This window comes from Micropterus salmoides, unplaced genomic scaffold (genome assembly GCF_014851395.1).
Source record: "Micropterus salmoides isolate LMB-PRFRI ecotype aquatic unplaced genomic scaffold, ASM1485139v1 Ms_hic_scaffold_3, whole genome shotgun sequence".
NCBI classification, from domain to species: Eukaryota; Metazoa; Chordata; class Actinopteri; order Centrarchiformes; family Centrarchidae; genus Micropterus; species Micropterus salmoides.
In genome coordinates this window covers 31,311,146-31,433,235 of record NW_024042261.1, presented here as the reverse complement: position 1 = coordinate 31,433,235, position 122,090 = coordinate 31,311,146, and the positions used below count along the sequence as shown (strand labels likewise).

General features: G+C 39.3%; 4 protein-coding genes across 12 annotated transcripts; 3 read left to right on the top strand and 1 right to left on the bottom strand.

The window, feature by feature from the left end:
• Positions 1-24,000: 24,000 nt before the first annotated feature.
• On the top strand, positions 24,001-30,865 carry LOC119883333 (arfaptin-2-like). Of its 9 annotated transcripts, none has more exons than XM_038693927.1 (10): positions 24,001-24,064; positions 24,391-24,519; positions 25,257-25,365; positions 25,838-25,900; positions 26,469-26,555; positions 26,694-26,797; positions 27,969-28,190; positions 28,261-28,418; positions 28,531-28,705; positions 29,524-30,865. In XM_038693927.1, exons 2-10 carry the CDS (start codon positions 24,421-24,423, stop codon positions 29,677-29,679), a joined length of 1,173 nt encoding a protein of 390 aa, XP_038549855.1. In that variant the 5' UTR covers positions 24,001-24,064; positions 24,391-24,420; the 3' UTR covers positions 29,680-30,865. The 9 variants fall into 9 exon arrangements, with proteins under 9 accessions (XP_038549855.1, XP_038549852.1, XP_038549853.1 ...); XM_038693924.1 differs by having other exon boundaries at positions 24,008-24,214; positions 24,411-24,519; XM_038693925.1 differs by having other exon boundaries at positions 24,008-24,214.
• Positions 30,866-33,427: 2,562 nt separating this feature from the next.
• fhdc4 (FH2 domain containing 4) lies at positions 33,428-40,250 on the top strand. Its single transcript, XM_038694015.1, has 12 exons — positions 33,428-33,752; positions 34,186-34,703; positions 35,612-35,673; positions 36,229-36,331; positions 36,455-36,540; positions 36,622-36,722; positions 36,830-36,900; positions 36,991-37,098; positions 37,191-37,261; positions 37,356-37,473; positions 37,555-37,719; positions 37,795-40,250. The coding sequence occupies exons 2-12, from the start codon at positions 34,449-34,451 to the stop codon at positions 39,037-39,039; spliced, it is 2,385 nt and encodes a 794-aa protein (XP_038549943.1). The 5' UTR covers positions 33,428-33,752; positions 34,186-34,448; the 3' UTR covers positions 39,040-40,250.
• Positions 40,251-42,019: 1,769 nt separating this feature from the next.
• LOC119882265 (tripartite motif-containing protein 3-like) lies at positions 42,020-59,181 on the top strand. The gene is made up of 13 exons (XM_038692259.1): positions 42,020-42,173; positions 50,180-50,352; positions 50,963-51,203; positions 51,377-51,528; positions 51,663-51,843; positions 51,965-52,694; positions 52,989-53,092; positions 53,187-53,354; positions 53,441-53,609; positions 55,881-55,940; positions 56,180-56,250; positions 56,795-56,935; positions 57,034-59,181. Exons 2-13 carry the CDS (start codon positions 50,207-50,209, stop codon positions 57,184-57,186), a joined length of 2,316 nt encoding a protein of 771 aa, XP_038548187.1. The 5' UTR covers positions 42,020-42,173; positions 50,180-50,206; the 3' UTR covers positions 57,187-59,181.
• A 466-nt stretch (positions 59,182-59,647) lies between these two features.
• frem2b (FRAS1 related extracellular matrix 2b) lies at positions 59,648-110,758 on the bottom strand. The gene is made up of 24 exons (XM_038692258.1): positions 105,590-110,758; positions 104,338-104,427; positions 87,493-87,639; positions 83,788-84,018; positions 81,410-81,535; positions 80,613-80,864; positions 72,543-72,692; positions 71,460-71,669; positions 71,154-71,351; positions 70,875-71,039; positions 70,454-70,636; positions 70,231-70,361; positions 69,940-70,095; positions 69,396-69,699; positions 69,060-69,191; positions 68,498-68,829; positions 66,031-66,223; positions 65,799-65,903; positions 65,202-65,329; positions 64,992-65,126; positions 63,716-63,842; positions 63,000-63,187; positions 62,762-62,908; positions 59,648-61,991 (listed from the first exon to the last, which is right to left on the bottom strand). The coding sequence occupies exons 1-24, from the start codon at positions 110,637-110,639 to the stop codon at positions 61,491-61,493; spliced, it is 9,381 nt and encodes a 3,126-aa protein (XP_038548186.1). The 5' UTR covers positions 110,640-110,758; the 3' UTR covers positions 59,648-61,490.
• Between the last annotated feature and the right edge of the window lie 11,332 nt (positions 110,759-122,090).

The window sequence follows — 122,090 nt, the reverse complement described above, 5'->3', positions numbered from 1 at the left end:
GTTTACATGTTGATTGGTGGGAACTTAATTCCCAAACAGAGATACTGAAACTAAGTGAATTCTGGTAGCCAGAAATCTCAGCGCTATAGACAAAGTAGCTACTTCACATTGCTGCAGCTCCTCTTTTCACACTGTGTGTTGAATGCTTCATTTTAGCTAAGGACTGATGCATCTTGCCTCTACATGATCTTTGTTGGGAGTTCCTAGTTAAGGACTACTAGCCAATCAGAAGCAGAGAATGGCAGGTCGTGAGAAGCCAGTAAACACGGCTTCAGTTCAGCTGTATATGTTCCTCTTACCAGCTCAGCAACATGGACTAGAGCAAGAGTGATGAGTGATGAGTTACTAATCTGTAACAAATGTATCTTTCATCCATAAAGTTATAACTGTGCTCTGTCTCTACATCACAGTAACAATTTTGTGTCCATTGACTGCCTGTGTGCAAGTGTTTGGAAGGGAGAAGAGAGGTGTGTGTGCTGCAGCTCAGTGTTTTTGAGGGCGTGTCGGACATAATTTACAATAAAGAGAAGTACACATAATGTGAAAGTGAATTAACATTCAAACCTACATGTGTGCAGCAAATTCTAGAGAAATCTTTCTGTGGAACTGCTTAGTTAAAAAGGCACTAGGGCACAGGATAGGGACCACAGTGTCACATGTTGTCAGGGGACCGTGAGTTTTGTGCAGCATGCCTACCTGACATTAAAGGTAGCCAAAGAATGAACCATGAACTCAGATGTTCCAGAGAACTTTCATGCTCTTTAGCAGTAGAGGGCTTATGTAAGTAACCCTGTAGGCATAATGACTATAACAACTGCAGGATATAATGGTTTTAACATGGTTTCTGCAGAAGAGCTTGTGCCATGGGTCCTTCTCACTGTCTTATGTTCAAAAGCACTTTCTGTAATGAAACTACCAAAATAGGCTAACATTCAAAGGTAGTTAACCGGGGCTAGATAATGTCTCTATTTTTATAAACTAGTCAGTGATCTCATCTTGATGACATAGTATATGATGTGACAGATAAAAAGATGAATACCAGCTGCAGTGATCAGTCAATTGTAAAGTAAATCGCAGAGAAGGATATGAGTTTAAGGACATAAGAAATGGAAATCTTTGCATTGGGGTGTGAACTGCTTTGTCTCCAGGCCCATTGGTGAGGATCAGACTCTTCTCTGGAGAATCCCAGGCTACCGTCCAGTTAAAATGAGGCCAGACCAGAGAGAGGTCTCTCTGCTCATGCTTGGATTACTCATAAACCCCTCATACCTGCAGCTTGCACGGAAGTCTCCGCTCCTTGTTCCCTTAGCAGAGGGCCAGGCTTCAGGGATGCTTCATCCTCAGCTTACCACAATCCTTTCTCCAAACACTCCAGAGACACTTCCCCCCCCACCTCTGATCGCCTTGTCTCTTACGAGTTCTGTTTTTTCCCCTGCTCTCTCTTCAAGGTCTTGCCAGGCTACTTGCGTGACTAGAGGGAGTGGAAAAAAAGGTTTCAAAACCCATTGGCACGCGAGCCCCAAATCTATTTTTGGAGAGCGTTCTTTTTTTCTTTGAAAACAAAAAAGCCACAGGGAGAAATAGGCAATCCTGGGGTGAAGGGGGTCTGTTTCTCATTTGGCCAGGCCTGGCTCCTGTCCTGCCCCGCCAGCGTCAGAACCACAGCACTAAGGGGAAAGAGGGTGGGTCAGACTAGGGAGGAGAAGTGTTTTTCCTGCAAAACCACGGCCAAAACTACGGACCCTCATCTTAGACCTTGTCACTTAGCAACCAGCCCAACCTGCTTCCCATTACTAGGCCATCTGCTTGTGTTTCAGGCTTTACTTTGTTTTGATTTGTTTCGCCCCTTTTTAACTTTTGTCTTAAATTTGCCATGATTAAATTACTGCATTTGAATTCATCCTTCATTGTTAATTCATTTTCATCAGGCATTGTTTGGTTGGCCTGCTGCAGAAGCATTTACTGCAATGCATCCCAAGGCTTACTTCTATTCTGCCTTCGTGATTTGTTGCAGCTATTGTGTACAGCGGTTTGTGGAGGAGACAGACAATGAGATAGGAATTCAATAAATTATGTATGAGGCATTTATTGTTTGACAAATGTGAATATATTCTTTACTGCTTTGGCGTGTTTGTAGAGCAATATATATTTACAGTATAGTGTTACAACACCTTTGTGTGCATTTAACTGGACTTTGAAACAATTGTTGCGACAACAAAACAGTGATGACAAAATTACCAGGTGAACACTGAATGCTCTGTAAAAAAAATTCCTCCCCTTGATTTATTTGACAGCAACACAATTAACATAAGTTTAGCATTATTTTACATTTGGCATATGCTATCCTCTTTGATTGTTGAGGATGTTTGTTTATGCCAAGTTAAGTTTTCCTTTGTTCTTTTGAGAAGAGGCTACATAATGACATGGGATCTTGTCTGAAAAATACTGTAATAAATTGAAATGATGATTATGTAACTGTTTAAAGACTTTTATGTAGGCCTATTAAGGCTGACAACTAATCTGAGTATAATGACAACCGTTGTAATTACGCCAATTTGGGCAAGAGATGCTGCAGTCTGTCAGCCTGATGGGCCAACACATTATGGCATGAATGAAAATGGAGAGCTTTGTGGTTGTAGAGTATAATGACTCACAGCAGTGTGCTGCTGCGCTGATGACGAAGTGTTTCCCATCACTGATTCTGTGATGGGAAATTTCTTGTAGAGACTTAGGAAAACCACTGTGCCCTCAACCGATTCTGTCAAAACAAAAGCCTCTTTTCCTATTTCAATATAGTGTACAGTACATGGCTAATTTTCAGTATCAATTTAGACTCTTTGTTATTCACTTGAAAAGTATTAAATGCAAAACTGTCCTTGCTGTTGCATGTCTCTAAAAGACATTTGCACCATCCATAGTGCACCTACACACTCCCAAACCAAAGTGATTCTGGAGACCCTACAACTCCTCATACAAGCCAAACCTTCAATTTTCTCAATACTATTCCACCTGACCCCACTAAACCCACAACATTTGCTATGCATGCTCATGCTCCAGACAGGACGAAGAAACTTATTGATGTTTGGATTGATTTAAGTGGCTCCAACACCACTTTTAAAGATAAACTTACAGGTACTCGAAGTCTGCAGTCTTTTGAGTGTTTTCTTGTATATAGGTTAATAAGCCACTCCATCACATTTCTGCAATCTTGTTTGACAGAAACTATCATTTTAACTGAACAATATGTGGGTGAGGGCTTTTTCATCAAGTCTTTAACCTCACAACGTTGCATATGGTTCTAAAAGAAATTGTTTTATTGTCCCATTTTGTTAGCTTGAGGACTTACCATGTTGACCAAAACATTTAGTGAGAGTGGGGATTATTTTCTTTAATTTGATATGTGGGACCCACAGTAATTACTGATGAACACTTAACAGTGGGCACCCCCCATTCTAATGTATTATTTTAATTGTTTTGCTTTAGTAATCTGATGTATATGTTCTTGTGCAATAACAACTGTAATATTTTAGTAGGTCAAGTCACAGGTATAATGAGTAAGGCTCACACAGGCACTTTGGGAAGCATGTGGGGTCCTTAAGGTTAGACAGGAGGGCACACATGTCAGTCAGAAGACGTAAACAGCCTGCTGTACGTAGAGACAACGTTCTGTTGAAGTTGAAGTTGAAGTGTTTCTGTATTTAGAGGTGAGCAAAAGTCATGAAAAGATGTCTAAACATGGTGACTCGGATGTATAATGAATGTGTAAGGCTATAACGGACTGTCGGTAATGCATACATGAGAGTTATATCGTAGTTTTGCAAATTAAATGAGATGGCATGTTGTGTTAACTAGTAGTCTACATCACCTAGTATGCTAATGAGGAAATCAGTACTACCTGTAACCTGCTACCTGTAACCTGCTAAATATTGGTTGAGTGTGCAGAGCATTATGAGTGTGTGTTTGTGAATGTAGACATTTTATGTTCATGCAAGTTAATGAGGGAACATGAATGTTTATAACGTCATTCAGAAGACGTAAACAGCCTGCTGTACGTAGAGACAACGTTCTGCTGATGTGCTTGTGTTTCTGTATTTACAGAGAAAGCAAAGTAAAGGATTTTATTTTAAACTTATGCACACTTGGAAGTCCCTTTTGTGTCCAAGTGTGCAACAGATATATCTATGAGAATCTGGCTTAGTGTTAGGCAAAACCATTGGAGTCAGATTGATTGACTGAATGCAAACAGATTCCAGCTCCATTCTTCTTACACTCATAGATATGTGGGGAGAAACACGGTTTAGTACATCTCTGCTACAAGAACAGCCAGAAAAAAACACTGAACACATTGAAATCTCAAAGGTTTTCCCATATAATGATCAGCCAGCTTGCATCCCCTATAGCACATACAGTGTGGAGGGAGAGTATACAGAAGAAAAGTGGCCTCATAGTGCCACATAAACATTCTTTCTAGACAGATTTGTCTGATAAACCAACACTAAAGTCTAACTATTGTAATGGAGGAACTCAGCACTCAACACCTGCTTTAACAGATACCTCTACCTTCCAGCACTATCCATTAAAGGGACATAAATCTACAACTATGAAAACATGTGCTGACAGGCATAAGTAAAAAAAACCAGAAGAAGGCATGAATCATTTTCATCTATCTTCTTATTAAACTATCATGCATTAAACTGTGCCTCTGGAAAGTATTAGAAATACAGTGCCAATACACTATGATTTCGGATTTATGCGGTTATGACAACAAAAAGAAATGTCAACTGAAATCTTGGCAATCATACAAGCAAGCAAGCCTACTAATTATAAAGACTATGGGAATCATCATTTATTGAGTGAGTGAGTGAGTGAGTGAGTGATGGGAATCATCACAATCCTGACCATGTGGGCTACAAACTATGTATGTGAAATTATGTTTCAACTCAGGGTGCGAAATGTGAAAACACCTTGATCTCAGGTAGATAGTTAAACCTGGTAAAACACTAGCAGACATTTAAAGTCCTTACCATCTATAATTTATGTCATTCATTTCACAACAGATTCTTCAGATTACATTTGTAGTCAAGCATACTGCAATCGGATTTCCATTGTTAACTAGCTAAAACCCTATCATGTTCATATCATGTTTGACCTGATCATGACAGCTCTGACTTATTTCAGAGACCAGTGAAAACTTCCCACAATCTCAGCCTTTAAATCTTGTAGTATTGTATGTTCCCACTTTAATAAATAATGAACCTGTTGACAGATTCATACATTTGTGACTGATGACAGGAAATATAGACAACAACAAATATAAATGGGTTGGTGCCATAAAATAGGTTAATAAAGCATATAAGTTTCTTTTAAAAGTTCACATCCAGCTCCACTGGAGCTCCACAGTAATTTAAGGACCAACACCTGATTAAGAACATAAATAAATTTCTAAACCCTGATGCTAATTAATCTCCTGACATGAAAATACACTGAGGCCTGAAAGGGACTTCCAGGCAATTTGGATTTAAACTCGACTAGCAGACAGATAAACATATTTCGGGTTCTCTCCTTAGACCCATTGCCTTTTAGCGCCTGGCTTATAATTGTGTTTCTGCTCTGTGTTGATGGCATGGAGTCCAGAAAAGGACAGCTGTGTTTGTGTTTTCTTTGACCAGGAGGGATTCCTACACGGTGCCCCCATGAGCAAAGGTGCCAGCCTTGGTGTTTGAACAGTGGACTGACAAGCTTAACCTTTATTATGGTGCACACGATGAATCGAGAACATATAGCAGTGCTTAGCTTCCAAGTGTGTTTTTTTCAAAGGCTCACTACCCTCACATCTCATTGAGGAGTGGTGAGGTTGCTAACACTGAATAGGGATGTTAGCACAAAGGTGCACAGTCACAGAGGAGTTGTGTGCCTTCCTCAGCTAAAGCTCTTAAATTTCCCTTATTGTCAATGACATTTTTATTCAGTACACACCAAAAATGCTGCTCATGTATTTATGCAAAAATGTGCTTTCTACATTTAAACTTTCACATAAAACTGCACATTGACTCCAGGAGCATTTCTCAGCTGAGAAATAGACACAATCCTTTGGCAATTGTTTCTTTATCCTCCTGGTCCTGAGAAACAGCTTTGTTGTTTTTTATTCTAATCAAGAACTGAGCTACACCTGGAATGTATGAAGGCAAGTAACTGCAATTAACACCTTTTGTTATACAAAACAAGTTTTACTCCAAACCCTAAGGACCAGCACTGAAAACCACTGCCCTAAGAGCTCCCTCACACAACTTTATTCTACTCAAACTTTCATGTTTACTACAATACAAAATGTAATATAAAAAGGGTATACTGTACACTATAATCTGCTCCCTCTGTCAATATGGTCAATCACACATTTATATTGCTCTTTTCGAATCCCTCCTGTCAATGTATAAACAAACTGTTTATCTATTTGGTCTGTTTTGCATTAGCTTTGAATGCCACAGAGAATGAGTTGAAAATTTCACATAGATTTAATTGATTTTTCCTTGCAACTAGCCAATTGTGTCACATGATTAATTGGACTTTTCAAGTGTCCTTTTTGGCTGCATGTTTCCAGTTAATTTCCTCCTTTCTGTCATGATTAACAAACGTTAATAGAACGTTTTCAAGGCAGACATTTTGGCATGTCATAGCAGGAAAGGCTCAGGTGTTATTGATAACATTATAATGGGCTGCATTCCATTTGGGTGAGCTAGTTCACCAGGGTCCTGGTGTTGTGCATGCTGGATCACTGGCCTGGCTTAAGGACACTTTATAGAACTGAGCCATCATTAACTAAATTTGTTTCACCTGTGCTTTGCCTGCCATGACAAGTAGAAATATCTACTGTGATAAAAGGTCTATGGCATTAGAACATAATTAAGAACTTAGATTCAGTTGATTGATCACTTTCTGTAGAGCTGCTGGGTGAATTGTTTGTGACATTGGAAAATGAAGATGTTTTTGATGATGTTTTAAAAGAAAACTGGTTTGAGTCTCCTGCAGCAATTTACTTCTTAACTTTGTGCTAAATTGTGGAAAAGCTCATGCTGCGTTCCAGACGGCTCGGAACTGGGAAATGTCCAAGTTGAAATATCTGACTTTCAACCTCAAAACGTTCCAGGTGCATGGTGGTGCCTGACGTCAGTAAATGTTGTAGATTATACTTCCTATTGTTTTCAAATGTTTTGGCATTTTGAACATTTTACTGAATAACGATGATAGCATGAATAATTTTAATTTAGATACATGGAAATATACTTCATGTTGCCTTTTAGTTTGTGTAATATTTGTACTTCCGTGGGAGCTGCCATTGTTGTGTGATATCATTCGCTGCTACTCGTAAAGTTGGGGTACAAATTTTCCTACACAAGTAGGATATCCGACTTCAAGTGGCATTCAAGGATAGTTTTTCTTGTTGGAGGTCGGAAATTTCCAAGTTCCGAGTTGCCTGGAATGCAGCTTCAATGTTAGTTTTGTCACCATGCGGGAACATGGGATGCTTTTATGACCACCATGATGCTAGTTATTTGGTGGTCTCACAAATGGCTCTGGAAGCCACACTTATAAAATCTTCTAAAATTAGTAGCTGAATAATTAAACATAATTAAAACAACATAGAGGCAAGTGGTTGGTAATGACAGTACATGGTGTACAACATACAGTACATAGAATAAAATATTCAATTATAATTTAGATGATCTAGCAAAGGATAAATAAACTTGATAGAAAAGCTGAAATTCATTCATAAGCAAGTCTGAAAGCAAGTAAGGCATTTTCCGTGTAAATTTACTGCTAAAACTTTTTTAATCTCATTTTACCAAATATGCATTTGTACACTCACCTTGTGGATGGATCATAAGCTATGATATTTTTTTCTGATAGCTGTTTACATGTGGGTGTCACAGACAGAGTGAAAGAGCCTCTCCAGTTTCCATTGTACAACCATGTCCCACATGCTTTGTGCACTTCATTTGTCTCTCAGTGGCTTGCTGACTTTTAAGGTCAAAGTATACTATGCTTGAGTGTTTAATGGAGAACCACTAAAAACATAACCTTGCTTTTACATGAAAAATATGTCAAAAATAATCTATGAAAATATCTAGAAATGACAGCAATTGTAAGTGTGTGTATGTGTTTTAAGTAAATGAATGTTGAGAAAACGGACTAAAGGCACAGCTGAAACAGTTGTAGTTTGAACATGGGGCATGTTTTTATGCTAAATTTTATGTTGGAGTATTCTGAAATTGCAGACTGTTGTATCAAACACTTCGAGCCACACACTTGCAGAAGTCATTAGGACAACTGAGAGATTACATGACTCTACACACTCTTGGTACCCCTCAACAGGTGTTTTGACTTATTTTGGATGATTAAACCTCATTTCGTGTGTGTGTGTGTGCGCGCGTGTGTGTGTGTGTGTGCGTGTGTGTGCGTGTGTGTGTGTGTGTGTGGTGAGACTGACTGATATCTCTCTTTCTCTCTGGTAAGTTCTGTTGCACCATTTAGGGTAGGCCAACTCACATCTTTGTTACTTAATTCTATAACCTGACCAAAGGTTAACACACATATGTATTAGAAGAACAAGTGAAACTTGTGAGTTTTATAAGTTATGTAATTTGGTGGATAACTCCACACAATCTTTAGCAGAGGTCTAATTGATCAGAATAAGTTAAAATACCTGTATTGGCATGCATAGCCTTAACTACAGTAAACAAAAGCTTTACATATTATAATACTACTTAATTTGAAATAATTATTTACATAAAGTCAGAAATTGAAATCTTACACATACCTTAACAACATACATCATAGGACATGTAATGTGTCTCAGCTTGTGTTTTTCTTTTCTTTTCAGTAGTAACAGCTGCATATGTGTACAATATGGCAACAATACTTGAATACCCACAAAAATACACTGTTGTGTCTGGCTTCTTTAGTGCCATTCTTTATCCCTGCCTGCGTTTGTCCAGTTCAGTAGGAGGACTTCTGTCGTATATCAACGCTCTACCCAACGACAGTGTGGTGAGAGTGGTGGGAGCCAAGTAGTTTGAACTGCACTTCTCCAGCTGGGCGTCTGGAACAAGCCCAGCTACTGAGAGAGCTCTGAACAAGAGCTGTCTACTTCAAGTGGAAAGTATTATAGCCTACACTCCCATCTGCTTTCCCTTTGATTCTAGATCTAAATAGATACTGCCTATAGTGTGTGGACGATTATGTGTTTTACACTGCAATTTACTTCAAAAATATTGATGTTCTGGAGTTTTTCTCTCATCATCATAAGCTGTTCACTACGTAGGGTCTTCTTGTATCTTGGAATTACACACTCAGCATCTTATAAAAGTTATGGCTCATAATTACAAAACTTTAACTGCTAATAGGAAACTAGTTTGAAATATTAAACTCGGACAAGAATGGCATTGATATTAGAAATTTCCTGCTTGTTCCTTTGAGTCCCATACATAAAAACAGACTGTAGAGTTACCAGAAAAATAAGCCACATGAGCACAGAATTTTAATCTTACACACAATGCCTATGCATATAGATGTTTAACTGTTTAATTTGTGTGTGAGGGTGTGTCTACTCTGGTATGCTATGGTCTATCTCTTCAACAGCTAATTGACATTCATTACTTACAATTTTTAGAGTACGGCAGTAAAACCTATTTTCATTTATTAAATAAAAGTAAAGTAATATAGATGTAAGAAGTGAAATCTGCAGCAAATAGTTATTGGAAAATGTGGGCTAAAGCTAAATTGCAAAGAAAGAGTAGTACCACTTTTTTCCATGGGCCATTCCATTCTCTTCCATGTTTTTCCACGGGCCTGGGCAGTCTGCTTTAGCCACACCATGCTGTGCTCAACAGAGTCATGTCATCACAGCCAACACTTGGCTCAAGTTCTGTATCATCAGTCACCAAATTGGATCAAGTTTTTGTCATCATATACAAGCAACAAGAGAAGGGTGCATTTAAAAAGTCTCTCAATCAAAACTGATTGAATACACGCTTCATGCTGTCGTTTATTCCACCAACAAGTAGAAATGCATCACTCTGACGAGACTATATTGCCAAATGCTGCTGTGTATGTTACGGAAAGTGGAACATCACTCTGCTCTTCTCCTGAATGCCCCAAAATTAAAGATGTGACTATATACAGACTTACAGAAAATTAGTCTGTGATTGAAGCAGACACATTTTCCATGCTTACAATACAATTTCAAACCACTAGCAGCATTTTTACAGGTGACTTGTAGGCAGTGGTGTAGTCTAGTTTTTTGTAGTATACTGTGAATTTCCCCTCCCAGCCTCATACTGACTCGGCCCAGAGCGACCTGTCCCAAAAGCACCACTACACTCACCAGTACTTACAGTATGCATATTCATGTGATAGAAAGCCTTATGAAGGACTGCTTAGGCTATGTGTCAATCTATGCATCAACACTGCAAAGACTTTAACAGCCAATGACAATTACAGGTGGGCAAGGACATCACTTTGTGTTGAAAAGTGGTGGGGACATTGAAGGGCTCAGATTAGAGTTGTGACAAAACATTTAGTATACGAGACGTGACAATCCAGAATATTGGGGTCACGAGAGCAAGACTAGAACATATTTTAATACTATATAAAAGAAATATTCATTGATGAAAGCACTTCATTTCCTGCATTTTGGAGACATTTTCTGCACCAATTTATGGTGGAACTGGAACACAAAATTCAGGTGGCAGGTGACAATTCAGAATAGAAAAATATAATTGAATATAATGCAGTAATCAGTAAATTGTTTTTTTAAGCTTAAGAAATTTTTTTTGGACAATGCAGATGTGTTTTTTTCTATATTTAAATTGCATTGGAGGTTTTCTTGGCCAAATAGCACATTTGTCATTTAACATTTTTGTTGCTATTTTTCATTACATTTTTATCAAATGCTTTCAAGAAAATGACACCTATGCAGGTGGGGAAGAGACTGATTTTCTACTGTTTAGTGTTAATCACCATCTAACTCAGCCAGTTAGGAGCTATATGAAGCCTTAGATGTTACACAAATCTGTTCCCTGGAGCACAGGTTTTATCAGCTGGAAATTTTCAATGCACATTTAAGTGTGCAGTGAGTGTTGCAACTATTATTAACAATAATGGAAAGCTGAGGGTTATCAGTAGGTGACGATAGCATCAGACTCATCTGGCTTGTTTTCTGTAGTTTCAGTAACCTTAACATTCGCTTCATCTGCTGCAGCTGCAGTGTCACCCGGAGTGGCAGGAGATTAAGCAGCAGGCTTACGAAAACACTAAAAGAGTGTAGTCAAACTTGCGCAGAGTGACCGCTGCACAGCTGTGCTGTGGTAGGTGACATCAGATCCCGGTCACAGGCCACTGAAGCCCCAAAAGTCAGTTCAGTGCTTCGCAGCACAGATAGACAATGAGCGTGTGAAAGTTCTGTCACAAAACAATGTTGTTACGTCAAGTCTGGAAATCTTTGACCGTTCCTAGTGGGTATATGACGTATACCTGCTTATCACGGAGACTACACCACTGCTTGTAGAGTATTTTTTTTGCAGTGGCTGCTACCTTTAAGGGTGGGTCAGATTTGATTATCATGTCTATTTGGCAAAACTAGAAAGGAGTCCAATGCATTGATACTGTTCCACCCAAGCTCCAGATGCGGCAAGATACATATCAAAAGGATATGGTGGCGAAATAAAATACTGTAATGTTCTACTTATTAAATATAAAACAGATTTAAAGATTTGATGATGGCAGACTATCTCTATATTCAAGATCTCGGTCAAGCTGCTAATTACTGACAGTCAGCTAGTTTCTGGCCATCCTGAGATCAATGTTTAGATTTGTCATGATGCTGTAGGTTAAAATAGTATAAAATAATATTTATAACAGTACTTATTAATTGCCTATTTATTTTTCAATATCTGCCCCACATGCTGTTTTCCTATTCTTTGCCAAGCAAGCTTTCCTTCTCAGGCCCCATCCACACTAGCCTACTCCGTTTTAGTTTACAAACGGAGATTTAAAACGAATACCATCTCCGTCCACACCAGCGTTTCTGCTGTGTTTTGGAGTTGATCTCCATCTACATTAAAACTACTGAAAACGCACACCTAGGACCCGTCCAGGTGTGCCAGTGTAAACATGAAGCAGATGGTCTATTCCGTAATTACGAAAGATTTGGCGAAAGAATAAATAAACACAGACTAAGCATCAGACCAGTTCTTTTGTTGCATGGATCAAGTGTAGGCAGATGAGTGTTATTTGCACGGTACAGAATATTTTAATAAAAATATGATGTCAAAAACCCGGTCCGCTGCATTGTGTTTCTGCTTTGCAAGACCCAATCAGAGAGCCAAGCGTGAGCGGCTGCGTCATCGTTTCTAAAGTCATCCGTTTTGGCCCGTCTTCCCTAAAACGCCCTCCGGAGTTTGGAAACGCAAAACGGGGACGGCAGCGTTTCCAAACTTTGTCGTTTTAGGTCTTCGTTTTCATCGTTGTGGTCTGGACGTGAGGTGCAAACGTAGAAAAAGGTCTCCGTTGTAAATACCACTATCGCATGCATTAGGGTACTCTTCTTTTGTTTGTCTGTCCTCTCCTATTTTGTTTGATCTCAATCATCTCACTCATGTTGAAAATGGAGGGTGATCAAATTGAAAATCTTTAAACAGCCTGCTATTGTAACAGGTTAACTATTGAATTTTGTTAGGAAAAAATACTGCAGAAGATCTGGAAATGGACCAGATTGAAAAATGGTATAATGTGAAAAGGTAAATCAAACTACAGTAGGTGCAATATGTGTGTAGTATTCTCTTAGTCTGATCAGGGATTTGGGATCAAAGTTAGAGTTGAACTTCCTAAAGTTGTTAAGACTGTGTTGATGAGAAAGTGGTGCCCTGCTTTGCAAGTCTGGTTTAAAACTTCAAAGAGTATCCTTTAGTATTCACAGAGTTGGGGGTGAATCATGATTCTCCCCTTAAAGCCCATGGAGGGAAACCTAATAGGCTCATTCTTCCCATTGCAGGGTTTTGATCGTTTCCAGGGGTTAGTAACCTCTTTTTGACACCAATTCCATATATTGCCATGTCAGAAAAGTTTTATTGAATCTGAATAAACCACATAGCTCCTAATGCTTCCAAAGAGCATCAAAACACACCGTAGAGACATTTTCTATTTAAAACAACCACAGTTCACAAACCCACATTGTCAGTCACATTAAACATTTGTTTGGAAAAAAACATTTCCAGATATTTGACCATAGTGCCGAATGGTGCATCACTCAAGTATACCACAAGAGACAACGAGCTGACAATGTTCTTTCTGTCAAAGTTTGACTTATATGTAATTTTAGAGTCAAAATGCATTTTTTTTTTATTGGAAGGATGTTTTTATCTATTATAGTTTAATTAAAAACATGCTTACACATTTTAAATTCACAGTAGCAGTACATGCACCTAATGCCTTAGCTTAGTTTAGCAGGATCAAACTATCAATCCTATGATTAAACAATGCTACAAAGAGCTTTCTCATCAAATTTGTTTTGGTAGTGATAGTGTGGCTTTTTGTAGTAAGTACACATGGTGTATTCATGTGGACCGTAATGCACACAAAGTACTTTTCTATCAATCATTTCTTAATGCAGCAGGCTAAATTTAGTGGCATGCTGCACTTATTGCACTAGTACCAGTGAACATAGTGTCTGGCAGTAGGTTCTTTCTGAATCTATCAGGCTTCAGATTCCTAATTTAAAACAGATTTACATATCACTTTGAACACTGCAAGATACCAGTCAGAATGTACTGTACCTCATAAAATGTGTAGAAGCCTGGCAAAAGTTGGACTTTAGCTGTTCATGCAGTGCTGACGGGGTCTGTAGTTGAGCCATTAACCAACACAGGCACATCTGGGAAGCAGCCTGTACCTTAATGAGTGTGTGGCTATTCTGAGAGGGTACCATGTTGAAGGGTCTTGGAGGTCTGAGCTGATGGTGACAGAGGGTGAAAACAGATCTTAATCAACATACGTTGCTCGGCTCCACATCTGCAGGTTTATCACATCTCGCCTGTTGCTGTGATTTAGAGGGCAAGACGCCTACAGGTGCTGTTCCATTTACTGCAAGCCAGAGGAATCATGTCCCATGTGATTAAGAAAAGAAAGAATAACAGAGGTCAGATACTACATGCACAACTATTTCTGCAATTTGTACTTCTTTTTGTGCTACTTGCTGTGGACTTTTTCATAATAAATGCAATAAAAGTTGATGCTGATGGCTTTGTTCAACATCACACTGCATATGTTTATGATATGAGCATACAAACAGTAATTGAAGACAAAGATACATTAGACGTATTTCATCTTTTAGTATTCAGTTGAATTGAAGGTTTTATAAATATATAGCATGTACATTTTGTGCAGTGCTTATTTCAACAACGGTGGTTAAACAAAGGTTTCAAATCCACATTATTTAGATTTGTTAATGTTAATTTAGGTGATAGCTTATTGTTATCCTCTAGAGTCATATGCAATACACATGCTCTCTGCTCTGGAGACAGAGCAGGAAGATTCTGCAAAGTCTGAACACAAACACATCTTGGCAGATCCCTACACTGGTAGATGAGAGCTGACCTGAAATTCTTAATGCTCTGGATATTGTTTGACCTCGTAAATCTCTCGTCAGTGTGACACAGCTTTGGTAAACAGTACACACTAGCAAACATGAATGGCAGCAGTGCCCATACTCGGGCTTTTACGTTCACTTGTGTAAGATTTTTCATGTGGTATCTGTACTTTTACTTAAGTATGAAAATTGAGAACTTCTTCCACCACTGTACTCACCACAGGTTACTAACCTATTTTGCATTCAGCGCTTCTTTGTTTGGGCCTTGTTGTATTAAGTTTTAAAGCCAAAGTTTATGATGAATGGCGGAGCAGCTTCCAGTGTTTGTTGTCCTCTCTCATGTGCGGCCACGCGCAGCTGATACTATGTGTTACGTAGGCAGGTTATAGGTAACAGAGGGAGGGGAATAACAGCAAGCTCAGACATTTCCTAAAAATAAACATTGTTCACGAGTCCCGCACCTCGAGTCCAAGTCAAGTGTGAAGTCTTTTGAGGATGAGTCTCAAGTCAAGTCTGAAGTCAAGTCTGAAGTCACTGTATGTGCGACTTTAGTCAGACAAACTCAAGTTCCCATCTCTGGAACAACGAAGTTCTCAATAATCTGATCATGGTTTACTTTCATTGTTTGACCATTCTTAGTTCATATTATAACCAGTCCACTCAGCCTCTCTGTCCCACTGCGCTCCTCAAAGGTTCCACTTGGGTGGAAGAGCCTCTACAGTCCCAAATGTGACAGAAGTTGTCAAAAACAGCAGAAAGCCTTTAATTCTTCCTTGGAGAGTAACCAGCGCACAAAAGAAGGTGCCACTCTAGGCGACCACCTACAGTGAGGAAAATAAGTATTTGAACACCCTGCTATTTTGCAGGTTCTCCCACTTAGAAATCATGGAGGGGTCTGAAATTGTCATCGTAGGTTCATGTCCACTGTGAGAGACATAATCTCCACACAGATCTTCTCTAGATCAGTCAGGTTTCTGGGCTGTCGCTGAGAAACACGGAGTTTGAGCTCCCTCCAAAGATTCTCTATTGGGTTTAGGTCTGGAGACTGGCTAGGCCACGCCAGAACCTTGATATGCTTCTTACAGAGCCACTCCTTGGTTATCCTGGCTGTGTGCTTCGGGTCATTGTCATGTTGGAAGACCCAGCCTCGACCCATCTTCAATGCTCTAACTGAGGGAAGGAGGTTGTTCCCCAAAATCTCGCAATACATGGCATCCTCTCCTTAATACAGTGCAGTCGCCCTGTCCCATGTGCAGAAAAACACCTCCAAAGCATGATGCTACCACCCCCATGCTTCACAGTAGGGATGGTGTTCATGGGATGGTACTCATCATTCTTCTTCCTCCAAACACGGTTAGTGGAATTATGACCAAAAAGTTCTATTTTGGTCTCATCTGACCACATGACTTTCTCCCATGACTCCTCTGGATCATCCAAATGGTCATTGGCAAACTGAAGATGGGCCTGGACATGTGCTGGTTTAAGCAGGGGAACCTTCCGTGCCATGCATGATTTCAAACCATGACGTCTTAGTGTATTACCAACAGTAACCTTGGAAACGGTGGTCCCAGCTCTTTTTAGGTCATTGACCAGCTGCTCCCGTGTAGTTCTGGGCTGATTTCTCACCTTTCTTAGGATCATTGAAACCCCACGAGGTGAGATCTTGCATGGAGCCCCAGTCTGAGGGAGATTGACAGTCATGTTTAGCTTCTTCCATTTTCTAATGATTGCTCCAACAGTGGACCTTTTTTCACCAAGCTGCTTGGCAATTTCCCCGTAGCCCTTTCCAGGCTTGTGGAGGTGTACAATTTTGTCTCTAGTGTCTTTGGACAGCTCTTTGGTCTTGGCCATGTTGGTAGTTGGATTCTTACTGATTGTATGGGGTGGACAGGTGTCTTTATGCAGCTAACGACCTCAAACAGGTGCATCTAATTTAGGATAATAAATGGAGTGGAGGTGGACATTTTGAAGGCAGACTAACAGGTCTTTGAGAGTCAGAATTCTAGCTGATAGACAGGTGTTCAAATACTTATTTGCAGCTGTATCATACAAATAAATAGTTAAAAAATCTTACATTGTGATTTCTGGATATTTTTTTTTTAGATTATGTCTCTCACAGTGGACATGCACCTACGATGACAATTTCAGACCCCTCCATGATTTCTAAGTGGAGGACTTGCAAAATAGCAGGGTGTTCAAATACTTATTTTCCTCACTGTATATGGCTTATGCCTTTAGCCAGCCATGCCCAAAATAATCAATCAATAAAAGCGAATAGGTAGGTGTGATTAATGTTTTTACCAGCAGTCACACCTTCCTTGGAAAGCCTCTGCCAAGGTGCTGGAAGTGAGACTCCAGCCAATTGTCATACCTATTCCTATGGGATTCCATCTTGGAGGCAGAATGGTGTACTTTTGATGCTCTTAACTAACTGAGGCATCATGAGAGTCTACTAATCCTGTCTACACGTGTTTTGTGAATTTGGAAAAAGCTTGCAACCAAGTTCCCCAAAGTATCTTGTGTAAAGAACTGCAGGAGTATGAGCTAGACTATTTATAATCAGAGCTACGATTGTTCTCTGAGCATTTTTACAAGATCCCTTAACATGAGCATTAAGCAGAGGGATGCTGTATGTCCACTCCTGTGTTTGTAATATATTCATGGACCAGATATCAACACTAGTAAGCATAAATCCAAATTGGAATTGTGACATCAAAGTGACGTATGCACTAGAATAGTAGAAAGCATGCATTGTATAAGTAAAGGACCATGAGTCCTGATTGAGTGAATGAAGTCATGCATCTAAGATGCTGTCATGAGTGAAGGTCTCTATGATCAAGGTGCTTTCAAGCTAACCTGCCCCCACCAAACCAAAGCCCACACACAAAATCCAAGCTGCCCTGTCCGCAGACTTTCCCACACCTAAAGCTGCGTTTCGACCAAAGGAACTATAACCCTGAACTAGGAACCTTTGAAGGGACCAGGGTCTAAATGTTGTTCTCTGTCCTTGCTCGGGGGTACTTTGGGGGGGTGGTGATTTCCTTGCAGTGAAATTCTGAATGGGCGAATAGAGGCTACTGGCTTTAACTGGAAAATGTCCGGTGTTTTTCAATGACTGCTTCTCTCTTTTCCACTGTTGTTTGCAAAACAATAAATCTCAATCAACAGTCAAATAGCACACATGTCTTGCCGATGTCCGCCTGAGAGGCAGCTACATCTGCTAACACATGTGCTAAATGTATTGGTCGGAAATAGCAGCCAGCTGCAGTAGTGTGTTTACAGCGAACAGCTGATGGAGTTAAGCTAAATACTGGGTTCTGAGTTGTTGTTTTAAGTTTTCATCAGTCAGAAAGTTTTTACACGGAGCTGAAGTCGGTCTCCTCCTCTCCAAAACAAGCGGAACAGCTGATTACAGCAGGTAATAAAGCTCATTAAAATCATGACACAGACGTGAGTGCTTTCAGCTGATCTGCAGCTCTTGTCGCTGGAAATATTTTAATAACCTTCTGTCACGATTTTATTTTTGTGATTCTTTCTCTGTGCTGTAGTTATTTTAAGAACTTGATTGTTTTATCAAGTTTGTTATCCACACGTTTCGCTGATGTCAGCCTGAAATCTAACGTCGGCATTAATGTAGCCTATTGCTTGGAAATAGCAGCCAGCCTGCAGCAAACAGCTGATGGAGTTACGGTAAATACTGGGTCTTGAAGTTTTCATCAGACAGGAATTTTTTACACTGAGCCGAAGTCGGTCTCCTCTTCTCCAAAACAAGCAGAACAGCTGATTACAGCAGGTAATAAAGCTTGTTAAACATCACGTTCCTCCGACGCAGGCGGACACAGGCGTGAGTCCTGCAGCTGGTCTGCAGCACTTGTCGGCTGGAAATGTTGTAATAACTTTCCAAACTGTTGCAATTTTATTTTTGTGTTGCTTTCTTATCGCGTGTCTCTTCATTATACTCCCACACAAAAAAAGCTGCTTTTAATGGTCACACAAAGCCTATAGTTTTTCATTATATTCCAGTCAAATCTGATGTTCATTTATAAATTTTGCTCATGGTTAGTGGTTGCAAATAATGATGCCTGTGCATCGCTTCGTACGTCGTTTAGGCCTCCAGCCTACTTCAGCAGGTTAATTTGCCTAATCTTCGCAATTCTTTAGACCACAGTGGAAATGCACACAACAGTGGGCTGAAAGAACCTTTTAGTTCCTTGAAAATAGATCTGGGGACTTAAAAGTCCCCAATACCTTTGGTCGAAAAGCGGCTTAAGTGATGTGAAGCACAGCTATTGAGCATTTCCATCGACTTACTTTTTGTGACTTTGAATTGTAACATTGGCCTTATTTCTAAATTGGATGTAATACAAACCTTTTAAACTACATTTCTAATATTGTTACAACTTACTATAAATGATCTGTAATTGCCTTTTCCACACCATGCCTCCAATTGCATTTCCCAGTTGTCTGAAGAGGAGGAATTTTAAGCTACACAAATTATCTTGACATTGGCGTGGACTGCATTTATATGGCGCTTTAGTACCTTAGAGGACCAAACACATTACAAGTTTGCCTACACACATTCACAACAATGGACTGAACTTCGGGTTCAGGTATTGCTAAGGATATTGGACTACACGCTCTATACCTCCTGAGCTACAACAACCCATGGGATATGCTGGCTAAGGATAAGCTGCTCCACAAAGCAAAGTCATCAGTAATTCAATTTCCATGCCTAGCCTTCATGCTGACAGGCTTTAGAAAATGACCCAAATATGTTGTTGATTGGAGAAAAAAAACATTATTGGGATACTCCATTGGTGCATTGGTCATGTTTTACTTTTGTTGCTCAAAATGTTCATAGAAGTTGTGTTAATAAAAAGTAATTCAAGATTCAGATATTGTATTTTTCCAAGAAACACCATATTTAAATCATGGTAATAAGATCTGCCAAAATAAAAGGTTATATGTGGTTGCATGTCCACAAATCACTCTGCTTTCTACAGATTTCCAACTATTTATTTTTCCTTTTTTCGCAGTAGTTTAATGACTTTAAGACACCCACACTTTCCTTGTATTGCCATAGAGTTTTTTCCTCAGCAGTCACTGCTGTCCAGCTGCTGTAAGCTGCATGATTACTCGACCACACTGTATGCAGCAACCTGAACAAATCTGAACTGAAGAGGAAGAATATGGTAAACCCCAAGTCCTCTGGCAATCTCTTGAATGTTTGGTATGTCTCAGGAAATCAGCACAGACAATTCACATATTGGCTGAGATAAGTTCTGTCAAAAGGTGCTCCATGGCTCAAAATCAAGAGTTCATTCACAGTTTGATTTCAGGAAAGTCTTTACAACTTGTCATCATTGTCAACAGCTTCTTTAAAAGGTTGTTGTAGAGTTATATTTATAGCACACTAGTATACAAAGTTATATTTAACATAGAGTTCAAATCTCTTCATATAGCAGTCCTAATTCATGGTTTGAGAAAATGCAGAAACTAAAATGAATGAGATTGCAAAATTGGAGACCTGCAAAACAAAAATTGCATGACAAAATAAGTAAACAGTATAAAGGAACTAAACAACTGCCTTTTCGTGCATATCCTGACCGCAGCCTCTGTGTGCCAACCAAAGGTAGCGTTCAAAAAAACAAAATTAACTGCTTTAACACTTCAGTGAAAATGCCAACAAGCCCTTGTGGGATTTACGATTCTTAAATTGCCCCCTCAGTTTATTTGTGGCCTCTTACTAGTTGTCCCTCTGATTATGCAGGTGAATTTAATTGGAAACATCAGAGAAATTGCAAAGCCTATGTTTTATGGGGGCCATTGCTGTCACGCCATATACGCAAGGTCATTGTGCTCACTGCCAGAGGTGTATAGAAGAGAAAATATGCCTTAAATGACTTATACTTTTACAATGTTTTATATCTCACACTTACTAAATAATACCCTAGAGTTTCTTTTTCTTTTTCTTTTCATGTGTCAAGATATTACTTTCCTCAGTTGTTTGGGACTTAGTCTAAATAATAGAGATACTCTTGACAGCTCTGTGCTTTCAAAATAAAGAGGATAACAAAAAAAAAAGAGTCTTTATGTCAGTGATTCATTTGAAAACACAACACTGTCAATCAAAGTAATGTTTCTTGTTATTAGAAATGCAATGTATCACAAACCATGCATAATTTCACACAGATCCATGCCTATACTTAGAGCAATGCTCTATAAGTACAATAAACAGAAATATCCATAAATATGTACATAAATATGAATTGTTCTTATTTGTTTGTTGTCTTTTCAGACATTGTACAATTGTCATTCACATCATCCAAGGATCCATTATGATGATGAATTGCTGTTTCTCTGAGAGAGCATTGATTGAACCACCGACCGGGAAAAGTTTCACAGACTGTTTGAATTGACACATTAAAGATACTATAAAATGGCTTCCATATGCTCTATAATGTAAAAATTGAGCACTGTTTGTAATTCCCATGGATGCAGACAGTACTGCTTTGCCATGGTTTTCTGGATTACTCTGTCTCACTCCAGTACTCTTGTTTGGTGCTGCAGAGCACAGGGGACTGTGTGAGGATGAATTTCCCACCCAACATCTGGAAGCGTGCTTAATGATCATTAAAAACAAGATGAACTATTCTCTAAAATGACAGGGGGGAGGGGTACACTGTGGTTTAGGTCTCACGCTCCTCTCACATGCATACCCTGGCATTGTGAAATTCAGTATAGTCTCAGAGGAGACCCCGCCTGAAACCTTTAAAATTTTATTTGGTCTTGTTCTAAATTTATAGGCAACACACAATTTACGTTCTCCTGTGTGAGAATTTGGTGTCTTAAAATGTCTATCCAAGGGTGAGAGTAGAGAGAGTTTGACAACTGGTATAAACCCCACCCACCGCTGCACTTGTTAAAACATTAAACAGTTGACTGTTATGAAGCTACATCTGTGATGTTTATCGCATTAATGTGCTAAAACGTGAGAGAATTTGTGATTAAACTCTACTTTAATAAGCCTTAAGTATCTAATTGCAGTTTGCAAAATTGTACAATGCTGTTAACTAACTGCTGCACACAATTTTCTTTACCTCTACTCCAAAAAACAAAACAACTAGTATTAAAATTAAAGCCTCAGCAACAGCAGGCTGTTTTTGTGCCATGAATAATGTGGAGGTCAAAGGTACCGGAGCTAAAGGATGTTGAGTCAGTCACTCTCTTCAAATGGTGAGTCAAAACATACCCTTTCAATTATTCACTCACCAAAGTGGAACTAAAGTAGCACTGAAATATTTTGAGATGATGGTAACAGCAACAGCCTCATTACCTTTACATTTCTGTGACCTCAGTTCCTGTCCTTTGTAAAAAATACTTTAATAGGCTATAGCCATTGATTGACAAGACCTATATTATGACACAAAACACATCACTGTATTGGGTGTGTCTGTTGACTGTATCAGCGTAGCCTTGTTTATTTACTCCACAAGTGAATGGTCATATACTTTCTAATATAATCACCTTTTATGCCAGGTCACAAGGGATTTACCAAGTGGACTGGTGTTCTCAACAAAAGCTTAAGACCATACTTGAGAGTGGTAAATATAGGCATTGTTACGTTACTGTATTCAGAATAAAACAGATCGCCAAAATTGATGAATTCCACAATATACACAAATGTACAATTTGTACAACAACAGGTTATGTGCATAAACTTTGACAACGTACTTGTCACATGACATTAATGTTACATGTTGAGGCCCATTAAGGCTAAAGGTCCGGTCACATTACACTACCATCCTATGAATATTCGCACAGTCTCCCAGTTTGGCAATATATTATTCTAGTATTTACCCTGTTAAGTTCATCATCATGCTTACAGACTGCAAACTGCAGCGTCACTTTCAGATACTTTTCAAGGATTTCAAAAGCTCTGGTAAATATTTATTGATTACCAGCATACATTACATCCTTTAAAATGGCTGCATGCAGGGCAGTTACCTTGAATGGAAGGCTAATGTGACTATATCTTAAGGCCAGAGTTTGTTTAAAAGTGTCGCCCAACAACTACAAAAGGCATAGGTGACAGTCAGATATTTCTTCCGAATGGCATACGAAAGGTATTCATTGTGTTGAACTTGTTTTCACATATAGAAAGGAATGGAAGTAGAGCTTAAGTGAGAAATTACCTCCTCACACCTGGCTAATTGCTGTGTGAAATGGGTCGGATTATCAGCTTCGAAAAGTTTTGGATGCCAGAACCCAGTTCCAAAGATATGTATACTAGATTTCTCTTATGAATTGGATGACTGAAAATGATTACTGACATGTAAACATATACTTTATATGGTTCAGCGGAGACCTTGTCCATAGTAATGTTAAAAATTTCCATGAATTTTGGCAGGAGGATCAAAAGCAGAACACATATCATGACAGTCAAATAACCTTTGACATGTTGATTTTTTTTGATTAATTGGAAAACATGAAAAGCCCAGCCATCATTTGTCATTTTGTTGCCTTTGATCTTGTGGAAGCAGCAGTCATATTCAGTCATGTGCAGAAATGTGTAGTGTGAGGTGGATGATGAAGAAGAAGCAAGAATGAGAAAACATTTTCTCAACATGAGATTTTAGATGTTTGGAAAATATGCCGCTTGCAGGAAATCAGCACAACAAGGAAAATTAACTGTTTTACTGTAGGAATACATTGTGGGTGGGTATGAGGGGTTGGTTCTCTGTTCAGAGCTGGAGTAATTACAGAAAAACTTCTACATTTGGAGACCATGTGCACTTCCCTTGCATCCGTGATTGAAATAAATGAGGCAAATAATTGGAAGTGTGGTTAGTTTACTAGGGTGAGGTCTATCTGGAGGCATTTTACATTTCAAAATAAACGACTGTATTTATACAGTTTGATTTCAAGAGATATTGCAATCAATGTAACGGGCAGGCGTCAACAACCTTTCTTCTAATGATTAATACTCAGATCATTTGAAGGACCAGCGTATGTGTGACACGTCAGGTTTTACTTTTTACTAGACAGTGAACTGTTGATGACATCTTCAGGAGAAAGACAGTACTACAATTTAAGGATAAAACTACGTCAGCACTGCACGACGTGGAAGATGGGACGGGGGAGGGGGCTTGACGATGATGCTACGTTAAAGGTATTATCCTTCAAAATAAGAGCATGTATTCACAGCATACGCTTCCAGCCTCTTATTTGTTAAACAACACAAACTAAACAGCATAGATTATACGTTTTACTCGAGGTGATTTGCGTTTAATGGCCATCCACGTGACTTAAAATAAAATAAAAAGCTCACAAACTTTTATTTCGAAATTATACTTCAAACCTAAAGCTGTTAGCTGGCTGGATGCAGGGATTTTCTGAATTACATGGAAGCAGGCAGATAATGTGAGCGTTGCAAGAAAAGGCATCATGGATGTAGCATTGAATGATAATTAAAGACAACGGTGCTTTCCCGTTGATATTATTTTAAGTCTGCAGTGCAAACAACGGTTTGTTTCTCATTCGGACGACTGGACTTTGTAGGTTGCTACAGTGGTGAGGAAGCTAGCTGTCAAGCAGTAGCCCTCTAGCCAGCCACATCAGCACCGCTGCTATAAGCCTGCCACGTTAACGTCAGTGTGCAAGCTGTTGTTTTGTGTTGATGTGGATTAGAAAGCTGTGCGATTATCATTTTGTAAAACTAAAAACATGATATTATCTTTATGTTTCAGTGTTTGGTGCTGTCTTGCAGAGATTTCGCTATGGCAGACAGTATCATGAGCAAGGCTGCTACCATGGAAATCCCTATTAACAGCAATGGAGACACAGGGACTCTACCAGAGGATGACAGTCTGGAGCAGGTAAGTTGGTCTCATTTCTCACACTTCACTGACAATGTCTGTCTGATAAATCTGTATTGGCATTTAGCGCTCAGTTGGTGGCAGTTCTCTATCCTTTTTCTACTAACAGTACAGTCTAGGACTGAGGCTGGTTAGGCCAACTGTTACCTAACCATGCACAGGCCTGCAGCTATGCACAGTAGTTACATGCCACTATCACCATCAATGCCTGCAATTGGGAATGATGTGTTGAGAGCATGGAGAGGGAGTAATTCCGACATTATTTAGGATATGATGCTTTAGTCATATGATCTTTTGCATGACAAGCAGTGAATAAAATGCTTAACTATAGTGCATCATTTTATGTCTCATTCTTGTACAGCCTGACAGGGTTTAGGAAGCTGCAGTATCAGTGGTCCTACATAGATAATTTGTCTATCTCTGTGAAGAAGGTAATACTGAGGGCCACCATGCTGATTACTAAAAGAGCACATAAGCAATTTGTTGGTGCAGTCTCCATGTGCGGGTTGACTTGGAACAGTTTTGGATGATAGACACTTTAAGTTGATAATGTTAAAAATTACAAATTAAAGTTACAACTTTCTGGGCCTCAAATATTTTTATCTTTTCATAACATTATCAAAGGTTGCTTGTATTAGAAAAAAATGCACTGTACTGTCCCTGTACTGTAGATTATGAAAAATATAATAATATTTCTTGCCTTCTATTCTACCAATATTTTGTTGTAAATCCATCAGGATTTGCAGCAGGTAATGGTGTCTGGACCCAACCTGAATGAAACCAGCATTGTCTCAGGAGGTTATGGAGGACCTGCAGGGGGCATCATTCCTACCAGCTCAATTAAAGGTATTAGTAAAAAAAAAAAAAAAACTGACTGCCTTCTTTCACAGGTTTTGCATTGTTTGTTTGTTCTTCACAGTACAGACACAGTTAGCTCTACAAAGGTATCGTGGATTTAAGCATTAACTAGGTGTTGCTAAGTTATGCTAATAACTCTATATCATTGTAATAGTGTTGCCGGTGAATACAAATGACCCTGCAGTTACTTTGCCAGGTGCATTTCTGGCTCCACACAGCTCACTGTTCATTCCACTTTCTGTTTCGAATGCTCCCCACCCCCCACCACCACACTTTCTGTCTGCCATGAGCTGTGCCAGAGATTGCTCATTGTTGTTGCAATCCTCACTGAAAGAGGTTGATCTAAATTCCCCTTTAAGAACCATACAGAGAGCTTTTCCTCCTTGTATTTTGATGTGTCACTAGAGAGCTGCTGACCTCTATGCTCCTGGTTCATATTACAAACATCCATATCCCATAGGGCCTGCAATACACTTCAACCCTGAGTATCTGGACAGAAGACGAGTCCCTGCATCAGGACCAGGTGGCTGTGTATTCTGACGACCCTTTTTGGTTTTCTAAGTTAACCTTTCATATGTTGGTCTGTTTTTGGCCCCTTCATAAGCTGTTTTGGTGTTGCTTGACCAAGGGATTGGTATGCAACCTTGTTTGTATCTCTTCAACTCACAGCTTCAGCAACAAGAAACGTTTTGGCAGCTTTCAAATTAGGGATGAACTAACCTGATATTATAAGGTTGTCACTTGGAATGCTGTATTGTTGTCTAATAAGAATGTCCTCTTTTATGCTGTGAAATGCACTGCGGATGACATGTTGTGTCATTGCTTGGTACTTACTTTCATCCCATGAAGTCCTTTTCCCATCTTTTTTATAAATCCTTTTATTTTGCATGAAAAACCTGCATGGTGGATTATTTCAAAACCCCTTTTAATTCCAATTTATTAGAAATCCTCCTCCTAGAGCCTAACATTTTCTTTCAGTCTACATATTCTGCTGTTTAGCCGCATATCTCACTGCCAAGCTTTTTTGACATATATTTCACTTCATGCCTTCTTCTCATCATCACACTTTATCATTACCATGCTCATTTCAGACATTCGCATGAAATCCAGGGGTGTTAATTTGCCTAACAGTCAATCTGCAGCCAGTCGACTTGCCCAACACACAGACCAGCATCCAGGTATCACCAGGCTCATCACCATGTCCCCACTGTCCTCACTCATTGTCATTACCCATGCAATTTTTTTTAAACATCTGCCTTGTAAACTTTGATAAATAACATGCAGTAATATGTACATTGTTCTTTTTTGTGTGTTAGGGTCGTCGAACCATAACACTAGTAATTCAGCTGAAGAAGTTTCTCGCGGTGTGGCAGTGGAGAAATTAGACAGTGTAAAGAAATGGGGCATAAACACATACAAGGTATTGTGTGTTAGATACTTTTGTTTCCAAAAGCTGATAAAATTGATATGTTAGTTCTATTTATCCCTCAACATGTTGGGGTGTCTGTTGGTACCAAGTTTATCCATATTGTTCCCATATCAAATTTTAAAGTATATTACCTGTATTATCCTATATTATTACTATAACATACCACATGATTAAGTTAACTGAAATGGGGATCTTGAGTAGTTTCTCTTCTATCAAAATCAGCTGTGACCATTTACACGTGTGTTTCAGTCAAAGTGACTACATGTTTTTGTACCATCTTAATAAAGGGGACTCCTCTTCAGGTTTTTTGAGATGTTCTATATGTCACACAGAAAGTTATTTTTTAGTTGGGAAGTAAAGTTGGTTAGTTTCTTGATTGACAGATGGCTTTACTTGTGACGTGACTGCTAACCTCTGCTAACTGTAGCTGCCGTTAGGAAGCTCAGAGCCCGGGCCTGATAACCTCTCCCTCCTGGCGGTCCAAAGCTCCTGTGCTAGTGGTGTAAACACCAACACACTCTCTGAGACCCCAGTCTAGGCAGAGCCACGCCCCCAGAAACACTCCAGAAACATGTTCTTCCGGCTTTCAGAGATCTTCTGCATTGCATGGCCCCATGCTGGTCCATAAAGCAAGCGTACCAGACACTTCCGTTAGCTAACTAAAGGCTAACTACTATTAGCCCTCCACTAACTTAATGGGGATAAAAGGATTTAATCGTGAACAATCAAAAAAATTTTGTCCACTGTTTTACAGTGACTTCTTTCACAATGTAAGTCAAGGGGGAAAGGTTTTGCAAAGTGTGCATCAAGTGATGGACACAGACGTTGTAATTCTACTGTTCGGTCACTATGTGAAATTGGCCCAGAACACTTCCTGGGGGCTTCACTGCCCCTCGGTAGGTTTCCACAAGTTAGCCAATCAGAAAAAATTGGATTTTTTGGGATAGTGGCCTTAAAGACATTACTTGTTTCAGACAGAGGATGAACTGAGAGGCTGCATAAAAATCCAATATAAGATAAATAATGATTTTTTTTCAATTGTGAATTATGCAAAGCTACTCTAGTGGAGTCCCAGAATACATAGAGCATAAAATGAGCATAATGGGTCCCCTTTAACTTGATTTGATTTTCTTATGCTGGGTTTAATGTAATCTCTGTGCAGTGTACGAAGCAGATGTTCTCAGAGAGGTTTGGACGAGGTTCACGAACAGTAGATCTGGAACTGGAGGCTCAGATTGACGTGTTAAGAGACACCAAGAACAAGTATGAAAACATCCTAAGACTGGCAACTGCACTCACCAGCCATTTTCAAAGCATGGTGCAGACACAACAGGCTCTAGGAGACACCTTCACCGACCTCAGCCAGAAGTCCCCAGAGTTGCAGGTACAGTATTGCCAAAGCTCTCTGTGACATGTAATGGAAATTAAGCTAACTGGTATGTGTTTCTCTGCAGGACGAGTTTGGGTATAATGCAGAAACACAGAAGCTGTTGTGTAAGAATGGCGAGGCTTTGCTCAGTGCCATCAACTTCTTCGTATCCAGTGTCAACACCCTGGTCAACAAAACAATGGAGGATACCCTGATGACCATTAAGCATTATGAAAATGCAAGGTAACTAATCCTGACATCCTCTTTAAGAGTTGAGGAATATAATCTGAATTCATCTAGGGTGATCCCCTGGAAAATGGGAGCCTATGACAGCCTTAACTGTTTTTGCATGCAGACTTGAGTTTGATGCCTATCGTTCTGATCTGGAAGAGCTGAGTTTGGGCCCTAGGGATGCAGCTACTATGGTCCGCATTGAGATGGCTCAGCATGATTACCAGATTCACAGAGACAAATATGAAAGGCTACGTAGTGATGTAACCATCAAGCTCAAATTCCTGGAGGAAAACAAGGTTTGTCATTTGAACAATTTTTTTCTTTGAAATGTCCGCATATTTAAAGAGTAACTTGAAACCTCTTGAAACCTTGTGCTCCAGTGGTTAAACTTCTCGAGTAAAGTGTACTGTAGGACCCCATGACATCACTATTGGGTGTGGTGCAACAGTGCACACTTTTGACCACATTCAACCACAGGTATCACTGATGCTGGGTGTGGTCAGAGGTGAATCAGGCTTCAATCTGTGAATGAGCAAGGGCAGTAAATGCTTTTTTAGCCTGGTGTTAGGTTACTCCTTAAAAAACACCCACTGAAAATTGCTTTTGGATAGCTTTATGAATGCACATTCTTCTTTGTTATTATGCATCTATTGCACCAGACTATGTCAAACTAAAGGAAGCAAGGACATCTTCATGCATAGACGCGAGCATATTCATGCTGCAGATAATCACAGTTAAAGAGAATGCCTCCATTTTGTTAAATTAAACACAGACCTGTGATCCCCACTGTTAAAAACATAATTCTGTTTTATTTTGGCAGTTTGGCCAAATTAATGAAAACTAAGGACGATAAAAATCAACATTAGTCACAGTATGTAAGATTTTTCATGCCTAAAATATCTTAAAAGGCCGGCTTGACACTTGGGAATGCATTGTATTGGAATGTAATTTGCAACTTGCTTGTAGGTTGATTTCCCAGAAACTAATCTGAGCAGCTAGTATATGTAATCTTAATAGATATTAACAGGCTGTGCTTTCCTGTAAACACTTGCAGATGTGTTTGTAATGGCAGAATTATCCAATTCTTTTTTTTTTTCTTTTTTTTTTTTTCTAGGTGAAGGTGATGCACAAGCAGCTGCTTCTCTTCCACAATGCTATCTCAGCTTACTTTGCTGGCAACCAGCAGCAGTTGGAACAAACTCTAATACAGTTCAATGTAAAGTTAAAGCCCCCAGGATCAGACAAGCCATCCTGGCTGGAGGAGCAGTAAAGAGCGCTCAGAGTTCAGCTCTTTGAGATGTACAGTGACCCGCTGGTCAGTGAAGAACTTGACATTGTGGTTAGATGGACAAGCATTAAATGCATAAGGGAGTATATCGTAGGATCAGTAGCTGCCAGTGATAAAGAAAAACACGAGATATCTCTTTTTTGTAATGTTTTTTTTTACATCATTTATTACATAGATGGAACAACAATTTCATTTGTATTAAGAATTGTTTTCTTAAGTCACAAATTACATTTTGTTACTTTCTTATTATTTAGGTAGCACAATCATTTACATCATATGACTTCTTATTTATGTACAGTATAGTTTACTATTGTGGAAATACCCATTGGCAGTTTTGCACATGAATTATTTTAGTTGTTTATTAAGTTATCAAAAGCATTATCTTTAATATTTCAGAGTATATGACATGGGAGGAATTCCACAAATCAGATTAGTAAATTAGTGGGATAAAAATCACAATTTATGAAATATACTCTGAAATAGTATTTTTTTGTTTTTTTAGTATGCATGAACCATATTCAAAAACATCAGGATATAGCATAATAAGTTTTCCCACTATGTTTCTAATATCACTTAATGGAATACTTGCCTGAATGGTCTGTTTATGGTTTACATGCATAGAAAAAAAAAAAATATATATATATATGAATATAGTGATTTTTCTCAAACCTAATATACAATCTATAATTAGTTTGATCTCCAAAATTTTGAGTACCTTCAGATATGCCCTTATGAATCCCGCAGAGTATCTATCTTGTTTATTCCACAGTTTACACATGGAAAAAAGCAGATGACTTGAAAAAATCAAAATGCAACACATAGCCAGTGGTTGATTGACTCTGTTTCAATAGAAGGCACCAGAGTGCAGCTGTTTGAGACTCATTCTTGAAGTTTCAAATTTTAAAACACAAACAGTGAATGGGAATACTGGATACATGTGATACCACATGCACTCTAGGTTACAATACAAGTCTCAGTGTCTCTTCAAGGACAGAATGTATGAGTACATTACTTTGTACTTATTTTGTGTTATTTATTTACCAATCTGTTTGTAACATACCATTGTATGTTATGTACATTTATTTTCTTTCTAGTTCTAGTCAGATGGTTGTCTTTGTCTTGTTCTGCATTTCCAATAAAATCTGCTGGATGTTTTGTTTCACTTTAATGTGCAGTTGACACAGATCTGTTTGCTATATGAAGTTCTCACAGATTATGTACAGAAAACTCAGAATATATGTAGTATGTATGCCACCAATGTGTACATGATAATACAATCTAATATATCTCTAACATGTTTTCCATGACTTATAATCTTATTTCATAATTATCTAATGATACTTTCATTACTTGAAAGTCAAGTTGAGGTTACTGTGGGTCAGTGCACATTGAAACACCTTTTCTTGTTTTTGCTGCTTTTTGAAAACTTCTTTCTTGCATGTCATCATTTGTCTTCTTGGTAATAGAAGTCATCCGCAAAGTTCACCCACTAAAAATACCCAGTGAAAGTATGTTAGAAACTCAATCTTGAGATACGACTACGTAAAGCTTGTACCACTTAACTAACTTAACAGATTTTATTTCATTCCTTCAGTGTTAACAAGCTTCTGAATGACTTCTGAAGTCAAAAAACAACACAAACTTAGTTTTAGAGGTTGCCCATACAGTTAGACATTGTATTAAATTTGTGTTTCTGTCAATTTGTCAACCGTAGACATGCCATGGGTTGGGTTGCAAATATGCATCACATCCTGTGGCCTACTGTATGCATTTACTATATTTAAATGTGTTTATCTTGTTTCCCTCACTGATTTAGTTTCAGGCATTGTATGTAAATGCTCCGTACTTGTATAGTGCCTTTCTAGTCTTTTCAACCACTCAAAGCTGCATTCACCATTCATATCACTGAGCCTAAGTGCTCAAACAGAAACTAACATTCACACACATTCATACACTGGCGGAACAGCCACCAGAGGCAATTCGGGGTTCAGTATCTTGCCCAAGGACACTTCAACATGCAGCCTGGGGGAGCCGGGATACCCGCTCTATCTCCTGAGCCACAGCCGCCCCTTGTACATACTGTACGATATGTATGATGATTAATTATGTACATGACAATACAGTGAATAGGAATGACAAAATGTAAACAGGAATACTGGATACATGTGAAACCACATATTTTCTAGGTTATAATACAAGTTTCAGTATCTCTTCATGGACTGTATGTTGACAGTACATGTTCGTTTTGTTTTGTTTTTTGTTAAAATGTGGGTCTACTGATATTGACCTAGCCTAAGTGGATGAGGGATGATGAATTTGGCAAGACTAGTTTGTCCTGATGTTATTTTCACAGGGCAACTAACAGTAGCTTAAACAAGCTGGATGTGTTCTTTTGTGTAGGTGTGTGCAGCTGGTAAAACCTAACAACATTAAAATCACAAACATGTTCTTATCATAATTCCCTTTTCCATTTTCCCTCCCAATTAACCTAATTCCATCTAAGTAGGGTTATGAATGGTCTCCGATCAAAAGCAGAATTTATTCAGTAAGCACATCCCTAATCTCCTCCCTTGTTAAGCTGTACCTTATTACAAGTGTCTGAGTTTTAAATGTATCTGAAAATGACACAGACTGTGGGCACACATTTGATCTGACTATCTTAAGTTGTGAATTTAGTCCTTACTATACTCCCTCTGAATAAATGTAGTATGCAACCAAAAATGTTAACATTCCCAGAGACTTCCCAGTTCAAATAAATTTTACTTTCAAGGCTTATTTGCAGGGAAAATGCAAGTGAGAGTGCAAGTGATTACATTCCTGGTTAAGAAAAAATTGCAGGCCTAATTACATCTATATAGTGGTTCCTATGTGAGACGTTTGAGTCTATAAATTCTGTCGAGTTTTTAAAAGGAGTGAAAAATAGCTAGTTCTTATCTATTGATACAATTTGTAAGAAGTTCTTAAAGACAGGGAATCTTAACATACCTATGTAAGGTTTAAAATAGCCGCCCTTTGGACATAGCTGATTTTACAAAATATCTGGCTTCCACATTTCTTCCAGATATTTTTATAGAAAAATAAGATGTACACAGGTACACAGGGAAATAAGCTTTTGAGAATCTGTACAATTGGACAAGTCCTCCTTTTGAGAGCATTAAGTGTAGTTGAAACCTATTCTTGAGTTTCCCTTGAGCCAAAGGATTTGCATGCTCATTTAGGGTATTGCACCTATCATTCTAAGGGCTATAGTTTTGGGGACAGAGTTGAAATGCTTGCAGCTAAGCCAATCTGACCACCAGCAACCAGTCATACTCGATGGCATTGTGTGAGCTGGTTAAATGTTTAACTAAGTATGTAGTTTTTTGTACTTTTTACTCATTTGATTGATTTATTTTTGCTGACAAAACCAAAAAACAAGGCCATACCAGCTCAAACATTATTAATAGTAGCTTGGGCTAATGGTAAAAATCTTGTCTATCACAAACACTTTTACATTAATTAATTTAGCTGACGCTTTTACCCAAAGCCACTTACAATTGCGTCAGAGGTCGCACGTCTCTGGAGCAACTAGGGTCTAAGGGAATTACTCATTGGTGGATGTGTGAAATTGGGGAATTGAACCCGGGTGTCGCACACCAAAGACATGCGTCTTATCCACTGCGCCAGCACCAACCCAACTGATTGCTTCACCCCAAAAGAAATCAATTTTCTTTCCTATCAAGCTGGATAAGTCTATTCCAGTGGACTGCTCACATACGTTCATGATAGCTGGACACAAAACACAGCGCGACCACAACCTCCAGCCAACAAGCCGAAATAGTTCAGTAAATCCCAGAGGTCCTCCTGCTGGGAATGTGTGGGCTGCCATGGACGTAAAAAATGACTTTCCTGGGCGTGTCGTTTACACGCAGGTAGTTTCGACACTCTTTTATTGCGCTTTCCAGGTTATTGTTGCTCTTTACTTCTGATGGTGACGTTTCAACAAAACGACGGAGGGATAAGATAGAGAACAAGGAAATATGGGTAATGGGGCAGCAGCGGAATCAAAAGCAATGGTAAGTTGTCTTTTTACGTCGTGGCGTGTACCTGTTAGTAATGCTAGTAACGAACATTGTACAGATTAAGGTGGATATAGCTAACGTTAGCTGGATGCAGAAGAAAACACCAGGTCTTTACAAACTACAATTTTGCCTTTATGACTAAAATATGTATTTGTCATATAATGTTTTTTGCCAAATAAGCTTCTTGTGTAACTAACTCAGTTAACTGGACTGAATGTAACGTGCTCAATAGATAATTCTTCATAGTATAAAGACCCTTGTGATATTGTGATAAATTTGGAGTAACTTATGAATAATGATTCTAAAGTTTAAGCCTTTACAGCACAACAGCTTTAATTTTAGGTTGGCTACAGGAGAAAGTGAATGTAGTCACAGTGTACATGGTGGTTTTTGTAACTCTGTCCCCACCCTGTTCTCTTTCTTTCAGTCTGAATGCATCATCCTAACTGACAACATTTTCCTCCAGCACAACAGTTGCAGCAAAGTCCTATAAAAACAGCAATTCAAATTTTATTGGTTTTCATCCTGCCTGTGTGTGTGATGGAGAACATGACATTCTCCGAAACCTTCTGAAAGCTCCTTGACAAAAGATGCAACCAGGAGGTCCTCTCATTCCACCACCTCCACCTCCACCACTACCACCTCCTCCTCCACCTCTACCTCCAGCCCCTGGCCTCCCTCCGCCCCTACATGGCGGGGGGCCTCTTTGCCAAGGGGGCTACCCGGAACTCCAGGATGCGCAATTTCAACTGGGAAACTCTTCCCAAACACAGTGTGATAGGAAAGCACAACATTTGGACATCAGATAAGACTGATGGGGAATATGAGCTGGACACTGATCACATGGAGGAGCTGTTCAGCCATAAGCAGGTCCAGCAACAACTCAAGTCCCTGAACCGCCATAGTTTGAGGGGCCTGCCAACTGCTGCCTCAGGAGCGGAAATAGTGAGTACAACACTGGATACATGTGTCACACCTTGCTTAGTCATAGTAACACTTTAACCCCATGTAGCAATAGAAATGTAAGGCATTTTTTTGTGTAATGTTGAAATATAGAGAAGTACTTTGACCTGGATTGATCATGTTTTTCTAGATGTGCATTCAAGATAAATAGTAAACATTCTTACAATGTTTCCCTCTGCTAAAACCTAAGACCATGTCATGTGTTTACAAGGATCTGCTATGTCGAGTTCATTCCACATATGCTATAAATCCCAATCCATGTGGTTTTTATGGAATGGGACTATAGTGATACTTAAAATAATTGCATTTCCAGGATAGTAATAAGAAATATGATGTACTGCCTCTATTTGAAACATTGTATTTTGATTTAGAACCACTCAATACAAGGGTGGAGTCTATTCTTGGAGACTATTCTTCATATCTGTTTGCTAAAGGAAGGTATGGTTGTGTCCTCATTCAGCAACATTCTGTATAGCAGCCTACTTATTCATTTACTGTATATAATAAACTGCATTTATTATCATTAATATAAAGGCAGGTCTTAAATCAAAACAACCAGAAACTGAAAATTAATAGAATATTTATAATGTTCATAACCTTGATTAGTTGTTGTTTGTTGAACATAAATGACTTAGAATGTTTTACTAAACTTTTACTTTGACCTATGTCCCATTTCCAAGAGACACACTGAGAAAATGTGTCAGTGATGCAAAAAGATATCTTTGCCCTGATTGTTCAATACAGTCAACTCAAAGGATTCTTAACCTTTGGAATCAGCTGTCTGTTTGGAAAGCTGAGGTGTCAGTGGTACAAAAGCCAATAGTGAAACTATCATAGTTGATTACATGATTATTAATTATATCCAGCATTGTGTCTGTTTCCACTCCCAGGTTTCCATCCTAAACTCCAAGAGGAGCATGAACATTGGAATTTTCCTAAAGCAATTCAAGCGGTGAGTCAGTTGTGGTACTCTTAAGGTGTGATTGTTTTTGACAAGACAGGATGAGGCAAAGAGTCGTGCTCACAAAACGTTGAAAGCCAACATGTCCTGGCAGGTCTGCTCTGCACTGTTCTACAGCTCCAACAGGTTACTACTGTGTGGTAACCCTCATTCAAATTACTGTAAAGGTATTGCAAATGTATTGCTTAAAGGTATTTGGCGTATGCAATAGATTTAACAGAAAAAAAAAAAAAAAATTATATACTGTAACTGTTAATGGCAGCCTCAAACATTTGCATTTCAAACTGACAAAAATGTTTCTTGTCAAACAATATGCCATTATTGTACAGTGTTTTTCTGAGGTCTGACATCAGAAGTGGTGCTATTTCGTAAAGCTGTTTGAGTAGGTAGAGTCTTGGTGGTTTCAGATTCTCAACTTTTCCAAGGATACAAAAGTGTGGTATTAACATAGACACGCACTGCTCATTGGAAGTCCCAACCCTAAACAAAAACATAAAGATAATTGGTGACTATTAACCCTGTCTGTCTCTCCACCTCAATCCACAGGCCTGTAAAAGACATGATTGAAGAAATTAAATCAGGAAGTAGTCTATGTTTTGCTTCTGGAAAACTGAGGGAGCTGTGCAAGCTGCTGCCAGATGAAGGGGAGGTATGTGTGACAGCTGCTTTTATTTTTTTTAAGCGTTTACAGCCTTGTTTGTCATTTTACCTCAGAAAACACAATCTGGTTTTAAGATTTGTGGGCTTTTATTGACTCTGTTAATGAATACAGGTAAAGCAGTTGTTCAGTTTTAAGGGCGACCACTCCACTCTCCCTGAAGCAGATCTGTTTATGCTAATGTTGGTGAAGATTCCAAGGTGAGCTACCTGAATATAGTGTCTTTCAAATGTTAAATATCAATGGTACTTTACTAATGATGGAAACCTTGTGTCTGTTAGTTATGAAGAGCGTCTCAGAGGCTTGGTGCTCAAAGAGGAATTTTTTCCCCACGTGGATGAAATGAAAGAATCCATTGGCACTTTGACAGCTGCTGGAAGAGGTATTATATGTTTTCCTGGATTTTAAATAGATAAATCTAGTAAAAGATTTAAAATTGTGTTGTAAACCCATTTAGACTTATAATTCATGATGTGTGTCTTCTTTTAGAGCTGTTGGAGTCTGATCATCTCCATTCTGTCATACGACTGGTACTGAAGACTGGAAATTACATGAATGCTGTGAGTGTATACTATGTGATAGTGGAGTCTGGGATGACTTTCCTATTGGTTTGTGCATCTCTGAGTCTCGTTTTATTTATTTGATCACAGGGTGGCTATGCAGGAAGTGCAGTTGGCTTCCGCATGTCTTCTCTGTTGAAGTTAGTGGACACCAAAGCAAACAAACCTGGAATGAATCTTATGCATTATGTCGTGATGGCAAGTAGCTTTTCTTACTTTGATTTGATTGTAGTGTGCAATCCATTTTCTTTAAATGTGATTTTTATTCAAACATTTAATATTCACCACAGCAAGCTCAGAAGGCAGACATGGCCCTGCTTAAATTTCCAGAACAACTCAAACACATTGAATCTGCAGCAAGGTAAACAATCTCATTTTAAAGGCACACTGCATATTTTAAGCCTCTTTCTATTTGCTGTATAATCTAAATTTATTGTTTTTTTTTGTTCTTTTAGAATAAATAAAGGTGAAATTGAAGCAGAGTTTGAAAGACAGGTAAAGAAAGTACAAAATGGCAACGCGGACACCTTAAAGCAGGAAGACCTAAAGGCACAGATGGAGGATTTTTTAAAGGTGAGGAAGCCTTTTTGGGGAATTCGGTTTAGTTTGTGTGAATATTACATGTACTAATGTTTTGATTTGGTCTCCATTTAGGAGGCTGAGATTTGCTTGGCAGAAATAAATACTGATCTTCAGGAATTGCAGTCAGTGAGTGACTCTGTAGCAGAGTACTTCTGTGAAGACCCAACCAAGTTCAAACTGGAGGAATGTTGCTCCATTTTCAACTCCTTTTGTGAGAAATTTATGCGGGCCATGCAGGTAAGCCAGTGTACTGGCATGTTTTCCTTAGCTGAGAAAAAAAACAACATCCATTAACTGTGTGATTTTCTGCAGGAAAACAAGGCTCGAGAGGTGGCAGAAGTGCAACGGAGACACAAAGACAGACTGCAGAGTGTTGCCAAGCGCAGGTCCACAGCTACCTGCTCCAGTAGAGACAAGGAAATGGATGGAATTGCATTAGAGTCTGTACTACAGAACCTTCTTACCAGTCGTGTCTCTCGGAGGAGACTTGCAAGGCCCTCATCCTCACATGGAAGCCCCACAAGTGGCAGCCCCAACAGTGGGAGCCTATCAGAAATTACCTCTCAGGCAAACCTCCCCACTGGAAATCAGAAGGGTGGAGGGTCTTTTAGAATTAAGGAGATCGGCAGAAAAGAGTGGAATTCAGCAGCTGAACTCACAGAGAATTCTTCACAAAAGAAAGCACAGACTAATAATGAGGACAACAAGACAAAAGGTGGCATTCCTCATGCAGAAGAAATGAAATCTTCCAGAAAAGAGAACTCTGGAGGTTTTATGCGCCCAGCCAACAGGACTGCCAACATTTCCTCTTCAGGCAGAACTTTCTCAGCCATCACTGATGACGATGAGGAAGATCTACAGGACAATAATGAGGATGAGGCCCAAAAGTTGCGTGAAGCATCTAAAAAAGTTTTTCGCTTTCAGAACAGCCGTGGGAGTGCCTCATTTGATGACAATTCTCTGGAAAATCAGAAATCGGCTGGTCCAAGTACCATCTTGCCTCGTCAACGCACCTTAGACGAGGACACAGAAAGGTATGCTGGAGACCCAACCAATGAGAATTTAGTTAGATTTTTGCTAAATCCTCAGTCCCCCTCAAAACTTAATCTTGGCCGGCGCAATACACTACCTACTAAAGTCGCTAAAACTGAGGAAGAGGAAGATAATCTGTGGGCTCAGCCCCCAGTCAGAACTCCTAATTCTGCGGCAAGAGACAAAGGGACACTTCCAGAGGGTGCTGGATACAATCCTTCAAAACAAGTGTTCAACTTTACTGATGTATCTCACAACTTTAAAAAATCTGGTGCTCAAGACCAGAATACCCCTTCAACAGAAAAGAAAAGCAAGCCAAATGTTTCTGTTACCCATGTTCCAGATGAAGGGCCTGGGGAGCAAAACCAAGAGGGCAAATCAATGGAGCTCGCAGGCAACCAGAGGAATAGTGAAAAAAGTACATGGATTAAGACCGAAACCTCTGGACTATTTTTTAGCTTTTTAAAACGGCTTGGAGATATGAGCAAGACGCAGAGCAGCAAGGAAACTGTCCATAAAGAATGATATACAATTTAAAGTCAGGGAAGCACATGTAACTTTAGTGTTACTTGTAATTTACTCATGATGATGATATAGTGTTATTTTTAATAATACTTTTGTAAATTGATAATGAGGTTGTAAAGAGATGGAGAGAAGGTTCTAGGAAAGTGGTTGAAGAATGTTTTTGAAGGCCACTTTGTATGTTGTACCAGTAGATGGCAGAATACAACAAATGGAAAACTGTTGCTCAGAAAATAGGGCGGTTGTTAATTCCCAGGCAATCTGTACATTGTCTACTAAACAATGAATGGTGGGCACACAATCCTTGCATAATATTATTCCATTGACAGTATGGTATTATCCTTAGTTGGATAAATGGTTTAATACTTGCATAATGCGTTCTGATTGTTACATTGTCTGGACTGAAATGCACAACCTTGCAGAATGAAATGAGAAAGTAAATGAATGAATGTTGAGTGTGTGCATAGGACAGCAAAGTGAAATCAAACTTTATGTAAATTCTCGTTTTGAATGTTATTTTTGATATTTTGATAAATTACTACTTGTACTGTATACAGTATGAATTGAATTCATTTTTGTGTTTTACAATGATGGATATCTTTGTTTTCCTCCTCTGTTTTCACATAATCACATCAAAAATGCAGAAGGCTGTGGACACTTTCAGGATGGTACTCAATTCAGCCATTGTTTTGGGCTTAAATGGGTCAGTGTTACAAAGGCTGCCTGTATCTGAGCAGAGCTGAACCATGGACTGTCAGTGGCAAAGTCAAGGGTGCAAATTAACTTGAGAAGAGATTACTGTGGTTGAAGGGCCAAGACCTGGTGGCTTATTATGATGAAAACAATAAGCTTCACTGGAATTACCCCTGTACTTGCTTGTGGCCAGGGAACAACTCCAATGTCTCAAAATGGAAGTTCAACTATTGGCATTTCTTAGCAGTTAATACCAGAGTTACAATAAGTAGCCTTTAAGGAGTATGTCCAGCTGTCTGACTGAAGTGCAACAATGAGGTAGTGAAAATGACTCTTAAGCTTCACATTTAAACACCAACTGGAGTGATCAAAATGTTTTTTTATATTTCTTTGTAATAAAATATTTATAAGAGTGAGATGGATAGCCACCAAAATAATTTATTGTCACTAAATAGTGCATTCCCAAATTGTAACTGTATCTATAATCAGTGAGAGTGGTAAATAAATATGTGAATACTGTGTATTTAGTATAGTAGTAGTATATAAATCTGTATGTATGTAAGAGAATCACATCAAGTGTCTGGGTAACTCTACTCTTCAGCTAAGAGTATTTACATCTTACATTTATATTCACAAATAGAAAATCAAACACATATTGACAGAGCTCTACAATGTCTGTAATGTGGGATGACTCCCAGGTCCTCCCAAGTCCTACAATTATAAAACAGTTGTTGAGGAGTCGCTCAGGGTCACCTAATGCTTATGTAATCCACTCGTGGTGAGCTAGTGCTGATATACAATATAGTAATTCTGAACAGCACACTAAAAATGCAGTGCTTTTTCCTACTCACATTTGAAATGACTCAGCCATGTAACACCTTACACTTCAGTTTAATATAAAGTGGACAGATTTGGTCTTATGTGTATTCTGACATCACCCATTAAATCACACAAATGTGAAAGTGAATTGTCAAAAGGCTATAAAAAATAACATAAAACTATAAAGAAAAATGCATGTCATGAATGGCTTTAACATTATTACATCAGCTATAAAATTCACTTTATTAGGTGTGGGTCCTGTTTTAAATTGCCAATGCAATAATATAGGGTGGTAATATTGGATTATTTTTATTGCTACATAATTTGTTCAAAGCAGGATACACCTGCTGTAACACATGCTGTCTGTAATTAGATTTATTATATTATTTAGTATCCACTGTATTACCAGGTAACTGCAGGACCTGGCAGGTAACTACAGACAGCCAAAACAAACAAATTTGATATATTGTAATGATGTTATATTTGATATAATGTACGAATGTGTGATGAAATAATTAGAAATTTGGATTCATCCATCGTCAATATGTTATGTAACACATGTTATTAGCTATATCATTCTTGGCAGTGAGTGTTACCTACAGCATTGTGTGACCTGCTTGCTGCTGCTGCTGCCATACTGCAGCAGCCATCTTCACTAAACTACGACGGAAGCAGTCTCCATGGCAACTCCATGTTGCAGAATAAATCCCAGAGATGACTCTCACCCCAAGCCCCACCCCCAACAAACTATCCACCATCTGCACCACCAAAGCAGCCTGACATTACAATACAGTGCCATCTTTTTTTTTCTTTCATCCCTTTCTCTTCATCCTCCCTCTCATTAATCTTTACCCAGAGCATATATTGACCAATTCCCCATTCTGACACACAAACCTTCTGTGTGAAAGATGTTCCATCCACTGAGCTTAATCTTGAGAAAATTGCTTTGTTCCTCAAATACCCCTTTCTTGTACATCTAAGTGGAAGTCAAATCTTCTCCTTTCAGATTTTCTCCTTTCTACACACATGCAAGAAAAATTCAAGAAACTGGGGCCTCATGAGGCAAGATCCAAGAGAATTTAACATTATATGTGCTGTGGAACTGTTGAACCACTGAACTACACTTGGTTTCAGGAATATTGCCTGATTGTTTTATTTATTGTTGTATATAAAAGCATATTTATTTTGTTTTTATACTCCAATAATTCCTTGCACCCTAATAATCTAAGTCTTAAAGATGATAAACTGCATCCTTTGTCCTTTTAAGGGAACTGGGCAGTATCTAAGGAAGCCAAACCCCTTTGCACCAGACAGACTGAATCCCTCAGTCAGTTCCTGAGATTTCAACAATTTTGCATATTCCCTGCCCCCTCCATATGCTATTGGGTTCTTCAAGTCCTCCCATCAGCCATCTGACCAATGCTGCATGTAAACCACTCCCCTAATCTCCTCCTTTCCCTTCCCCTCCTCCTTACTGTCCCCTTCTTCTCCCAGACAGACCTTGCCCTTTCCTTTCTGTCGCCCGGTCTGTGGATTTTGTTGTAGAGGATTGGGACACTGACAATGGGAAGCTTTCTCTACGGCCTGCGATGCTGACACTCCACTCCCTCCTGCTGGGAATTCATGTGAGTACAATCTGGCTATTCACTTCTTTTTATGGTGTCGTATTTCTGTTTTCTCATTTTAGAGTCCTAAATAATACAATGACTGGCATGAGATCAGATGAATAATTGATACTCAATCCCATCCAGCATCTGTGCATTGGTAATATACACACAGGGCGTGTACTTATTAACCGTGATGTCCTCTCTGTTGTGATATAATCATTTTTTTCATTGATCAATCATGAAAAACACAAGATGAAAACATTTTATTCTAGCTTCATTTAAGAGCAACTGTTGCACCAAAAGACTCTACTACTCTGAATCTTTATTGCTTCCTCAACCAGCCCACACACTTCTCCATTTTAGCTCCTAGGCGGCCCTGGCTGCCTGGCTGTAGCAGGTGGGCATCTCTGCTGCAGTCTGAGGGCTGGGCTCTGTAATCAAGCATACATGCTCTTTTGTTTGGAGGATTAGTGAGCTTTCTATGGTTTTCTGATCTGAATTTGTATGGTATATATTGCTTGGATGTGAGCCACATGTGAATCAGCGTGTTGTTTGCTTATGTCATTCTGTGAGTCCTGTTGCATTGTACTGCAGCAACAGCAATAGCCAATGCATCATTTTCATACCTCTGGCCTAGACTTGGAGCAGATGGTTCAGTGGTTCCTTATTGATTGGTCTTTTGTTCCGGAAGATGGCTCATCTTTGTGTAAAACTATCTCAAAAGTCACATGTTTGATGAGTGCAGCTGAAATGTTTGGCTGGTTTTGCTCTGCTGGTTGCTTGTGTTGGGTCACAGGGAGGTTGCAGATGGTCCTGGATGCTATGCCTAAGGGCAGATGCTTCGCCAGGCTTTCATATCTGTCTCAGGGCCTCAGGGTTTCATTCAGTTTGTTTGTATGGGCTTTGTGGCTAGTGTTTTTTAGGTCGACAGGGCATGCAGCATGTGAAAGAGAACAGTGTTACAAAGAAGGATGTGATGTTGACCATACCAGTACATTCTGAATCTTAGTAAATCTTTAACTAATGACCATGTGTAGCCTGCCAGGAACAATTTAGAAGTCACTAGCTACAACCTTAGAATACAGACATGTGGCGGTAATGAAGATGTAGCTAGATCCTAATTATTATCCCTAAGGGGCCTTCTCTTAAAGCTAGGGTAGTAAAAAGTATCAAGAGATAGCTAGATTTTGAGAGTATCCAATTGATTGATGTGGGGATGTAAAGAGAATTTCAACAAATACAACAAGAATGCTTTTGAAATATATTGTCTACCCTAGGTTGATCAAAGACAATTATTAGACTATGTAATTTCCTTTAAGGTAGATTTTCCTGAACCACTTGCTTAGGCTTGGCCATTTTCAAGTCAGCACTTTCACTGGTTGATTGTCTGTTAGTTTACTGGTGGATTTTCATTCAGTTCTTTTCAAGAGGCCTCATGACTATAACAAAACCCCACAAAGTTGTGTCAGATATGATGTAATGTGCAGACAGTCTGTAATGAATATTAGATGAGACTATGAGCAATATTTCTCAATCCAAGGTGAACATCAATAATTTCAGGAATAAAAGCTTCTTTATCATTGCACAAAGATGTACAGGGTTGATGGTTAATTTCATCTTTAAAACTTCAGCAATTGAACAATAGAAAACCTGGTATATGTGGCTGTTGGAGGACTTTAATAAGCACTGCCAGTCATTTTATTCCAGCCTGTCTACATACCTACCTGCCTATCTGAGTGCTGGCTTTGGTGTGAGAGCTAATGGGAGGGGGTGGGATTTTTTATGGTTGGCTTTCAATATAAAATATATATCTATCAATAAAACCCAGATGATGCACTGCTTTCAGGAAAGACAAAATACAGTACATTTCATCAAACTAAACATTTGTGTTGTGCAACTAATTGTCATTCCAAAATCACATCCAGTTCATCATACATTCTGAACATTCACTTGTCATGTTTTAAAGTCATTTTCATTTCATTTACTAGTTACAACATCACAAATTCTTCAAAGGGCATACTGACTATTGGTAATCAAATCGTAAAGCAAAACATTGGAAATGTATTTGCACAGGACAACATGTACAAGACATCATGTGATCATCTGAGTCACCGAATGAGATGCCACAATTACTCTGTTGCTCTTACTGCAGGTGGATAAGGGTCGCATGCAGAGGCCTGTGTTTGTGCACTGATCGACCTCTAATAAAAATCTGCAGTGCATGTTGTACCTGCAGACACACTGCTTGCATACTGCATTGTCTTCTGCCAGCCTTTGTAATAGTGGGATGACAGGGAGGGACACAGATGTCAGTGTTGATAAAAAATTCTGCTGACTACTATACTTGACATGATTTGGTCACTCTGTCCCGTTTTCTCTCATCAGAACTTTGTCATTGTCAGATCTTTTTAATCTAATGTCCGCAGACAAAGGCAGATGAAAGACTGCTACACTGTAAAGTCTTTTGAAGTGCAGTAACTGATTGCACTTTAGAATTACAGTCAATTTCTATCGATTTCTAAAGCTTCTACTGTGCAGACTTTGCCAACAAATTTTGGTCAGTTAGTGTTAGTCAGTCAGTGTTATGCAAATGTATTCCTCTGCACTCAGACTTAGAAAGTAAGGCAGGCATAAACTATACATAAAAACATTGATCCAGTTATGGAGAAGATGAGCTCCATGAAAACAATATAACATGAATGAAACAGCTGTGGTTCAAATAGTTGTGCCTAATGTTAGTCTGTTGTTGTCAAAAGCCTTATACATTATGTCAACACACTGTTTTTCGTCCACTCCTATGATCGGTCCAACAGAGACTGATGCATTGAGACAGATTCCTTCATCTGATGCAGTGAAGTGTAAAGGGAGCTTGATAGTTTGAGGAGCAGAGGTTTCTGTGTTGTGTGAATAATGATTAATGAGTCATCATAGAGCCAAACACCCTCATTGGCCCCAGAACAGCCCCTTAAAACTATTTCCTTAAAACTAAAACAAGGAAATGTACTTACAGAAGTGGGGTGTCTTATTCTCAGGTTTACATCAGCCTTGTTGTTATGAACAGCAAAAGGGCTCTTTGGATTGTTATTGCTTGTATAAATGGGACTATGCAGTCAGTCATGCTTGACCGGTGTCTGAATTAGATTCCATCAGATATTGCTGCAAATTGACATAATGATCACAAGTTTCCCATTTGTGTATCGATTATGGGGAAGCAAAAGAAAAGCAGGACCCAGAATGCTTTTAAAAATATTATGTGAACAGTTACATGTGAAACAGAGAAGATATTTACAGCAATGCAGATTATATGTGACATTCACAGTAATGGGGACAGAAGTTCAAATGTTCTGTTATGATTTTTTTTTGTCTTCTCTCACTCTTCCTCCCTCAGTCAAACACAGAAGTTTCTTCATTACAATCTAGGCTAGTTCTGCTTAGATCAAGTGTACGCAAGAACAATTACTGCATGATGACACATGCGCAGGGACACAACAGATGTGGATGGAAACATAAACAGATACAATCTATATTTAAACTCAATCTTGACAGAACATCTTCGAAGGCCAACACTTCCTACTTCAGGTCACTGAGACTTTCACCCATGTTTACTGTTCCAGCACACAGCAGACTGCTTAGTCTGAAGTCTCCTAGTCTAAGGTCCTTTCTGTTTTGATGTGAAGTGACACATACAGCAGATATCAGTGGGGAGTAACAGATTTACAAAGGCCTTATTCCAAATAACGGTGCATATAATGTTACACAGGTAGAAGAAATAGTAAAAAGGTGATACTGAAACAGACTTAAAATGCAGAATGCAGTTGGAGGGAAAAGTGCTTGCCTCTAACTCAAACAGGGGAAGAGGAAGGGAAGGGGAAAATACTTTTTATGGCCCTTGAAGCGCAAACATCCTGGAATCCTGAATAGTCACAGCTGGGGAATGATATTAACAATGTACAAATTGCAGCCTGCTTAAAGGGCCAGTTTCCCACTTATCACTTAATATATCAACTTAATAATAAGTGGAATTATATCACAATGATATGACACAGTTATTAACTCAGAGCATCAGTTTCATTATTTTACATGTGATTTTGCATGCAGTTGCTCTATCATGATATAGAGATATACAATAAAAATCCTAATTAATCTTACAATAATAATTTCAATGATCATACCCAGCCCTACCATGAGTCAAATAGACCCATTTTGTTTTCATCACCCAATCTTTTTCACTGAGACTTCTATCACCTCTCCAATATAAAGAGGTGAATGAAACAGAAACGTTTCTTTCTAGAGTAATGTCTCAGTTTGTCAGGGTAATTCACAGATATTATTGTAAACAGTTTTCATAAGGAACAAATTTTTTTACCAAAAAAACAAAAACAAAACAAATTATGAATTTACTTTAATGAGCGACCATACTTTCATTTCATATTAAATTCTTTTCTGGAAGCAAACTGTTTTATAACTAACTGAAATTAAGTCAAATTTGTGAATTAGCCTGAGTAGCCTAAGTTACCAAGAAGTCATATTTTGTAGGGCTTTTCTACAGAATCTTATGTAATAGGTCTCATAAATAATTTAAAACCTGTGGGTGAGAGAAGTAGATCATCTATTCAGTCTGATTTTTTGGTGATTCCAAGTGGAGCATTTTCTCATCCATAAAAGATAACATCACTCATTCCATCCATTAGTCACAAGGCAAAAAATGTCTTTCTTTTATTCATTTCACTTTACAAAGCAGTGAAATGCACTGGACTACCAGAAATGAGTAATTTCTTTTTGTATTATAGAGGGAAGAAAAGCCTTAGAGTGATAATTTGCAAAAAACATGGCAGCTATCTAGCCGAAGTACAGAACTCACAACTACAAAAACAAGTAGCACTTTATTGGAGAGGTGAAGAGCGGGGCATGGCTACCTGCCCTCATGCAACAGATGATATCCAAGCAGATTAAGCTGAGACCTATGTTTTCTCTGTGAGATCATGTTGCTGAAATCCAGTTAAAACATTCATATTACACATCGCCGTCTTCAGGTGAAAGGTGTTTAGCACACAAACAACTCACCTCAAATTTGGAATACCTCCTAATTGTCTGGTCTATGGACAAGCAATGACTGTCACTGCTTCACTGGTGGTAATAGCATTTCAGTAGTGTGTCATGCCAAGTTTATGTCCATTTAGTCCATATTTGTGAGGCGTTTACTTTAATTCAGATTTGAGTTGACTGAGCGTGATGGTTTCATCAGGGTCTGGGAGACACAGTAATCCAGATGGCAGACAGGGCCTAACCCTGCAGGAGGACATTAAGCCACTTAACTGTAATGCAGAGTGAGTAGCAGGAGATGCTTTGCTGTCAAACAGCTGAATTCAACGTTCACATTCAGTGGATTTTCTGCTGGGTCATGTTCCAGTGTGACAGATACAGTACAGAAAAGATGTATTTGCATACAGACTGGGATAAATGACCTCATCTATGTGCTGATCATGCAGTTCCTATGACGGAGCCTTGATAAGGATCTAGTCACATGATGCCTCAAACACTGCACTGCAGATTTAGGTTAGTCTGTACTGTCACTAGTACTGTAATAATGATATTTCTAAGAGAGCTATTATTAATACCTCAGCTCGTGGATTTTATTTTTTTTTTATTTATTTTTTTTAGCTTTTTTCAATCTTAGTGAAGATTTTACTATACATATATCTTGGAATAACTAAACCCTTTGGGGTTGTGAGACAAATGCTTATAAAGGTGTATATTTTATGCATCTGCAATGATTAAATTAACATTTTTTTGTCTTTTCTGTTATTTTTCAATGCATTTTTTGCACATATTATCCAGCTTTTGTCTAAACACATGCACAACTACCCAGAGCAGCTGTTAGGGAGAGACTGTTTTTATAGAAAGATCCTCTTTCTGTGGTGAGGCGAGTGGGAGGAACTGAGCTGAAGAGGACTGCTGAGAGAACGGGAAGGCGGGGAGGAAGGGAAGGGATGGTGGTGGTGGTGGTGGGGGGGGGGGACTGTTGCAACCCTAAATGCAGTGAGAAGGGAGGAGCCTGAGGGCTTTGGCTCCTCATGCTTCCTCCTGATGTCACTGTTCAGCTGCTACAATTCAGAGTCCATGTGAAGGGATGACTGCCCTGGGAGGGGAGGGCTTTTGAGTGCAGACAAGCGGAGGGGGAAGCTACGAGATTCGGGTTATGTGGACAGTGAAAGGGCTCGGAAGAGCTCCTGAGTCAGTAGGCCTTGTAATCACTTGGCAGGGCGCAACAATGGGGCCTGCGTGTCTGAGAAAATCTCCATCTGTAAGAAGTCTGTGGCTGAGATGAGGCCGGCTGATGCTATGAGTGCATTTATGTGGGTGAGAGAGAGAAGGGAAAAAGGAGAGGACAATAGAAAGAAGGAATAGAGATGAATAGAGGGGAAGAAATGTGGGGTGGTGGGCTGTGAGCAGAGCAGGAATGCTATTGTTAGAGCTTGCTGCTCTGTGTTTCAGAGAGGGACAGCAGCCTCTGAGGCCTGCTTGCTCGTGTGAGACAGGCAAACCCAGTTCACCGTGAATTTTCCCACCTATCTCGACAGACAGACAGACAGACAGACAGACAGACAGACAGACAGACAGACAATCAGACAGACAGACAGACAGGTGCTGCCAGAACTCAGCCATCTGGGAGTCAATGGAAGGAACTAGTAGGAATTCTGGGAGTGGCATTTTAAAGGTTCCTTTTTCCTCTCCTTACTCTTAAAGAAAGGTGCCTAGCTATATTTTTCAAGGGACTGTCGAGAGCTGAAAGGCAGAGTAGGAAGCTCTTGGTGCTAGGTCTGACAATTAGCCTCATCCTAGGTTAGACTGAGAGAGAGCAGTTGTGTAGATAGCAACCTCTAAGGAGAAATTATAAACCCTTCTGTTGGAACAGTGGATGTAAGATGAGTCAGGGCTGAAGAATTGTACAGTCATGGGGCTGTGAAGAGCATGACAGGGTAATGGTGAGTTGACATTGCTTCCTAAAGAAAGGTTTGTGTGTGTTTTCTTAGGATTAATTATAATTAGACCATCTTGTAGTTATGAAACTAATAGTGAGTCTTTCTCAGTTGAGTGGATGTGTTTTGATATAAAGGGGACACTGGTCTTTTAGATTTACTGTGTCCTTATTGCATATTCAATTACAGTAAATATTGTGTTGTTAGCATATTTATGTCCTTATCCATATGATCAAATTTTGTTTTGCTTGAATCCTTTCTCAGGTACATATGCGGTAAAGTATATAATCAGTAAATGTACAGATGTACTGATAATGTACTACATTCTGATTCACAAGAGTGAGTGGGTTTGAGAGAAAGACATTGCTTTCAGGCCTACTTTGATTGTAGCACAACGCCATGCATATCATGTATTTGTGGTCGATCTTAAGCTAGAAATCTGGATTTAACGTTTACCATTTCATATAGATATCTCCTAGTTTGTTCATGTAATCCTCTATGTGCTTGTGTATAATTTGACAGATGTACATGTCACTGACATACTGAGATAATCTGTGTGTGACCTAGTGACAGTTTCATCTAAAAGCAACTGTCATCTGAACAAAGAGACAAGAGAGTTTGCATGGTAAAATGTTTCCAGGAATTGCACAAGATAGGTCTAAGCATTTTTTGTTAACAGTATATTTATACAGATATAAATTTCACTTGTATATCACTGTATACACAAACATCCTTGACTGAATATTTGTCACTACTGGGAGTTCTGCCCAGCAGGGTTTATCACATGTATTCATTTCTCTTCCACAGCATTAGCTTGATAAGGAGTTTCACTTACAAAGGCAAACAACCTCTGGCTATGCATGTGGTTAAAAAGAACAGGGAGAGCAAAAAATGCCAGTAGATACAGGACTTGGATGAGGTTTTTTTATGTTAACAGCATTATGACTCATTTCTTCCTTTGCTCATGCTGAGGATACGCGGATACGCCCTCCTCACTCTCTTTGAATGTTTCCTCAAGGCTTGACCTTTCTCCTGTTTCTTCAGGTTAAGTGGTCTCTGTGCCCCCTTTGAATGTCCATCACTATGGCTAAGCGTGAGACCGGCAGCACCAGCCCTGTGGTCAGGCAGATAGACAAGCAATTCCTGGTCTGCAGCATTTGTTTGGACCATTATCACAACCCCAAGGTCCTGCCCTGCCTGCACACATTCTGTGAGAAGTAAGCTCTGAATCAATCAATCAAACAAACATTATTTGCACAACACCTTTCATACAGTGCAGTTCAAAGTACTTTTCAGGTGACTGACAAACTAATAAGATTAATATGACAGTAGAAAGATGAACAAGAGAGCAATACAAGATGACCATGAATCTAATAATTAATAAATAATTTTTAAGGAAAATTAAAAGTTAAATGAGACAGCTTTTAACCATTTAAAGGCCATCCAAAGACATTTCAAAATGTTGTAATGGACCCACCACCCACACCATCTATTCTGTCATCATTGTGGTTTTTTCATGATGTAAGACACCAACCACTCTAAATTTGTCCACAAGAAAACACACAGCATTCTTAATGGCACAGCATTGCTGACAGCAAGAAAGGATTTCCACAACTCTGTTTCTTCCAAATGGGACAGATAGTACTTTTATTGAAATAATTTGGCACTCTCTGTTGTGCCCAGTAAAACTGTAAGGACCTTAACATGTCTTTTGAGCATGCCTAAAAGAAAGGTTTTGCATTTTTACACCACATTGACCCTGGAATAGGCACTAAATTGCAGATTCAGCCCTCTAATGCAGTTCTTTTTCATCTTGTCTCTGCGTAGATGTCTACAGAACTACATACCTCCCCAGTCTTTGACGCTGTCCTGCCCAGTATGCAGACAGACCTCTATCTTGCCAGAGAAGGGAGTGGCAGCCCTGCAGAACAACTTCTTCATCACAAACCTAATGGAGGTGTTACAGCGAGACCCAGAGTGCAGCCGACCTGAGGCCTGTAATGTTCTTGAGTCAGCCAGTGCAGCTACAGCCTGTCAGCCCCTCTCTTGCCCCAACCATGAGGGCAAGGTAAGCTACAACAAAATGACTGAGGGTGTTATACAGTAGGACAGATCTATCAGAGATCAACTTCATGACAACATTGTGTACTATTAGAAGAAATATTACATATTTCATTCTGTTATGTGTACCTATGGAAATATGATGTTAAGTTGGCTCCCGCTCCATTGCACCATCTACAGGTGATGGAGTTTTACTGCGAGTCATGCGAAACGGCCATGTGTCTCGAGTGCACAGAAGGAGAACACAGGGAACATGTGACAGTTCCTCTGAGGGACGTGCTGGAACAGCATAAGTCAGCACTCAAAAATCAGCTGGACGCTGTGCGGAACAGGTATGATTTTCAGTGCTTTAATCCATAATGAATTATATTATTGGATTTGGAAGATGTTGGAAGTACTGGAAATGTAAAGTATACTAATTTATTAGTTTTATTCCCTGTTCATCTTATTTGCTTTCTTCTGGCAGACTGCCCCAGCTGACGGCTGCCATTGACCTTGTGAGTGAAATCTCCAAGCAACTTACGGAGCGAAAAAATGAGGCAGTGACTGAAATCAGTAACACTTTTGATGAGCTGGAAAAGGCCTTGCACCAACGCAAGACTGCCCTCATTACTGAGGTGGAAAATATCTGCAGCACCAAGCAGAAGGTCAGAGGCCTGTCTGATTTTCTTTCTTTTAATAGTATTAGAATGAAAAACTGCTGTAATGTTCCATTTGTTAGTACAAACACCACTAACTGTCTGCCTTGGTCTCTCTGGACATACTTAGGTGCTTCAAGCGCAGCTGACTTCTTTGCTACAGGGCAAAGAGAACATTCAAAGCAGCTGCAACTTCACAGAGCAGGCCCTGAGCCATGGCAGTGCCACTGAGGTCCTGTTGGTCCAGAAACAGATGGGTGAGCGGGTCAGTGCCCTGGCGAGACACAGCTTTCCTGAGCATCCCCATGAAAATGGACATCTGGAATGCCAGGTAGAGACGGATGGACTGAGGCGCTCCATCCAGAACCTGGGAGTCCTGATCACAACAGGGGCTGTAGGCCATACTAGTGTTGCCACTGGTGAAGGCCTGCGACATGCACTGGTCGGCCAGCACAATACTGTCACAGTCACTACAAAAGACAAGGATGGAGAACTAGTGAAGACTGGTAATGCTGCTCTGAGGGCAGAGATTGTCTCTGCAGATAGAGTGTGCACTGAAGCTGAGGTGGTGGACAACAAGAACGGCACCTATGAGGTTGGATATACAATCCGCTCAGAAGGAGAATTCACCTTTTCTTTGCTGCTATATGAACAGCCTGTGAGGGGGAGTCCATTCCGCTTGCGTGCTGTCAAGCCGTCAGATGTCCTGCAGTCACCAGACGATGTGAAGAGAAGAGTGAAGTCCCCGAGTGGAGGAGGAGGTCATGTTCGACAGAAGGCTGTGCGCAGGCCCTCCAGCATGTACAGCACCACCAAGAAAAAGGAAAACCCAATAGAGGATGAGCTGATCTACAGAGTGGGTGGGTGAATAACTGGCTAGTTCTGCTGTTAATTATTGTAACTGCTGACTGAGCTGTATGATGTCTTTCTCTAGAGCACAGGCACTCATCATATTAGATTATTTGAGTCTCTGATTATTAGATTATTCAGTTATTAGAGTATTCAGTTATAGACCTCTTTTGTGGCATTAAATTTTTTCCTGTTTCCTCTGTTCAAACTGTCAAGTAAAAGTTAAATTCCAAGCAAATTACAGCAGAACTCGTAGATATATATGCATAATGCTGAAGCAGCTTGATGTCTTGTTGATGGGACAGGAACAAGAGGGCGAGATAAAGGAGAATTCACTAACCTACAAGGCATCTCAACTTCCAGTAATGGACGGATTGTGGTGGCAGACAGCAACAACCAGTGTATACAGGTAAGTGTATATCATTTTCTTGAGCTGCAATAAAAATGTAATTAATTATTCCATTGTTTAGGTTTTTCAGTAATTGTAGTTTTGCTTTTTGTAGGTATTCTCAAATGATGGCCAGTTTAAAATGAGGTTTGGGGTCAGAGGTCGTTCACCAGGGCAGCTGCAACGCCCCACAGGGGTCACAGTTGACATGAATGGCGACATTATTGTTGCTGACTATGACAACAGATGGATTAGCATCTTCTCCTCAGATGGCAAGTTCAAGGTGAATGGTCTCAGCCAGGGAAAAAAAACTTTTGTCATTGCACAGATTCATATTGTTTCACTGAATTGTCCATCTGGCTGTCACAGAACAAAATTGGTGCTGGAAGATTGATGGGACCCAAAGGTGTGGCTGTGGATAAGAATGGACATATCATCACAGTTGATAATAAGGCTTGCTGTGTTTTCATCTTCCAATCAAATGGGAAGCTGGTGACAAAGTTTGGAGCCAGAGGAACATCAGATAGACACTTTGCAGGTAATACTTACAGTACACGTACCTATGATCATGTAAATAATAATGTCTCTTATGTTAAGACAAGATGCACACCGAATAATGCTTCATGTCTCAGGGCATGTGGTTGGGCCAGATTTACAGATTTTTTTTGGATATATTTAGTGATCAGCATGTTTTCTGTACACCCTTTATTTTTGAGTCCAACTAATGTAAGCATGTATAGCTGCTTGTTTAATTAGACATCAATACACAGTTCACTAGCAAGGACCACACAATCAACAGGTATGATTAAGTGATTTATTGATGATCGAAACAGAAAGATGTATAAGGCTTGCAGTTGCTGAATAGACATTCGAGGCGTTGTGGGGAAGCTACGATAGGGAAATCCGCCGTAGCACCCGGGCACAACGGACCCCCTTATAACCCTAGGGAGAGGAAGAAGGCGATCAGGAGGCAGGACAGAGAAAGTGGTGGGGGGGAGGGATGCAGGATTCAATAGCGAAGAAGATGAGTCAGGACGTGTGGGTATTTATGGAAATGCTGCGATGATGTAGTTGATGTGTGGTCCTGCTCCTGAAACTCTGCTAATTAGCACCACATAATGATTCTTTATTGTTTGCACTGCATTGATAAACTTGTACTGTACAGTCATGGTCAAAAGTTTTGCGAATGACACAAATATTAATTTTTACAGTCAGTTTTTATGATGGCAATTTGCATATACTCCAGAATGTTATGTCGAGTGATCAGATGAATTGCAATTAATTGCAAAGTCCCTCCTTTCAATAAAAATGAACTTAATCTCAAAAAACATTTCCACTGCATTTCAGCCCTGCCACATCATGTCAGTGATTCTCCCGTTAGCACAGGTGAGAAGGTTGACGAGGACTAGGCTTGAGATCACTCTGTCATGCCGATTGAGTTAGAATAACAGACTGGAAGCTTTAAAAGGAGGGCGGTGCGTGAAATCATTGTTCTTCCTCTGTTAACCATGGTGACCTGCAAAGAAACACATGCTGTCATCATTGCTTTGCACAAAAAGGGCTTCACAGGCAAAGATATTGCTGCAAGTAAGATTGCACCTAAATTAACCATTTATCAGATCATCAAGAACTTCAAGGAGAGAGGTTCAATTGTTCTGAAGACGGCTTCAGGGCTTCCAAGAAAGTCCAGCAAGCGCCAGGACTGTCTCCTAAAGTTGATTCAGCTGCGAGGTCGGGGCACCACCAGTGCAGAGCTTGTTCAGGAATGGTGAGAGTGCGTCTGCTCGCACAGTGAGGTGAAGAATTTTAGGAGGTTTGCCTGGTGTCATAACGGACAGCAAAGAAGCAACTTCTCTCCTGGAAAAACATCAGGGACAGACTATTATTCTGCAAAAGGTGCAGGGATTGTACTGTTGAGGACTTTGGTAAAGTAATTTTCTCAGATGAATCCACTTTCCGATTGTGTGGAGTATGTGGAAAAAAGGCTTGTTCAAGACAAGGTGAGCCCTACCATCAGTCCTGTGTCATGCTAACAGTAAAGCATCCTGAGACCATTCATGTGGTTGTTTCTCAGACAAGGGGGTGGGCTCACTCACAATTTTGCCCAAGAACACAGCTATGAATAAAGAATGGTACCAAAACATCCTCCGAGAGCAACTTCTCCCAACCATCCAAAAACATTTTTGTGACGAACAATGCTTTTTCTAGCATGATGGAGCACCTTGCCATAAGGCAAAAGTGACAACTAAGTGGCTCAACAAAATATCAGAATTTTGGGTCCATGGCAAGGAAACTCCCCAGACCTTAATCCCGTTGAGAACTTGTGGTCAATCCTCAAGAACAAAAACACAAATTCTGACAAACTCCAAGAATTGAATATGCAAGAAGGAACTGCCATGTAATTGTCAATAAAAGCCTTTGACACTTCTGAAATGCTTGTAATTATACTTCAGTATACCATAGTAACATCTGACAAAAATATCTACAAACATAGAAGCAGCAAACCTTGTGAAAACCAATTCTTGTGTCATTCTCAAAACTTTTGACCATGACTTTAAACATGCACCTGATCATCTAAGTACAAGACAGAACAGGTGAAAAAAAATCACACTTATACATGCAATATATGATGTCTTTGCCTCTCACTTAAATTTTGCAAGAACAAACATGACTGTTAATAGGATGTGCTTTCATTACTGGAATCCCTCATTGATATGGCTTCTGTTGTTGCACAGACAGCTGCATTTCAGTTGAAACTCACCCATTCTTTCAATTTAATTTCTCACTTGGACCTTTTCTTTTCTTTTAGAAAAAAGTGGTGCAAACATTGCACTGGAACAAAAGCTTAGTAAATCTGGCCCTGTTTTCAGTAAGTAATTAATTCCCTGTGAATGTGAACTAAGAAAATAACTCTTTATTATTTTTACATGTTGTTACAGTTCAGTCATGTCTCATGTATTGTCCAACGTCAAGTCTCTTTGTGACCACTGTGTATCTGTGTGTCGTTTTCAAACTCCAAAAATAGTGTGGCACTTCCTCTTGTATGTTGCAAAGCAGTGTATGACTCATCTTACCTCTTTCCCTCTCTGATTCCTCTGCTGCTTCCAGGTCCTCACTTTGTGGCCGTAAATAACAAAAATGAAATTGTGGTAACAGACTTTCATAACCATTCAGTCAAGGTATGGCTTGTTGCAAATGTGTGTACATTATTTAATGTTGTAAACTTGCATTGGAAGTATTGTGAATGAATGGCTTACAGGAGAAATATCTATAGTTGAATCAATTTAACTTGACATAGGTACATCAACCCCCCCCCCCCACACACACACACACACACACACACACACGTTTTTTTGCTTTGTATTTCCTACTTTTTTGAGTAGCCTAGTCTTATTTCAGTAATCTGAATGAAGTTCTGGGGGTACTTCAAATTGGGTATGGCTGTCATTCTTTTCCCCATTTGTTTTATTTTACAATTATGTTGCTTGTCTCTTTTCAGGGTGCATAAAACAAATAAAATAATCAGAAATTTAATATCCCTTTGTGTCAATTAAACAAGAAAAGGCAGAATCAACCAAACATAACAAAATATAAATGAAAATGTAATCAGCTTTTGTGCCTGACTGGCTGTGTTGTTTTAAATAATTTTAGCAATTAGCAATATGCTTTGTATCTTCTATCTTTTTATCTTATGTGATTTTCTCTGTTTAATCTTTCTTGCAGGTGTACAATGCAGATGGGGAGTTCCTGTTTAAATTTGGCTCCCATGGAGAGGGAAACGGCCAATTCAATGCTCCAACAGGCGTGGCTGTGGATGCCAATGGAAATATCATTGTTGCTGATTGGGGCAACAGTCGGATCCAGGTTAGCTTCAGAAAACTACATATTCTTAAATGAGAGCAAATTTGTAAGTACACCATTCACTTACCCAACCTCTTCCTCTGTGCTGTGTAACTAACCAGGTGTTCGACAGCTCAGGGTCCTTCCTGTCCTACATCAACACATCAGCAGACCCCCTTTATGGCCCCCAGGGCCTGGCCCTCACATCTGACGGTCATGTGGCAGTGGCAGACTCTGGGAACCACTGCTTCAAAGTCTACCGCTACCTGCAGTAGAGACCTGAGACAACCATCTTCACCACTGCAAGCACTGATAACGACACATCCAATGTATTCCACAGGGTGCAATGATCTTTCCAATACAGCCTTTTTATGTGCACATGAGCTGATCTCCTGGATATAATTAAGTGTCTGAACCTGAGTTTACTGAGTTTATGATGTGTATTCAAGGTTGTTTTTAAAGTTGGGTAATGTAGCATCCTTGGGACAAGTAATGGACATAAAGCTTGGACTGGTTTTAGAGAATGTGCTAAAGCATTTTTGTGTTGTACACTGTTGATGGTCTTATTAAACCACACTTTCTGTGAGACCGGACAGGGTAGGAGATAGATTAAAGTATTTAAGGAGCCATAACTTGTCCAAATGCATGAAGTTTTATTTTATCTTAATGCCTAGGCAACAAAACAGTGTACCCATCAATTGCTTTTCTTATGAACTAGTTAATGCTTAAAATGAAATGAACAGTGCTACGCTTCTCCAGCAATGAAATGTAAAATTTCTCATTTACTGATATCGCACATAAAAATGTCACCACCATCTGTGCATTTGATTTGCTGTATGTATTGTATATACATAAATGTATATTGTGTATATTAGATCACTCCATATGTGTGTGCTATGATTTTGAAACACATAGCCTTTTGGCTAGTCAGAGAGCAGCAGTCAAGGATTCCAGGATTTTAAAAATGTGTTTATGGCAGCTGTTAAAAAGTGTGTTTTTTAAACATACCCAGCACATGCTTAAAAGCAGTTGTCATATTTATTCCTAATGTAAGCAGCACAATAATATTTTTTGTTAATAACTGTTGTTTTAAAGGGAAAAAACAAAACAAATGCTAATTTATTTTATTTTATAGACCAGCTAAGCATTTACAAATTATTTTTCTAAATTGATGTGCTTTTTTTTCTTTGGAGCTTCACACTTCATACTTTTCCCTTAATGGAAAATTTCACCTTAAAGCAGAATTCAGTATCCACCCACATCTGGAAAAATGATATCAGTGTTTGTGCACATGAATAGCTCTTTTCCAAAGCTATAAACCCATCTGTGTTTTTACTTGGAATGCCTTTAAAAAGGTTTATCTGTTCAGAATTAATGGCTAAAGAGATGGGCTCTTAGAATGATTGTTTTGCCTTAAGGAGCTTCATTCATACTTTGTTCCAGTGCTAACAGTTACAAACCAGTAAGAATACACATATCTCAGGAAATCCATTCAAATTAGATCACCATGTCAATGGAACAACTTTAAATATGTTTAATTTCTTTGATGGGATCAGATTGTGAGGGAGACGTTGGGAGCTTTAAGAAAACTGTTCATTTGTGCAAATGTAGTGTGGGTCCAAGATTTCAGAAAGTATTGGGATGGAATATGAACTCTGTTTTACAGTGGGATTTTTTGTTTGTTTGTTTTTTTCCGTTCACATAGGAAACAGTTACAGAATCATTAAATGATCATTTATTAGATGGCATTTGCTAGCAAACTCATCCACACTTTAAAATACACTCACCTATGATACTGTTGTAAACTATCTAACAAAAGGCTGTCAGAGTTCCTGCCTGCACCACATAAAGCCATGACTCCCAAAGAAAAACCTGTACCAGTGGAGCTGTTGCTGCTCTTGCTCCCCCTATTGTTCATTCTGTGTAATATCATAAGAAAACCTGGTGCCACTGCAGAAGAGAGATCTGGTGCAGGAAGGAGTCAACTTCCTGGTCTGATCCACAGCACTGTGCTAAACGCCCCCCACTAGGTTTTGTGAGATACAGGATATGACCCGATTTCAGCATTTAAGTCAACCAGGAGGCTGCTGCTCTTCATGCACCTGATCTGTTATTTGACTTGTTGCCAAACATGTGCTCTTTAAAGAGTCAAAGGCTCACCTTTTTGACATATTTCTGAAGCATTTTACCCTAAGCTGTTTGTGTCACACCAATACAAATTTGTTTTCTCTATGAATATGCACTGGTAATAAAAGCACATGGTTTACTGAGTTGTTGTATACATGTGTGATTGCACATTATGCTTGACTTGCACTGAGGGGAATATGATCTGTATATAATGTGCACATTAAACTTAATAATTGAATGCTTGTAATAAGAAAATTATACAGTGGTGTCTTGGTTTACAGTGAGCACACATTTAGATTTCATAATCTTGAAATTAATAATGAGAACAACCCCTGGATAGCTTTTAGTGGTTGTTAAAGTACTTATGGCCTTGCATCTCTATTCTCAGAAGGCCTGATATATCTGTATTTTGACAAATAAAGGGACTGATGCTTAATTGGTATATAGATAGGTATATACAGTAGATGTATGTACAGATACGGCAATGATTGCGATTTAGAGCATTTTTAGTCAAACTATTTAAGGTTTGGTGACCAGTACAAAGAACTGATATATTTGTTCAAAGACAGCTTCATGCTGAAACATGTTTAATCAAAAAACATTAAAATGTCATGTTTTCTTGAAAAATTATTTATTTGCAGACCACGCTGTGCTTCTGGTCTATGTTACAAATACTTACAGCACATACAGTATGCATTTTGTTTTAACAATAACCATTCCCAAAACATCCAAATGGTATATTTATAGGTAATACATATGTATATACATACAAACATGTGCATAAAAAAGCTTAAAATGCACACAAAAACATTACAGTGGAATAAAAGAACCACAGTACATTGATACAGTGTCAAACCTAGATTAGCAAGCAAATGTGCACTGAAAGAAAACCAGTATGTCTTTATATTTCATGATGGTATGATATCACAGGTTGCATAGAATTGTTTTCAGTTTCCAAATAAAATAAAATAATCCTAACATTTCTAAAGTAGTGACTATGAAGTTAGTGTCTATAATACGATATACAGTATTATGAGGTAATCAGATTTTATGGCAATCCAGTGCCTGGATCTGGAAAAAAAATGATACATGGAAGGTTTGTATGATGTTACGTTTTAATGCAAACATGGCTCACCTGTATATGTGTATTGTATATTGAAGTCACAATAACAAACAAGTCATACAGTTTGAGAGAGATAGGTTTAAAGCTAAATTAAACAGGGAGGGGAAAGTACATGTGATTTGTGTCAGGACTAACAAGCATTGAAAAATAAATACATTTAAAACAAATTAATCAGGCAGAGTAGTTCTGACAATAAAGACGATGATTGAGGGTAAAATATTTAATTCCCTTTATGTGAAATCTGCTAAACATATTTGACAATACTTAAAGGTTTAAAAAATATTAAACAGCACAGTCAACACATAGCCCTGTTGTGTGAGGGATCTGGAGCCCCAGCTATCTCTACTAAGCTACAATAGTAAACACTAGAAATGTAGCATACCAGTTGTGCCAAGAGTGAAAGTACTTCCTGCTGGAAATAATGGATTTGGAACCGCTACTATACTACACTGTACATTGCAGACCAGCTGTCTTGAAAGTTGCTTTAATTCTATGAATTAACAGTTTAAATTCTTATTTGATTTAGTGCCATGTGTCAATTATTGGACCTAAAATCATATTAGAGCAAATTTAATAACAACAATTAGCTACTGATAAATACTGTTTTCATGGGACATACTGTAAAATACAAACAGGCGGAAATACAGTAGATCAGACACATTTGTCACAATTTCATTCAAATTAGCATTTAGTGTTTTTTTGTTTTTTTTTACAATTTCAAACAATTTTAAAATACAAAGAAAATGCATGCAAAAACATGAGTACAAGAAAACAATGTGAAAAAGTGAGTGATTACACAGGACAAACATAACATGTCATAAAACCTCAATATCCTGTGATTTCTTAGGCACACACTGAATCTAAGGACAAATCATTCTCTATAAGAACGGATAGGTTTACCAAGTGTAAGCAAACTATGAACAGTGTCTTGATGCAGCAAATCAAACATACAAAGCTTGTACTGTATGTAAAATATCCACATTCTCTTGACCAACTCAGTAAAACACCAAATGCCAGGAAGCATCCTTTATAGCACCTTTGAAAAAGTTATAACACCGTTTTTGGATTAAGTGGCATCAAAAGCAAATCAATAAGTGAGTGCTGAAAACTTGACAAGTGCCTTGAAACAGCTGCTGACAAAGTCCATCTCCAAGTTAGTGTCCAGACCGCTCCCCAGCCATGGAAGTGATGCAGTATTTCAAGTAGACTTCTGAATAGAATCAAAGCTTTTGTAGTTTGTGTTGCTTCACACAGAATCTTCAATTTTTATCTAAATGTGAGGCACTTGCAAAACAAAAATATTAACTAAAACTCTCAATCATCAGTCTGTTAGACCTCTGAGCTATCACTGTGGACTTGTGTCACTATGGGCTCAGTGCTTCTGGAGTTCTTGGGTACGTCTTTCTTCTCTCGCTTGGACCGGACCAGTAACACTACCACAATGATGATGAGCACTGTGAGGAGAAGTCCGACAAAGATACCAATGATCAACACTAGTCTGTCATCACTGTTGTCTCTCTGGTTTAGCTCATGGGGGATGATCCCTTTGGTGAAGATCTCCCTCTCTGGGCTCGTCCTCCGTTGGCTGCTGCGGTCCAGTGCAATGTGGAGGATGTTGGTACCACGGTTATTACTCACACCAATCTCCTCTATTATGTCTGGCACATCATTGGCTGATCTTCTGGTGCGATGTTGATCATTTGGAAGCAGATTTGTGTGCTGGCTCATTACATGGTACTCCAGGCTTCTCTTCCCAATGCCACGGTTAGCATTGTCCCGAGAGCGGACAGTATAGATTGTGTGAATGTACCACTCTCTCCCGGCAGACACCTGGAAAGAGCAACCATTATTGTTTAAAAACTGATACCTGTAGGTCATTTTTATGGCACAGCTTTCTGCAGAACTTTCCTTTTTTTGATCATTATATTGATGATCATAATAGTTCGGTAATAAAATAAAATAAAATACTATTAACAAATACAGCTACAGTCAATGTAACTTCCTTCATGGACCCATTTTAATGTTTATTGTGGTATTTCTTCTGTACTGTTGTATATGTGGCCAAACATAAACAATATGAACTCAAACATACAGTATGTCCAGTATAATGGAGTTGAAAAGCAAAGCAAAAACTTTTTCAGCCATTGAAAAATACTCATCAGGCCTGTAGATATACCCATACCTTTTCTTCTTAACAAGCCAAGAAACACAGATTCACTGACAAGAAGAAGACATCTGGACTCAGTGAAAGCTGGATAGTCTGAGTCATACATGTGACCCTGTCATCAGAGGTCATATAAAGGCCAACCCACATGGGGACAGGATTGTTCACATGCAATAAGGTTTCCATGAGGAAGCAGAAAGTTTATTTTTTCTCTCTTAACTTGTTAAGAAAAAGTGGGGGAAAAACATCTTTCAAAGTCACTTTCTGTGACTCTTACAACACAGTATATTTCCATCTTACTCTTTCCACATGCTCTCCATACAGGTCAGAGTTACACAAAAACATAAATTCCAGATTGGTAAAATTAGATTATGTGGAATCGTCAAGTGTGTATACTGAATGTGTTTCTTGTATTTTTCTTGACATTTCTACTGACCTGGAAGAGAGCTGAGGAATCCATTCTGAAACCATCTGACCCAGGTTGTCTTACAAGAGCTAAAGCGCCGGCGTCATCCACTGCCAGGAAGGCGTTGAAAGCTACATTACCAAATGACCGGGCCTGGGTCTCTGGCTGGGCCTTGTCCTGGAGTGAGAAGATAACACAGACAGGAATATTTATGTTTGAATGGATACAAAGCACACATGACATGACTAGATATACTTTTGTTGCTTACAATTATCTTGAATCTGTAGAGTAGTGATGGAGCATCAGCCAAACAGCCAAACTCAAAGTTGCTGGGGTTGTATTTAGGGACATATCCATCAGCTCCAGTACACATGAACACTTTCTCTATGTTACAAATAAAGGAGTCGCCCAAGTTCTGCACTGGATCCACCATCACTCTGCCATAAATTGTATCCCCTGGGGGAAGAGAAATACAGTTTTCATCACTGCAAAACAAGTGCATATGGTTTAATTTAAAGTTCTACAAAAAAAAGTTTAATTATGTCCACTGATGCAGTTCTCTCAAATGATTTTATTTTGCTCAGAGCAACAGTAAAACCCCAGATAAAAACACCCCCACTCTCTGCAACAAGAGCTTTCAACACTCACTTGGAAAGTCTTTCAAAGACTTTCAAGATCTTGAGAGAAATAAACCTTGCATGGTTTGGAAAAATACATGAAAGTAATCAAAATGACAATTCATAGAGCCCTCATTGTAACTTTTATCTTGATGGGTCAGGAAATAATTTCTACTTCTAAATCAACAGAAATATTAATCACACAGGGATTTCCTTTTGATCTGTAGAATGGAAACAAGTCCAAGGAGCTAAGCAATGAAATACATTCACAGCCATCTGTTCAGTATTAATAACTTTATGGGCCTTTTTTTAATCCACAAACTTTCAAGAGCAATTGGGATTTTATGACTGCATCTTATTACCTTACCTTGTGAGAACGCAGTGTCACTCTCCTGTCCGAAGCCCATAGAGCCGTCTGAGAGCCAGAGCGTCCGTTTAGAGAGTAACATCATCTGCGTGTTCAGACTGAACTCAGCAGCCACTGGATCACTAACCTAGAAACACATAGAAGACAGACAAACATACACACATCCTATTTAGAGACAAAGCCACGCAGATTTAATGTAGACACAAGGTAAACAACCTTTTTTAACCTGGTCAACACACCATTGCAATTATGTCCAGTACATAAGAGTATCTAATTTGTAGACGTAAATTTTTCCAGTACTCAATATTCAATGTCACAACCTGGCTCTTGGACCAAAAAACAGTAAAACACAGGTGAACTAAAAAACAAAGTAATTTACAACAAAATTAGCAAAAACCAACAAAACCAGTGAATGGGAGAAATCTGTACTGTACTGTAAGTAGTGTAGGGAGTGGATGAGCGAAAATGTGCTGCTCCACACCGGGTCCAGGCGTGTCTCATGCGGCTAATTTAACCTGACAATTGTGTCTGCATCCAGCAAAGGTTCACAAATAACAAAATAAAGAAAGACATTTTGACCTCTTTGGGCTTTGGACATTTATTTCTGGCTTTTATGGGCAAAATGATTAATAAATTCAGCTTTGTTATTATCACTCTAGATGTTCTTTTGATGCTGGGGTAGTTAAATATTGGCATCAGTGTCTGGATCTAGGCACCACTGCAGGAGCAGCTAAATGGATTAATAGGGGGATGTTGATTAGCGATTTGTTCCTGTCAGGGGAAGTGACAAGAGTTGCAGTTTTATGAGTACTTGATTGGATGGAGTGAACCAGGAAGGAGTTTCCTCTTTCATTTTTCAAATGATGGGATAAAAAAGAGAGAGGCAAGACAGCAAAGGACTGAATAGGAGCCAAGAGATGTGGTTTACAGGAAATAATGGAAGAAGGAGAAGGGGTGAATAAATCAAAAATTTGATTTAACTTTTAGAAAGATTCACATGCAAATTTACAGTGAATGTTCAATAGTGGTCCATATTCAAACATGCAATTTTGAGTCCAAGTAAAATATATGACTTCACACATGTTGTTATTCATAATTTCTATCAGTGTAGCTAAAATAATGTGTGTTTAAGCTGATTTAGCAGACCCTGATGTATTTGAATATCATTATTTTGATAACTTTGGAAAATATTGCTTATTTTGGCCTATATTTGACTTTTCTTCCTGAATCCTGGTTTTGCTGACTAAAATATCCCACAAGGATCAGGTGAGGTGACCTGCTGGAAGCGGATGTCCATGTCAAAGGAAAGAGGCTCTCTGGGATTGCAGACAGGAGGGATGGTGTACTCCAGGCTGGGAGGGGATGTACAGGCGACCAGCTTCACTGTGTATGTGCCAGAATAGTCACGCACCTGAGAGAAGAAATTATGTTCAGAATAAGCTGTAAAAAAAGCAAAAACAATTAAACTACTCCTTTGTTTACTCACAGCAAAATCTGAGACAAAAGTCCACTGCTGAATGGGCTGGTTGTAGGTTGGCTCATTCCTCACAAGACTGAGGTTAAAGGTCAAACCCGGGTGGTCCAGACACATGACCATAGAGGTGAGTGGTGAAGCTAATGGAAAAATATGTCAATTAAATTATGTAGTATTATGTAGTATATTATAATTATAGGTACTCAATTGCAAGTTTAAATTCAACACACAACAAACAAACATTATTATATTTGGTATACACTCCGGACAGGTCACCAGTTCATCACATGGCTGACAATTAAAGACAACCCATTTAAGCTCACTTTGACCACTAAGGGCAGTTTAGAGTCAACAATTAACCTGCATGTCTTTAGACTGTATGAGGAAGCCGGAGGACCCAGAGAAAATCCACACTGACACATGGACAACATTTTCACTCCACACAGAAAGGTCCCAGCCCCAACAACAAACTCAGGTTTAAACCCAAAAACTTCTTGCTGTGAGGCTACAGTGCTAACCACTGCACCATCGTGCTGCCTAAACACCATCATATTTCATGCTAAATTTAGACTGTTGAACACTACATCCCTTCTATAGAACATACTGTACCTGGATGTGCAAACACAAACAGGCCTCTGAATCGAGCCTCAGTGCGGAAGTTGACTACAAGTCGTCCCTGGCCATTTATACGCATGCTGGTTGGGTACAGGGCACCTTAAAAGACAGTCACAGACAATTTTAATTCTGCTACTTAATTAATTTACAATACCTCATTTGGTGAACATGACACATTTTTAAATAATCCTCAATTTTATAATCCTAACTACTGTTCAAGTCTTACCTTGTAGTTCAGCCTCTGGTGGGCTACCAATACCATCCCTCCATAAGATGGCAGTGTCGTACACAAATGTGAGCCGCAGCTCTGACTGTAAGTCAAAGTGCTGCCATCCTCCTGCTCCCACAGGGGAGTGGAAGACATAGGACACATGGAGCGGGACTCGTAGGGTCACATAGGACTGGACGAGATTCAACACCTGTAATGGAAAAACAACATGTAGTAAAGGAGCAAAAAATGTAATTCATACTGCACAGACTCTTAGCCTTGTTACATGAGGCATCAGGATGAAAACATTGAGAATCTACAGACATCAGGACACCCTGAATAACGTGCATGTGTAATGTACATGCACGTTATTCAGGGTTCTAGATAAGAACAATATTCTACCATCATGACTGATATAAGCAAGTTCTGTTCTGAATAGGGCTTCATTAAGTCCACAGATTGACTGGACTTGGCAACACATGTACTAGGGAATTTACAGCACACTTTCCTAGGAAATCGTGTTGATAATGTTAACCTAAAATAGGCATCATTAAGTTCACTCGATGTTCTATAGCTGTAGGACTGAATGATTCTCTATAGTGTTCATGAACTCTAACTGTTTCAGATGAAGTACTGCGTTTTTTGATTTCAGTTGCAAATCAAATGTGTCCAAATCATAATGTAGTGCTGTTTTTAGTAAACATCAAAAATAAGAAATACTAAAATGCACTGCATTTATGTTTGTTGATGATACTGAATTGCCCCAAACATTCCTTCTCTAAAAGAGCTGTCCTGAAATGGTCGAAGGATTCCAAGTGGTGAAAGTCCTCAGAGGGAGCTCTCTCTGGTATCTACACTTTCCTCTGACCTGTGAGAGGTACTTGCCTGCACTGGCCCTGTGTTCATGTGGAGACGTGTCTACGCCTCTGGGCACTGAGAGCTCAAGCAAATGATTTGCAGAATTGTCTTCTAACACAACCTGCTGGGCTTTAATAGATTCCTGCAGTCCTGTTAAGCTGGGCACTAAACCCTACACTGTGACACGACACTGGGCCTGGCCTGCACAAAGCTATGTGCGCTCAGCCTGCATGCCAACATAGAGGAGAACTCGGGTCACAGGGCACCTACAAACGATGGCAGTTTCTTTTTCCATAGGTCCGACCTTACAGATCCTAAACCTGTGATGCCTCAGTCTATGTATCTATATAGACTGACTTTTGCTCTGTTCAACAGTAACCATAGCAACACAATTTACATAAAGAGCTGTCAGAGTTGCATGTATACCATTCTTCCACTTGTTAGGAGAACATTACATTACATTACATTTTTGGATTATCACAGTGGAAATCAAACCCAGGTCTCACATATCAAAGGCTATATTCTTTCAGGATTTTGAGACTGTCTAACTAGTCTGAGGGTCAAAATCATTCATGTCTTCGTTATTTACTGTTATTTTCTTTTATAGATTATTACATTGTCTCTGATCGATATGGTCACTAATCAATAAAGAAATAATTAAAGTCACCATACTCAATTTCTACGATTTCGGACCATAAGGTGTCTGGCCAAGGTAAAGTTTATGTTACTAGCAGAAGCCTGCTTACTTGTCAGGACATGTTTATTACCGCCACATTTACATCATATGGCTACAGGCAACAATGTTCCACTTGTTGAGAAAAGCTGTTATCACCTGGGTGATGCATTTGTTATTAAATAAACCTGAAGCCATGTAAAATGAGAAACATCCATTACAATAACACACTAATATACACTTGTATATACCTTCAGAGCCAAGATATATTTGCAAGTGCTGTAGGGCTTTAATTAATAATCCTCAGTAGGGAGTGTACTGGAGGTTTCACCATGATGTGCCCCGTGCACTCTTCTGGCCCTTCTTTATCAACACTCTCCCTTAATTAACAGCAAGTCAACTAACAGTAGCTTTCCAAGGTGAATGCAAATGTTTAAGGCTGTGAGGCATGTGAGGGCTTTAAGATCTCCTCCTTCAAGCTCAACATTTAACAGCTCTTTTAAACAGCACATTGTGCAAACAGTGAAACAGACACATTTTTATGATGCTGCTGGTTATTGACCTGCCACTTTCACATGTCAAATAACTGGTCTTAGCAGGAGTTGAAGAAAGCATGGTGTCGGGTTAGTCATTACTACGGAGATTAACATGGGTCTCCAGACAATAACGGATGACTTCTCTACAGGCTAGTATTTACTTTGGGATCTTTAAAGGAAAGCCAAGTAGGTAAGCAGGATTTTAATATGCCTGTAAATGATTAATTAGGATTGAAATTCTAGAATTTTGAAATGGGCAATGGGCAAGAGAAAAGGCAAAACAGACCAGTAACTGCTAGTCTACATTCCTACCCTCAATTTGGTCTGCTGCTTTATTGGACCAACTCCTTGCACCTCATGTCTAGAGATGACAAAAGGGATCAGAGGTGAGCGGAAGCTCAAAGGTTGGGCTGCTTACCTGTCCATCTGTCCCGATGGTGCCTCCACAGTCACTGAGCAGCTCAGACATATCATAGTAGCTGGTAAATTCCCACAAACAAGCCTCCAAGTTGAGGTTTCTGTAGAATCGTAGTGTACTGGATCCCCTGAGAGAAGTGCTGTATTGGTAAGGGGATGTCTCACCGATCACTTCTGGATTTTTGGTGGCTTCAGTTAGGAAGCCGTAGCGAGTCTTGATCTCAGCATAGTCCAACAAATTGGAGCAGCGATGGTTGCCAACACGGGTACCATCAGGGCTCAGAGTGAGCTCAAAGTTGGACAGGGGCCGGGTGGAAAGTACTGGCAACATACCTGAGTGAGAATACACACATAGAAGTCAGAAAGTTTAAGCATAGGAATTTTAGATTAACAATTAAGGAAAAACTAACTGACTTAGCTTCTTTTTGAATGTGGTTGATGAGTGACATATGGCACCACAAATATTCACAAATAAAATACTTTCACAGCTCAAGAGGGGTTTCAAACTAACAGCCAGTCATAGTTTCAATGATTATTCTAAACATTCAATCATCTCTTCTTACCATCAATGTGAGGCATGGTGACAGTTAGTTTGATGAGGTTGGGGTGGTTTGTGTCTTCTGTTCCAGTGTATCGTAGCTTGGCAGAGAAGGGCTCTGCCCCCACTGTGCCCACAACACGAGGCTGGCACATTCCTGCAACCACGGCGTTAACAAACATCAAACGTTTTGTTTTCTGAAAAACCCTCCACAGAAAATTATTCTGATTCAGTTTTCTGTCAAAGCAAGGACAGCAAGTACTGTGGTGGGAGAGCAAAATTCAGCCAGCAGCTGCTTATCGTGTTGAGCCATTTCCATAAGAGACTAAACATTCCAAGCTTGATAATGAGCTGCACTCACCCTCATCCTTACTGATGGTCACTATGGGGCTACTGAGCTCCAGACCTTCATCCCCGTTAGAATTCACGCCCCTTGCGGCGCACTGGACCCTGGAACCTGCCTGGAAGTAGACTGAGTCCAGAGTGATGAGTTTGGAGGAGGTGAAGAAGGTATCAAAGTCAACTTCCCTCATGGGGCTAGTGACGCCATCGGGGCCAGTGGGGGCACTAACGAGCCAACGATACCGAGTTAGGGTGTTGTTGATGTTCTCGCTTACACAGATGGAGCCTGTTTTATCATAGTCTGGGTACTTTGGGTTACAGGCCTGGAAAAGGGAAAATAAATTATGGTTGTGAAATATCAGTAATTTTTGTATACTCTTGATGACCCAGTCATAAATAATTGAGCAAAGTACGCACATCTGCTAAATACTACCTCATTAACAGTATTAAACTGTTTAAAACTGCACTCACAAAAAGTCTTGCTAAATGAATCATTAGCAGAGTAAATGACTGAAAGTAAAGTATGTCACTAAGTATTTATTGTACTATCACTTGGGACATACAGTGACACAAATGACAGGGTATCCGGCCACAGGGAGAGAGTCCCTGGTCCTGTCGATGTCGTCGTAATGCAACAGAGAAACCACTCTGGGCACAGAGGGAAAGGTGACATCTGCCATGCTGTTGGTCTCCTCGATGTAGATTATGGCTTTGCTCATCTGTTGATTGACAAGCAAGGGCATTTTAGAAGATGTTAATGGAGAACAAATTGCAGCTGCCATTTTAAGTGATAGTTAGCCAGGTAGTTACACACTTGACAGTTAAATTACATGATAATTTGGCTTGATTTTCACCTGTGTCTCTGCCACCATGTTCTCATCAGGCTTCAGGTGAACAGTGAACGCCTCCCTCATTTCTCTGACACTATCATATAAAATCTCCACCTCCACATAGTGCTCTGTGTGACCCTCTTTGAAAACAATTTCTGCAAAGAAAGGAGAGATTTGACAAATATTTTTTTCTAGCAAATTTCATATAAACGCTGTCCTGATGAAAGAGCCTGTCAGTATTATTTACCCTCAGATATGGGATGGTAGTCCTCTCCAGAGGTAGCAGATCCATCCTTGGTGTGAACTCGGACAACAGAGACTTTGGAGGTGTCTCCAACACGCAGCACTGGGATCTTCACCACAGTCACTTGGCCATTTTCCTTCGGCTCATTCACACTGAATTTGGTCTCTCCAAACCTAATAATTGCCTCTTAAAAAGCATGGCATATATTTTCAATTATGCTAGTAAACTGTAACTCTAAAATTACAGCATACCACATATTAAAGCTCTTGTGTCTATCTGGGCTGAATGGGCTGAAAGCAACATACAGACTAAACAAATTGTCTAAAATCCATGCCATCAGGATAACTTAAAATATGTCATAATCATATAAAAAAATCTGATATTGTAAAGAACAATGTGTAACAAGAAAACAAAGCATTCTTACTGTCTGCTTCATCTTCTATCTTGATGAGTGTTTCATTCTGCCCTCCAATAGATGCTCCATATGGAGATTGACTCTTGGGACTGCCCAACACAAGACGGAGCTCTTCCTCTTCCTCATGTTCTGTGTCATCAACTAGTACCAGTATACAAGGCTTTTCAATCTCTCCTGAAAAGTGAAAAGATACTGAATAACTGTTTATGTCCGTGTAATTACTTTTAATTAAGTAAAGAAAACACAATCCATGGAAAAGGGTGTGTGTGTTATGTTTTACTACACCACCTGGTAAGAAGGTGATGATGGAAGCATCTGTGTTGGGCCTCTCATTGAAGTCCATCATGACCTGGGCTGTCCCCTGCCTGCTGTAACAGCGTACTGTGGACTTGTAGCTGATATCACCAGTACGGTATACAATGGCTGAGATCTGCCCTGAGTTCTCATTGCCCACATACACAGCATCACGGAACTGCACCTTTGGCACTAGAACAACATAATTAAACCCATAAGGACAAACATTAATCACAAATCAATAAGTGTAACTGCTTCAATGAATTTATATTACAACCAATCTACAAGATTTTCACTCACAGTCTGAAACAGAGTCATTGATGAGGATGGTAGCCTTGCTTGGCTCCCCAAGGATCCCATTCATGGGCATTCGAAGTACCAGTTCAAACCTCTCTGGCCCCTCCAGCACTGGCTGGCCTAGGTCATCCAGGATGGTCACACGAAATGTCTGCATGGTGACCCCCGGTGCATAGTCCAGATTCCGGCTGATCCCCACGTAATCCACACCAGCTGCTCCACAACACAAAATAGGTCAGGCGTGTTTCAAAGAACAGAGTGCTTATAGGATATAGTGGCTTTTACACAAATGGACTACAGTACATGATATGATTTCAACAGCAGTTCTTATGTTACTTCATAATTAATTTGTGAAAGGCAGGCAGTGAGCAAGATGAAAGAATATACCCTGCGAGCTGACAAGATGACGCTTTCTATCTCATGGTCGATTGCAGTGAACAGTTGGAATTTGTTGCATGATTAAAGGAGAGCTGCAAGAAACTGGATATCTCCCCGAGTGCAAACAGGTTATTCATTTGCCATTCTTTGAAGAGTCTAGGTATTGAGAGCTCACCCTTTGCCCCACGGGCTTTTCTCCTGTACTTATGACCCAGTCATGTGCGTAAGTGTGGGCTTGCATTTCTACCATGCTGCATATGATTAGATGCTAGTTATTTTTTACAGTTATAACACAGGCACGACCATAAAGGGGAAGAAGGTCACCTGGGGGCCGGAGATAACAGAGGTTGTAGGGAAGCCTTGAGGAGATAGCAACCAGTCAGAGTCCTATGCGCTTACCAATGGGGAGAATAATCTGTATGCAATTCTAAAGCTCTGATCTCACTTCAACCGCTATTATCTTCACAACACTGTGTATATCTGATCCCTACAAGACAAGAGCCCAACAGAATAGCCCTGTCTTCTCTCTAACCTAAAACAATGTTTACATTCCCCAGGTCTCCCACCCAACATATCGAGTGTTAACATCTCCTTGGACTCTTGAGCTAAGGAATACAAAGAGTGACAGGGTGACGACTTAAGCCTATTGTTTTCTGTGGTTTACATTTCTCTAAGCACTAACTTGCTAAAGCTGTCAGGTACACATACCCTCGGCTGAGACAGGATCTGTCTTTCTGGAGCGCACTGTGACAGTTCCTCCTTTGGAAAGATCAGTCCCCGTCCTCCACACCTGCACCTCCACGAAGCCATCGCTCTCATCCACATGGTAGTCTGTGTTGCCAAAGTAGAAGACGGGAGCTGGGAAGAACACCAGAAGAAGGAGTGAAGGAAATGAGGAAAAACACACAGGAGGATGTAATCCATCATCATCTTTTAGCTGTTTCACAACAGGATACTGGAATGCCTGTTATAATTACTAGTTAAATCTATAATAGCTAGCGTGGTTGGTAAGATTACCTCTGATTAGAGGAGAAATTGAGGGAACGTTTCCATTGAAACACCAGCAGGTAGTCAACACTGTAATTGTAGGCCTTAAACAACACTTTCTAACTTCCTTGAATGATGTTTTGGGGGATTTCTACATCTGCAACAAGCATTAAAAGACAAAAAGCAACCTGAAGGTGGAGCTAAATTTTCTGGTTTTGTTCTAGATGAACCTGGTGGAGCAACTGACTTTGATAGCGATGGGTCTGAGAGGCAGACAGGAGGCCTGACAGGAGGTCTGGGGGATGTAGAGCTCAATGTGCCAGCCCAGGCCTGCCTGACTGCAATTAGTGTTTCTATGAGCTGAGATTCCACTTCAGCCAAACTCACCCACTATTATTCTATTTAACCCTTTCAAAGCCTGTTTTCTCTCAACAATGTACAACATGTCAAACTGCTTGTAAAACAATGACTTAAGGGCTTGTACCATTGTGTACATTCCCTTCAGTTGGAGCAATCAACCACTGTCAAACTGTAAGAAATGCCATCACAATGAGACTATTTATGGACTTCAGTCCTAGTCTACAATACAATAGAGTACAATACAGTAATAACCTGATCTGAGACTAATCCACAGAAGCAATTTTCAAATAAAAAATGCACACATTCATTTAATTGATCAAATACATAATTGCTATGATGACTAAAGGGAATAAGCCACTACTGATCAGTAAAAACAGTGTGCTTTTGAGAGCAACTGTGACCAAAAAAATGAATAAATTAAGTGGATGGTGATGGCCATGGGCAGAGTTGTGGTTTCCATGACAATGGAACTCTGCTGCACCTACAAAACGGTACTTAGCCGTTTCTCATAACACAGTATGAGGCTAAAAGGACAGCGGGGATGTGGAACTGAGTGATAAATGCATTGAACAAAAACAAATCCATACTGTTGTAACTGCGTGATGATTATGTTATCTCACAAAACCAAAATACAAGAGCAGTGGGAGATTAACTGTCAGTCAACAGTGCTGCCAGGCACAATTACTGTTTATTATTTTGCACTACATCATTATTCTGAGTAGTAAGTCTGGTGTTGCATATTTTTATGCAGTCTCCTTTGGCAGTAAAAGCTCCATATTAACAAGATAAGACAAGTTCTAAAAGGTAAATAGTCATTTTAGGCAAAGTCTTGGGATTTGTGGTTCTCAGAGGAGCAATATCTATAGCTGCAATAATATTTCTCCTAAGAACATGCAAAGGACAGAAAACGTTTGTGCTTTAATCTGTCCTGAGAGCACAGACAGGACAATAAGTGCTGCATCGAGAAGCTTGCAGCTGCCAGAATATCTCCCCACAGAGAATCCAAACAAAGATGGTTTTGGCTGCCAGCACTGGGTCCCCAACAGGAGGAGTAATCAGATCTACTAGCCTGAGGGTGGCAGCCAGGGCCCTGTTGTACTAGTCCGGTAATCAGATAAGGTTTGTGAAGCAGACAAACAGTGAGCTTCAAAGCGTTACGGCCCATTAACTGAAAGGTAAACCACTGGCTCCTGGGCCCAGCTAGCAGCAGCCGTCTATGCCACACAGCACACCTAAGGTTACCTGGATGTAAGTAAAGATGATCCACATTTACAACTACTCATTATGTAAAATTATGTAAGGTGCACACACTTTCAAAACTCATTCAATCTTATTTATTAATATTTGATTCATATAGTTATTCTACAACTTTTATAAGTATAGTTAGTCATTAAAAGTAGCTCCACAAAGATTCATTCAATCAGTTTTCTTAAATTAAAAATAAAAGTCAGAGATAAGAGCACCTTATGTATAGTCATTTAGGCAGTCAATTTTAGTGTGCAATATGCCTGAAATAGCAAAGGAAATATCCTTATTGTTGCATATGTGTGAACATAAAATAGGATAAGAGGCACAAGGAGACACAGGCAGCCTTTAAAGTGACTGTTACACTCCCACTGACTGCTTGATTTCACTTGAACTTTGCATGACATTCCCACAGCGCTAAGTGGCTTCTCTAATGGTGAGATTCAATTGAGCCCTGGCAAATGCTCCTCTGCCCACCGTGTGCTCGATAAATTCCTCTCCAGCAGCAAAAGCATACAAAAGCAGCTTCTTACTCAACACACAATAATCTTGAACTTTTAACCATTGACAACTGTGAGAAACACTTGAATTTTGAAAGAAGGCTCTGGATTGAGTGTTTTAAGATGGCTGATTGAAGTCATTGGACATCTGTTTATATCAGAATGAATGCGAATCCAGGTGAGACATAATGACAGGGTTTGTGAGTTCTACCTCGATTCATCTCCATCCAGGATATACTGCACACGCACGGGACCCGCCCATCTTTTAAACAGCTCATAATCATACCTTCAGAACCAGAGCAAAATTTACAGGTAACTGACACAAGGCCATAAATACATGAGTCAAGTCCTGCTGTACAAGCATTCTCATGTCTTACAGCCCCAACCACAAAAGCATTTTCCCGGATGCAAAGTCAATATCAAACAGCAATTACCTCTGCAAGAAAGGACAAGTTTCTCCAAACCCGTTACAACCGAAAGTCAGAATGGAAACTGTAAGGATGTGGCTGTTTATGTGCAGATGGTCTGCTGCTGGGAAAATAGCAGGTATTCTGAGGATGGAAGCTGTCCATGCATGCTACTGTAGAATGCCTGGACAGTCTGTAAACTTTACAGTCTTCCATGCCAAGTTTCCAGAAGAGTTAAAAAGCTAAATATTTTCAGCAGTAGCTCCATATTATTGTCTGTCTATTTGTGCCTTAGTTGGGGGCTTCAGTGTGTGTGTGTGTTTGTGCATATGGTGACGAGAAGAACACAGAAACAAGAGTGTAGAACACTATCAGTCTGTGTTTTTATCTCTTTTTTAGCAATATAAAAAAGCTATAAGCTTATGCAAATATTATAGTCTCTTTTATATTTGTATTGTATTTACTGTATCCTTCAAAGTTGTGTTCTGCTGTTACAATTTGCCGTCTTGCTGTGCCATTATTACCTATTATTTATTTGTATGAGTTTAGTTGTGTCTGGCTACATTGGAGTGTCCACGTGCCTCCTCTATGACTGGAATAACCTGGTAGAGGACCCGGAGCCAAATTACCTGCTTAGTGCCTTTTAAAACCCTTTTCTTGCACTCTGTATTGTGTATGGTATTGCTATGCTGGAAAACCCTCTATTCATGTAAGTTAATCATTTGTTGTAGTGGTACATATTTAAAAATTTTCAATTACTACAAACCAGGTGACATACAGTGAACCTGGGTTTGCAGAGTTGTGTTTGGAGACTGTTAACATGCAAAGTTTCACCCTATTCCTCCCAGATTCTCCCCCTTCTGAACACAAAACATGAACAGTGGGCAGATATCAAAAATGCACCAAGCAGACAATGATCCCTCACCACCATCGCACCGGTGTAGACTGACAATTGCGGTTGTTTAAGGTTGTTTGACAGGCTGGAAGTGCAGCTGCTGGGGACAGAACCTGCATGGATCTCTGTCAGAAAATATTGTAACTTTACACTACCTTGATGCCCACAGGTATCATTCTGTTAACAACTTGTTTCTTCACTTGCATTCACAATGTAACAATGGCATCTTACCATTTATACCAAGTTAACAATCCCTGTAATGGCTTATATTAGGTTATTGTTGGAAATGTTATAAATAAGAGCAAAACTACTTTGGCAATATTGGATTTACAGGATTTTTCATCATTGTGATGAAAAACTGATATTTCCAACTGATTATTTTAATTGTAAATAGTCTTTATTGACATTTCCACAAAATACAGGCTATATAAAACGACATATGCAATGATAGAAGTTCAACAACCCCTAATATTGACTCCACTTCATAACATAACAATAAAAACATGCCTTTAAAGTCAAAATAAATGGCAAATAATTTCAGAACTCAACTATTGTTTTATAGATAGGGACAACTTCAGTAGATGTACAAAATTCAATCCATCTACTGAAAAACGTGTTCTGAATTAATTTCCTGTAGACCCAAATACATAAAATCGAAAAGTTTAGAGACCACCCAGTGGGATTTGCTTGAGTTTTGGTTACACTTTCTGTCTGAGATCAGTTGCCAACAAAGTTCCTTCTGAGGCAGATAAATAAGTTCCTGTGCCATGTAAGAGTCTAGTGGTTTTCAATCTAGACAAAGCTGATTTTAATTACTCCCTCTCTGTGGGTGAAGGTGTGCTAATTAGTGAAATTAATGTTTTGGTTGGAAAGAAAACATGCTTTCTCTTCCATGGCACAGGCCTACAAAACTAGTTATTAGTGCCATAAACTTAAACTCATTTAGGTGTAAAAGTTATGAACATTCTTAGTTTGATTCCCATAATTATCAGATTATCAGACCCTGGGCAGACAATGTGAGCTCCACCTCCTATTACACTTGTGTGGTTTCTTGCATATGCTTGTACCTATGTAGGTGGCCAATGCTGTGCATTTGCACTGAACAGGAATTGTATACATTAGTGCCCTGTGGGTTCTAATTTGATCATATTGTGCTACTCAGGTTTCTGGCTTGAAAAGAAGACATATTGCTGACATGCATTTTTTCCGATATCAGTAGTAGTGTGTGTTTCTAAGAACTTGGTGTAGCTGCTGAAAGCTCTGCTGGGGAGCCCCAGCTTAGACCTCTCACAGGGAGGGACAGGTGCTCAGCCAAGCACTGACTCATTCCTTCAATGAACAAAACCCACTGGACAGCTACTGCAAAAAGAGGGATGACAAAGAAGGATGTGATGCCCCCATTTGTGTTCCTTACATATATACTGGAGTGGAGTTAGGAAAGGAACCTGGATTCTGTATTTAAATTTAATACCAAACCATAATAGCTGAACTTAAAATGGGAATCGATCTCCTGCTGCCTTTCTACTCTTCCAGATATGAGATCGGTCTTTTCATCTTGCCGCACAGCTATTTACCATTTACTTCACCATCAGTGCCCAAGTCATTTCATTATCACTTCCCTCAGGGAGATATGAATGTTTGACACCACCTTATTTCTCCTTGCTCTTCACGTTCCATTTATTCAGTGCTTGCCGGCAACCTAAACACCTCCAGTACCTAATCCAAATTATACTTTGTAAGTGGTGCTGTGCCAACTTGATACATCTTGTGTGTGCATACGTGTGTGTGTGTGTCTTTGTGTGTACATGTGTGTTCGAGCATTCAATCTGATGCCAGGTGCTTGTGTCATATAATAGGGAGCCAAGTTGTCGGACAATAGCTCCAGGCACTGTTTCCCTCCATGTCACAATGAGTCAATCAACAGTCACAATTTGAGAATAATAATAAAACGCACACAAAGGATGTTCCCACAAAAGGAGGCTGGCAATCATGCTGTATGTGGTACCCTTGTGAGTTTGGCACTTTCTGACAACTGATATGCATAAAGAGATTTTGATCCACCCTGACAAAGCTAGAGGAAAAGAAAACATGATAACATATAAAGCAGGAATAAACCTGAGTATAGACTGTTAGCAATGCTTGTCAGTTTGAGTCAAGTTAATCCTCTAATGCACTGAGCCTTCTTTTCTCCTGTTTTTGTGTGATAATACACTGAGGACCTCTAATATAGGCAAAGGCATGCCAAGAAGTCTCAAATCTGTAGAGCGAAAAACATTTTTAGTGTATTTTATAATGAACTGACTTTTCAAGCTACAAAAATTGGATTGCTCAGGCAAGTCATTGTTTATAACAGTTAAGATAAGACGGCACACTGGCTGACTCTCTATAAACCAGGGGCAATCATTAAATAAAGCCTTCCTCAACTCTATGTCTAAATCCGTAATACATGAACATGAACATGCAATGTTTTAGTAGCAGGAAATTCTGCTCAACTAAAGAAGCAGTTTTTTAAAACATTACCCCTTTGCCCTTTTCTTCTTAGACCACTTCCAAAGCATTCTTTAACTTGGCTTATCTTATCCTTTGTAGTAATTCCTAATATCTATGTGGTTTATTTGTCAGCCTCACCTGTTTCTCGAATATCCTTGACCCTCATCCTAAATGCAAATGACAAGCAACCGTGTGTGACCGAGTCAGACAGTTCTAGTAAGAGATTAATCAATAATGTCTCCAATCAATGAGCTAGCTCTCTGGCAGTTGTAAAGACGTCCATGACTGGCACTGAGTCAGAGCCATCCATAAAGACTGTGACACTGTGAAGATGTAACAGATTTTGGTAAAACCCTTCTTTGTGAAGCAGTCTGAATGCCTGGATTGGTTGTTGTACATCCTATTAAAAACTTGTGTGTATCAGCAGCTGTTCTGGCAGTCTGGAGTAAATACCCAAGAGCAGCAGAGGTCAAAAGCCCCTGTACTCACTCTCTGGTTACATCGGACACTGCTACAGTAAGAAAACATTCCAACCACATAACCTCCTCCTTCCTTAAGCGGGTCAAACAAATCCACTTGAAGTGTGTCCGCCTCAAGTCCCACATAGAAGGGGAGAATAACCTGTTACACAATCTGAAAATTGCTTGTGCAGGAACCTCAAAGACGAGACCTCTTCAAAACATGAGATGATTCATATCCTTGGCTCAGATTTTGGCCATGATTGGAAAAAAATGTTAGATGCCTAAATACATTTCTTTGGAGGGGAAATACAAGACTGAATACATCTGTACTGCTAAAATTGCTGGAGGTTCTCATTAATGAATGTGATTATTTCAGCAACTGCCATGAGGGAAAGGTGTGAACAGCAGGACCATAGTCACTGACAAAAAAACCTATGTTTTGTTTCAGGTTGGACTGTCATTTACAATTTAATTCAAATATAGGATGTTTTCAGCAGCATGTACAGTACTATGAAATGGAGGGGTATCCCGTCTCCTACAACAGGAACACTCACATTTTGACTAATTTGAGCAGTTGGAGAAGATCAAAATAAATCTCAATGAAGCTAACTTACTTCAATTACATGCCAAAACTACTCATTTCCCAATGGTCATGATTTTCAGACTACTTAAACCAAGCAATTACATGGAATGCTCAATTGAATATTGCATCATCACCCCAATTATCTAGTTTCAAATGGGTTTTAACTGGAGGATAAAAAGATACAATCATGCCATTTTTTTCAGCTCCAGTGTTGCCTGCCTGCGATCACAGAGGTTTGACTCCACAACAGTGATTCCAGAGATCATCAGAGTGATAGGGAACTGAGGAATGGCCGTCAGGTGTTGGGGAACAAAGAGGCGTCAGGAAGATATGGAGACTATCAGCCCTCCAGTCTGAGCCTGCAGATACGAGATAAAGGCTTCGCCTCCAGGAAGGAGGCTCGCACACTCACACGCTTTCTCTCTGAGTAATTGTAAGACATGCACAAACACACGCAGAAAAAAATCAAACACATTTTACATGCAGACCAACATGTTTGCCGTCTGTCTGCCCACCTGCCCACCACACAGAAAGTCTTTCTTTGGATCAATTTATGCAGCAAAAATATTGCATTTACAATACTTTTTAAAAACTTTCAGCAACTGTCAAAGTGCTTATCCATTAAATATATTGCACAAATACAGTAACACCTCAAACTGAATAAGTTAAAAAGCCCTTCTAGGCACAAAACAGATTGCCTTTTCTCAGAGGAAAAAGCACAATAAAATGTCTCTAAATGCCACAAAGTGATTCAACAATCAAAGCCCTCTAATTTATTATACCTGCACAGACTACTTGACAATGTATTGCATTCCATTTCACACTTATAATCGGTGAAATGTCATCTTACCGTCTTCCATATCAGGAATGATTGTGATTCTGGCTGTAGGGAACTCTGAGCCCATGCGGCCCCCCATGGGCATGCTAAGGGTAACATTGAAGCTTTCCTCATCTTCATATAGGGAATCATCAATGATCACAACCCGGCAGGATTTCTCCACCTCTCCTTTGTCGAAGCGCAAGATGCTGTGATGGTCCTCAGGCCTGGAGATGTAATCGGAGTAGGACAGCACTGTGGTGGGGACGGTGCCTGTGGCCGAAACTGAGTTGGCAGAAAACAGAATTACCGAAAGCAAAGTTATTAATTCAAACCATCCATAAATATGATTTTCTTTTTCCCTGGAATTGTTGTTTTTTCATGAACACTGTTTACATGCATCACTGAAATACTATGTGTATATACCAATGTGGATCTTCATCAGGTCATTTTATTTGCACTTCCTTTTCCATTTTTATTACTATGTCACAATTGAACAGCTGGCATATAGTCAATATTGAAAGACAGTTTGTTAGTTTGTACCTACATTTAATATGCAAGAATGAAACAGTTTCAAAGTGAAAACTAAAAAGCTAGTAAGTCACCTAGCATCACCATCTGATACTTCAACATATGGTGGTCCTTGCAGATGGCAGTAATAGTAATTGAGCCTCAGTCTAGATCTAATTTCAAGGAAGAGTGTGATCAATATGAGTAATAGACTTAGTAATAATTTGTTCACTCAAGCTATGTTGCTCATTGTATCACATCTAGTCCTGAAAATACTCAATGTTTACCACTTAAATTTCAAAACATAGTTCTTGTATTACCTTGCTGGGTGTAGCAGATGACCATGAGCTCCTGATTGACATCTCCACTCCTGTGCACTGGGATGAGCAGCTCACCGATGTCCTCTTCTATGTTGTACGCAGCTAACGGTATGAACACTGTTGACTCTGTATGCGAGAAAAATCAAACATTACTTAACATAGTGTGTTAATGTTATTTGAATACTTTTATGTTTATTCTTAAAAACTCTCTTTGGCAACCTGAATATGACAAATTGAAAGTCAAGTGAATTTAACTGAAGGTGAAGAAATGAGAAAAGATTCTGAACTGATTCTGATCAAATTATATGTGACATTATTTCCTTCAAAAACCTTTAATACGCAGTCTTGCAGCTTCACACTGGGACCACTGACAGCTCTTACTACAGCTCCCCTGATGGTGCTTCCATCATCTTTAATCAAAACCCACCATCTGCTTTTTGATCTTATCTATTTTATTTATCTGCAGAAAATATTCCAATTTAGAGTCAGCTTACACTGATACACAGAATTAGACAGAGAGACAGCACTGATTGTTGACCCGGTAAGTGAAACAGATGTATCTGGAAAATTATGTTAACGTGTAAAGAATCCCTTAGAGAATTTAAAAAAAATACAGTATGTCTCACACACTTGGTTTCATTTCGTAAGTCTATTGTTAGTTGCCCACATAAATTGGCTAGAATGAAAAAGTGTGTTAATTATGTTTGCAAGCAGAGATACGTTAAACAGTTTTACTAGCAGCTCTCAGTCTCTCCTCCTTCTCTGAGCTGCACATAACAATCAGGACGGTAATGAGATGAAGAAGAATGCAACATTTCAGCCATGAAATCCACAGAGCTCAGACAGAAGCAATATATCCTTCTCAGTGAGCAATGACCTTTCCTTTCCATGCAAACCATCGCATAGGATGATGTGGCCACTCTTCACTCCTTGTTTCTAACTCTCAGCTGTTTCCAGTCTGAGCCACTTTAGTCTATCTTGTGTGAAATAATTTATTTTTCACAGTTTCATGGTGGCAGCCCCTAGGCAATTCTATTTATCTGCTCTCAGTGAATAGAAACAACAACAACAAAAAAATACATTTTATAAGCCTTCAAAGTGTATTTATTTATTTGACCTTGAGAGGCCAAAATACATTATAACTTTTGAAACCATAAACATCATATGATAATAAACAACTGGAGGTAGGAAGACAATGTCTGTTTAAGGCATAAGAAAACTAAAATAGAATCTCACATCTTGCAGTGCCACAGCTGCCCGTTTTGTTGATTGCCCTCCACAGACGGATTAAACCAAGGTCCAACTATATATCTTAATTGTCATAAACTGTTCACAGCAAATTCTTCCTTTTCACCCAGTTAAGCCCTATGGAATGAGGAGAAGCATTATCCATATTTATGTTAGGCAGTTTTCCACCTCAGCTCTATTACAGTCAAGTTGTTTTCAGAGACACCGTTCATCTGTTCTTGTAGCACTCATTTCACATGCAAGTGAGGTGAGTGTGGTCATCTCCATGTCCTTTTGACCTTATTTATCTCCACTTGTGGAAAGAAAATGCTGCCCATAAACGTGGTTTGCTCTTTACTCATTATGTAGCTATTTTCATAATAAAGTTGGGTTCAAGATGTCGTTCCTCTCAGCTTTCAGTCTTTATGTGAATTAATTTGGTGTGCACTAATGCCCTCAGGCAGATGGACAGAAACATTTCCCCAAAACATGAATGCAGCTGTAATGAGGGCTAAAGGATTTCCGGACCTCAAGAGATCCCTACTGCTAGAAAAAGATACACCTTTAGGTACTAGGTTGCACAGATCTGTAAAATTCAGTGCATTCCTTGGGATGTTCCTTGGTGACTGGTTTTGGTTTACCTGCTTTCCCTAAAAATGCATTGCCTTCTTTCTATTTCTTTATCAATTTTTCACATTTTAACCCATAGAGAAAGTGTACGTATAGTGTTATTTGTTGCTGGCACTCAAAGTAGCCAACAAGTTTGTCATGGGAGTGTCAGTCATTGAGGCTGTACCCCCTATTGAAAATATAACTGACATCTTTGTGTCTCCTACAATGGATTTCTTTCTGTATGACATTTTTGAACATCTGCGCAAGATGCTGGGATTCTATTTGATTAAAGACACGTGACAACATTAAACTCAATAATATTTCATATAGCTGGAGAATGTTCTGCTATCAAACTCCATTGTGTGTTACATTAATAGACAACAAAAACAAAAAAAAACAAACAAGATTCATAGCTGATATTTGTTTTGGTTACATTGTTTAAGAAGGAACTTATAAATCTAAGTAAAAATGTAATCAAGATAATTAAATGTAAACATATGAATGAATATTAAATCCTTGAAAGTGAAATCATTACTGACCATCATCAGGGTCCAGGATCTCCACAGTAGCAAACTCTGGGAATTCAAGTGCCGCCATCACTGGCTCAGACAGAACGATCTGGAAGGTCTCTGACACTTCATACTCGCTATCTGAAATGACCCGGACCTTCCAAATGGCTGTGGTCTGGCCCGGGTTGAACTGCACCTGTTTTTGAGATTTCCCCCGGAAATCTTTGTCCTTTTCTGCAGTGCCATCTTTTGTGCCAATACCTCAGGAAGGACATGGGAAAAATGGGTTATTATCATAATCATGAAACGTTTGCTAAACCTGTGAAAATACCACATATCAGGCATATCAGAGAATGCATCACCGTGGTGAGTTTTTCGGTGTGTTTCATATATACTTTTAATAAACATGTATGTGCATCCTGTGACTCCTGATATCAGTGTAACTATGAATGGGCATGGTTATACAGATATTTTCAGGTAAAAAAGATAATTAAACAACTTTCTTCATCTCCTGTAAAACCAGAAAAATGTCACACCCCTGTTGCTCTAGTCTGACAATATCTGCCCATCTTCTGGGTGCAGTTTCCCACCCTCAGTGTTTCATATGGCCAAGGTGGGAATAAAGCCAATTACCCCTGATGTCAGCCTGGTCTCAGCAGCAGTGTTTGGAAGCTAACTTGCATTGTCTGACCTTCTGCCTGTGAGCTGTTTGATAGGGCCCACAGTCACCATAGATGGGACACTGGCAGGATTCCTGTGGAGCAGGAGCACTGAAGCCAGTGAAATGTCACACAGCCTCTCCATTGTCTTTGCTAAGTGGCCACACAACACTCAGCAGGGTTCTGGCAGTAAATAGAAAGAACATGGCTGCACATCCCATGTAAAACCATGGAAACTGTTAGAAATGTAGAAAACAAGAAATTACTGCATAAAGGAAGCACTGGAGTAATAGGAGCTTTTTAAAAAAAAAGTTGTTTGTTCACAATTGAGGGAGGAAGAAAGAGAAGAGAAAAACTGAAATATTGCAGCAGGACTACACACAAGATCTTCAAAAGACCACAGACTGAGAAATGTACAGGTTTGGGTTTTTAAGAAAATTACCATTCCGTCCTTTGATGAAAATAAAAAAGTGGGCTTTGATATGCAAGTACAGACAGAAGGAAAACGCCCCTGCACATATGTGCTGAGATAAAATGGTCAAGCTCAATGGAACTTGAAAAATAAGCAGTCTTCAAAGAGTAGCTAGGAGAGGAGAGAGTATGATTTGCTCCAAACTCTATCTCCTGCACAATGCCTGCATTGGATGGCCCTGATCACAGCAGTCACTCTGAGGCTTCGCAGCAGGTGGGCTCGCTGTAGCCTCCTAACTGGTGCCACCTGCACTGTGCACATTGACCAGTGAAGCAGTAGCACAAGTGGGCTCGTCTGATCAGTGTTCACTCAGACAGGGCTGGGAAAGAAGAAATATCCCCAGTCTTCATGAGAAGGCACTGGCCTGGGATCAGTCACTATCTCATTGCAACACTGTAGCAGATGGGTGGCTTGAATTGTCAGGCTGCTCTAGTGGCCTGTTTATGCCGGTTAATCAAAATGGTTTGCTCTCCTATCCTCAAAGCAGCAAAGGAAGATGGAAAATCATACAATGATCACTGTGAGAAAGAATGAATGCTCTTACTTTTTTTCACCATAATGAATCCTACCTTACTGAGACAGGATATTTGTTGTTAGTTGTGTCCTTACAGAAGGAATGCCGCAAAGATGTTTTTGTAGGATGTTTGATAAAATAATCTGTCCAAAATAATTCAACAACAAAGTGAATTATCAAAGCCTGCCTCACAGTTGTGTGGCTTTTTGAAGATCTGAATATACTCGTGATACAGCCTAAACATGGTAGAATATGGCAGGCAGGCGAATTACAAATACACATTAAGGTAAAAGCACCCCAAAAACCGTTTCAGATTTAGGTCTGTTTAGGTCTGCAAATGTTTTTCTTGGGTGGAAATGGAAAAATAAATATTTCCAAGGCCATTTGATAAGACTCGCACAAAAGAACAGAGCGGAATATGATAAAAGAATCACTGCCTGAGCATGTAAACATGTACTCTTTTACTGTAATGAGAAATGGACAACATAAAAGGAATCACCACTTATGCATTAGAAAGAGAAACTTTTGCCAATGGTACTTTGAGGCCAATGTGAAACAAAATGGTTCTAGCATGGAGAGGTACATCATCTTCCCTCCTCCATTATCATTCCCCTTCATGCTGCCTCAATCTTAAAATGACTGCACTTTTGCAACTATTGCTTGGGATTGAAAACACACAACAGTAACTTGGGACATTATGAAAATGCAAGGGATGTTTTCTCTGGGCAATGAACACCGAGTGCATCAAAAGTTCATAGTAGCACATCTTTAATTTATAATGCAACCATTAATAAAACATTAGGGATGCTGTAGAAAATCAAAACAAGATACAATTATTTTATTGTTTGCCAAACTTCCTTCCTCCACATTAGATATATTATGTTGTTGAATAATATTAATTTGCCAAGAGATTACAAAGGGGTCATCACACAGGCGTTCCATTTCCAGTTTCCTTTGTGTTTGTACCTTATCAACATGAACAACAAAGTACAAGTGTATTCATGTTTTCACAGTTATTTACTTCTAACTGTGATTTATTGTCGACTATATCTGCCTGTATTCCCATACCGTATATGATAATTTGCCTTAAGATGTATAATCTTTTATTTCACTAAGTCGCTGAGGTAGATTGGATATACTGTGCAGTGTGAGGTACTATAAAGGTCAGCAAAATTTGCATATCACCTCAGAGATGTTTCATTAGTCTGATGCCCTGGGGCATACAGAGATCCAGATGACAGTACAGCAAATGATCCGATGGGATTTGACCTTTAACATCGGGTCATATTAATCACACCTCATTTTTATGGACAAAATAAATGGTGGCACTAAAAAAGGCCCATGGTGCCAGTAATAAGAATTCCTGCCACTCATAAATGCTTATGGCAGCTATGTTTTTTTAAACATTTATTGGTTGTTTAGTTCTGCCCGGTAAATTGCCTCTACTAACATTTTTAATGGTGTCTTTCCATGGCAACCAACTTTGGGTGACCTTTCTGATGTGCCCATGCAGTCCCTGGAGGCTATTGTGTGATTGGAACGTAAATACTGGCTGGAGGAGACAGGTGACCTGTGTGACCCTAAAAGGTGTCTAAGCCAGCCTCAGAGTTGCTCTAAAGTTTATCAAAGTGTGTATGTGTGCTGTGGGGGCACAAACAATATTTTGTGACAGTGAGTTTTTCATCATGTTTGTTTGTTTCCAGCTATCAAGATACCTGAAACGAATGGATCCAAGAATATATCAAGTATGTCACTATAATACAAACATATTTATAAATTTATTATAAACTTACCAAGTATCTCCTGGAACACTTTCTTTTTTTTCTTTTTTACTTATGACTTCTATTCTATTTAAAACATTTATATTTTTGTAATTAATGATATTTTATATTCATTTATTTATTAATAATACGTATTTATTATTTTTGGTGCAGATGTGGATCCAGGCAACATTTTTATTACAATCAAATAGAAACGTTTCAATAAATTTAAATGCTGCATGCTCTCTTTTATCAATGATTAAAGTTATTTTCTTTCACATTGGATGGAATTACCGCAAGTGACTGAAATCAGAGGCAGTGTCTACTTACTAACGAAGGAGGTCTCCCCCAGGTAGCCCCGACGTTTCAGCACCACCTCCAGGAACTTGACATCTTCATCCACCACGTAGTATTCCTTCTCTAAGGAGATCCAAGCCCAGTTTAGACGGAACTGTTGGTTCTTCAGTTTGTTGCCTCCTGCAAACAAATACAGTTATGTAGTTAAGTTTAAGAAACTTAAAATGGCTCCCTAAAACTCATCACACAGCAAAGGAGACCAAGAAGAATAGTCAATAGCTTTACTTAGACTTAATAATCCAAATTCTAAAATGTTATGAAAATTAAAATAGCTTTTCTGGCATAGTACTGGACTTTTGATTATGTCTTATTATATTGATTTCTTTGTTACCTTTAGGCCTTGACTTTGAGACTCCTAGACAGAACACAGTGGGAGTTATGTGGGGTGCATTGCCCTTATGCAAAAGGAATAGAGTTTGTGCAATCTAATTGCTTCATTTCCTTTTGAAGTTGGATTCAAAGGCCAAGGCTACAGTCCTGGAGGGTATCACTGCTATCATTTGACCATAAAGAGTCAAAGCAGAGCCACATACACAGACATCAAACACACAAATAAAAAAAAATGTGCAAAGACATACACACAGTAAGACACCACACCGCACTTTAATGCTGTAATTTCTAGAGCACTGACTAGTCTATATAATAATCCACTGGTTCCTAAAAGCCAGCATGTATCCACCAGACTACAAAGTGAGAGTTGCTGCCTGCTGTTGTACTGGATGGTAAGGATGGTAAGCTACAGATGACTGACCCACTAAACATCTGGCAGTTCTGAAGGTGGTGAAATGAAGTGAAACTGCCAGGAGGGAGCAGGGACATTGTTTAGAGGTTTCAGAGTGTAGCTGTTGTTTATGTAAGGCACATCTGAGACTCTCTATTCTGCCCCACCCCGGTTGTTATGGTCAGTAAATCTCTTATGTCTAGCTGACTGCTCCACTGTGTCCATTTCCTTCCTCAATGACCACGGTGGGACCTGTACACATTCACCCTGGGTGTTTTATTATGTGTGAGAGTAAAATGTTCTCTCCACCTGTTTAGAGGTTTCCTCACACACTTAAGAATTGGGTCTTAATGTCTGTCCCTTACATTCATGCTTTTTGACAATATAGAGCCATAACTGTGAAAAAGGGACAATTAGTGTGACACAGTGTGAGTCCCCATCTCATACAAACCCAACAACAACTCATTTAAATCATTTAGTTGAATAAAGCTCATTAATCCATAATAAACACATGGAGTTACTTACTAATATTTTCTACCAGATAGAGGACTTAAATATGTGAAGACTAAGAATGTAATGAGAAGCTAAATAAACATGACTTTCCCTAATTTATCTTTGCATTTGTGGTTACCTGCACTAATGAGCTTCATCAAATATGCTGGAAAGAAGAACAATATAGAAGACTGATGTTCTTTGAACTTATAGATCCAGTTGAGAGCAAACTTCTGACAGAGTCTGTAATTTCAAAACTGAGCTGTAATTGGGACAAAAGGCTGCAGAAACTGTGAAGCTTGAGCAGAACTGTGAGAAACTGTTCTATTTTCTCTCTCCTGCAAATTTAACAAAACGTTTGAATCATTTAGTTGTATACATTTCATGAAATTCTCATGACCGTAGAATTTCTTTATCTCTTTGAAAGTCAGAATTTTTTCTTTTACTTCAGAGGCACCTCTTCAACACATTTCTGTACATCTGTATTTATGAGTCCATGACCTTCTTATAATTGTTTTGTATTAAGCACAACAGTACAGTGCCATCATCAGTAGTAATATTATTATTAGTAGTAGTATTTTGTGTTATGCTAAAATTTGCATCACAGCAGGAAAGGTTGCTTGTTAATTCTATCATCTATTCATTGTCTATTCATCATCAACCGCTTATCCTGCGTACAGGATCGTGGGGGGCTGGAGCCAATCCCAGCTGGCATCGGGCGAAAGGCGGGGTACACCCCATCGCAGCGCCACACATAGACAAACAACCAATCACACTGACACTCACACCTAAGTACAATTTAGGGTCACCAATTAACCTAGTCCGCATGTCTTTGGACGGTGGGAGGAAGCCGGAGCACCCGGAGAGAATCCACACAGACACGGGGAAAACATGCAAACTCCACACAGAAAGGCCAGGGCAACCGGGGTTTGACAACAACAAGCATGATTTCTTATTCTTTTTGGAAAGCTATCAATAAGGAAAACAATTAATCTAAAAAAATATGTGTGTAAAGAAAACACATTTTTTATGGTAAACAATTTTGGAGCAACACTGTGAGTTTAAAGCAACAAATATTACAAATGTCAAGGTTGACTCAATATTGTGCTGTTACTGATAATAAAGACTAACAAAACATGTTTTGTTTTTTTGTAAATGTCTCAAATGGCATGTTTTATACCTCATACATTCTTGAGGTCTACCACAGTGTGGGATTTGTGCTTCCTGTGTGTTCCACATCCTTATTCTGGAGACAGGCGACCTGTGTATGACAGGACCTCCCTACTCCATTTGGATTAAAGCCAGCACCCTGGCACGCATGCCACCGGTAAACACTGCATGTGTGATCTGTGAGTCGTGAAGGAGCCCATCCTCCGCTGAGGTAATGGAAACAGAGAAGGTCTTGGCTATTTATCTTACTTCACACATTGGCACTGACTTTGTAATAGTTATAACACAACAAATACTCTTGATCACAAGCATAATTCTAGAAAATGGAGGATTTGCATCATAGCTCTATAATCAAACACTCGGGCACTTTTAAGAACTGTTTATCGCTAAGATTTATCCCAAGTACCTCATACATTTAAATAACAACATAAAATGGTTACATGCTTTGCATAATTATTAACATGACACTGAAGAAATAGCCAACACATCAAGCTAAGCCTCAAAGAAAAAGATCTGCCTTCCAAGATGAATCACTTTAAACACCTGTTTGCCTTCAACTCACAAACATAAAGTGGCTCTATCAATTATTAATTTTTTTCATATCCAACATGGATACCCCCAAAGCTGTGCTTTCAAACCTCAGAGGAAAATAATTATGTTATAGGTAATACTACATACAATACCACCATGCCATGAGCAAATATTGAATTTAGGAGGTCTTAAAGTCCTGGTAAAGCTGCAGCGTGGCCTTCGGGTAGCTGGGGAGTGGAGGTACTCGTTTCCAGAGGACCACTTCACTCCTCCAGATTTCTTCCTAATTAAGATAAGCAGGGGTTGGAGTAAGTCCACTTCAAAGAGGCCCCAAGGAAAACACCAGAGTTAATCTTTAACCAGCACTCACAGCACTAAGACAGAATTTAGTGAACAATATCACTATCTCGCATGTTCAGATCTTTGCACTGTTGTGCAATTCAGTGCAGAAACATACATAATTTGCAGTGAATGCATCAGATAAGCTGCTCGTAATATAATTACATTATTAAAACCACAGGCTTATTATAAGGCAATGCTAAAAAAAACAGTGCTAGTCATCTTCAATTCAGTCACTGAATTAATTGACTGCCTCCCTGCACTCTGTCTTGTTGGTTTCTAATAAGCTTTTCAGCAGTGTAAGTCTCAACAAACTGTCTACCTCTACAATTTTAACAAGCCTTGTACATGAACCACAGTTCATATAGCTGCACTTAAAAACACAAGTTCTATCCGCTCACGTAGTGTGTGATGAGGGACAGAAGCCTTTTGAGAGAGGCCAAAGAATGTGAGAGCCTGGACTGTGCCAATTTAGTGCCCATGTCTCCTCCCTGCATACGTGTTTCAGACAGCCCTTATTTGGTCACTGTCAAGCATCGTGGGGCCACGATGCCCAATGGACCCTCGTCTGTTCATTCAGCCAGGCAGACAGACAGGCGGTCTTTGCCCACAGAGCCAGCACCACACTGATTAAGCAGGATAAATTGGGACTAGCTTGAGCTTCAATAGACACAATACATCTAAAAATACTTGATGATCATATACAACAAATGGACTTTGTGTGCTTAAGTTTTCCATGATCTGCAATAGCTGTAATCTACTGTAGCATTTAAATCTGCAGTTTAAGGAGAATGGAAGCCTTGGACCAATGGCATACTTCTGTATCTTTGAACTCATTGAGTGAGTCAGCCCAAGCATTCAAATAACTGTTTTCTTAATTGGGGGAAAATTTAATTTTAGGGAAATACCAAAATAAGATATGTTTTTAAAGTGACAATTAAAAAATAAATACCTAAACACTAAGTCATTCTACAAATGGTAAAATTTGCCTTACATGCAGGAGCACAATTTTTAAATGGAAGCCCTGTATGAAGTGTAAATGAGCAGTTAATATGCATACAAATATTTAGTAATGTAGATAACAAAATGCTGTATAGGGAGTTTTTGCAACTGCACTGGGAGCCACCAATTCTTACGAAGCAGATTTAAGTGCCTTGTTAAAGCCAATTAATTTATAATAATTACACAAGTCATCCAAGGCCCTGAATCTTTATCAAACAGTTCTTATTTTCTTAAGTAAATAGCAGAATCCAAAAGTAACAAATCATTTTTGGTTCTTAGATCTGAGTGGCAGAGCAAAAGATGGCAATAAGGGTTAGTCTATGCAACATTGTGATACTTACCTAGATATTGCACCAATTACTGACCAGGCTGCCATGAAGTTTTGAATTGATCGGGATGGTGTACTTAATGTTTATGGTCTCCAGATGATGACTCTGAAAATTCCCCTCAACTAATGCTTTGGACCATGACAAGGTACTGTATGCTGAAAACTAATGGTCAGAGCTCCATTAAATTTGCTGCAGCTTTTCATTATCCCCAGAGGAAGAACCATTTCTAAGACTACAAAATTACCACTGTATCATTCTATCTAAGACTTTAATATGGTAGTGTATGATGAACACTGGAGTCTCTAGGGGCCGTTAGAGGGTCTTTTAATCTTGCTCATTTTAAATTCTGCTGTGGTAGTAGGATTATGTTTGATATGTTCAGCTCCATGCCGCTTCCAAAAAAAGAAATGACAGAAAAATGGTCAGCTGACTTTACCTTTAAGCATACTCAATAACAAATACTGTTCTAAAGAAAATCTATGATAATGCTTCATTTGTGATGGAAAGTAAACATCGTCACAACTATACTAACTCTATAAAATGAGTTGTCTTTTTGTTCCATGATGTACCAGACCATACCAGCATACTTTTCACCTCTCCAATTAAGGGAAAAGGGAAATGATAATCCTGTTGAAGGAAAGAAAGCACATGGCAGAGCAGAGAGAGAGAGAGATATGGTCTAATCACCCTAAGCCTTGTATCAGCAATAACGAGTTGGCCATGGCTTGAAAGATTTAGAGCTGTTATGGTTTCACAGGCCCTAAACCCTTTTCTACCAGGACAGCCTTTCAGGGAACTGGTCTGCTATAAATTTGGCTGCTTCGCATGGACCATTCTGGCTTCTGTCCACTCTGTGTCCACTCTGACACAGTGGTCACTCTGAAGCGACATTTGGCCTGAAAGAAAGGCCAAAGGCACTTCCTAACAAAAGTGCTGGGTCAGAGAGCCATACAACGCTTAAAGTCTTTGTTCTCAGCAGGGAAAGTTCTTTGAGATTAACATCTAAACCATGAACCCCTATAGAGGTGATTTAATTCCAAATTTGGAATACTACGGCTAAAATTAAATTCTAGTCTTACATTTTCAGTGACCCCATCATGAATAAACATTTGCTAAAGTTGTTTAGAAGGTGTTTAGATAACTAAGAGGTTTTACATATTTTGCTTATGCTCAGACTTTTTTGCTTATACTTTACATCATTTTTATGGGAACACAGTTACCTTGCTATGTTGGCATGTGATATAGTTTTACAGGCTTTTGGATCATATTTTCAAACTTTACTGTTGTAAAAGAAAATCACATAAATGATTATATTCTTCACTTTGTTCAGCCTTACACTTAAGATTTACAAACTCTTACTTCAACTGCTCAATCATAATGTTGATGGTTGGATGAGCTGAGCTGAATAGCTCATGAGAACAAGAGCATGGCAACCCTAGCATAGAAAAAGCTATACTATTAACCAACATCCACAGTAAAGCACTATGATTTAAATGTGCCTTCAGTGAAATTTGCTTCAGTTCCTATAAATGCTGATGATGTTCTCCAGTGTGATGGACAGTAAGTAACCTTGTTGTTGTGGAAACTGCTCTGTGACTTTTTTCCTGAGTCACAAAATAGTCATCTGTGTGGAAAGGCAGTGAGGAATTCCCAGAGCTCTTATTTCAGATGCGGCTCCCTTATGTGTGGCCCAGGAGGGAAACGTGTCAGAGAAAATACTGTACAGTGTAATAGTAGGGGAAGGTCAGTCCTGTCCAGGGAGCCTGCTTCACACTCTAGTGTCCTCACTGCCTCAACTGACGTTGTTTGTCATCTGTTATACAAAACACTTCACACAAAACCCACACATTGGCTAGAGAGATTTTCTTAAAGTTAATATTCAAAATGAATTTCTTAAAAATATGAATCAAGTATGTGAAAAAAAGTCCAAACAGCAGACAGAAAAACAACTCAGTACACTGCCCTTTGGATATTTGCTAGGGTCACTATTTCTCTGTGTCTAGAAATTACTGGCATCACATATATTATAAATATATAAATATAAACATCCTGGGTTTTTCAGTATAATCCTATTAGCCATGCACGGAAATATTAGTTGAAACAGAATCTTTCCAAACACCTTAAGGATTAGCAAGTGTGCAACTTTGGATGCACAACTCTGCAAAAGATCTGCTCTGTCGCGGATTGCTGATTTCCAACCAGGGGCACAGAGTGTCCTGCTAAGCACCGAAGGTCAAAACCTGTTTCTGACCATGGCTACATCATTAGGGATGGGAAAGAGACTGTTCAGACTAGAGTGGGCACAGGTTATTCTAAAGTATTTCATTATTTCTAGTTAAGCTACGATCATTAATAAGATCATGATTTATATACTTTACTCTACACTCTAGATCTTCAACTGATCATTAAATTCATATGGTGCATCTGAATAACTCCACTTGTTCAGCAGGATAATGACCCTTGCACCTGAAAACTGAAAAGATGAAAGGTCTAATTCCCCTATATCTCTGTACAAGTGAGTAAATAAATCAATTAACAGACCTTGAGTTTCGGAACCCATCCAAAAGAGGTATAAAGTAATTGCTGAGGGCTTTGTTTCGATTGTGTAGGTGAGGTCAGACAAAGTATTCCTTGATTGCCCTTGAATGGCATTCCTGTCTGTCAAAGAGGATGCAGCCTCAAGTGTCTTAATTAACAGTCAGCCACACGGTTTAGAGCAAGCAGAGCAAAAGGCTGAACTCTCAATAGCAGCGGAAACAACAAAAGGCTGAATTAGCAGCTGCAGGGCTTTATTCGGCATTCACATGTAAAGGTCATTGTGGTGTTAAAATCAAGAGTTTCCCGCTCATTACCAGTCAATTATGTACAGTATAAACGGCCTCAGTCACGAGGCCAAAGCTACTAAAGTAACATAGCGCTTGTAAAAGAGCAACATGCTACACTTCTTTTGAGCTAATCTTGTAAAACAAACAGTTATTTTCATGTCACACACTTCCCGTCTGAAGAGATGAGCTCATGGAGACAAAAAGCCGTCTCCATACCAGGAACTGAAAGGCTTGCATTGTTAAGTGCATGTGATAACCTCAACCAATGCTGCTGGTGACTCAGTAGAAAAGAACAGAAGTAGTGAAATAACAAGAGATGCAAGGGGAAGTGTGAAAATGTGAGAGAAAACAAAGCAACATAAGGATGCAGACTTAACAAAGAGAGGGGGGCGTACCTTTTCTTGACCCTTGAATGCACAGTGTTTGCTCTCTTGTCAGATCGAATAATGGTGGACTGTTTGCTGAAAGCAGCAGTGTGAGGCCATAGAATATAAAACCCCATCCCAGTCCCACAGAGTCATGAGCTCCATACTAATAGAACGGGTGTTTGTCAAGGCTGTTCTCAGGGCCGGCCTCCATTGGTTTCATTTATAACAACATGTTTCAGCTGCATTTCACAGTTGTTACTTGCAAATCCTCACATGTAGAGGCTTTTGCCTGAGAGGAAAATGCTCCGGAAAAGCTGAAATGTTAATTCCTAAAGAAGTGTTAAATGACTCTTGGGTCTTTGTTTGTGAATTGTGAAAGGAGCCTTCAAGTAGAACTGTGCAAACCTGCATGTTAAGATAAGCATGTTAGTCTGTATTCATGAAAAGAGGGGAGAAAATGTTTAAGGATTTGGTGTTCAGTGTCATTGTCACCTTCTTGTAATATTGGACTGAAGATTAGTCTGTGCAGTGGAAAATACCCAGGGTTCAAAAATATGTGCAGGTATGTAAAAAGAAGATTACTTCTAAGGATGCTTGAAATTCTTTATTTAGACATTCAACATATTTTTCTGCATCTGAATCATGGTAAAAACAACTTCTCGACATCTTTGTTGGAGAATGTGAAATTTTCACTGGAAAAATTTGGTGGTGGAATGGATTCTGTGGAAGTGGCCATGCAAATAACATGTAGAAATGTATTTGTATGCAGCGATTGTATGTACAGATACAATTTTTAAATCCGATCACCCTATTTTATATATATTTTTTTTAAAGTTCTTTGAGTAATAAATTGTACTCAAAGAACTTTAAAAATATATATATATATATATATGGACTATGCTTTGTGAAGTTTGCCATCAGGAAGTGCAGCCTTTTAGTTGGCTAAGCAATTATCTTTGCAATGCAAAACAAAGTCCATCCATGAAAGATTCATGATTTAGGAAAACTAGTGCCACTATGTTTAGATTTTTATATATTTTGAAAAGAAAAATGTATTGTTACGATTGTTACACATGACATACTGTAATTATTACAATTATTACATTATTAGTTGCTTATCACCACTTTCAACGTGATAGCTAATTGAATGATCTTCTGATACAGTGAATGTTGTTTTTAACTGACATGTTTAGATAACGTGTGACTACTTAATTTATCTTGGGAAAATAAAGATAATGACTGTAAAGTTTGAAAAATTGCTGTCGGTTCAGGTCATGTGGCTTACAACTTTTCATAAAGTATAGGCTCTAAGAATTCAATACAGTGTAGGCTACAGTAATTAGTATAACCCATTATACTATCTTTACACTACATATATTGCACAGGGAACTGTTGAAAATGATGACTCACTAGATGAAGCTCACTGATAGAGATAGTTATTCGACAGATATAACAACAAAGCTAGTTACCAAACAAACACTTCGACTACCACGCATTTAGATCAAATGTGTGAAAAACTCTCTCAAAAAAGAAGAAAGAAGTTGCTCTTACAAACACAGAAAACTATTAGATCTGAAGGACAAAAGTTATATGCCAAAGGGGATAAACATGAGAGGCATGCAGAAGTTGCATTGTTGCCTAGAGCTCTATCTGTGACATTTTAACTCACACACACTGAATGCCCTTTAAAATATTATCAACTCTCTTTAGAAAGTAAATTAAGTGCAAATTAAATGTTAGCTGACTATCCGAAAGGTTTCACAATGACCCAGTGTTGTCTCTCTGTAATTAAAGTGCTGAAAAATTCAGTATGACTTACTGATCAGTGATAACCTATAAAGTATTACAGAACAATTCTGTGGTAATTGTAAAAGCTTCACCCAATTACTTGGGGATTTAAAGAGCTAAATGTAACCGCTGTATCAGATTGCCCAGATCTAGATCTGCACCCGGTGGCCCATCTTTATTTCGCTGTTCCCATTTGCTTGCTAATATGTAACTCCAAGCCCGTGTCCTGGAAAACCAAGATAAACCCAGGCGTGGTCTAGTTAATTTCAGGCAGAAAGACATTCCACGGTATTCTTCATGGGGGAAGGGTTGATCTGACCTATGGACATTTCTCTGGTTGTTCCAGTCAAGTTTTTTTATGTTCCTCAAAGCTACATGGGCAAAAACCAAAAACAACTTGTCGTAGAATAGTCAAGTCTACGGCAACGTTAAACATAATTTCTATTGATATGTAGATGAGGCTGCATACCCGCAGAGCACACTAACTAAAATTGAGCCCTCGCAACTTGTCAACACAGGCGGTGTTTAGAGAGTGAACTGCACATCAGCACATTCATGCCATCGCTACAGGCGACAGGAAGCAGCTTGACGCCTTGCCCCCGTCAAAACTGGGACCAACAGAGTAATTCTATCTTTCATCTCCTCTGACTGCTCTTCCCTCCCATTTCTCAACTAGATGACTTCTCATATCCTGTCTATCAGGCTCCACTTATGGAGGAAAGCAGGTGGTCGTGAGACGGAACTTGATCCACACATAGAATCCCCAAAGGGTTTCATCAGAACCTTTTATAAGATGAGAGCCTTGTTAGTCTCAAGACACACTACCATGTTCATAGCGAGAGTATAAAATGCAAACCTTCTCAAGAGAGTTTGCTTCAAACTCTGTAACATTTTCAATTCCCCTGTACTGTGTATATTATCTTGACATACTGAAATGCTGATGATATCAAAATGAAAGGAGTTGGTGTCTTTCCCGGTCTACATCATAGCACTCTAATCAAAAGACACAACAGCATGAAATCAAAGACAAAGCAGTTATCAATTAAATTGTAGCCGATGCCGAGCATCTTGATTTCAACATTTTAGCAATGCCAGCTTCATCTCTGATTATGCAGCTGGCCCCTAGATGGATGAGTGGTGGATGTTTTGTGTGTGTGTGTGTGTGTGTGTGTGTGTGTGTGTGTGTGTGTGTGTGAATGTTTGCACATAAAAAAGTGTACAAAGTGTACAAAGGATCCAATTCAGGCTCCAGTCCTGAAACCCAGGCTCAACTGGAGAGAGTTGTGACACTACAGCCTTAGCCCAGCTGTCAGAGGCTTATCATGCAGCAGGGCTGAGAGGAGCAACTCCGGCCCACTGCTGGGATTCAGGGGCCAAAAACACATTATCCAGAGTGATTTTGCAAAATTGAACAAAAGCTCTGCTACTGTGCAAAGAGAGATGTCACAGCAGCGACTATTGCATCACTGACTCTTAGTTCTTGCTGTTTTCTGGGAATATCAGATTTGTCAAAACACTCAGTCTCATTTAATCATTTGTTATGCCAGGGCAAAAAATTACACAAGACACAAACTGAATCCTTACATAAGAGACTGAGATTAAATGTTTGCTTTCATTATGGATGTGATAAGATTCCAAAATATTTTTAACAGTTTTCAATTTTCCATTCCATTTTACACATTTTTATCTTCTCCTTTTTCCAGTGCTAAAAAGCTGTAAAATACATGTATTCATGTGTTAGGTTGTCAAAACTCAAAACTGATAACACAAACTTAAACCTCTAAGTTTTATCCACAAAAGAGGGATTTTCTGCAAACTCCAGCAACCCCAGTTCTGCTAGACTGATATCCTGAGGCAGGTATGATGACATATATCATCATTCGGGGAACAAGTCTGGGCCTGGGATTTCTATACTTTTGGGAATTTGCGTTTGCTTTGTTAACCTTGGATCCATGCACTTCTTTTGGCAGCATATTAAGACAGAGGAAGATAATTATCAAGCAGGGTTTCTCTTCTGTTTTCCAAAGGTAAAAAGAGGGCACATCATTGTTAAAGGGTTTGAGAGGATTTAGCCATGTTTCATCCAAATTCTATATGATATACAATCTACTACCAGTTTTTAGGATATTGCTGTCACTCTTCTAAATCATTATATATCTCTTCTGTCCAGGTACTCACATCTTTCAAGATAAGCAAAAGATGATTTTCTAACTAAACATGGACTGTTTAGCAGTAACCTGCACTCAAAAGAAAAATTAAGTGCAGGAAAGAAAAAGAAGCATACAGCTAACTTCTGACAACTGCTGATGATCCAACAAACTTGAGCAGAAATGATTTCATTGCCTAATTCATAAAAGAATGATGAAACCAACATGTTTTTGTTTATTTGCCTTATAGAATGAGCCAATCATTAATAATGGCCTTAAAAAAATTTCTAAGAAGAATTACATCTGTTAGATCACAATGAATGTTTCATTCCCTCACCAATGAGCACTGGTTCTTTACTTGTTTGGTCAGTCACTGCAGCACAATCCAGATATGCTTTAACTACTTATTTCTGCACTTTACACGCACATTAAAGGAAATAACATTTCACAGATACACGTATTTATGTTGTGTTGAATAGATAAGACTGGTGCTAGGTAATAAACATGGCAAATATAACGGCAATGCAGACCGGTGAGAAAATTACGACTCAAAGCAACTGGCCATGTTAATCACTCTCCATATAAAACGATTAGCCTAAATCCGTTCTGTAATTCAGTTTTTCATCCCCAGAGTGAAGCAGCTGTTACCCAGGAAAAGCTCCTCTAATCAACTCCCAGATGTTTTATTACAAAACATTCCTCCATAACAATAAAATGACTACCTAATATTTTATTAGCTGCAGCACAGGTGGACTGTGAGAAAAACCCAACACCCTAAAATCTCAACTACTCCAGCTATGTAATTTGCTGAAGCTTACTGCGTACTTTGCGCATATGATTCATCGTATAGGTCCCAAGGACAGAGGAATGTTATACCCCCTAAGAAAAGCGTAGGGGAGACAATTTCATTAATAACAGGACAGAAACACATGGAGAAACTGCAGAGTCATCACCTGCCCTGTGATAGGGATATTATATTATACACAAAGTCTATATTAACCTCACAACTGCATGTGAGTGCATCTCCGCCCTTACTTTTGCCATGCTCTAGCACGCTATGGGAAGAAAGATAATCCCTCCTAACCTGGGATCAGACAGGACGGGAAACAAGGGAGATGGATTCAAGTATGCACTCTGTGTCACAAGCGATTACACAGCGATAACATGGAAGATGTAGAAGCTCTACACGTCAGATGTTAAAGCAGTCCAAAATGGTTCGGAGGATTTATTAGGTTGAGGTACTCACGGTGACCTGAACTAATCTTGTTACACGAAGCAAAAATAAACACACAAAACACGATTGTTTAGGTGGGCGGTGCAGATTTGCATTGGAAACTGGAAAGGAGAATCATTCTCCTCTGTGTCAGTGAAATGGAAATATGTCCTTTAGTGAGTCTTCTGAAATAAAGAATTCAATCTCGACATCTTTTAAGGGTTTTATTCTTTGCAAAGGGTCAGACAGACATACAGAGTGCAAACAGTCTGCAGAGTGTAAGACAAAGAGCCAGTGAAGAAACAGGTGACTTTATACTGTAAGGGTATTACGCAGCTATCCAAGGGAGGAAGGGAGTAGGGACTAGCTGTCCTGAGATGAAGGCCTATCAAGGATAGTCAGATAAGAAAACTCTCTAACGAGCATCTTTCCCATGGGAACCTTCACCTAGCTGTAACATAATAAAATAATCAAATGCCACACAGTGAAACACTGGTCTATTCTGATGAAGCATGCAGGGTGAAACAGTAAACACAGTAAAATATCAAATTTCCATCACATCAGCCATGTAATAAAAAATACTAGTCAATTCTAGACCCATTTCAGTACAATTCTGAATTATTGATTTTCATATTCTATGCACTTTACATACTAAGCAGGTCTCACTAGTCAAATGGTAAACATGAGGAAACTTTAGGTTTCGTGTGGTTAGGTTTAGGTGTGGAGTTTGACCTTCAGAAGTAGTACATTTTTATAAACTGAACAATCAATGATGTTTTGCTGCCTCTTTGTAGCTCGGTGAAAGAATAAAATGAGATGGTAATGAGTGCCTGGAAAGGAACAACAAAGGCAACAGCAGTGTGTCTGTCAGTAGGAACATCCCTGATGCTGACGGACTGGCTGGAGGCAGACAGGGATTCAGCTCCACAAACAACTGCCTGGGAATGCCAGGGCTTGTGTGTGCACTCAAGTAAGCTTCACTGAATGCAGTTGAATCCTCAGGAGACAAGGGGAGAGTTCACAGACACACAGCAATTAACTGACAGAATGACAGGAGCAGACCCCGCCCCAGCACACGCACACTCACAGATACACAAACATCCAAATACCAATCTTGTTCTAAACAAGACACTTTCTAAGTAATACAAGAGGTGTCTGACCCTGTTTGTGGCTTTGCTGTCCAGGTGTGATGTTTGTCCAAAACAGAAAACAAACACCCACAAATTAATATGTCTAATTTCAGTCCTCTGTGATTATTCATTCAAAGTGTTGACAAGCTTGACAAATAGCAGACACCAAAGCGGCTCTGAGAAATAAGCCCTGTTATTGGCAAAAGCCCCTTCAGTACAGCAGTAAAGGCACACAGTGGCAGCAATCTGAAATCAAATGAAACTGGAGACAGAGAGACATTTCCCCACTTAAAGCAAAGGCCATTGTTGCAGCCAGTATCCATATAGAACAGTGCCAAACAATGGTAGGTCAGGTCCAACACAGATTTAAATTTCACTGAATTTAAAGTTTAAATGACACATCAAGCAGCAGATTATTCACTGCCATGAAGGACTCAGCCCTTACCAGCTCAATTTAAGAGAGCATTGACAATCCAGCAGAGAAACTATGATTTCAGTTTCAACAGCTAAAACAGCCTTGTGGTCAGATCTCATACTGCCGTATTTGGGCTCAGCGTAATGAATGGCTTGGCATTTCCGTTTATTCTTCCATTGCAAAATTAGTTCCTGTAATGAGTTGTAAGTGACTTTATTTTTGGATTGACAATAGAGACAGTGAAACTTCTATAACAACCAGGTGTGGGTGCACCCATCCCAGTACAGTAAACTCATCTTTAAGCAGAGGCAAACTGACAGCAGGTAATGTAAGTGGCAACTAATGCTAATTTATCACACTAAAGTTTGCTGTTAAAGTTTCTCATGCGTGAAGATTTTCTGCTTTTCTCTGTTAATATCATTGATAATTAATGGAATCGAGCTCCATGGGAAAAGGGATATTTAATTTTTTCATTATGAATGTTCACCATTTTCTGACATTTATAGATGAAATATTTAATCAATTATTGATTATTTAAGAAAAAAACTGAATAATCAATAATCATTAGCTGCAGCCCTGTTCAATCCTGTCTATTGGTCTTGTGTATATGTAATGTAAACAAAACAACCACCACCCTAAAATACATACTGGATGCATGCAAATTCAGTTGGACATACTAATTAGCAGTCCTACACATACTCAAAACTGTGCACACATTCACAGTTCATCACAGCTGTTAGCAAAAAGTCCTAGAATCCCACTGAGCAGCTGCAACATGAAAAGTAACTTTCTCCCCCCCAAAAATTGCAAGTGCATTTGGTAAATTTCCCAATGAACTTGAAGTGAGGAGGAGAATGTTTTCCACCGCTGAACGTGATACAGTGCAGCTGTGTGCCAGTGTATACCATTCAGCTCCTCCCCAACACAACTGTTCAAAGAGCTGGAGGCTCTGTCAGGGGATTTAGGGCAGCCACCAGCACAGCTTAAATCTTATTTAAAAAATGTTCACTGACTGCCTCACAAGCTGCAGTGCAGTATGTGTTGAGCCCTTATGGATGGGTTATCCAACAAGACTCTTCATCAATTTGTCCAGCCATTTAGGTGCAACCTTTTGTTTTGTTTGAGCAGATAACTATGATTGAGGATAGAATAAGACATATGCAGTTTTAATCTTCTTATAAAGTAATGTAAAATATTGTAGGGAGTGATGAAAAAAGTGAATCTAATTGCCAGTTTTGGAAGATAAACTACCAGTGTGGGATACAAGTATGTCATCTAGCACCAAACAAGCTAGAAAGAGAAAAAAAAATGACAGAGAGAGAAGCCCGGAGAGATCCATGACAAATAACCCAATTGAGACAATCACAAATGGACCAACTGAACTTCACTCAAAAACACTCGCCAGAAGCTCAGGTAAAGCACTTTCTTTCAGCATCACCTCCCGATAAGAAGTTGTCCCTTGCATTTTAGTCATCACTCATTAGCAACCCATCTACCTGTTGGCATTGTTATTAACGTGTCTATCATTCAAATGAAGCCACAGACTGGTCCTGAGTTGAAAGATGAGAAAATGTGTACAGGGGCCCACCGAGGTGCATGTGGGAAAAGGGGGCCCCTATTAGAGAGGGCCTTTGTGCTCACTCATCATGCCTGAAGGGTAGCAAAAAGGACCTACTGTCAGGCACGCTGCTCCTGCTAATCGGCAACACCGGCATTAGTGCCTCAAACCCCTCACTGAGCCCGTGTGCCCAATTACATATCTACAGTGGAAGGAAGATATTCGTTAATTGTTCCGCTAACTTACTTGCTAAATCAGGAGGCCCTTGCCTCAAAAAAATACAGGTGAGCATGGTGGGATGCTATAGGACTGAGCTATGTAGCGTTTACTGCACAATAAGAGTAACATGAATGTTCAGACAAAAGTTGGTATGAGTGGAAGCTCTGACATTAAATTTTTTTGGCAGAACTACTGGTTGAATGGAAATCAACAGAGCATGAAATAAACAAACGTTATGAATAAATAGTATATTTTTCTTCTTTTTCACTGCATATTCTTATTTATTCATGCTGAAAAAAGAAACTGTGTGAAGGTATTGTTCCGGAAATCTCCCCTATCCGTGCACACAGCATTTGCTTAGTAATTCTGCTAAATTAGGCACATCATGAAGCACATCCAAACATTTCCTTTACCATCTTAAATAAATCTGAGTTAGTTAAACTTGACAGTGTAACAAAATTCAATATTTCAGCCTCAAAAGTCCGCATTACCAGTACTCATTTTAAGCTTAACGGTATGCTTACCACACCAGTGTAATTTCAAGAGGGTCTGTTTAAATAAAGTAACTTACCACTGTCCTCAATGGAGAAATAGAAGATGTCATTCGTAGCATTATCACCGTCCCTCAGAACATAGCATATTTTCATGTCATCAATTTCAGCTGAAAAAGAGATGCATTTGCATAAATATCCAGAATATCCTACTCATTAAAGTTTACATCAGTTATTTGGCTTAAATGACAAGTGGGGAAATATTTCATTTTGTTCCTAAAAGACTAATTGTCAGTAACTGTTATAAAAAGCAGGCTGAGGTTGTGTGATGTAATGTGCACACTGCATAGCGTCAAGGGAATCTGAAAGAAGAAACTGCCTGGTAACAACGGCTGTATATCTATTAGACCCCTAAATGATATGAAATAAACATAAAGACTAGCTTTATTTTTGGGGCTCTATCACAGCGGTCTGTTTGCCATCCTGATAGTGTGGTTCTCGACAGGGTTCTTTATAGCCCAGGATCTGGAAGATTGTGAAGTTTACAGCCCTTGCTGTCTTCAATATTTTATGTCAAAACATTTCCCTTCCAAGAGACTGATGCATAAAAATGCATGGCCATGATTTTCAAATGCCCAGGAGATAGTGTCTTTATTTACTGTCTGTTTACTCTAGTGAGAACTTTTGAAATATTGAAAAGGCCTCTTGGGGAAAGCATCCCACAGTGACTCTGTAAATAAAAGCAGGGAATACAGGATATTGACTGTACACTGATGCTGCTACCCTGATAGTTAGCATTTACCATATCACCCCTCTGGTCTGCTTGAAATAAAAATGAAAGTAATAATATTTGGAAAGCCTGTGGTATGCTGTGAGCCATACTACAAGAGTCCCCACCTCCCACCCCCTTTTGTTTGCATGAGCACATTATCTATCATCGTATCTGTAATCCCCTTGTCTTCTGTAAGAAAATATGACTCTGGTTATGCACAAATCACCATCAGTTCTCTCCCATAGTGAAATATTTTAGGCACTGTTTGAAAAATGCACTCCTCAAGTAAGATGTGGTCAGCCTAAGGCACTGACATACTTCATCTCTGTAAATAGGCAGTCTCTTGAGTGAAAACAAAAACCTTTATGTTTGAACTCAGAACTCAGAATTTTTCAGGCATCAGAGGGGAGTACATTTAGCAAAGTAAAGTAAATGTAAAATAAGTTTGAGAGAGGCTCAAGAGAAATATAAACTGTCTTCAATTTAAGGCTCTGCAGTACATTACACATCTAACAGAATGTCACAGTATTGCAAAGCTGTTTAAAATGTAGCTCTCTTACCTTGTGTGAAGGTGGTGATAGTGGCATTCCCTTTGCCTAGGTTGATCAGGTAGCCATGTTCAGGGGCAATGGTAATCCTAAAGGTCACAGAATCCAGAATGCTGTCTCTGTCCTCTGCTTTAAGGGTCTTACTGGTGATCACAAACCCTAGGTGACCAGTCTCTAGAACCCGCAATGTTGGGGCACCCTTGTTCACTACAATCTGCGGTACCCCGTTATCCACCGGGAGGACAGCAATCTTCATCACTTGGGGCTTTCGAGTCTCAAATACTGTGTTGGGGAAGATATAGAAGTCTGTGTGAGTGCCATCAGTGACGGTGAAAGAGAAGCTGTCCTCTGCACTCTCTGTGCCATCATGCTTGTAGCTGATCATGTTCTCATTCAGGTCCTGCTTTGTGAAGGAGGTGACATGCCGGGTGTTGTTAAAGAGCAGTTGACCATGAACTGGTATTTGAGTTATTGTGAATTTCAAGAGGCGGTCAACAGTGTCTCTGTCCTCCACTGTAAGCTCAAAAGGTGTGATGAGTTTGTTTTCTCCCTCAGTCACCACCAGACCGTGTATTGTCACCACAGGCTTTTTATTGTCCACGTCACTGATTGAGACACGAAAAGTGCGGAACACAGGGTTGTAGCCATCAGTCACTTCAAATTCAAAGCTATCCATTTTCACTTCATCTTCAGCAGTGTGGATATAGTAGATTTTGTTGCCAGCCAGCTGGAGCTGTGTGAAGGATGAGATGGGCATCCCAGGTGTGTCTGTGCACTCCAAGTGTCCTCTCATTGGAGCTCTGGTGATTGTGAAAACTAAGTGTTCATCTGGGCTGTTGAGGTCACTGGTGCTAAGTAGGTCTGTTGTCAGAGTAACCCTGCCACCCTCTTTAAGGGATACACCTTTACTGATTACATCTGGGAAAACCATGTCAATGCCACCGACTGTGACATAGAAGTATCTGTCAATCAAAGGGTTGATGCCATCTGTCACATCAAATTTGATGAGGTCCCGAATCCCTTCTTGCCCATTATGGATGTACATAATCAAACCCTGATCAACTTCGTTCTGTGTAAAGTTCATTCCAACTGTGATATTTTGCAATGTCCCAGAAGGTGTTGTCCTCTGTAAATACCCCTGTCCAGGCCCATAGCGGATAATGTAAGCTAGAGAGTTATCCTCAGAGTCCAGATCTGTAGCTTTTAATACATTGCTGTTTATGATTTTCACGTCACCTATCTCAATTTCAAGGCCGTCATTGATTGCCATCCTCGGGGTCTCATCGTCCACAGGGATAATCATAACTATTATTGTTTTCTCTACACTGAACTTTCCATCTGTGAGAACAATATCAAAGCTGTCCTCTGTGGTCTCTGAGTCATCATGCTCATACACAATGCTGGAGGCCTCCCTGATCTGATCCAAGGTGAAATTAGAGACAGGGACAGCGTCAGTAGTGAGTTGATTGAGAATAAATCCATGTTTGGGGTGTTTGGTGATAATGAATGTGAGCTGATCAGAGGGGAGATCTGCATCAGCACCATTCAGAATGGGAGTGTCGATGACTACGTTCATGCCCTCCATAACTACAAACTCTCTCATGTAAATCTCAGGCTTTTCATCATTAGAGGGGATTATGGAGATAGGGAAAAAGTGCCGTTCAGAGAAATTGATGCCATCAGAGCATCTGAACGTAAACCTGTCCTCCACTGGCTCAACTCCTTTGTGTATGCTTTGAACATAGTAAATGTGATTCTGTCTGATGTCCTTGATGGTGAAAGCACTAATAGCTGTACCAGACCTGGATTTCTCTGAGCCTGGTGCTGGGGAGATATTTTCAACATACCCTGAAGTTGGCTGTACAATGATTGTACAAAGGAGGTCATCGTTGGGGGTGTCAACATCGTGAGTGCTTATATGAAGAATCTGAATTACATTCTTCTCTCCCTCAACAACAGTAAACTGTGGCCCCACAAAGACCTCTGGAGCCTGACTGTCCAGGGGAAGAATAGTTACATGCACTCTGACACCTGTTATCTTATTACCTCCAACAGTCCACTCATCAGACATGTCCGTCAGAGTGAGATTGAAAAAGTCCTCCTTTGTGATCAAGCCTATCTCCCCACTGGTATGGGCATAGACCACAAGGCCGTTAATGATATCAGCTTGGGTGAATGTGCCAGACGGGACACCTTTCACAAGAATTTCACCTAATGATGGTGGGTCCTCCACAATGAAGGTCAAACGAAGGTCATCTGTGTCTTCATCTCTTCCCTGAATGACATTACTTGTGATTTCTGTTGCTCCATTTTCCAGTACATCTATGTAGGAGCCAATTGTACCAGCTGGGAGACTGATAGTTGGAGTCTCATCATCAATTGGCTTTACACTAATCTTTATAGTAATTGGGACAATGTGGACCCCATCGCTGACATCTATTTGTATTGAATCAAACGTCGATTCATCTCCATTATGGATGTACGAAATACTGCCATTTCCAATATCCTCTAGGCTGAAAGTGTCTCCTTTTGTCATGTCAGTGAATGTAAACTGGATCTTGCCATGCAGTGGAGGCTGAGTAATAGTGAAGGATATCTGTTTGCTATCTGTGTCTGTGTCTGAGGTGTCCAGCTCAGCGCTTGTAATGATATGTGTGCCACGTTCAAGCACAGTAAATCCAGAGTTGGTTATTTTAGGCGGCTTATTGTCCACAGGCTTTAAAAATATAGTGAAAACTCCTTCTACGCTATTTCCAGAAACATCCTCCACAGTGTACCTAAACTGCAAAACATGAGAGGTAATTCCAAGCTCAAGATCAGGTGGTTTGTAAGTTATTTTATGGTGGTTAATTTGTGCCTGAGTGAAAGTTGTGACTTCAGTACTTGGCTTTTCAGTTAATACCAGAGCTCCCAATACAACAGGGCTATTCTCATCTGTATTCGTTGGTGGCTGGATGATTGTGTATTTGAGATCCCGATCCTCTGAGTCCAGGTCAGTGTAACGGAGGAATTTCTTTCGGAAGTATGTAAGCTGATACTCGTGCACAGTCATTTGCAGAGTCGTGCCAGGGTACACTTCAGGTGGGAGGTCGTCAATAGGGAGAATTTTGATAATGAATGAGCTTTCACCTGATTGGTTTGGTGGGTCATTGTCATCTTGAACTCTAAACACAAACTGATCCATGACTGTGCTGGTACTGTGGGGCCCAATGTGCTTGTAAAACAGTTTACCATCAGTAATATCTTGCTGCAGCCATTCATTTACTACTTTCTCATACAATTCATCCTCTGTATTAAACTTCCAGGTTGATGGGTCCTCTGGGGCCTCAGACTGACGCAGAAAGACCTGCCCAATCGTGGAAAAGGGAGGCTCTATTGTGAATTTTATTGAAGAATCCTCAGAGTCAATGTCTGCTGCACTGAGCATAAGTGAGGAGATTGGCATCATTTGGTTTTTAAATAAAACCAAACCAGTGTTGGCGTTAATTATGGGAGGCTCGTCGTCAGTTGGCACAACAGTGATGGGAAACAGAAACTCCACCTCATTTGTGCCATCTGTCATTCTGAAAATAATATTATCACTGTATGTGTCACTGCCATCATGCTGATAAATGACTACTCCAGCGTCGAGGTCAGCTGGGGTGAAAAATTTCCTTCTCAAGCCCAGAACAGTTAATTCTCCATGCCTCAGCCCATCAATAACAGTGATTTTGACTTTGTCTAGATTGTCCTCATCGCTGACTTCCAGATTCTGTGAACTGGACAAAGGCCGGGACTGACCCTCATACAGTAACTGGCCAGTATTCCTTGTCACCACAGGGGCCAATGTGTTCATAGGCTTAACAACAATCATGAAAGCAAAAGGGTCTGACACAGCCCCCTCTGTGTCCACAACCTCAAACTCAATCTGGAAAATCCGCTCAGTGTCTGAATCCACAGCTGGAGGTTTGTAGGCGATTTTCAAGTCTTTGAGGTCTCCTTGGTAAAATGAAGTTATTGGTAAATTCCTATCATCTGTGCTCACTATGTAGCCCTCCTCAAAGGACAGGGTGGATGTGATGTTGAAAATTAATTCGTCAGAATTAGACTCAACATCCTCTGCAGCCAGCATATCCATCGTTATCGCTGTCATTACAAACTGGTCTACTTCCATCATCATCATTGCAACAAAGCTGGGTTTAGGAGCTGTGTTCTCCTCTCCATCTTTAATCCTTACCAAAATTTGGAAAAATTCCTGCTTAATCAAATTGCCTTCCTTATCGTGTAACTCCACAAGCATTGGAATGTAATCTCTGTTTGGTGACTTCAAAGCAAAAGTATGTTGATAATGGATGTTCATTTTAATAAATTCATCGCAGTCCACCATTGTTCCGAGGCTGTCCTCATCCACAAGTTTCCCATACCTGGGCAGCACACTGCCACTGGAGAGAGAGGCTATTTTGCATTGTTGTGCACTTCTATCATATGTGAATTCTAAAATTCTTCTATCAATGGGGTTACTTGTGCCGAGCACTTTCTCAACGGTGAGTGGCATATTTTTGGTTAGTACTTCCAGCTGTGTGAAAATGACTTCCACCTCCATCATAAAAGGTATTACAATCGTATCTGTGTGGGTGTCATACCTGAGTTGTAATCTCACTCTATCCCTCGGAGGACTCCTAGAGCCAAAGTGAGAATACTTCACGTCGTTGGGGCCAAATTCACACGGAAACTTTTTCGGGGACAGGTGTCCAGGCCGTTGAGACAAGGGATCATTGTCCAGGACTGTTATGCTGCATCTATCACCGGGCTGAACTTGGATAACCAAATCATTGATGGGATCAATGAAGACTGATCTCCCGAAAGGCACGCGGATCCCATTATTGGCAACCAATATCGTGTCCTCTGTCAGCTCGGACCTCAAGGCGTATGATAATCCATAGCTGTCAAAAACCTGCGAAGCTGCATCACCTGTCAGAATCACCGCAAGCAGAATCAAAGCAGCGCCAGTCCCGTGCAGATGCGGGGGAATAATCCAAGCCATTTGTAGAGTGGAACCGCAGACACGTTGAACTTTGGGCATACGCCCTTGTAAAGTAAGTATGGGGGTTAAAGTTGCAAGAATATAAAATCAGAGTTGGATAATATCACGCACCTATGGGCACTAAGGTGCACCATTCTCTCTCAGCAGCTGCACACTAATAACCTAAACTTCATACTCCTGCTTTGCTGGAGTAAGGACAGTTACGCCCTCCTCTCAGCCGATTGGTTAATATGCCCGCTGGAATGCGTATATCAGGTTTTTAATGGACGTGGCTTGTGTCATTCTGGGCAGACCAAACGATGCCGCGTGGGCTGGATCTCATTAGGTTGGAAAAGGTAAGAAAAATAAACAAATAAGATGATTCTTTGGTATAAGGGAATATTTATAACCTGCATTATGACCAAGAATGCAAGTGAATTTCGAATTACTTCATTTTACACGCCCAAAGCTGATCAAATGGATATATTAGATGTTGTTTTTATTATTATACTAATTATTATTTATTACTATCGCCATATGTTCTCTAATCAAATGTAAGGTATACACTCACTCCAGACTATTCCTAATAGCATTCCAGGAAAGCTGTACAAAGGAGTATCTGACTGGAGAAAAGCTTTGTCTCCCTCTCGTGGTTTAGCGCTGCTGAGGAGGGAGGGAGCTCCACACCCTTCATTTCCAGCCGAAATCCCACACTAACTTCGACTTTGTGCAAATTTCCTATTTTCTTTCTTCTGATGAAAACCACTACACCCAGTCAAACAGGTTATGCATTGCATGTGTTGTGCCACTACAGTATATTGTGCTGTGTGTTGGAATACATAATGTAATGGAAAAGTTCCTTTAGCTGCTTTTAAATGTGTGAGTTAGTATGGCATGTATGAGGTCATACACACCAGAGCTGCAAGAGAAAGAGCACTGCATGAATTTGATTGTGTCCACTGTCATTAAGTGCAGTCAATCCATGTGGCCACAAAACAGCTACTCCTCTTGACATATTCACCTTGCAAATTAGCCCACAATCTACCGTTAAAGCATGCGTCAAAAGTTATATTAGTCATTCAGTGACATTGTCCTATTTCCTGCTATCACACAGGTCCTCCAGGTGTCAGAGCATTCTCCTCTGACTCCTGACAAGCTCAGTCATGATTTGGCCTCTTTCTGTGCTATTCATGTGGAGAACCAATGTTGATTAAGAGGGCACCCACACAGACACTGTGCAGCACAGAATGGCAGGTTGAAATGACTCAATTATATTAAAAGTAGGTTTGATTTTGGTATGGTGAGTACCACTGCACATTCAGATAAGAATCACAGATACTTTAGATTAGGTTAAGATATGTGTATATGGGGGAGTCTGAGAATGTTTATGGGAGATGGAGCCATGAAAAATTGTATATTGTCTCATTCCAAACTACTATAAAGTCATGGAAAACAACTGTGGTATTCATTATACAGACACAGCCGTTCTGTATGTTTAATTTACCCCACAGCCTTTGTATATATTAGATGTACACAGTTACCTACCCTGTCAATGTGTAGCATCCCTAGAGCTTTATATTGCCTGGAAGAATTTGACTTCATCTGTGCTCTGTCCCCTCTGATCTCTTTTAGGTCATTTTCATTCCATCCACAAAGCTGTGGGTGCAGCCATTGTGAAACCACCTATAGTTACACATTAATGACATACAAACCGTCTCACAGCTGGCATGTGTTGAAATCGGTACACAGTAGCTGCCATCACAAACCATGCAGTTGAGTTGCACTGGACACTGTTGACAGGGTCCAATTATAAATATAGCCAAGCAAACTGCAAAGCAAAGCCCCCAGGTCTTGACAGCTCCTAGTTACAAGAGAAAATGAAAAAGAAGATGAATAGAACTTTCTGACAGCAGCGATGGCAGAGAGGGAATTGGATCATACTCAAAACGTTCAGGCTTATTTTTGAGGCAAGGAGAATTTTGATGATATCCTGTCATATCAGATTTTTATCAAATTTATTGTAAATGACCAATCCTTCTTAGAAGATAGAACTGTCTATCCGCAAAGGAAGTGAGGATGCCAATCATACTCCTGATGTGTAGTAATTTATTGTAAATGGTGCAGGTGGTGATTAGGCTAAAATTGGACTCTTGGAAGATTAGCCAAAGAGCTAAAAGAGGTCCAAATCAAATCAAATTTATAAATGTTTATCAGAATAACAATAGATGATTTTACGTTGCTTGTTTTCTCACTGGTGATCGCTGACAACAAAATTTTCAAATCTGTTTGTTCTGGAGCTCATCTACTCAGTTTGCTTTGCTTTGTGATGACTCTGGTGACAGCTAAGTATGCTTCTACCAACAAACCAAAGATACCGACTACCTAGAAGAAAATAATAAAAACACATTTACGTTATATGCATCCATAATCTAAAAATATCTTGTTTTGCCTTTCGTGTACAGCAGTGCTAACTTCAATTTCCTCTCAGTTGTATGCCCTGCCTTGTCATCACACACACCAACAGGCCAAACACTGGAAGCCACTGTTATTGTAACAAGGTTAACAGAGATATACATCATGTAAGGTGCCTTGAACTCCAACATAATCAGGTCAACCTGATACACGGATAATGAGGTGCTGCAGGATGGAGTAAGTAATTGGAAGTAAATACAGTTGTTAATACCAGGCATAATTTCTGGAAGGAATGTGAATTTAGACAAAGTTCCTCCGTAAAAAAAAAAAATCTTGCCATCATTAATATAATTAATATTATCGTTTGTTCTATCTATGCATTGTGACAGTAATGTTCCTCTCTTGCTAGAAATACTTCTGATAATGGTCTTCTTTGGAGTCATCCACTGTTTGTCTCAGTGTTGCTAAAGTAACTCCATTCTAACAATTGTTTGGACTTATCAGGACTATTTCTGTTGGTGGTTATTCCCTAGAGACAATATAACCCCAGCCTCACTGATCTCATCAAGGCTATTTTAGTTCATTACGTTTCTGTCAGGAACAATTCTTTTGATGGTTGAAGCTGGAATGGTGGCTACTCTGAAGTCCTCCCCTACAATAGTAAATTGTGTAACCCATGGAAACACAATGCATGGCCAACCGGCAGCCAAATCCATCTTTCCCAGCTTATGTTACTCTTGGGATGCTACAGAACTAAAAAGGCAGCAGAACCAGTAAAGTTTAATAATATTCTTTATTCGTGCTCCCAAATTCCCCAGGTGATTTTGGACCCATGTATAAAGACTATAACATATGGTCAGAGCAATCATACTGCTTACAAAACAAGTCAAGTTAGGTTTCTTTACAGCATGCTTTTAACAAATATTTATCTATGTGCTTTGCAGAAAACAAAGGAGACAAAAATAGATTAAATCCAAGGACAATCAAAAGACGAGGAAGAACAAGTTCTAAGAATGGGGACAAATCTGTGTGTGTGTGTGTGTGTGTGTGTGTGTGTGTGTGTGTGTGTGTGTGTGTGTGTGTGTGTGTGTGTGTGTGTGTTTTGTGTATGTATGGACAAAACATAGCGGTATGTTAAGGCTCTCTGGCCACATTACGTTGACCTCCACTTAAGGCAGGGCATAACCTCAGACTTTAGCGGGTTATCTTCAGAATGCAGGAGTAAAACTACAGAATGAAACAGAGAACGGTGCTAATGTGACTAATGTAATGGCATTTAAACAGAATAAAATTTGCCTATCTTCCTATTTCAGACCTCAATAACATTATTTTTGCAGAATATGAAGCTTGTTCACTAGTGAACAAGGGCTTTCACATTCAGAAATGTAAAGGTTCACAGATGTCGTTTTCATTTCCAGCCTATAATAATGTCTGTGTTTGTCAATAGTAGAATACACCTACACGCTTAGGTCATCGTAAAATGATAATCGAGTGATAAATGTAGACTTTAATCATAATAGAAATAGTTGTCTTTTCCAGCACATTGGAACATGACATAGTATTAGTATTTCAGTTGGCTTTTGGTCAATGTACACATCAATCATTTAATAGCAGCATAAAGTATAACTTATCTATGTTAAAGATTTGCCACAAAACTGCATACACAAATTTGCAGATGGAAGGTAAATGACATCAAGGCAAATGAAAGGAAACAATAGGTAAAATACAGTACTGGGATTCCAAAACATAAAAATAAACTCCTTTCTGTCTACCTGCAGTCTAATAGAAGCATATTGAGGATTGATTCTTTTTTATTATTTAACCATGCAATTATTATATCTCTTAGCCACATTTAACAATCCAACATACATAATAGGTTGTGGTGTAGTATGCTTAGTTTTGATCATACTAAAGATGTAAATGTGTTGTCTAAAACAGATGGTTTTTCCCAATGTTTTTAAAATTATAAAATTCTATGAAACCTTTTTTATGCGTACATTTATTGTTTATTGCATCCAGTGTCTGCCACAACCTATGAACAAGAGGTGTAACACACAGTCACTCTGGGCTGGTACCAAATCAAGGTTTCTGTCTGTGTGACCAATTAATTGCTTGATGTTGGACACCATGTTATTGAGAGATTTTAATGAAGTACGATGTGTAATGCTGTGCCCAAAAGCCTCTAGTAGTGGAAAAGCAATTGTAGGGGAACCAGGGCACCATCAAAACAGCCTTGATTATATTTTAACTAACGTGACTGATATGGTGGCAGTTAAGGACACAAGTAAAGGCCAACCAGCAGAGATTTAACCATTTATCCATAACTGAAAACTGTGTCTTTGACTTTTATATGTTATTAAAAACTCAAAATCTTGGGCTTCCTGTGGAGCTGTGGTCACCTACAGGCCAAAGGTCACATCATTTAATAGGATTGCTGCCAGAAACCCTGCAGGCCTTCCTTCTTCTGATGAGTTTTAAAGCTGAGAGGCACTTAACATGTATGCCCACCCTGTGGGCTGAACTCATTTATAAAGAAAAAGAAAATTCACTTGGTGGGAGTCCCTGTCTGACATTTGCACGTTGTCAGATTTCTGATGTGACTGTTAGAAAACAAAAGTGCAAATTGTGTAACCAATCACTCAATTACTTAGATTTTCAAATACTCCAGCAACAAACAAACAAATAAAATGATGCAATTCTAGAGAATAAGAATGATGATACTCCCCAAATCTTGTATTTTATCTTCTTTTGTGCAGTGGATTTAACAGTTCCATTTAGACCATTCCCTTTTTGCTGATTTTTATCCTCCTCAAACTTTTTGAGTTTCCAGTTTCTGCTGAGCTGAATGCGTTCTCTTTCTACTCTGTTTGATCTAAAGTTGGGGACTAAGTCAGCAACAATATCATGTAGATGAAACAGAATGTATTCACTAGATGCTCATGAAAAAGCTGCACACACTGCACATATGGGGACAGTAATGCTTTCCCTTGGACTACATTTCACTGTTATCATTGTTATGTTATTATCAAGATTTATTTTTTAGAAAAAGAACTAAGTACATTTTGTTGGATTTACTTTGACATAATGAAATTGACTGCCACCGACTGACAGCATCTATGTGGGGCCTATTGTTCCAATATTCAAGGGAATGTCTCAAATATTTCTAAGTCCCCCTGCCAAGCTATAATTGACTTAATCTTTCCATTAGCCCCAAGTCACCAAAGTCAGCTGTCATCTGTTAGAATTAACTGTTGTAACAAGGTGCTCTGTATGCTTCCTGATAGATGTGAGTTTTAGTTATGAGACTTAAGGGTGATTTTTAACCCCCTAGCCCCTAGCACTGCACACAAACACACATACATGTGAACCCACCCCCACACACACACACACACGCATTGACAGACAGACACACAGCTTCCCTGCTGACAGCTCTAAAAAGCACCAGCACACAAACTGACAAACTCTTGTTCATTTTTTGTCAGGTGATGGGGTGTTGCTGATCTTATTGAGTTTAGTAAATACCCCTGCAGAGAAACATAAACAGAACCTATAACCTCCACACATCTTCACCCCTTCACAGGTAGCAGATTCCTGCTGAGCATTTAGAGACGTTCCTGATCATGGTTTTATTGCATTTATTTGTATATTTGAGAAAAGTCAACATTATTATTTTTTAAATTTTCAGAAAGCATTTTCAGCTGTGAAAATCATGTATCATATACATCACTGCCTGGAGATGGCAACATCACATAATACATCTAGTGTGTTGCAAAGTATACACTACAGAGTTGCAACATAAATATATGATATTATGACAGTTCCTACTGTAAGTTCTGAAACAAGGAAAAAAGAATAATATATAAGTAAGACAATTAAAATCTGACTTTACTGTGGTTACTGTAGTTGAATTTGAAATTTCATGTTTGTTAAACTTGATTGATTAATATGATAGGTAACATATAAGGTAACATAAATGACTGATTATACAAGTAAATCTTTAGTTTTATTATTGACATTAAAATATCTTAAGCTAAAACAGAGATGATAACTGAAATCTTCAGGTAAAGCAACTGTCAATCCACTATATATATATATATATATTATGCTTGCATCAGGTTTGACACTAAGTTGGAATAGTAAGCATTATTAAACAATAGTTGAATACCTGTGGATCAGATTTTCAGATGTGTTCAGTTTGGTTTCGACTTGTCAGTCCAACTACATACTGTAGCTGTGTTGTCTCTCTACAGAAAGACTGACAGGCCTAATTAGCTCAAGACCTTATCTAATGACTGAATTTCTGCTGCCAGCTTGACTATTGCATCAGTGTTCATTTTTAGAAGCAGGGTTTAAACCTGGCCGATACATACTACATCTAATTTACAGAGAGCTGGACTGCAATGCCAAATGTGTTCTGCACCAATATGCACAGCAAAGACCAGCCCTGCATAATGCACAATGGTAAGTTTTGAAAATGCATTGAGATTGACTTGAATTCTCAACAAAACTAGTTATGAGATACATTGTTTTACTTTAATTACCACACAAACACTACTGGACTACTGTAATGTTGGAATGTTAATGTTTAAATGCAAAAACGTGGGATTTATAAATATTTTCAGGCTTATTAATGGAAACGAATTGTATCTCAATTGATAGAATTATCATTAATTTCTGCCTGCACTGCCTGGAAGTGATACTTAACATAACACAAACATTCTTCAAGTAAAACTAACTCATGTGCTGTGGATGTCTTTTGTAACTGGTGGCAACTTGTTTACCACTGAGAATTCACATACTACATCTTATTTTAAGTATACTTCAGTTTTCATTATTTATTATATGCAGATTAAAGACATAAACCCCAAGTGCTGGCACAAGAAAGTGAGTCATTGCATACTTAAGAAAAGTGAAGCAGTAATCAACATGCCAGGAAATGGGTCAGATGACTCTTTGGCAATAGCAAACATCATTAACAAACATTTGGCCCAGATTTGCTAACCCTCACCAAACATAAACCTTTGTAGGAAGTTTATATGCTTCCCTGTTATTCTGTCAACGCAAACCTTCTTAGGAAATGTTTTTCTCTAACAGGGTAAACAGCCAGTGCGTTTTCTAGGTTCAAAGTATGGCATTGCCACTAAAGAACAGATGTACATGTAGACAGTAAAATTAAAATAAATAAATCAAATTCTATTAGTAGTGTGCTGGCCTTAGAAATCTGTGCACCAGTTGAGGGTCATCAGGATTTTGGATTTTGGATTTTGGAGAAATAAATCTCTTTCTGCCCTCTAGTGACAAGTAAGTTACAGTGTTTTTATTAAAGGCTCGATTAATCTTTGTCTCTCTACATTCACATAATAATTACCATAATACTAAAAAATCTAGACCTGTTTACTTCTCTTTTTGCAAATATTACTGGTGCATACATCTCTAGATAATACATGTAATAAAACAACTGTCAGTCAATGTTGGAGCATACGATTTTGTTCACAATTGGTTCAGGGATTTATGGCAGGCAATTCAACCAGGAAAATAAACAAGTAATATTTGAAAGGTGGTCACATCAGGGCCCTCGGTTTCAGTTGCAATAAATGTAAAAGGTGCTTTACTGAATGTTCCTTGGGGCAAAGAACTATACAGCAGCTGCCTCGACTGAGACTGTAATATGGAAAAGCAGAAAGGGCCAAAAAGGAAAGACACAGCAGCTGCTCATATTGTAACAGTGCTGAATAAATTAGCTTTCTAATTTGAATCAATTTTTACACAACTTCAATTATTAGTTTTTTGCTTTTATAGGTTTTATTGAGACTGTTTCGTTCAAGTCATTGCTTTATACTATTCAAACGACAGTCAAAATGTTGCTATGAAAGAAACCCACACAAAACACTATAAATGTTATATTCTTATTTTATAATAATAATCTTTATTTTTTCAAAATGGCAGGGTCATTGTGGCTATACAAACTTTGGTGGCCATGATGCTTTCTTAGTTAAATAAAATTAACTTGTAATAAATAAAAGTAGACAAATGGTATAAATAATCTAAAGGAAGAACACGTCAGAAGACAAAAAACTAAAAAATGTTCTGAGCAGCTTGCTTTAAAATGTGTTAACCTTAAGTACACCCATTTGACACCAACCCACAGCTGCAAGAGCATAGAAGCAGGAAGCTTATATGTATTATTAATGTCAATATGTTTACACAATTTCATTTGTGGTGAACTGCAACATGATCTTCTTCTCCTCAGAAGTCTGTTTCTGTGGATTACAACCTTTCTCAATGGTCATATGTAGAAAATGCTTGTCTGATCATTTAAAAGAAAATTGCCTCCTTGACAAGTAACCAGAAGCCAAAAGAGCATTTCAAGAGTAAAGTTACACATGTGCAAAAGACTGAGTTTGAGGAGAATAACTTGTACTTATCCCAACTGTGAGAAACAGAAAGTCATGGATTGATCTCCCTCATATCTTAAGTCAAACTAACCAATAGGAAAAGAGGTACTAAAGTACTTCAGAATTCCAACATCTTTCTCTGGATTCAAACATGCAATGTTTTGACAAACCTTTAGGGCCAGGTTTGCCTCCATAGTCAGTCAGGTCATTAAGGAGATTCAGCTCACCTAATCTGACTGCCTGCGACACTACTTAAACTGGTGGCAAGTCAACCGTTCAACCCCTCTCCCTCCTTGGTTTGGTTTGGTTTAGAATGTTTGCAATATTATACATATCACCAAATTTCCCACTCCATCAATGTTTCAGCTTATAGTTTATTTTGGACCCATTTCAACTTAGAACTGACATCTTATCTCCTCATTTTGTCCCATCTTAGACCAGGTTGTGACAAAGGGACGTCTTTAACCAAAATTCAAATTGGAATGAGTGAGTTGTGTTAATGTGATGGTGTGCAAAGCTTGTTGAGCAAATTTGGGCCAACTGTGGAAAACATGATAACACCCGGCCAGCTTTCAATGTTTAAAGAGGTTTCATAATGCATACATTATGTATACGAGAAGTCCAATTAAATCTTGTGTCTGTTCATAACATATTCTCTCACTGTTCTGATGGATAAGATAGTGCTGGTATAATTGTATTGGTAAGTGCACACACCAGATTGCCTTGCAGATGTCTTGCGATGAGTGTGATGAGATAATAGCTGCAGTGATGGTAATGATGACCACAAGTCCTGAATGTGAGAGATTCTGTTGATTCAAAAGGAAGAAAATTCATACACTGTGTCCTTTCACACATAAATTATCTGCAAAAATCAAACAAAAGCACACACATTTTTCCAGAGTTTTAAACATGCTGGTAATGACTTTCGGGAAAATTTGGAAATACTAAATGTGAACTTCATACAGCATGACTCACTTGGACAGTAGTCCTTGATGGCAACTGATGAAAGTAAGCTGTTACCAGCTGATTCTGCTTTCCGATCTTATCGGCCTATCTAAATAGTATTTAAATTTGTCACTAGATATTGGTCTAATGAGCTTTTACAGTTTTTCTTAATTGCTTAAACAAATTTCTTAAAATTATGCCTCTTTTTCTCAAAACTCTAAACACAAATCCACAACTTCTCAACCAATTCCCCAAACATCATATTTTCAGGTCAAAATGAAGTTTTCCACTCAAAACCATTCAATCTTGCTGAAAAACCAAACTTTGCCCTCAGACATAACACACAAGCCCTTAAAAACATACACACTACTACACAGTCTTACACACTGGTGAAACAATACTACAAAAACTGGTCATTAGTAATGTTGCTTGTGGTTCTCCCCCTCAAAAACCTTTTCACATGATGAACACAACAAAAGAAATAACAAATCTAAACATTTGCACATTTTTTATTCCTTAGTGTACTGTATAGTACAACACACCAACAAACAAATTATTCTGCCCCAGTGTCCTGTCTTTGGTCTGGGACAGGCCAGAGATTCTTGTTTTCCACCTCTCCCTACTCCTCCTCTTTACTCCTGCTCCACTTCCTCCTACTCCTCATCTTCCTCCTCTCCCTACTCCTCCTTACTACTACTACTAAACTCTGCACACAAATGCTTTCATTTCTCATTGCCTACATGCGGTCAATGAGAAAGCACTAACATTCAATATGTCCACTCAGTTAGCATAGGTTGAGCTCAATTAGCACACATCTACCCAGGTGGAAACACAAACAGTCAAAATTGATAACACACCAATCAGAACCTTCAATAGATAGATAAAAGGGGCAGAGTCAGTTCATTCAGTTTTGGAAAAATGGATTCAGAGAAATCTAAAGGAAGAGGTAGAGGACACCAGAGAGGAGAAGGAGGAAGAGGAAGAGCGCCATGGAGAGGAGTAATCAGTAAAATTCAATACCTTTTTAAGACCTTTTTCAAGACTTTTTCAACATATTTTAAGACTGCCGCGCCACTTTGAGCTGTAACCGATTAAATCAGCCACACAACTTTAAAAGGGACATTTTTGCGTTTTTAAAAGTAATTGAAATATATTGCCTATATATCATCATGTTGTAACGCCACCTAAAAATTTAGGCATTCACCAACTTTCTCAGTTGCCTATAACAGCCTGTATGGGCCAACTGTTTTCTATGTGAAGGATTGGTCAGATTTCCTGCGAAAAGCCACCGCCCTACATAGGCTATGTCGTTTATGTATGCAACATTACAGCAGATCATGTGAAACACAGTGTAATTTGGTGTTTTAGTTTGTTTAAACTAGATAATGTGAGCTTGCCTGCAATGATATGTGTGATAACTTTCATCGACCACTTGATCAATACAACAAAATTCAAATTGGCCAGGAGGGAACAAAGATGAAGAAAATAAACTGAGTGATGAAAATGAAGTAGTATATTGTATATAAAAGTATATTGTTAATTTAATAGTAAACTAAGTTTGATATTAATATATTTATTATGTTGCTATATTCAATATAATTTCATATAATAGTATATAACTTACCACTAATATAATATTATTCGAGTTACAGCTGTTTTAGTTTGGGGTTGTTTTTTATTCATTAACTTTGTGCAAGAAAAATGCTCTAGGCTACATGATAGTCTCCAACCTTGTGTCAATAATCACAACGATTTATGC

Coding starts and splice junctions, on each gene's coding strand:
- LOC119883333 (XM_038693921.1), top strand. CDS start 24,024: ATGCAGGGATTTTCTGAATTACATGGAAGCAGGCAGATAAT. Junction 26,798..27,968: donor GGGGCATAAACACATACAAG/GTATTGTGTGTT, acceptor ATCTCTGTGCAG/TGTACGAAGCAGATGTTCTC. Junction 28,191..28,260: donor AGAAGTCCCCAGAGTTGCAG/GTACAGTATTGC, acceptor GTTTCTCTGCAG/GACGAGTTTGGGTATAATGC.
- fhdc4 (XM_038694015.1), top strand. CDS start 34,449: ATGGCGGGGGGCCTCTTTGCCAAGGGGGCTACCCGGAACTCCAGGATG. Junction 37,474..37,554: donor AGATGGAGGATTTTTTAAAG/GTGAGGAAGCCT, acceptor GTCTCCATTTAG/GAGGCTGAGATTTGCTTGGC. Junction 37,720..37,794: donor AATTTATGCGGGCCATGCAG/GTAAGCCAGTGT, acceptor GATTTTCTGCAG/GAAAACAAGGCTCGAGAGGT.
- frem2b (XM_038692258.1), bottom strand. CDS start 110,639: ATGCCCAAAGTTCAACGTGTCTGCGGTTCCACTCTACAAATGGCTTGG. Junction 70,362..70,453: donor CTACCATCCCATATCTGAGG/GTAAATAATACT, acceptor CTTTCTTTGCAG/AAATTGTTTTCAAAGAGGGT. Junction 69,700..69,939: donor ACCCTGTCATTTGTGTCACT/GTATGTCCCAAG, acceptor TCCCTTTTCCAG/GCCTGTAACCCAAAGTACCC.
- LOC119882265 (XM_038692259.1), top strand. CDS start 50,207: ATGTCCATCACTATGGCTAAGCGTGAGACCGGCAGCACCAGCCCTGTG. Junction 53,093..53,186: donor GCAACAACCAGTGTATACAG/GTAAGTGTATAT, acceptor TGCTTTTTGTAG/GTATTCTCAAATGATGGCCA. Junction 56,251..56,794: donor TTCATAACCATTCAGTCAAG/GTATGGCTTGTT, acceptor TCTTTCTTGCAG/GTGTACAATGCAGATGGGGA.